The following is a 144,179-nucleotide window of genomic DNA, read 5'->3' as shown; positions in this document are numbered from 1 at the left end:
AGTTGATCTTGTTTTGGTTTCACTGTAGATAGCAATTGTGAAGAAAAGACGGGCTACTTACTTTCATGTCACTTCCCACAATGCATTTCCAACCCACAGCTGTTTCAGAGCTGTGTCAGCATCTGAGCTCTGGGAACAAACTGAAAGATTTGTGTTGCGCTTGCAGATGATCTGAGTCTTTTTCACACTTACTTGCAAGGGAGAACTGTGACAGGCTTCACCCTCTTTTAGAATCATGCACCTCAGATATATATTAAAAAAAAGCCTTAATCCCATAGAAATTAATGAGACTATTCGTGCACTAAAGTGCTGCTCAAATCAAGTCATGGTATGAGAATCTAGCCCCTCAATTGTTTTATTCTGAGCTGCAGATTATACCCTTTTTTCTAAATACCTGAAAGAAAATAACTCTTCAGGGAGAATCAAATCCCATAGTACACTAACAATTACGGGAGAACAGTTCAACAACTAGGATCCCCTGCCCTTATTTTTTTGCACAGATATAACTGTTTACATTCCTTGTTTACATGAATGAGGAAAGGTGATTTTACAGCATAAGACCCTGGATTTGGGCTTAGTTCACAGCTAGGCCACAGAACTCCTATCTGACCTTGAGGAAGTCACTGTTGCCTTCACTGCATTCGAGATACTCCACTCAAACTAGCCTGGTTGTTGGAGTGAGAACGGCCACACAGCAAAGGCTAATTTGAGCCATCCTTGAGTCACCGCATGTTCACTGCTGCGGCACTGGCTCAAGTGAAGGTATATACCTTCTGGGGCATTGTCACAGGGTAGTCCCCCTGTGAGTGTCTCTCACCTTGGATACAGACCATGCTCACTCCAGGCAGCTTTCACTAACACTGTGCTGTATTATAGTGTTCTGTCAGGCTACCTATGGTTGTACTATTTACATCTATACAAGTCCCAGTCAGCTCCCCTCTTACTTCTGGGGGGGGGGGGGGGGGAGAAGCAGTGCTAGCAACAATCAGCTCTGCCTTCTTTCAGGCTCTGCACCCCCATTTCCAGGGATTCCTTTCTCTCTATTTATCTGCTCCCAGCTCCTGGGGATGCTGCTCCCTCTAATTAGCCCTTCAGCTGTGGCCCTACTTATTAATTGGTCTTCCCCTTAGATCCCAATTAACCTATAGTGGTGGGGATCTGAATGATGGGTTACTGAGTCAGCTCCTGACTCAGAACCCCTGTCACAGGAATAGCTCTTGGTTCTTAGTGCGCCGCTATTCCAAACTTCCCGAGCGTCTCTCAGGAAAACGTTTTGGTCCGTTCCAGTCATGAGGATGGAAGTGATGCCCTCCCAGTAACTGACTGCAGTACATCACATCCACTTGTGTTCATTGTCTGCCCCCAAAAAAGAAACTAACATTTTGTTAATATTACCTTGGCATTAATTTTGAGTTTTCCCTGTCCATTTTTTCCTTTAAATAAAAAAAATGTGGTTAATAAAAGAGATTTTTTTATTGCAATTGCACTATTTGTTGAGACAAAAAATTATGTACCTATATTTATAACAGAGGCCTTTTTGAGCTTTGCAAAAAATTAATTGGCATTATGGTGGTTATACCCCAACCATAATATTAAAATAGTATGGTATCACTTATATTTTTTAAAAGTATAAAATGGACTTTTGTTGCAACAAAATTCAAACAAAAAAGTAGTCACGTGACACACACAACATACGACACAGGACGACATACGAGACATACAGGACAAACTTACAATTAAAGATGAATGGTGCCAGAATTGTATGTATAACTATACAAGATAAGTCATTAAGAGCTTAAAGATATTAAAGCAATGCATTTTAGAAAAAAACCAAGTAACCAAAAGAGTTAAACATTTAAATAAGCAAGTTATTACCTTTTTATTTAAAACTTTTAATATTAATTTTGAACGATTCTTATTTGCCTGCTTTGTTGTATTAATGTATCACTGCTGTTAATTAATTTCGATAATTTCAGATTAATTGAATGCATTTAAATCTTGACATAAATATTTCTTTTGCAACTTAATAATAGTAAAACTCCTTTGTTATTTCATCAACAACTCAACCCCCAGACTCATTCCAAAGGAGTTTGTACTAACATTAACAAGGGTTTCTGTTAGTTTGAAAAACAAATGTGTTGGAAGACAACATTTTTAGGAGTCCAGGTTGAAACACCTCAGTGAGGTCTGATTGTCAGACCAGGCTGAGCATCTGCCCTCTGAAAAGCAGGACTTCATTGGACCAACACAGATTTGCACCAGCTGAGGGTGTGGTCAGTTGCTTAGCAAGACAGTTCCCTGGGAAGACTATTCCATAGTCTTATCCAGTAGATCTCACCATCAGGAAGTTTTTCCTGAGTTATTCTTCCCTTGATTTTATACCATTACCTCTGATTATACCTCCTTTGTTTCTTGCTACACAGCTCATTTCCATCCTCAGTATCTTTCAAGTAGTTGGAGATTATCATACCCCTTACAAATTGCCTTACCAACCTATCAGGCCAGATCCAATGCTGGAGGGAATCAAAGGAGCTGCTCTCATTTACACAAGTGGAAGATCTGGCCCACTTTACTCTTTAAAATTTATTACTTAATTTATTACTTAATTACTGTGGTCACACTGTGGTCACTCTTCTCTGAACTCCCTTCATTTTGCCTACATCTTTGTGTGCAGTATCACCAGAGCCATGAAATCTGGGAAGTCAGGGTTTTGCATATAGACCTTCATTTTGTTTAGTAGCTGTAGCTGAACTAAAAATGTTGAACTATTCAGCTGTTACTGGCAATTTCTTTTAATAAATTAGCATATTGCAGGAACAGACCATGAGCCAAAACCTGATATCAGGATTTGATTCACTGTCCTATAAGGTCAAATATATAGAGCATCTTAAGAGAGACAGATCAGGTTGTTGGATATTTTGAGGCTGTAGCTGCTGCTTTTAACATAAATTTTTGTTCAAGATGTGAGACAATCAATCGCAATGGAACCCAGTGAAGTCTGTTAGACATTTATACGTTTCTTTTGTCATTGCAGGAATTTCTCCAGAGTATATATTTCTAACCATTGGAGTATCACACCAGTAAAGGGAATTTGCTATCACCTGCTGTGTGCCAGACTTCTTATATCCAAGCTATCACACATCCAAGGATTGTACATGCTACCTTTACAATAGTATCATGCTGACCAGACACATTGACTTGTAGCAGCAGTTGGGAACACTGAGAGTCTCCTACTGAGTAGACTTGAAGTGCTGTACAAAGAATGCTTAAAACCCGACAGGTTGGTCTATATGGAGGGTTGTGAATTACTGATGTGATTAAAAGTGTGCATTTGCAAAGAGACTATAAAGTACCCAAAATGTTTAAAAGGAGACTCCATCCATTTTACTCAGCCCAGCAGCCTGATCCTTCAGAGGAAAAAGGGAACATTTTCCATCATAGAAAAACAACAAAGAAGGTTGGAAAACAAAGGGCCAAGCTCAGCCCTGGCTTAACTAGCTGCCACTCCAATTGATTTCCCCAGGAGTAGCACCTAGGACTGAGTTTAGTCCAAAGTTTTTAAAACACAGTAGGTGTGTCTGACCCTATTCCTGGTAAAAGCTATTACAATGAAGAGTGAAGCCATGGAACACGATCCACCATGCCTCCACCTTTCCCTTCACCAAGACTTTCTTTCAGTTCAAAGTTAGAAAACCTTGTCCTCCCCTCAAAGAAGTGATAACAAAATGGGAAACTGATGAGGTTTTCAAAGACACGAAGGGCAGTTAATGCATTCAGTTGGAGTTGGGCACCTAGCTCTCTCATTAGCACCTTTGAAAATCTCCCTCAATTCTCATCAGGAGAGAATGAATTCTTAGAGATCTAAACAAAAATAATGGAATTAATTCACTGCTCAATCACTTGCTTTTTGCTCCATCCCGTCCTCTCATCCCTTATATCTGTTGTCTTTTTAGTGGATTGTAGGTCTTCAGGACACAGGTTTGTCTGCAGCGTTCCCTGTGAACTGCCTGGTACACATTAAGTGCTGCATCTCTTTTATGGCCTGATATTGTGATCATGTCACAAATGATGTACCGAAATCTGTGTTAAAATTGTAAACGATCACTTTAAGTGTAAGGGATTTCTCGGTCTTGCTTGCAGGCTAGGAGCTCTGTAGGGAAGTGTGCAGTCTGGGTCTAGGGGCAGTCATTCTGAAGAAAGCCAGCCTAGGGTTAGGTAAGTTGAGTTGTGCTCTGCCTTAGGGAGCAGCCTGCTTTGTCACTCTCTGTTTTTCGGTTCTTGTGTGTTATTGTTCTGAATTCCCAGAAATAAAGTAGTATTGTGTTGCAACCTTCCGGAAAAGATATTTATGTTTTTATATAACTTCTCTGTGTGTATGCTGTGAACATAGTAATGTCTTTTCTTAGTAAGAAGGCTTCCACACAATCTCTGCAGCCTTAAAATTTCACCTGTCATGCAGAGTAACTTCCATTGAACAACAACATTGAAAACAACGCTACAAAAAATAACCGCTTCCCTCCTTAAAATTCCACCTGAAAGCTCTTGCACTGCAGGCTCAGAACTGACAAATGTGATTAAATGCTTTGTTTTAAAATACTTTTAACGATTTATTTAAAATGAGAAGTACTTTTCTTGCCATCTGAAAATTCTGACAGCTGTGCCGAGCAAAATCAGGTTAGTTTTCTTTTAACAAAGGCAAAATAAAGATTTCTATTCTTGTTTGAGGTGTAACAAACTAGCGAGAATGCCAGTGGGCACCAAACTAAGCAACTGGAAAAGAAAAACACTACACATTATTTTGATGTCACGGAGAAGACATTTTGTTGTCCTGTCTCCCTACAAATGGTTGTAGTCTATTATTCCAGCAAATAGAGTACACAGCCATTCCTGCTACATAGCTATTTTAGGCCAACTTTAGTCTAACAATGATTTCTGTTCACGTGACTTTTAGCTCAGTCCTGTGCCGCCCAAGGTATCATTTATCATTGAGGAACATCTCCACATACAATAGAGTCTGAGGCCCAGATCCTGCAAAGAGCTCTACGTGAGCAAAATCCTGTGCCCATGCAGCATTCCATTAATGGGCCATGGGTCCACTTGCACTGGGCTTTTGGAGGACCAAGACCTTATGTAGTAATTTCAGACCAGAAGAAAGCTATAGGCCCATCACATCTTGGAAAATTTGATGATGACTCATCATTTTTTTCCCTCACAGAACAACTTCACTTAGTAGAGGGTCCTTATATAATCATGAATGCAATCTGCACAATTATAGATTTCCATTATTATAACCTGAGTTTATATTAGAATTAACTATATGCAGGTTGTACTCTAGTTTTCTACAGACAGAACTGAGTTTCCAGGCCTAGTAAACATCCAGCAGTCCTGTCCTTCCACATTATTATATTGCAGCAGCTCTTGATTTTTCAAGCGTTCATGATCACTAACAAGATGGTTTTCAACCTGTGTATAATACAGAGCAATGGCTACAGGTTAAGTGCCTATGCTGATTTTGCTAGGTCCGTAAGTAGATTTAGACCACAAGGTTTGGCTGATTCCAGTCATCCCTTCAACAGACTTACTGTTTTCTCTCTATGCGATGCCAGAGGATGATCCACACAGCACACTTATTTGGGAAAGTACATACCATAAAACACACAGGATGTGCATTGTAGCTGATTTAGGTCACCATGCTGCAATCTGGCATGTGTGGATGGAACCTTGTACCCATAATGAGCCCCTCTGATTTCATCTGGGCTCCACACACAAGCCTAAGTGTCTGCCCACGCAGATCAGCTTGCAGGATCAGTGTCCAAATGCTGTTGTTGGAAACCTAACATTTACATTTCATGGCTTTTTGTGATATTAATTGTGCCACTTTCACGTATAATTACATCCAGGGGAAAAAACATTAGTCCAGGCAGACAGTGAAGTGCAGTTTTAATAATTGATTTGTTTCTATTTCCATCACGCATAATTTTTAAAAACATTTTAATAATAATTGTAGATCTTTAGCTATCTGGACTTTATGATTTCAGTTATGAGCTTTCATGTCTAGAAGGAGCTTTATCATCGCAAATGGAAGGGTAAAAAGAATTGATATTGATGGGGTTTCAATCATTAGTATATTTTGATTTATTTTAAAGAGGCAAAAATGTTTTTGTCTCCAGAGCAAATTTTAAAAAGTCAAAGTTTACTGAAAATTATATTGTCTAAGAGCCAAATAGAGCATTTAGAAAGATTTCTATGTAAAATTTCAATTTTTCAACTAGTGAACTGAAGGCATCAATCTCTTTAACGATACCCCCTTACATCCGTGCTCTCCTGCCATGTAGCCCAGAATGGCTCCACAGGCTTAACGGGGCTATTACCATCACCCCGTCCTCTTTCAGTTTTTAGTTACTAATTAGCTTCAGTGCATATTTAATAGCCTATTTTAGATGGAAGTTATCATTCTTATCAATTTCAGTTTATTCCCTTTTATTAAAAAATGACAATATAAAATAATCATTGAGTAACTGAGATAGTGATGGGTTAGATGTTCTATAGTCAAGTGCACACTAGGGTACCTCTGACCCAAACCCTTAAAGTCTAATGTACTGGGGACCAGAAAGAGTTTTCCCAGCTGCTCTGCTGCAGAATCCAGTAAAAGTGTACAACTGGGCGAAAAACAGGCTGCCCACTCCTTAAGGATGCCTTTGTAATTTAGACCAGCATGAAAGAGACCTACTCTCACAATCTTGAGGTCTATTTATGTAGCTATTACAGCATCAACCTTATACCAAAAGCATCTCACAGATAATATTCACTACACAATTAAGATCCTTGACAAACTTTTCAAGGTGCTAATGAACCAATGTTAATGCAAACCCATCTGATCACCATAATAATGAACCCAAGTCTAGCATCCCGTATGTTACCCATCAGCCTAGCCATCTGTCACAGATTTACCAGGTCTGTGCTATCCCCTGGCCTTTAAACAGTCTCCTGGAAGTAACCCTTTTAGTGCACCAAACCCCCAATAATCCACACATTTTCCAGGGCAGGAAATGTGACCTCATAACACCACAACTCACCCTTCAACCTCCCATACCTCCTGTTTCTCACTGTGGCTGTCTGCTGCGAGTACATCTGAAGTCAGCCTCTTGGAAGAGACTTTACCTTGTTAGGGAGCAATGCAAACAGTGAGTATCTGCAGAGCCATAGGGCAGCATTTTAAAAGCAAGATAGCATTTATTAGTCATTTGGAATACAGCACAAAAAGATCCATAGGTTAGCATGGTAAAGCCAAGCTAAAGTCAGAGTGCATTGTGTCAGGAGCAATGGCCTCAAGATGTCAGGCTCAAGATGTCATCCAGAGTGGCTCACAATCTCTTTGTTTCTCTGTCTGTCTTGCACGCTGTCTGCTCATTGCAGCAACTTTGAACAACAGTCTCTTTACACCTGTACTTTTTTATTTTGTTGGAGCCATGCTCTTGTTAGGTTTTCCCCAAGAGTTCTTCCACTCGGTTCCCCAAGAACTTAGTTCAAATTCACTCTTGTCACTTAGGTTCCTTTATTTGGCATACAGCAAAGCTATGCTGAGGTGATCACGCTCAACCATATATGGTGGGTATAAGGCACTGGTGGGCAACCTGCGGCCTGTGGGCCACGTGTGGCCAATCAGGGTAATCTGATTGCGGGCCGTGAGATATTTTGCTGATGTTGACCGCCTGCAGGCACAGCCCCCCGCAGCTACCAGTGGCCGCGGTTCACCGTTCCCAGCCAATGGGAGCTGCGGGAAGCAGCGGGCCACAGGGACATGCTAGCCACTGGTATAGGGAGTACCACAGCAAACCTCTTCTTTTAGATACATTTACACATTACATTGCATTTACTATACATTGCATCACATACTCCCTGGACATTCCCCCTTATTTCAGCTAGTACAGACCTTCTGTTACTAGCCTGTTGATCCATCTACCTCCCTAATTTTTTCTCCCGAGAAATGAGGCCTTACCCATCTCCAATTATTGAAGTCAAGCCAGCGTTGTTCAAGTGTTCAGGCTGCTTTGGCTTTCCTGTCATTAAACACTAATGTTTGGTCATTGGGCTCCCATTCTATATCTTTGGGATTCACCATTCGTACATGCTAGTTCTTGTTAAAGTAACTGGTTTCCACCCGGACAGCATGTCTGACAAGTGGCGAGGCCACATTCCTTTTTACACTCATTCTATAGCAGTACATAGTGAGAGGGTAAACTGAGGCACCCATGTGGCTCAGAAAAAAATATTAACAGAAATTCCCATACGCGTCACACCATCCAGGGAAGGTTAGCAAATCCTGGCCACTCACATACCAACAGAAGCATTCATGGAGAACACCCTGCCAAGCAGCCCCTTGCCATTTAAAACCATGAGGGCTCTAGCTTGAATGCTTCCACTGCCCACAATGGCAATCACACTGCATGTGGTGAGAGGGGCAGGATTTTTACTATTGGGAGCCAATGCTGAGCTCTTTTAAAAACCAAACCAACAAACAAACCTGCCCTACAGTTTTTGCTTAAGTCTTTGATATAGATAGGCAGCAAGTAACATGTATATTAGTTACCTAACAGGCATTGCTGCACCAGATTATCCCCTGGCACCTAAAGAGAGGCCAATGCAAAGCTAGTATTACTGAGAGGCGTCTCAGGTCCTTTATCTTCTACTGCGGTAAATACAATCAAGTATTTATTTATACACTACACAATTTAAAATATGAATTATTTACCTGATGGACCATGATGGCTTCTGAAGAGCTATATTGTCTGTCATGCTAATACATTTTGATTGTATGTATAGTAAAAAAAAAATCCCAAAAAGCAGTTTATGAAATCTTTATACTGCCTAGGCAAATTAGCTAATTTTCAAAGTAAAAATTTCCAGCCATTTTCCTCAAAATACCAAAATCCATTAGACTCGCCCAGGTGCAATGCTACATGTCAAGTATCTGTTGATACTTCATGTCTGAAACACGCCTAAAGTCTCTTTTCCATTCTATCCCCCGCCGTAATGTTGTTCAAACAATTTGAGCATGAACATTTCTAAAGTGTATATATTAACTTCCAGTATTTCCCAGATGTATAAGAAACAGAAGATGTTCTCACATAGTTTGATCTCAATCTCTGCCAATTCTAACATTGTCTAAGACAGAAAAAGAGGTGATTAAAATTAATAAAGTCTTTACTTGAACATATGTGGTAGCTGTTCAGTGTTTTCACAGCTTTTTGCCACTAATTATAAGAGATCAATTGTGCTTTCACTTCAGTGTATATCATTAATCTAATTAGCTAAAAATAGACAAATTGGTTTAATAATTAGCTTATTCAGTGCTCCAGCACTGTGTATTTTGAAAATGTAAGCGCCTACAAAACATCTTGTTAATTTGACACGTGAATGATTTTGAAATAATTGTACTTACTTAAAATAACTAACCCTTTTTGAATGCAATCTTCAGGTTGGAATGAGTCACAAATAGATTACTGAAGTTTGTCAATAGTTTGTTATAATAATATTTGTGTGCAAAGCGGAGTTTCAGTAACATAAATGGGGAAGCAACAAAATAAGCCCTGGTCTACACTAGGACTTTAGGTCGAATTTAGCAGCATTAAATCGATGTAAACCTGCACCCGTCCACACGATGAAGCCCTTTATTTCGACTTAAAGGGCTCTTAAAATCGATTTCCTTACTCCACCCCTGACAAGTGGATTAGCGCTTAAATCGGCCTTGCCGGGTCGAATTTGGGGTACTGTGGACACAATTCGACGGTATTGGCCTCCGGGAGCTATCCCAGAGTGCTCCATTTTGACCGCTCTGGACAGCACTCTCAACTCAGATGCACTGGCCAGGTAGACAGGAAAAGGCCCACGAACTTTTGAATCTCATTTCCTGTTTGGCCAGCGTGGCAAGCTGCAGGTGACCATGCAGAGCTCATCAGCAGAGGTGACCATGATGGAGTCTCAGAATCGCAAAAGAGCTCCAGCATGGACCGAACGGGAGGTACGGAATCTGATTGCTGTATGGGGAGAGGAATCCGTGCTATCAGAACTCCGTTCCAGTTTTCGAAATGCCAAAACCTTTGTCAAAATCTCCCAGGGCATGAAGGACAGAGGCCATAACAGGGACCCGAAGCAGTGCCGCGTGAAACTGAAGGAGCTGAGGCAAGCCTACCAGAAAACCAGAGAGGCGAACGGCCGCTCCGGGTCAGAGCCCCAAACATGCCGCTTCTATGATGAGCTGCATGCCATTTTAGGGGGTTCAGCCACCACTACCCCAGCCATGTTGTTTGACTCCTTCAATGGAGATGGAGGCAATACGGAAGCAGGTTTTGGGGACGAAGACGATGATGATGATGACGAGGTTGTAGATAGCTCACAGCAAGCAAGCGGAGAAACCGGTTTTCCCGACAGCCAGGAACTGTTTCTCACCCTGGACCTGGAGCCAGTACCCCCTGAACCCACCCAAGGCTGCCTCCTGGACCCAGCAGGTGGAGAAGGGACCTCCGGTGAGTGTACCTTTTAAAATACTATACATGGTTTAAAAGCAAGCATGTGCAAGGATTACTTTGCCCTGGCATTCGCGGCTCTCCTGGATATACTCCGAAAGCCTTTGCAAAAGGTTTCTGGGGAGGGCAGACTTATTGCATCCTTCATGGTAGGACACTTTACCACTCCAGGCCAGTAACACGTACTCGGGAATCATTGTACAACAAAGCATTGCAGTGTATGTTTGCTGGCGTTCAAGCAACATCCGTTCTTTCTCTCTGTGTTATCCTCAGGAGAGTGAGATATAATCCATGGTCACCTGGTTGAAATAGGGTGCTTTTCTTCAGGGGACACTCAGAGGAGCCCATTCCTGCCGGGCTGTTTGCCTGCGGCTGAACAGAAATGTTCCCCACTGTTAGCCACAGGGAGGGGGGAGGGTTGAGGGGGTAGCCACGCGGTGGGGGGAGGCAAAATGCGACCTTGTAACGAAAGCACATGTGCTATGTATGTAATGTTAACAGCAAGGTTTACCCTGAAAGAGTGTAGCCAGTGTTTTATAAAATGTGTCTTTTTAAATACCGCTGTCCCTTTTTTTTTCTCCACCAGCTGCATGTGTTTCAATGATCACAGGATCTTCTCCTTCCCAGAGGCTAGTGAAGATTAGAAAGAAAAAAAACACACTCGAGATGAAATGTTCTCAGAGCTCATGCTGTCCTCCCACACTGACAGAGCACAGACGAATGCGTGGAGGCAAATAATGTCAGACTGCAGGAAAGCACAAAATGACCAGGAGGAGAGGTGGCGGGCTGAAGAGAGTAAGTGGCGGGCTGAAGAGAGGGCTGAAGCTCGAATGTGGCGGCAGCGTGATGAGAGGAGGCAGGATTCAATGCTGAGGCTGCTGGAGGACCAAACCAGTATGCTCCAGTGTATGGTTGAGCTGCAGCAAAGGCAGCTGGAGCACAGACTGCCACTACAGCCCCTGTGTAACCAACCGCCCTCCTCCCCAAGTTCCATAGCCTCCACACCCAGACGCCCAAGAACGCGGTGGGGTGGCCACCGGCCAACCAGCCACTCCACCACAGAGGATTGCCCAAAAAAAAGAAGGCTGTCATTCAATAAATTTTAAAGTTGTAAACTTTTAAAGTGCTGTGTGGCATTTTCCTTCCCTCCTCCACCACCCCTCCTGGGCTACCTTGGTAGTTATCCCCCTATTTGTGTGATGAATGAATAAAGAATGCATGAATGTGAAGCAACAATGACTTTATTGCCTCTGCAAGCAGTGATCAAAGGGAGGAGGGGAGGGTGGTTAGCTTACAGGGAAGTAGAGTGAACCAAGGGGCGGGGGGTTTCATCAAAGAGAAACAATCAGAACTTTCACACCGTAGCCTGGCCAGTCATGAAACTGGTTTTCAAAGCCTCTCTGATGCGTACCGCGCCCTCCTGTGCTCTTCTAACCGCCCTGGTGTCTGGCTGCGCGTAACCAGCAACCAGGCGATTTGCCTAAACCTCCCACCCCGCCATAAACGTCTCCCCCTTACTCTCACAGATATTGTGGAGCACACAGCAAGCAGTAATAACAGTGGGAATATTGGTTTCGCTGAGGTCTAAGCGAGTCAGTAAACTGCGCCAGCGCGCCTTTAAACGTCCAAATGCACATTCTACCACCATTCTGCACTTGCTCAGCCTGTAGTTGAACAGCTCCTGACTACTGTCCAGGCTGCCTGTGTACGGCTTCATGAGCCATGGCATTAAGGGGTAGGCTGGGTCCCCAAGGATATATATAGGCATTTCAACATCCCCAACAGTTATTTTCTGGTCTGGGAATAAAGTCCCTTCTTGCAGCTTTTGAAACAGACCAGAGTTCCTGAAGATGCGAGCGTCATGTACCTTTCCCGGCCATCCCACATTGATGTTGGTGAAACGTCCCTTGTGATCCACCAGAGCTTGCAGCACTATTGAAAAGTACCCCTTGCGGTTTATGTACTCACCGGCTTGGGGCTCCGGTGCCAAGATAGGGATATGGGTTCCGTCTATGGCCCCACCACAGTTAGGGAATCCCATTGCAGCAAAGCCATCCACTATGACCTGCACATTTCCCAGGGTCACTACCCTTGATATCAGCAGATCTTTGATTGCATGGGCTACTTGCATCACAACAGCCCCCACAGTAGATTTGCCCACTCCAAATTGAATCCCAACTGACCGGTAGCTGTCTGGCGTTGCAAGCTTCCACAGGGCTATCGCCACTCGCTTCTCAACTGTGAGGGCTGCTCTCATCTTGGTATTCATGCGCTTCAGGGCAGGGGAAAGCAAGTCACAAAGTTCCATGAAAGTGCGCTTACGCATGCGAAAGTTTCGCAGCCACTGGGAATCGTCCCAGACCTGCAACACTATGCGGTCCCACCAGTCTGTGCTTGTTTCCCGAGCCCAGAATCGGCGTTCCACAGCATGAACCTGCCCCATTAGCACCATGATGCATGCATTGGCAGGGCCCATGCTTTCAGAGAAATCTGTGTCCATGTCCTGATCACTCACGTGACCGCGCTGACGTCGCCTCCTCGTCCGGTAGCGCTTTGCCAGGTTCTGGTGCTGCATATACTGCTGGATAATGCGTGTGGTGTTTAATGTGCTCCTAATTGCCAAAGTGAGCTGAGCGGACTCCATGCTTGCCTTGGTATGGCGTCCGCACAGAAAAAAGGCGCGGAATGATTGTCTGCCGTTGCTCTGACGGAGGGAGGGGCGACTGATGACACGGCTTACAGGGTTGGCTTCAGGGGGCTAAAATCCACAAAGGGGGTGGCTTTACATCAAGGAGTAGTTCAGGCAGGACTTCACGGAGGGTTCCAATAAGAAATGGTGCACCTAAGTTCTTGTTCTTATTGGAACAAGGAGGTTAGCCTGGCCTCTGATTGATACATGGCTAGATCTACCTCGCTGCACCTTCTCTGTGAGTGACTGCAGTGTGACCTAGAGGAATGAGTCCCCTAGACAGGGGAGAAGGCAAATGCGTACAAAACAAATCTGGTCTATTTCTTGTTTTGATCCACTCCATCTATCTTTTACATCTTTGGCTGGCAGCAGACGGTGCAGAAGGACATATTGCCTACCTGCTCACCATAAGACGGTTCAATAGGACTGACTGCCGGACTTAAGAGAATGACCTGGTCAAGTCACTAAAAATTTAGTCCCTGCACCCATGTCTGCCCAGGCGCTCCTGATCAACCTCACACAGGCGACCAGGAGTACCTCGGACATGACGAGGACGGCTACCAGTCGTATTGTACCGTCTGCTGCCACAAGGCAATGGGTTGCTGCTACTGTGTAGCAATGCCGTACCACGTCTGCCAGCACCCAGGAGACATACGGTGACGGTTACCTGAGCGGGCTCCATGCTTGCGGTGGTATGGCGTCCGCACAGGTAACTCAGGAAAAAAGGCGCGAAATGATTGTCTGCCCTTGCTTTCACGGAGGAAGGGAGGGAGGGAAGGGGGGACTGACGATATGTACCCAGAACCACCCGCGACAATGTTTCAGCCCCATCAGGCATTGGGATCTCAACCCAGAATTCCAATGGGCAGCGGAGACTGCGGGAACTGTGGGATAGCTACCCACAGTGCAACGCTCTGGAAGTCGACTCTAGCCTCGGTACTGTGGAAGCACTCCGCCAAGTTAATGCACTTAATGCACTTCTGTGGGGACACACACACTCGAATATATAAAACCGATTTCTAAAAAACCGACTTCTATAAATTCGACCTTATTCCGTAGTGTAGACATACCCTAAGAATACACAATCAATTATGTCTGATGGGAAAAGATAGGGATAAAGGTCCAGATTCCGGTCTCACTTACACTGTTTTTTTACCTATATAATTTTACTGTCCTCAGTGGAGTTATTCGCAATTCTGAATGTGAAATCAGAATCAGGAACAAGAGCACCAAATGAAGTAGAATGATTTACTACTAGACTAAGAGATAAAGGGTGTTTGTAAATATAGCAAAGGATAAGGTATCACAAGGGTAGTAAAAGAAAGAGGAGATTAAATTAATGGAAACTCAAAAATGGCTCACACACTGAACTCCCTTAAAAAATCTGTCTTCAACAAGAGAACATGTCTGGGCAATCACAAAATTAGTGAACTTTATAAAAATAGACAATGATAAAAGGCAAAGTAGGGAATAGTTGGAAAAGGTGACCATCTATAAATCATTTGGCCCAGACTATATGGACCATGGGATATAACCTAGAGAGATTGTTGAATCCTAATCACTGGAGGTTCTTAAGAACATGTTAGATAAACGTCTGTGGGGGATGGTCTAGGTATATGTAATCCTGCCTCAGTGTAGGGGGTGGACTAGAGGACCTCTTGAGGTCCCTTCCAGACCTACATTTCTATGATTCAATGTTAGGGAATTAGCAAATGAGCTTCCTGACAATTTTAGAGGTCATTCCAAGATGGCATTAACCCAGTGTCCAGCTCCTCTAAAGCAACTAGTGATTTTGGATGCACAATTTGAGGCACCTTTATAAAGCCAGATTACAAAAAGTGCTGAGCATCTATGCTTTGAAAATCTGGCCCCTGTAAATTGCCTCAAGTTGGGCACTGAAAAATGGTGGCATCCAAAATCACTAATCACTTTTCAGAGTAGCAGCCATGTTAGTCTGTATCCGACAAAAAAAAAACAGGAGTACTTGTGGCATCTTAGAGACTAACACATTTTTTTGAGCATAAGCTTTCATGAGCTACAGCTTCACATGCATCTGATGAAGTGAGCTCACAAAAGCTTATGCTCAAATAAATTTGTTAGTCTCTAAGGTGCCACAAGCACTCCTGTTCTAATTACGTTTGAAAATCTTGGTTCAAACATATTACTGATTTTTTAAAAAGAGATCTGAGGGGTCAGAAAGTGGGACCCCAATAACGACGTTATCATAAACCTAATTTCTATCCCATATAAAATAATGGAATAATATTAGTAAAAGACAATCACTAACCATCTAGAAGATAACAGAACCACAAACATTAAACAGTAGGGGCTACAAAAACAAGACCTGGTCAAAGATTAAGGCAAACCCACAGACACAATATACTTGGATTTAACACTTTTATCTTTCAACCATCAAATCTGCCAATCTGTGACACAAGCGATCAAAATGTGTTTCAAGTACTTGTTTTGTTGTGCATTGTGCCATGATTGGCAGATTATATTTTTTTTTAATTATACATCCTAAAATAAGAATATTCTCTCACTGTTTCAAATAAATATACCAGTTGTATTTTTTTTAAAAAAGAAAACTGGAAAAAATAAATGCCATCATATGAATCCATAAGGAGCCCTTGTATGAATTTTCAGAAGAGCTGGCCGGGAAACTGAAGTTTGGCTATGGAAAAAAATGTGTTATCAAAAATATTTCATCCTTAAAGCCAAAAATTTCACGGAACAGAAATCTCACAATATTTCATTTCTGAAACACAGCTGTCACTTTTTCACTAGCTGAACATCTTCATGGCATTGTTTGGGTAGCAGATACAGCTCACGAATATGCAATCTATTAATACATCGGTAGCAGGGTTACAAATGCTTTTGTCTTTATGGCAGGAACTCTCATAAAGTCTTTGAATTTAGAGTTTCAACTCTCTTTTATTCGGCCTCTCTTTCTAAGATATCCCTTTAATTCCATCAGGATTAAATAGGAGTTGAAATTCAGTTTAAAATGAGTCCAAACACTGTTTCCTAAGGCCTTTTAGCTCCCAAAATAGACTTTTTCAAACTTAAATAATTCTTAACGTGAGTCTTTAAATTTAAACAGTCAAGGAAGTTATTGTTCTTTCTTCTTACCAATCCTTGAGGAAGTAACACCTGGCTTTCTGAGTTTGGTGAGGATTGGTTTAAGAATTGACAGATTAATTAAATTTCCCAATGAATATAAATATTTCTATGCTTAAATGGCTTCTTACATGAATAATCAGTTATAGCATCAAATAATAATTAAAAATCTCATTATTCACATAACAATGGTATCAAAAAATCATTAAATGAAGACTTGCATTTAGATACAAAATATTTGCAAATTTGCATCTCAAGAGAGATTTAGGTTGGATATTAAGAAAAACTGTTGAACTATAAGGACAGCTAAGCACTGGAGCAGGTTACCTAGGGAGGCTGTGGAATTCCTGTCAATGGAGATTTTTAAAAACAGATTGGACAACATCCATCAGGGATGGTTTAAAACAGTGAGCCAGATCTTCTACTGATGTAAATGAGCATAGCTTTATTGACTTCACTGGAGCTGGTATACCATTCAACACCATCTGGAGCTGGCTGGTCACGAGGCATACGCACACCAGGATAGGGTTAAAATTAATTCTTCCATTTCCTTACTTGAGCCCCCAACTTTGCATTAATGTTCTCTCTTGACAATTGATTTTTATGCAGTGTATTTTGTATATTGAATTTCTATGAGCCACATTAATTAATATGAAAGTGGTCTCTTGTATATATCACCGTGCAGCCACATATGTAATATATAAAAAGAATGTATACTATCTCACATCTGTCCTTTATGCTTATACATATATGCTTAACTCCTCCCACCACCTAAGAAATGCCTTTCATTACTTATCCTGCCCCCATCCTTACCCTCTGATGTAATTCAAGTCTACACTATATGTGAAAGCCGTCTCTATTGTATTGATATATGCAGATTGCATTTAAAAAATCTTCCACAGGTTAAATATATTTCATGGAGACAAATGTAATGCTACTGTCTCTGTCTAGCATTTTCAGATACTGCTTTTACTTGGGTCCAATCTATTGCCCACTTTCAACATTCAGGCTAGCATCTAAGTCACATTGCTATTCTCTCTGCATTTACTCCAAAGGGTCTTTATCCTGTCTAAAAAATAAAGTGACTAGAAAAGTAAAAATCCTTTGCCTCACAGTGCTATAACTTTAATTTTTTGCTCAATTACACTAACACTTGGCAAAAGCAAAGCTAATCCTAATTTTTCAGTTAACACATTTTATTTGAAAATGGGAATGATTAATCATTTATTGCTTGATCCCACGGGGCTGTGGAGGATCATCAGCAGATAGCATCTCTGAGCTACTTAGCCACTGTTGAGCTTGCAGCTTTCATACAGTCCAATAAAATGAAGCAGATTTTGTAGCTCCTCAGTTCCTTGGGACAGGGATTAGATCTTCTCCTATGCCTTGTAGAGCAGTGAGCACACTGCTGCATTTAACAAATGATAAATAATAACCCCAGGAAGTTGTTACTTGCAGGCAGACAAGAATGTTGTGCCCACCATACATGATAAGGCATTGAGCCGCTGTCTGGGAGAAATACTGTTCCACTGGCACATACCTATCAGAGGCTGCTTGACCCAGAATGTGTGTGTGGTGAGCACTTCCCATAAGCAGTGACAAACAAATAATCCTCCCAAAATTCTTCTTCCTTCTCCAGTGTTTAATCTCACCTCAAAGACCTTCCCTTTCTAGACTAAAAGGCAGGGAGAACTCCCCAACACACAGTCCCGCCCGTTTGTAGGGAGCTCACTGCACAAGCCATCCCTGCCTCAGGTTGAGACGAGCAGGGCCAACAATGGGCCACTGGCTCACTAATCTGGATTAGGCTATTTGAATGTTGTTAATCTCCTCTCTTGCCATACAAAAGAAAAAAAAAGAGGAATGAGCCATAACTTTCCTCTTCATCCTTTTATATACCTGGCTGCTGAGCTCTGTGGTTTAATGCACCCCAGCTACCTCTCTTCTCTAGCCATTTCAATCCTGGTAGACCTGATAAGAAAACTGGGCTGGATTTGGCTCTACCTGGGTGACTGTGGCAAGGCAATATGAGGGCTCCTGAAATTTAGATGGATAGCCTACTACCTCACCCTGCCCTGGTTCTCGTTTCCTAAGTACCACTCGTAAGCATGCTCAAGGGGAGCACTTACTCCTGACTAGGAACAGAAGTAACTGAACTACAGAACTACGTAGGAAACACAAGTTCTGCCTCATGGAACATTTTGTGATTTTGACATTTGTTTTCATCCCGGTTCCAAAAACCAAACAGTTTTTGAAATTTCCCACAAAATGAGAGTTTGGGTCAATCGAAACATTCCATTCCAATAAGACAGAAATGTTCCGTTCCAATTTTGACTTTTTTATCTTATGTGTATCATATAATATAAAGAAGAACAAAAACTGTCCTCTGGTGTCCGTGCCTTGTCGTGGTGGGAAAAGCTTGCATGCTCTAAAGATCCCCAGAGTCTGTGTTGGTGGGGGCTTTTTGCTCCTGGTAGGTTCAGCCATGGCAGATTGGTCTTGTGGGGAGGGGGTGAGACAAAATAAACACCCTGGTCCTCCAGATTGGGGGTTAGGCACACAGCTAACAACCCTGTCCCATAAAAACAAAATATGTTATGGAAACAGCGACGGAGAAATCAACCATTACTGCGTGTGATGGCCTTCAGGAGTCAATGACCCATACGACTGCCAGTGGTGAAAGCCGAAAGGAAGCCAATGGCACGAAGACTGAAGTGCTCAACACCAAGATAAAAACCAAACTTGGCTTTTGGAACGTACAGACAATGTACAAAGCAGGGAAGCTAGCTCAAGTCACAGCAGAGAGGAGACGCTACAGCTTACACGTCCTGGGTGTCAGCGAGAGCAGATATCCAAACTGTCTTCATTCCATTCAACCTCCCTCAGAGAAATCCTCCATATCTTTTGGCCCAGAACAATCTCAAACCAAGATCTATTGAAACAGTGCAGCCAAGAGGATCTGAGCACCATCATTGTCAGGAGGTGGATCGGTCATGTGCTTCGGATGGAAACTGATTCCATCACCAGAGTAGCAATAAGATGGACACCTGAAGGCAAGCAAAAACTAGGCCGCCCGAAAACAACATGGTGAAGAGCTGTGGAAGCCAAGCTGAAAAACCTGGGGCACAGCTGGGGAACCATTGAAAGACTTGCCAGAAACAGACAGGAGTGGAGGAGCTTCGTCACTGCCCTAAACGCCAGAGGCCAGAGGTATGCCAGAGGTGTGTATATATATATATATATAAACATAAATATCAAAACAAAACATCATTTCAAAATGAAAAATAGAAACACTCCATTCTGACAAGGTTGGGTTCACCTTTTCTCCCAAAATCATCAAAATCAACACGTTCTCTTTGAAAGTGTCAATTCCAATGAAATGGCATTATTTTGCGGAAAAATGTTCTGTTGGAAATTTTTTAATCAGCTCTACTGAAATCCTTAAAATGGCTGCTATCTACCTCATGTACATTCACTAGTCTGCATTCAACCTGCTTGGGCCAGATTCAGCTGGTATAAATTGGCTTAACTCTATTGGCTTCTGTAAGGATTTCTCTCCTTATACGCTGGCCATGTCCTGTCTCTGCCCCATCACACTGACATTTGTCCCTAATCACCGGTGCTCTGTTCAGTGCAGCTGCTGGGGTGTTCTCACCATACTGAGCACTGAGTGCATTTCCCTGCACTATGCAGAAAAACTCTGTACACAGTCTAAGCATAGCCACAGGTTTTCCAGACCTTACAGCCTGCATGATTATTATTAAGGACCCAGTAGTCCTGCCATAAGATACAGGTAACTTCCATTCATACTCATTTGGTGGTGGAAGAATAGGACCCTACGCTGATCTGTTGTTAACAACCCTCTAAAGTATGCTGGACACTTTCCCAAATAAATAAAAAGATTCAGGACCTGCCCGCAGGAGCTTACTGAGCCTATAGTGGATAAAGAACATACTTAGTTGAAGTCATCTTGTATCCCAAGTATTTTTCAGAGCATTACATCAATGTAAATCCTCTAGGTGGGGAATTAATAAGGATTAGATAAATTTACTAAACTATATAATTTTCAAAAAGTGATAACATTGTTTAGCTCTCTCGCTTTTTATACCAGTAATCTCTTATCCAAACTAACAGTAACTGCCAAAGTTTCTATTACCATACAGCTCAATCCTGGAGTCCCTACTCACGCAAAACTCCTGTTGAAATGGATGTCAGAGAAAGGGAGTGGGACCATAGGGTAAAATGTACCCATGTCCACACTGGACTATGAACCATTATATCCCAAAGGCTTAAGTGAGATTGAAACAGAACATAGGCCTTGACCTAGCTCTCTCCACCGTGGGGGGCAATTTCATCCATAGGGAATGGTATCGGAGATAAACACCCGATGACTAAACACCTCCAAACCTTTCTAACAAAGTTGTATTTTTTATTAGTTTTCCCTCTAGCCACAGATAGGAATTCAACAGTTTTCACCAATTAATAAATACAAGTCCAAAATTAATTTGGTTTGATTAACAAAACTACAATCCTACCGAACGTGGTCAAATGCCTTTCCAACAACTAGTAACAAATGGCTGATTCTATTGAAGACTAAAGAAATAATATTAAAAATTTTCACAATATTCAATTTTTTTTTCCCTGGAACACTAGCTGGTTGATCTAGATATATAAGACCCCGCCTTTTTTCAAAACTTTTTGCTCAAAAACCTTGATTAAAATATTCATGTCAACATTCAGCAAAGGTATTGGCCTGGAGTATATGATGTTCTTTTACATGTTTTCTAACTTTCACAATAATCTCTCATATTCTTATCATATACTTTATTATCATCAAATGATGGTGATTGGGGATTATGATAAATGTTCAGGGGTCATGAAATCCAGTGAGTTTCACTGATGCTAATCAGAACAGGTTTCAGAGTAGCAGCCGTGTTAGTCTGTATCCGCAAAAAGAACAGGAGTACTTGTGGCACCTTAGAGACTAACAAATTTATTTGAGCATAAGCTTTCGAGAGCTACAGCTCACTTCACCTACAAGATCTCTATCAAGCATTCTTACAACTACAATACCCACCTGCGGAAGTGAAGAAACAGATTGATAGAGCCAGAAGAGTTCCTAAAAGTCACCTACTACAGGACAGGCCTAACAAAGAAAATAACAGAACTCCACTACCCGTCACCTTCAGCCCCCAACTAAAACCCCTCCAACGCATTATTAAGGATCTACAACCTATCCTGAAGGATGACCCAACACTCTCACAAATCTTGGGAGACAGGCCAGTCCTTGCCTACAGACAGCCCCCCAACCTGAAGCAAACACTCACCAACAACCACATACCACACAACAGAACCACTAACCCAGGAACCTATCCTTGCAACAAAGCCCGTTGCCAACTGTGCCCACATATCTATTCTGGGGACACCATCACAGGGCCTAATAACATCAGCCACACTATCAGAGGCGCGTTCACCTGCACATCCACCAATGTGATATATGCCATCATGTGCCAGCAATGCCCCTCTGCCATGTACATTGGTCAAACTGGACAGTCTCTACGTAAAAGAATAAATGGACACAAATCAGATGTCAAGAATTATAACATTCATAAACCAGTCGGAGAACACTTCAATCTCTCTGGTCACGCAATCACAGACATGAAGGTCGCTATCTTACAACAAAAAAACTTCAAATCCAGACTCCAGTGAGAAACTGCTGAATTGGAATTCATTTGCAAATTGGATACTATTAATTTAGGCTTAAATAGAGACTGGGAGTGGCTAAGTCATTATGCAAGGTAGCCTATTTCCCCTTGTTTTTTCCTACCCCCCCCCCCCAGACGTTCTGGTTAAACTTGGATTTATGCTGGAAATGGCCCACCTTGATTGTCATGCACATTGTGGGGAGAGTGGTTAGTTTGGATGAGCTATTGCCAGCAGGAGAGTGAGTTTGTGTGTGTGTGTGTGTGAGGGGGGGACGACCTGGATTTGTGCTGGAAATGGCCCACCTTGATTATCATGCACATTGTAGGGAGAGTGGTCACTTTGGATGAGCTATTGCCAGCAGGAGAGTGAGTTTGTGTGTGGGGGGGGGTTGGAAAAAGGGGGGGGTGAGAAAACCTGGATTTGTGCTGGAAATGGCCCACCTTGATTTTCATGCACGTTGTAAGGAGAGTGGTCACTTTGGATAGGCTATTACCAGCAGGAGAGTGAGTTTGTGTGTGTATGGGGGTGGGGGGGTGAGAAAACCTGGATTTGTGCTGGAAATGGCCCACCTTGATTATCATGCACATTGTAGGGAGAGTAGTCACTTTGGATAAGCTATTACCAGCAGGAGAGTGAGTTTGTGTGTGTGTGTTTTTTTGGGAAAAAACGGGGGGGGGGGGTGAGAAAACCTGTATTTGTGCTGGAAATGGCCCACCTTGATTTTCATGCATGTTGTAAGGAGAGTGGTCACTTTGGATAGGCTATTACCAGCAAGAGACTGAGTTTGTGTGTGTGGTTTTTGGAGGGAGGTGAGGGGGTGAGAGAACCTGGATTTGTGCAGGAAATGGCCCACCTTGATTATCATACACATTGTGAAGAGAGTGGTCACTTTGGATGGGCTATTACCAGCAGGAGAGTGAGTTTGTGGGGGGGGGGGCGGAGGGTGAGAAAACCTGGATTTGTGCTGGAAATGGCCCAACTTGATGATCACTTTAGATAAGCTATTACCAGCAGGAGAGTGGGGTGGGAGGAGGTATTGTTTCATGGTCTGTGTGTATATAATGTCTTCTGCAGTTTCCACAGTATGCATCCGATGAAGTGAGCTGTAGCTCACGAAAGCTCATGCTCAAATAAATTGGTTAGTCTCTAAGGTGCCACAAGTACTCCTTTTCTTTTTGCGAATACAGACTAACACGGCTGTTACTCTGAAACCTTTCATCAGAACAGTGACACTGCAAACCTGACTTTTCAGAGTTACTTCTTTAGGGCTTCATCCTGCAAAGACTTTATCGCATGAGTAAATTTTACACACGTAAGTAATGCCATTGAGCACACAGTTCTCCGCTGGGGGGGGTCCATGGCCCCCTGGGGGGCCACGCACATTTCAAGTAGTCCCCTAGCCCCAGCACCCCACACGGTTAAAGCCCAGAGCCCCCTCACACTGCCGCCATCCAGCAACTGAAGTCCGGAGACCCAGCCCTCCCTCCCCTGCTGGGCCCTGGAATTTTTATAGCATGTTGTGGGGGGGGCCTCAGAAGGTTAAGAGCCCCTGCTATTGAGGGCATTAAGCCTCCTCACAAGTACAGTTACACATGTGCTTGTGTGTCATGCATAGGAATTGGGTAGTATTCTTTTAATTAGCTTGGCACCCTTCTAGTGGATGTCTCTTACTTCTGTTGCAGAAACCCCGAGAACCTTGTAGAGCAGCAGTGAATATGTGTAGCTAGACATTATGTAGGTTTTTATAGCTAGTAAATACAGTTGTTTGGAATCCAACTGTGGCTTTGTAGTTTCCCCATATTCTTAATACTGTTCAGAGAACAGAGACACAACAAAGTGCTTGGAAGATCATTCCCTTAATCTCTTCCAATCACTTCCACATCCAGTGTATGCACTTTAGAAACTAATAGGAAATGATTTTTTCCAAGTACCAGTGCTTCAGACCAAACCAGGGATCTGAAAACTCAAGCTGATTTTATTTCTGACTGTTACATCAAACTCTTGTAACAACCATGACCAGTTAGGATTATGAAATCAGATTTCAGTTGACAATTCTGTTGCTAATGTGGGAATCAGATTGGAATGTAGCTCACTCTTCCATAGCTGCACTGTCCCTGCAATGATAACAGGAGTAAAGTCTTATTTTGGTCAGTAAACTTAGCAGAAATCTTGAATAGGAAAGACTTTGCCATATTCACTTAGTTCCTTGTTGAACTATAGCTGCCCTTTAAGGTTGATTGTGTTTGGCCTGGTGAGAATTGCAAACATGTCTGGTTTCCACTGTTGTTTAACACAGAAAACTGTTCAAACAGCTCAAGTATACATGAGTTATTTCCTGACTTGCACATCTCTGGTTGAAAGCTCCACCTACAGGCCAGTAGGAATATATATTTGTAATTTAAGTAATCAAACAACAGTGTTCTTTACAGCCATCAACTGAAACAGGCTAGTAGAGGTTTTTAACCATTGTATGCTACAGGAGATTTTATATTTCGGTTAATATGTTCATATAATATTTGTTAAATACATTCATATAGGAGCAATATCTTAATCAATCTACTTGTAAAACTGAAGAGATTATTAATTCCATTCCTTCAACAGTATAAGGAGAGATTTCTTGATGTCACAGTGATAGTAAAATTAATAGTTAAAAAGTTTGAGAGAGCTAGAGTACAATCTGACTGCAAAATACCTCAGCAAACATTAGCCTTGCAAACTGTCTGTACAATAAGGCCCAGTCCTGCAAAACATCATCACCAACGTCATCCTGGCAAATCCCAGAGGGATACAGCCTCCTTGTAGATCCTCCTTGCAAAATGTTAATGCATGTGCTTTACCATGCACACATGAATAGCACATGAAGTTAGTGGGACTACTCACGCATGTAAAGTTAAGCACATGTATAAGTGTTTGCAGGCTTTTGCAACAGATATGCTAAATTTGCAATCGCTGCAATACCCTGGTGCATTTCCTATAATTATCATACAATCCCCCAAAAGGCTGACAAACAGTTTGAGACCTATCACGGTGATATAAAAAGGGAAATAAGGAGTTATTTAGTAGGAACACATGGAGGAGATTAAGGAAAGCATTCCGCACAGCTCTGTGACTTGCTCAGTTACCAGTTGTTCGTCTTTTATTGCTTTTTGTGTGTGTTTGATCTCTCTGAGGACCCAATCAAATCCTCTCACTTGTGTTTTGCTAAAAGAAGATGAATTGCACCTTCTTCGTTCATTTCCTAAGGGAGAAAATAACTCTAACTTAAGTTGAACAAATGTAAGTTTCTGGTCTCATATAAGACAAAAAAATTAAGCAGAAGGATTGTGAATACCTATGGCTAATGAGGAGATATTGATTGGCTGCAGAAGGCTCATTAACTATTAATCAGAAAGTCATTATGTCCTTTATACTGCAAAGATCTATTATGTTAAATATATGGGTATGGAAGGCATTTTACAGCCAATTAAACAGTGACAGTTCTCTGTGCTGAGGAGTAAGCAGTCTATGGCCCACATGCTTCAAACATTTGGATGAAATCTAGGCCCTGTTGAAGTCAATTGCATAAACTCCCAATGACGTCAATAAGGTGAGGATTTCGCCCTTATGCTTTTGAGTGCCCAATTCACATGTGCAGTTACTTACTTGCATAAGTGCTGGCAGGACCAGAGCCTAAATTAGACATTCTTTAGACAGTAAACTCTTTGGGGGAGAGATCATCATATGCTATATGTTCATGCAGCACCTGGCACAATGGCACTCTGATTTGCTTGGCCTCCAGGCACCACAACAAATAAAAATGTCTGTCACTATATCTATTGATTCAGAGATCAAAAGGGAATATTAACATTTAGATGAATCTTGGGTGAAATAATGTCATTGTCTATATGTCTCTTCAAAGTTTGTGATAAACTGCTTAATGGATAAATTACCTTATGTTAATCCATGTAGTAATTACCAATGATGTTTAGGAAATAGAACGATACTTCAAAAGCCTATTGTTCACCCAGGACTGTATGGTCAAGCAGCTGCCAGAAAACTGTATAAAAACTCTTGGGACCTGATCCTTTCATCTCAGATCTGTGTGATGCTTTATGCAGGGGAAGCTTGAGTCATAAGACTGAGATCTCCAGTCCCATCTGGATCACCCTGGATATGAACATTGGACTATAACCTACGAACTAATTCTGAAAGAACTCTTTGCAACTGAAAAGCTCACCATCTCTACTATGAAACAGATTGCAGAACTATACTATTGTCTGTATGTAAACAGATCTTTTAACCAATACTCTCTCTCTTTTCTTTTTTAATAAATTTTAGTTTAGTTAATAAGAATTGGCTGTCAGCGTGTATTTAGGTAAGATCTGGAATATTCATTAACTTGGGAGGTAATGTGTCTGATCCTTGGGGATTGGTAGAACTTCCATATTTGTCTGGGAGGGAGCCCAAAGACTGGGTTACTTTTAAGGGAACTATGTTTTGGTTTTTAGGTAACCAGTAAGGTATTATAGAAGCTGTTTTGTGCTGTCTTGGTAAATCTAAGTATTAGAATATCCACCAGCTTTGGGGATTGTCTGCCCCATTCTTTGCAGTTTGCCCTAACTGAGTAACCTCAGTGTGTCCTGTCCCCCCTGGATCCCAGTCACAGTGCGTAGCTCTGTTCCTATTAAAGTGCATATTTCAAATGTCAGCAGGATCAGCCCCTAAATACCTTTAGATTAACTGCTATGACTCCCACAGACATTATCCAATCTCAGCAATGTACTCGGAAGCATACCAGAACACATGGCCTGTCATTTCAGCCTCACTCTTTACAGTTCAATGGCCATTTTTCCTTCTGAAGTACAGCACTTCTCTGTTACACTCTTGGTGCTCTAATATTGAAACAAAGACTGCTCAATCAGTCCACAGATATCTATCTCAATGCTTATGGAGGCCTTGATCCTATAAACCGCTTAGCACCTCTTCACACAGACCGAGCACTCATCTTCTCCTAGGGTGATGCATAATTTGACTCTGGAGAATAAGTATCATTTGCAATAGATTATCAATACATGTCTAAAGTGCAGTGCCAATCAATGCTATTCATTTTTCAGGCTCAAGTTCCAGAGAATTACATGTTGATTTACCGTTCACCTGATGCCTGATGTTGGATTTTGTGGATTTGGATTTCATGGATTTTTCTTATAGCTCCTGATCAAGTCTTACATTCTGATGAAGAATTTGCTGGTGTCCCTTTTTCTTCCCAATGCTATTAGAAGATTTGTTTCTCCCATGGCATCACCAGATTGCGTCTGTAGGCATCTACAAGATTGACTTTCACAACAATGTTCATCTCCAAACAAGGAAAAGGACAGGCCCAAAAAGGAAAATAACAGAACACCGCTGGCCATCATGTACAACCAAACCTCTCCAGTACATTATCAGCGATCTACAACCTATCCTGGAAAATGACCCCTCACTCTCCCAGACCTTGAGAGGCAGGCCAGTCCTCACTTACAGACAGCCTCCCAACCTGAAGCAAATACCAGCAACTACATACCACAGAAACACTAACCCAGGAACCAATCCCTGTAGCAAACCTCGTTGCCTACTCTGTCCCCATATCTACTCTAGCGACACCATCAGAGGACCCAACCACATTAGCCACACCATTAGAGGCTCATTCACCCGCACGTCTACTAATGTTATATATGCCATCATGTGCCAGCAATGCCCCTCTGCCATGTACATTGGCCAAACCAGACAGTCCTTACGTAAAAGAATAAATGGACACAAATTGGACATCAGGAATGGTAACATACAAAAGCCAGTAGGAGAACACTTCAATCTTCCTGGACATTCTATAACAGATTTGAAAGTAGCTATACTTGAACAAAAAAACTTCAGAAACAGACTTCAAAGAGAAACAGCAGAACTAAAATTCATTTGAAAATTTAACACCATTAATTTGGTCTTGAATAGGGACTGGGAGTGATTGGCTCATTACAAAAGCAGCTTTGCCTCTCCTGGAATTGACACCTCCTCATCTATTACTGGGAGTAGACTACATCCACCCTGATCGAATTGGCCCTGTCAACACTGGTTCTCCACTTGTGAGGTAACTCCCTTCTCTTCATGTGTCAGTATATGTATGTCTGCATCTGTAACTTTCACTCCATGCATCTGAAGGTTTTTACCCATGAAAGCTTATGCTCAAATAAATCTGTTAGTCTTTAAGGTGCCACCAGACTCCTTGTTGTTTTTGTGGATAAAGACTAACACGGCTACTCCCTGATACTCATCCCCAAAGAGGCAATATGTAGCAGTCAGATCATTTCAGTTTCGAAAAGAAAGCATATAAAACTCCAAGCATGTTACTAATGCTCTCTTCTTTTTAGTAGTTTCCATTGCAGTGATAATAGATCCCCAAAAAGTCTAGCAAGACCCACCTTAGTACTGGAAAAGAAATAAGGTATAAATAATGCATAGTATAATAATAAAACAAAAGCCTGATGTAAATCATTATAATTGGGATCAAGTAGTAAGAAAACTGTATATGGAATATCAACTAATTTGTTGAGAGTGAGCTATGCTTAATACATATGTATGTGAAGTTGAGACTAGCAAGAACACCAAAGCCACTGATTTATCTCAGATGTGTCATTTTGTCCTTCCTTTATTTGTGCCATACCATCATCGGTCTGTTTCTTCCTTCTTTTCATAAATTCTAGACTGTGAGCTCTCTGGGGCAGGGATTGTATATGCTTACACATTTGTGCAACACTTACCGCAATAGGGCCCTGACCATTTCTGGAGTGAGGGGGAACAGGCTTTGCAGAAATATAAATAAATTTGTAATAATAAATTTTTAAAATATTCCAGAACAAAAACACTCCACTGCATACTCATCTTCCCCGGGGAGAGGAGGAGAGAACAAACAAACGATAGATGTTAGCCATGATGCTTATTGCACTATTGAAGGTGCTCAGATATTGTGGTGATGAGCATGGTACAAGAACCTGTACAGAATAGAATCGTGTTAATCATTTTGTCTAAAGAATATAGCTAAGTAGGAACAAACATCTTTAGAAATATGTTCTGCTTATAACAAATAAATGAAGAGTCAGAAGGTTGTTCATTTCAGGCTGCTGAGATGGTAGATACTTTGCTGTTGAGACTACTGTCCAAGATTTTCAACAGTGGCTAGTGTCTCTCTAGTAGATGCCATTCCGATATATATACAACCACATACTGAGTGGGAATTCTTGGATGAGGGACATTTGAAGCAGTCCATGTGGTAATCAATGGGGGGCAGGGGATACCATCTTGTTGTTTGGTATGCCTAAAAGCTTCATACCAGAATCCACGCTTCCAAGAATGAGATTGCATTTGGGGGCAAGTCTCCTGCGCTGGCATTATGATATCCTTTTCAGAATGGCATCCTGCAGAGTGGCACCTCCAAGAATGAGTTTGCAGCAGTTAAAACATAAGCGGAGCCACCGCAGACCTTCTCAATGCCCATTGATGTGCCTAGTGTTAGGGGTGACACTTCAGGATCTCGTGGGTGATACTTGGCAGCGACAGTCCCCAGCTACAGAACAAAGCCTAACCTTGCAGGATTGCAGTTCGTGTGCCCCATGCTGCCCATATTAAAGTCAATGCATAAATTCCCTGGAGGGATGGAACCTCATGTTGCTTAAGAGTCCTCCGATCTTTAGGAAGGGTTTATTTTATCACCAACTCAGTAGAATTCAATTAAATTGACTCTGCATGACAAGTGGACTTTTAAGAAGCCAAGAGGAGGGCCTGATTCTCCTCTCACTTACACCAGTGTAAATCTAATTAACTCCACTGAAGTCAGTGGAATTACTCTGATATACACAGATGTAACAGAGCAGATGTCTTTGAAATGGTTTCTTGAGTTCATTTAGCATGGCGCTTCCCCTCCAGTCACAGGGACACATACATTGATGAACCTGTTACAACATTTGTGAGAACAACCTGGTAGCACAGGGAGTAGAAACTCATGCTTTTTAAATCCAGAGGTCTGGGGTTTAGTCCCTGCAGCTGCTGATCCACCTAGGGGTGCAGTATTATACTAGTATCTGAAGAGAGGAAGGAATCACAGCTAAAACATTATGTCCAGATCCAAAACTGATGTAAACTGATATAGAATCATAGAAGATTAGGGTGGGAAGAGACCTCAGGAGGTCATCTAGTCCAAATCCCTGCTCAAAGCAGGACAAGCCCCAACCAAATCATCCCCTCCAGGGCTTTGTCAAGCTAGGCCTTAAAAACCTCTAAGGATGGAGATTCCACCACCTCCCTAGATAACCCATTCCAGTGCTTCACCACCCTCCTAGTGAAATACTGTTTCCTAATATCCAGCCTAGCCCTCCCCCACTGCAACTTGAGACCATTGCTCCTTGTTCTGCCATCTGGCACCACTGAGAACAGCCAAGCTCCATCCTCTTTGGAACCCCCCTTCAGGTAGTTGAAGGCTGCTATCAAATCCACCCTCACTCTTCTGCAGACTAAACAAGCCCAGTCCCCTCAGCCTCTCCTCGTTAAGTCATGGGCCCCAGCTGCCTGATCATTTTCGTTGCCCTCCATTGGACTCTCTCCAGTTTATCCACATCCTTTCTGTAGTGGCGTGGGGACCAAAACTGGACACAAAACTCCAGATGTGACCTCACCAGTGCCGAATAGAGGGGAATAATAATTTCCCTCCATCTTCCGGTAATGCTCCTACTAATGCAGCCCAAAATGTCGTTAGCCTTCTTGGCAACAACGGCACGCTGTTGACTCATATCCAGCTTCTCATCTACTGTAATCCCCAGGTCCTTTTCTGCAGAAGTGGTGCTTAGCCAGTCGGTCCCCAGCCTGCAGCGGTGCATGGGATTCTTCCGTCCTAAGTGCAGGACTCTTCACTTGTCTTTGTTGAACCGCATCAGATTTCTTTTGGCCCAATCCTCCAATTTGTCTAGGTCATGCTGGACCCTATCCCTACCCTCCAGCATATCTTCCTCTCCAGCAGCTTAGTGTCATCTGTTAACTTGCTGAGGATGCAATCCATCCCATCATCCTGATAATTAATGAAGATGTTGAACAAAAATGGCCCCAGGACCGACCCCTGGGGCACTCCGCTTGATACTGGCTGCCAACTAGACATCGAGACGTTGATCACTACCCATTGAGCCCGACAACCTAGCCAGCTTTCTGTCCACCTTATAGTCCATTCATTCAATCCATACTTTTTTAACTTGCTGGCAAGAATACTGTGGGAGACTGTATCAAAAGCTTTGCTAAAGTCAAGATATATCACGTCCACTGCTTTCCCCATATCCACAGAGCCAGTTATCTCATCATAGAAGGCAATTAGATTAGTCAGGCACGACTTGCCCTTGATGAATCCATGCTGACTGTTCCTGATCACCTTCCTCTCCTCCAAGTGCTTCAAAATGGTTTCCTTGAGGACCTACTCCATGATTTTTCCAGGGACTGAGGTAAGGCTGACTGGTCTGTAGTTCCCCGGGTTCTCCTTCTTCCCTTTTTTAAAGATGGGTGCTATATTTGCTTTTTTCCAATTGTTTGGGACCTCCCCCAATTGCCAAGAGTTTCCAAAAATAATGGCCAATGGCTCTGGAATCACATCAGCCAATTCCCTCAGCACCCTCGGATGCATTAGATCTGGACGGATGGACTTTTGCATGTCCAGCTTTTCTAAATATCTTCATTTATTTCAGTGGAGCTATACCAATTACAGGATCTGGCCCTCTTAATGTAAATCTACACTTCAGACCTATATCAGTATTACTAAGTTACTCAGGGGTATGAAAATCCTAACACCACCCACCACCCTCCATGTACACAGCGCTCTCTGAATGTGAGAACATCTACCGTCAGCACAGCTACTGCCTCTTGGAAATGTGGATTAACTACGCTGACGAGAGAAACTCTCCCATTGGCATAGGAGCATCTTCACTTTAAGCACTACAGCGGCACAGATGCAGTGTTTTAAGTGTAGACCTGACCTCAGAGGGCCAAATCCTGCTTATCTATTGAAATCAACTGGGCAAACCCTGTTCTTGGTAGCTCCAGGTTTATTGGAGTAACAGAACAGAATAGACCCCAATCAGTGCAGTACCTGAGTAAGGAGAGCCGCGAAGGGCCCAACATGAAGATAAATAGAAGGAGGCAGAATCTTAGCTAGTGTAAAGCGGCATAGCTCTTTTGGAGGCAATTATTGCCAGTTCTCCCCAGCTGATGATGTGGATCAAGATCTCTTAGACTATTTCTTCAGAAGCATTTTATCATCATGTAGAAAGACATGTCAACTTAGTAGAATAAATGAAAACTTCTGCACCACAGTTTTATCCAACATTGACATCTTAAGCGATCAGGGTAATAACTCGAGTGCAATCTCTCATGTCTGTGGGCAGAGATCCAGAACAAGCCAGGGGAAAGAAGGGGAAGCAAGAAAACACAAGGATTTTTTATTCTTTTCTTTTTAAACACTTCCTCAGGCATGGGAGAGACCGTTATCAGGGGAATGGCAGTGTCAGATCCTATCTGTGTCTCAAAACTGTAGGGAAATGTAATACTTAACCAAGCAGGTGTGGGGAAAAAAAGGTGTGGAAGAAAAAAATAGAAAATGTTGTTGATGACCAAGATAAATCAGAAGTGCGCCAGCCAGCCATGAAAGAGAGACATACACTTAGTTCCATGCTGGGAAATACATACATTTTGCAACTAGCAACTACTTGCCTTTCCCTGTTAGTCATTCACTCCTGCCTCCGGGCTAATATTGTACATATGGTATATACTGTGTAATTAAAGTCCAGCCACATTAAAGTGGTATGAAATAAAATAGAGACAGGTCATAGCTGAATGCTCTGTGGGTACACGTGAGGGAGATGGGGACGCAGCACCACTGCACTGCGGCACTCAAGGGTGCCTGTGCCCTCTGGCCAGCATGGGGGAGGCTGCAAGGGGCCACCTCTCCCTTGTGCTCCCATACAGGGGTGAGATCCTATGCTGCTCCGAAGTGCAGGAGCTGCTCCCTGCTTGTGACCCAGTGTGTGCGAACTGCCTGAAAAAGGGGTGGGTGAGCAAGTGGCCATGACCTCAGCCCCCGTTCCTACCCCACACACTCTGGCTAGTAGAGATGTCTGGCAACACTTTCTCATGTGAAGGAAAAATCTACAGAGTCCCCCTAATGGAGAATCCCCCAAGGGAGAGCTTTCCCCAACACCCGGTTCTCTAGCAACACAGCTGGATTAACAACTAGGCACCTGCCTTCCCTGGCCAGGGCCCAAAACTGGGCCTGGTGTAGGGAGGGATTTTTTTTGTTTTATACCAATGCAGATTTGCACGTGATCTGAAAGAATTTGGCTCACTTAAATTAGCAGCATTGCAACCTGACATGCATGGTCACACTCACAATGTCACTCAAATTTGGCCTGGCCACCTCTCCATCATGATGGAGGGTCAAATTTGAGTGATATTGCAGCCCTATGTGCCAGGCGGCAGTGCCACTCATTCAAGTGATGGGTGGGCAGAGATAGGCCTCACTAGGGTGACCAGACAGCAAGTGTGAAAAATCGGGACGGGGGTGAAGGTAATAGGCGCCTGCATAAGACAAAGCCCCCAATATAGGGACTGTCCCTATAAAATCAGGACATCTGGTCACCCTAGGCCTCACTCACAGTTGAGACACACTTTGCCATTCCCAGCAGACCCCAGGACAGACGAGGACCCTGGGTAAAGAAACTGCTTCTTTCTTCAACAACAGTAAGTGACCAGGATGGGATGGGAATTGACTGCACAGGTATGTATGGGAGGGAACATCATGTATTTTTCCTCCTTTGTTCCATTTATGAGCTGTTTGTTATTTACATTAGAAGGGCCCAGAAGTGTATGTTTGCCTAAGGCCCAGTGATGGGTTAATCTATCCCTGCCAAGCAGCATGGTTCCAAAGCAGCTGTGCTATGGTACTCCATAGCTGCTCTGCAGTCACTTGAGAAAGGGGTGGGGAAGCCAGGAAACTTAATAGTTCTAGGCTGTGTTCTCTTTTCTAGGCAAGCTCCATTGGGAAAAAGACATGTGTGCCCATCAAATTCCTGGCTCAGTGTGTATCCCTCAAATTTCTGGCAATATTCCTCTCCTCCTCCCCACCTCATGAATCCCCAGACCAGCAGAGAAGCCTCCACAGGCTGCAGAAAAAAAGGGGTCTCAACCCAATCCTGAGCAATAGCAGTAGAGTTGCCAACTTTCTAATCACACAAAACCAAACGCTCCTGCCCTGCCCCTTCTCCGAGGCCCCCATCCCCAGTTGCTCCATCTCCCCCCCCCCCGTTGCTCGCACTCTCCCACCCTCACTCACTTTCACCAGCATGGGGCAGCGGATTGGTGTGCAAGAGGGGAGTGAGAGCTCCATCTGGGGTGCAGGCTCTGGGGTGGGGCCAGGGATGAGGGGTTGGGGTGTGGGAGAGGGCTCCGGGCTGGGGTAGCGGGTTGGGGTGCAGGGGAGTATGGGCTCCTGGCTGGGGGGTGTAGGCTCTGGGTGGGGCCAGAAATGAGAGGTTCAAGGTATGGCAGAGGGCTCCAGACTGGGACAGGGGGTTGGAGTGTGTGGGGGGAGAGGACTTCGGCTTGGGGTGCATGTTCTGGGGTGGGGCCAGGAATGAGGGGTTTGGAGTGAGGAGGGAGCTCCAGGCTGGGGCGGGGGTTTGGAGTGCTGGGGGGTGCGGGCTCTGGGAGGGAGTTTGGGAGTGGGAGGAAACTCCCTGCTGGGGCAGGAGGTTGGGATGTGGGGGAAGTGCAGGAGGGGGCTCTGGGAGGGAGTTTGGGTGCAGGACAGGACTCAGGGCTGTGGCAGGGGGTTGCGGTGTGGGAGGAGGTGCAGGGTCCCGGCGGCGCTTACGGCGGCTCCTAGGAAGCAGCTGCCAGGTCCCTGCAGCCCCTAGGTGCATGGGCAGCCAGGGACGCTCCGCGCGCTGCCCTTCCACCTGTGGGCACCACCCCCACAGCTCCCATTGGTTGCGGTCACGGCCAATGGGAGCTGCGAAGCCAGAATTCAGGGCAAAGGCAGCGTGTGGAGCCTCCTGGGTCGCCCATGGGCCTAGGGGCCCCAAGGACCTGGCAGCCACTTACGGGTGATGCGCAGAGCTAGGCCAGGCAGCGAGCCTGCCTTAGCCCCGAGCCCCCGCTGCGCCACCAGTTGGACTTTTAACGGCCTGGTCGCCAGGGTCCCTTTTCAACCGGGCGTTCCAGTCGAAAACTGGATGCCTGGCAACCCTAAGTAGCGGATTTCAGCTTTGGAGATCAGTTTCCTGTTGAAGAAGCCATCAGTGATGTAGAGTCTGGGAACGTTCTAAGCCCAGTTTGCTTTATTTACCCCTTTACACATGCCTTGGAACAAAAGAAGATACAAGCAGCTCATAGGCAATCCCTTCTTGCTAGGAGCTCAGCACAAACCCCAAATCCCAGTTCCCATGGAACACCTCTGCCTCAAGAACTGAGTCTTATTCTGGAGATTGAGGCAGAAAGCGAAATCCCTTGATACATGCAACAGCTCCCCCAGTAATGACTTTACAAAACCAACAAAAACACAGCATTCCTTCCAAGACTAAAAGCTTGCTTACATGTTAAGGGAAAAACATGTGTTACACTATGAGTAACAGTGCCATCTGGTGACTCCTGCTGTAACAGGGGACAATGCTGAATTGGCAGCTGACCTCGCCTTCCGAAGAGGGGCAGGTGAGTTGAGATCCTCCTGGAAAAGATCCTAACTATGTGCAGGTGTGAGAGTCTTGACCACTCTTAATTCTCAGAGTTCCCAAGAAAAAAATCTGGCTGTCTCAGCTAGCATTCCTCCTCCTGGGGACTCAGGCTGTACCCTCCCACGTGCTTACATATAGCAGATGTGTAAGCTACTCAGCTCATCTTCTCTATCCATACATGTTCCCTCCAGAGCCATAAGCCCAGGCAGCAGTGCTGGTGGCAGTACAAGGGGCTCTTTCCCCCCTCTCCTAGCCCCAACAAACGCCCCAGCATTTGCAGCTAATTTATGGGTCATTAGACAAGGGAAGGGGAACCCTATGCTCTGCCCCCCTTCTATCACATCAGTGGAGGGCCATGTATGAGCTGGCCCCACATTTCTAAAGTCTGATAATACAGAAAGAGGCCTTCCCCCCGCCCTCAAAAAAACATGAGATACTGAAAGAAGGAATTGCCATCTACCCTCTTTTCTTCACAATCAGGCAATTCTAATGGCAAGAAATGCTCTCAAATTCCCAGTACTTATCTGGGCAACACAGAAGAATGAGCCCTTTAAAAATGAAAGGCATTACCTTGCTTGGGGCGAAAAAAAATCACTCACTGTCTTCATATCTATACCTATGTCATCAGAGAGACCTGAGGACATGTTTCATATGATAGTAATATAGTAATGTGGCTTGGTGCAGGCAGGAAGGATTAAAGCAACCCTGCAACTAAGGCCCTCACAACCTCAAGGAGAAAAAGGCAAGGGCACTGTAATTTCTTCTTTTTAATTTATATAAGTTTTCATCATGCATGCTGTTGTGCTAGAGCTTTTCAATTGCCCAGAGTCTAAGCTGGTGTCGGGGGAAGAAAGAAAGAAAGAAAGAAAGAAAGAAAGAAAGAAAGAAAGAAAGAAAGAAAGAAAGAAAGAAAGAAAGAAAGAAAGAAAGTTAAAAAGCAGCTGGTGTCCCTTTGATATTTGCATAAGAAGACTGCATTTACCCAATTACAGAATCATTTTGCCACTAGGCTTTGCCTGGTCTTTCCTCTTCCCTTCTTTGATTTAAAGAGTTAGAGTGCATTTTTCATGCCCTGACTCTTCACTCTCTTTGGGAGAATGACCTCCTCACTAATTATTATTGTATTTTCTCCTCCAGGCTTTCCCTCCTTGCTAAAAAGCATTATGCAGATTAACTTGATCACTGTCTCTAGGACAGCATAGTACAAACAGGCCTGTCCAGTTGCCAGAAGAATTTATTTGAAAAGAGCATTTTATTCTAGGGATAGGTAAAGCACAAGGATCCAGAGGCTCAGTTCAGATAAGCAGCAAGCAGGTCAGGAACGAAAGTGTGGTCTGGTGGATAACACGCTGAGCGGGGGAGACCTGCATTTCCAGTTCTGCCACTGGCTACTGGATGACCTTGGATAAGTAACTTGTCCTCTTTGCCTCAGTCTCCCGTCTGTAAAAATGGGTACACTGATGCTGACAAAAAGTGCTGCACAAGAGATAGGGGTTTGTTGGTTTGTTTGTTTCTTGGAGGGTCTTCTTTATCCAGACCCTCTGAACTGGAAATCCCATGAGGGCAAGTTCTCTTGTATGATTTCTGATGGGTACTGAGTCTTAACCAGATGCAAATAACATTAACCAGGTTTTTAGCAATCCAGAGAAAGCTCCACTGATCAGAGCTCTATGAATGTGGTGAAACATTTAGTTTTTGCCTTGCATATACTTGCCACATTTTTCTTAAAATTCTATCTGTAAACTATATATTATAAATAATAATCCCAAGAAACATACTGCCCGTCACTAGTGTTTAGTTCATTTCCTTTTAGGTATTTAAAGTATGCTGCTGTTCTGTTGTTTTTCATCCTTCCTCGGAGGTGCGTACACAAACCCTGATCCAGCAAAGCACTTATGTGTGGGCTTAACTTGAAGGACTGGCACAGTCCCATTGACCTCAGTGGAGCTACTTAGGCTTAAGAGCTTTGCTGGATCAGGACCAGGAGGAGAGGCGCACTTAAGGCTTCAGCTCCTGTGTGAAGCAGAGTGCCTGCCTCTCAGACAGACTTCAGCACTGATGCCTCTGCTGAGCTCCCATTGCAGGCCCTGAAGCGAAGCAGCTCAGTAAAGCAGCTGGCTCACTACAAGATTCAAGCCTCCCATAAACATGGGGGCTGGCACAGGCTACTGGTCTCAGACTTCAGCTGGTGTGGGTGAAAGCTCTGGCCAACATTTTCAAAAGCAAGCACCCGGAGGTCACATTGACTCCAATGGCTCAGCACCTCTGAAAATCAGGTCCTGGGTGTCTCAAAAATTGGATAATCAAAATTAGTGGATATTTGTGAACTGTGTGGTCTAAAGTTCTCCCTGTGTTCCCAGGATTCCACCTCTGTGGGGCAGCAGCAGGAGGGAGCCTGGAGGCCTGGAAAACCCCTCTCCTGTCCTAAGATGTTGTCCATTTGAGCATGGGGTGCAGCAGTAAGTAATTGGCTTTGGTGATTTCATCTTAATCCTTAATGGACATGGGCATTTTATTCATGCTGCAAAATAACCACACATAGAACTGAATACGGATGGCTCAGAGCCATTCCGAATTAGAACACCATGGGTGGGGTATCTTTCCCTCTTCCAGCAAGGCCCTGGAGGGATTCACCCGCAGATGATGTCATGGTCCAACCTGACAGTTTCTGCCAGAGGGCAATTTTAGTTAATGGCCTGCATTCAATAGGACTTCTGACAGTGGAGGCTGCTGAGGGGATGTAATGAACCGGCCCCTCTTCATTTCTGGTACCCTTCACCCCCTAGTATGAGGATGGACTTTCCAGCTCAGATGCTTTCCACCAAGGTTTATGCTGGCATAAACTCTGGATGAACTTGGGCCTAGGATGGCGCATCAGAACTGTATGGCAAAGTTTGCCTATACTTTTCTTGAATAATGCCTCACCAACATGTTTCCCTCGGCTGACCCAGTTTCTCCAACAGTTTTCCTTATGCTCAGTTGTTCACCCAATCCAATTTCTTTCATCCTCAAATTGGTTCACCAGCTCAGACCTTCCCACACTACCATTAGTAAATCTGGCCCCAGATCTGCCCCACCCCTGCTATTTTAATTTGGATGTCTCTGAGTATTCCATACTCAGTTTTTTGTATTGTTATTTTGTGACATGAATAAATGCCTATGCCCACTAACAAATTATAATAAATGCACCAAATTCAAATTACTTTTGTAACCTAACCCAGATCAGAAGAACCTATGACTTTCCATTAGTAGGCTGCACAAAACTGATCACTTGGATCATTGGTAAATGCTTGAGAAATTCAATTAGCACTCTTTAGAAGGTAGATATTTTCTCACCAGATGTGTCCTGTAGAACAGGGAAGAGAGTCTGTGCAACATAATAGAGCAGATGAAGATCCAAGTCATAAACACACACTCACAAACTTAGGGAAAAGTAAACTTATTGTGGACTGTTCATTTGTCTTATAAAATAAAAGATCATCAGAAACGTAATGAAGTAGGAAAAACATACATCATTTTTAAATTATATTTTTGCTGGCGAGTAGAGCTGACCAGAAATGCTGATTTGCTGAAATCAACCCTTGCCATGGGAACATGTTGATTCCAATGAAATTCCAATCCAAACCAGACAGGTTTCAAAATCTGGTTTCCTGCTCTCTCTCCTGCCTGGCTCCTCAGCAGCCCTAGCTCCTGGGCTCATGGCTCTTTAGTACCCTGGTCTCCAAGAGCTTCCAGGCTCCTGGATCTAGAACTGGTCACCAGGGGGGCTACCTTGGAGCAGGGCTACCAGGCCCCTGTGCTCCAGGGCAGTTCACTGAGGGGGATATCACAGGACTCCCAGGGCTTCTAGGCTTCCTGGATCCTTGGCCCCCAGCCAAGTGACTGCTCAGATCCCTAGGATCCCTGACTCCCTGAAATGCCCTCCCATCATCAGCCTGGGAATTCCCCCATCCATTTTCAGTCTGGGGCTTTGGGATATTTTGGGGGTTGAGATTTTGTTCTGATTCGAAACAAAACAAAATCTCAAACAGTTGGAATTTCCCACAGCACATACCTTCCACTATCTGGACAGCTCTATTCACTAGGCCTAAGATAAAGCTTTGGAAGAGGAAAGTTATACATTAAGAAATAGATATTGCTATCCCTTTGACCCTAGTGGTTAACCAATATTTGGGGTCTTTGGGGTTGTTTTCATTAAGAAGATAAATTTATTTTATGAGTGAGGTATTTATTTGATGCAATCTTGTTTATTTACACAGAAAGTATGCAAAGTCCTATTTCTCTGAACACAGTAGGACTCAAACAACAGGAGGCTCACAGGTCATTGCTCACAGTTCTAAGTCTGTTTTCCTACTAATACTGTTCCCAAAAAGGTCTTTCTGTAGGCTCTCTATCACTCCCAGTGATTTTCTTGCTCTCTGCTTAGCTTTTTGGCTGCTTCTGTGCATGTTCTCTGGCTGCTTCTGCTCACCTCCATCGAACTTTGTCTGCTGAAACCCCTCTGCCCGCATAGCTCAGTTTCTGACCGGTTTTGCATGTGGCCTGTGTTTCAGATGGTGACTCCGATTGTAAAAAAGCAGTTGAACTCCTGAGGTGACACATTTATCCTGAAATGAAGGGCAACTGTCATGCTCACAAGCTTCATCCAGGTTTCATCCAACCTCCATAGTAACAATATCAATGGGGAAGCTATTGCAGATTTTATCAACTAAAATGATCATTTACCTCATTACTTGCCTAGTAGTACCTTGCAGTAAAATATTTCATTTATAAATTTGGAGGATTAAAAAAAAGAAAAATTTGCTAAAGACCCTCAATCCTGCAAGGTGCTGAGCATCCTTTGAGGTGCTGCACTTTCTCAGCTTCAATGGCAATTCCTGAAGGCAGCAACTGTGGGCCAAAATCCTGATGGCACTTATACTAGTGAGTAATAATAAGTTCAACTGTGTTAACACCAGGACCAAACTGGATGATCTCGTGTCCCCTCTGGCCTTAAACTCTAGGAACTGGTCTAAGAGAGATTAGAACATGCCCCATGGTCTTTGATTTGTTTGCAAAATGTCATCTACACCTTTGACACTGAACACAGAAGTAGAATAAATAATAATTCTTATAACATTCCTAACACGGAATAACACAGACTAAAACAACAGCAATAATATCCCTCACAGGAATGGACCACCTTGCAGGATTGAGCCCTCACTAAAAAGCAGCAACTAGACGTTTTTTAAAAAAAAGAAGAATTGTTATGTCAAATTAAGCAAAATCTTATTAATAAAATAAGGATTTTGCTCAAAAAGACTCTTCATAGTTAAATTCTAACCTAAATAAGAGAGATCCAATCTAGGATAGGGATGATAGAAATAACTTTAGAAGATAAGGCTTTGCTGTCAGTCAAATGCTACATCAATTATACATTACATGTGAAAGATTCCTCTTGGCTGTAGCCTCCTCTTGCCTTAGTCCAATAATATAACCAGGCATGGGGCAAATTATTTCATTAAAGAACAATCCAAATCACACTATTTCATTTATTATCTCAGAATGAAGATGGTGCCACAATACTGCTAAGACGAAATGGACTTAACAGCACGTCAACTTCATTTTGTGGGGTTTCTCAGTACAACCAGATGCATCCTTTCTTGTACACCTATCAGAGTAGCAGCCGCGTTAGTCTGTATTTGCAAAAAGAAAAGGAGTACTTGTGGCACCTTAGAGACTAACCAATGCATCCGATGAAGTGAGCTGTAGCTCACGAAAGCTTATGCTCAAATAAATTGGTTAGTCTCTAAGGTGCCACAAGTCCTCCTTTTCTTTTTGTACACCTATGTATCCCCCTTTCTTTTTCGCTGGAATGCTGAAACTGTGCTATGGTTCCATAAACATATGACATTTTCACACAAAACTATTCCAGGATGTTTCCATATTCAGAAATGGATAATAGGACTTCCCAGGGGGAAAAAAGAGATTGACGATTTTGGGGCTATTTCTTAACAAGTCTATTTACGTTAATAAAAATGAATTAAAAGGTTTTCTTCCCTGAAACTAGAATAAAAGTGTAGATCAGCTGGCCAGATTCTGAACTTTGTTATTCCAGGGCACATCCAGAGTAGCTCCATCAATTTCAATAGACTTACTCCAAAATGCCCCCAGCATAATTGTGACGAGAGTTAGGTTCTTATTTGTAAGCATCTCTAATATCGCTGATACCACATAACCTGTTTGGAACAGAAAAATATGGAGCATCAAAACAGCAAAATTGTATGAAATATCACTGATCTACACGGAATTAGATGAGGCATTTTGTTGGCAATAACAAATCAAAGGCTAATTCAAAAGCAGGGAACCTACTTCAACTACTGAGCTCATATCACATCAACCAACCATTATGGAGAGGTCTGACATATTACTCAGTCAGGCCATACATTCACCGACCTTAACCTCATCCAAAACACCATTCTGCTGCTATGTTCACAATTACACACTTTCTGCCTGTACTCCACACACCAATGAACTAAGAGTAGCTCAGAGCTGTTTAATAGCTTAATTGTCACATACTAAATAAAGCTTCAGAGCTGTACTAGTGCTGTGAAGCTCAGCTACTGTAGAAAAGGCAAAATTTGCCCCCCTTGTGTGCATGAGCCTGCAAAGTAAAGGAGCCCCCATGTTCTGCTGCATATGGGCAGTATGCAGATACGGATTTTCATTTTCGTCCCATTTTAGTGTGTCAGTTAAAAAGTTATCTGCTAACACCTTGAAATGTGTACGTGGTGGGAGTGAGATTCATCCATATGTTCAGACGCGCACGCACTTCAGAGCTTGCATGTGTGTCTGTTGTTTATTGTGTGTATCTTCTAGACTAATACAGAGCCTTACTTCAATAGGCAGCTTTGCATGTACACACAGACTACAGTGTTATCATAATACATAGATTTCATACAATGTATTGTATTTTCCTAATAAAACAAGTTTTTTAAAAATATTTTTCAACGATACAAAAGTAGGGTGATAATCAGAAAAAACTGAATAATACTTTTTGTAAAACCTGGGGTATTTTTGGTAAAAATTGATTTAAACTGAAAACAAAGTACAACACAAATCAGTACTCTGTTCAAGTTCTCTCTACAGTAATAGGATGGGAAGGCAGCTGGGGACAGGAGTGTGGGAAGTATCCAAAGTGGGCTATTGGGTCTGTGACTATGCTGTCATCTCAACAAGCCTGCACCTAACAAGGCACCTTCTAGTCTGGGGGACGTGGCCTCACTCACCAGGTACTCCTTAAATGTTCCAGGATCACCCACTCCCTATCACCATGAGGAAATTCCAGGAGGCTGCTCTGAGCCTCAGCAGGCTACCAACTCACCAGCCCCTAGGGCACCCTCCCATAGATGGTGCAGGTTGGGGAACTGGGAGCTGCTCACTGACCTCTCCTCTGAGTCTCCCAACATCACCTACACAAATGACTGCAGGGCAGGTTCCCAGCCTTGGCTTAGTTACTTTAAATCTCAGCTGCCAACTAACCAGCCCAATATGTTACCCACCCACAGGTGCTACACACCATTGACAGGGAGACCCAATTCACTGGCCACTCCTCTGAATCACTTGCTGAACCTCCCCCAGGCAGGTTTAGAGCCAAGAAAGGGTCATAGGTTCTAAGGCCAGGAAGACCATTGTGATCCTCTAGTCTGACCTCCTGCATAACACAAGCCATAGAATGTTTCCAAAATAATTCCTAGAGCAGATCTTTTAGAAAAACATCCAATATTGTCAGTGAAGGAGAGTCCACCATGACCCTTGGTAAATTCTTCCAATGATTAATTACTCGCACTGTTAAAAGTGTAGCTACCTTTACATCCCCTCTAAACCAGGTTGGTTTTTTAACCAACACAGCTTCTTCCTCAATTGTGGGATTGTGGTTGAGCATCTAGTAAGGTGTTCCTAAATTATTCCCAGTTACCAGTCACAAACTGCAGGCCCATATCAATAGAGAGAATAAATACTTTGGGAACATGGGGAGTTTAGGTTGAAGACCAGAACAGAGAAGCATGACAGGTTTCAGAGTAACAGCCGTGTTAGTCTGTATTCGCAAAAAGAAAAGGAGGACCTGTGGCACCTTAGAGACTAACCAACCTATTCGAGCATGGCCCACCTTGATTATCATACACATTGTGAAGAGAGTGGTCACTTTGGATAGGCTATTACCAGCAAGAGAGTGAGTTTGTCTGTGGGGGGGCGGAGGGTGAGAAAACCTGGATTTGTGCTGGAAATGGCCCAACTTGATGATCACTTTAGATAAGCTATTACCAGCAGGAGAGTGGGGTGGGAGGAGGTATTGTTTCATGGTGTCTGTGTATATAATGTCTTCTGCAATTTCCACGGTATGCATCCGATGAAGTGAGCTGTAGCTCACGAAAGCTCATGCTCGAATAGGTTGGTTAGTCTCTAAGGTGCCACAGGTCCTCCTTTACTTTTAGAGAAGCATGAGTTATTCAGGAGCACATCCTAAAGCAACATACATGACCCAGACCCACCAAGATAGGTTTAGGATCTGATCCATAACCAGTGACATCCATGGAATCTTTTCATCAACCTTAATGGACTTTTGGCACAGGCCCTTAATCAGTTAGACCCAATGCCTTTGTAATTGGTTGGGAGACCCAAACTCACACTCAGTTGTACCTTCCTCTCTGAGTAGTCCCACTGAAATAAATTGGACTACTTGAAGAGTAAGGTACTACCACTCATGAATAAAAGTATCACAGTATGGGCATTTGTGATCTCACCTATATGCCATGGAAACGTATGGTGATATCATCTTTGACCAACATAGAAAAGGTTGCACAAAGAGGAAAGAGTAATCTATGGAAACAGCAAACTTTTTTACATAAAAAATAAAAATCACCATCACATTATACTAAAAACAGAGAAATCTTATAATAAGGTTACCACCTTCTCAGACCATCTTTGATCTCCTGGTTACTCACATGGACTGTCATCTAATATTGATATTCCAGAAAACGTGTTTTATGGGATCCTTATCAGGAGCGCCGTAAAAAAAAACGTGTAAACATTATCCAGTAAGGGGTTCAATTTGCAATTCTGTCATCTACCAAAGAAAATATGAAGAGATGAAACAAGAGATTTCAAGAACCCTAGACAATCAAACAGTTCTGTCACTGGTTTGCATTTATCAAATTTACTTTGATTTTCTGATGCATCTGCTGTTATCTACTAAACTTCAGCTCTTTGTTTGAAAACATACACCTTCTCCAACACCCCTACCCCCACTCCTGGTTTCCCTACATGAAGGTAGACAATAAATTAGGGAGTCATGTGACATCAGTGGAGGGGGATGGTGACTTCTTGCTAAATCTCTGTTCTGGACACCACTGAAGTTGATCATGCAGTGACTCTGTATTGCATAAATAACAGAATATACATAAACAGGTAGTTAACAGATCACAGCATGGTCATAAGACTCATAAAGTACCCTGGGGCACAGCACTTAAGTTAAAAACAGAAAACAACCGCTCTCCAGCCCAAGATTTGAGTCCCAGAAGAGGCCTGGATATCTGCTTGTGGCTCAAAAGTGGAATGAGATTGTGGGCCAAATTCATCCCTGATGTAAACCCAGTGAATTGCTTGGCATTACACCCAGTGAATTGCTTGGCATTACACCAGAGATGTACAGGTACACCTACCTGTTTATAGCACAAGGAGGAGAGGTTCATCTATCTTTATCTCTAATTTAGTCTCCTGTGATCAGCAATACAGGGAAAGCACGGCTTGCCTGATCATACGATTAAGATTCCATCTGCTGCTACACAAAGATTCTGTCTTCTGGGGAGACTTGGCATTCTTAATTGAGATTGAACCAATACATTTTGGAATAAATTGATAGAAATTGGAATTTTAACATAATCTCACTTTACCAGACATGTATCCTCAAAACGTTGGAGGAATTGCAGCACCATTAATGTAGTCAGACTGCCATTCTGGCAGTACCAGTAGCTGAGGCATCTGAACACACATTACAGCAGGTCTTAGGCTGCTCTAACTTATGTTAGTTACCGGTGCATCCCTCAGCCAACCCAGGCTCAGGGAAGCATAAAGGTGCCTCCCTCCACTCCCCCCACCCCGCATCCAGTCTCGTGTCATACCGGAGTATCTCCTCCCTTGTCTCATACCACATTCCTCACTGCAAAAGTCAGCACCTAGACGTTGCATTTCTTATTCCCTCTTCCATCCCTTTCTAAGGAGCATAACGTATGCATGGGGTGACCTCCACAGCCGATTTGCCAAGCTCCTCCCATCATTTAAACCCATCCTTTACACTTGCTTTGGCTGTACCACCTTAGGTCAATTCATTATTAAAACATAAACAACAATACAAGGCTTTGCTCGATTGTACAATTAGAAGAAACAGCTTTGGAATCTCTCAGTTGCACTTAATACAGCCCATCAACCCACTATACAGAGCTCTCTATCACTCTGTGTCCTTTTCCTTGATGTAGTAGTTCCTTTAATCGCTCCATACCCGTATTTTCTATTCTAGCTCAACTTGGTCTGGCCAGAAAACAAGAATTCCATTTCATGGAAATTGTTGAGGTTTTGACAATTGTTTCCATTCCAGTATGGAAAGAAACCATGACTTTTTGATTTTATTTTTTGGGGGGGGGGGTGAAAAACAGAGCCAGAGAGAGCATCCCACAAATCACTAGGTGGTTAGGGCACACACCTGTGACGCTGGAGACTCCCACATGAGTCCTCTAAGCACTGGGCTGTTGTGGCAGAGATTCCATTCTGAACCTGGCAAACCTTTCAGACCAAAATTTCATTGAAGCTGCAACATTTCCACAAAAATGTCTGATTTCACTAATCATTTTCAGATGAAAAAACATTTACTCAAAAAGTTCCCAGCTATCCCCATTTTTCTACTTCCCCCTTCTATTTTCTTTCAGTCTTTGCTAAGAAATTAATTATTGTTGTTTATACAAATACAACTAGAAATACAATTTATTTTTAGAATTCCATTTTATTTCTCAACTGTGTTTGCAATTCTCCTCTCCATCTCTGCAACAGAAAAGGAAGAACAAGTGCAAAGAAATTATTTCTTCACAGGACCAGGGTCTAAACCTAGTGGCATTTCCATTCTCTTTACCATTCTTATTTATTATTTATTATTACTTATTATTATTATTATTTATTACCATAGTGCCTAGGAGCCCTAGTCATGGACCAGGACCGCATTGTGCCATTTTTCCCCAACAATCACTGCAGGTTGTCTCTAAAACACTTGATTGATGTTGTCATCTATAAAAAAACAGAAGTAGCTTCCAATTTTGGCTTCACTAGCAGAAACTTTTGATTCAAATTCAGCTGTAGATATGAAGTATAAAATGTAAACAACCTGTCATCAATATGTACAGTACTTTCTTCATGAACTTTTCAAATAGCTGACTACCAAACTAGGTAAGAGATATTTTAAATAGCAGGAGTCAGAACAATATCTGCTTTGCTTAAACTTTGCTGTCCTCCAAACTCACACACAGACTTCTGCTGTACTAGTCAGCCCTTAACTGCATTAGATCACATTTTGTTCCATTCCCACGGGAAGTGGAGGGAGGACAAGCATTTGCATGGCACCCTCCTCCCCCTTACTCCAGCTCATTCATCTACACTAGGGGACAGGGCAAGCTGGGAATAGGGACTAGATAGCTTTGTTGTGGGTGAGGGTAGTGCTGGGAGAAGATATATCTCCCTCACAAGACCTGTGGTGATTCCCCCGTGAAAGATAATACAGCTCTTACCTTTCCTTTGAAACCACTTCCATGGTGGGTTCCCCTGTTCTAGGAGGCTCCAGGAGCAGGCAAGAGGAGTCCTTGTTATGTTCAATATCTTCATTAATGACCTGGAGGATGGCGTGGACTGCACCCTCAGCAAGTTTGCAGGAGACACTAAACTGGGAGGAAAGGTAGATACGCTGGAGGGTAGGGATAGGATACAGAGGGACCTAGACAAATTAGAGGATTGGTTCAGTTCCCTCCTCTGTAACAGACTTCCTGTGTGACTGCAAGCAAAACACTTAGTATCAATGTGCCCGAGCTCCCCATTTGTAAAATGGAGATAATAGCACTTCCTTACCTCGTCGGGGTGTTGTAAGGATAAATTCATTAAAAGGATTATGAGTTATTAGATACTACATCTGAATGAGCTGCCTGTGCCTCAGGTTCCCCATCTGTAAAATGGATATAATAAAAATAGTAGTTACTCAGCTACCATGGTAAGGAATGTGGTATAAAAGCCTCACTCAGTATTAAGTTCCAGTTTAGGTAGGGTAAAACACTGTGCTCCATCTAACATCCAGACAAGCTTCTGACCAGCTGCAGTTCAATCAAGACACATAACTTGGGCCAAAAAAAAACTCTTATGAAATGCCTCCCCTAAGAGACATTCATTGTTCTGACTTACATACGTTTATTTGTTGTAAAAGGTTGTTCAGCATGATAGTCCCAGGAGGTGCAGCATCTGCCTTCCATAAAGCTCCTGGGGGGGGGTGACCAGCAGACAAACAAACACCACAACAAGCAAGCACACACATAACAAAACACCCGATAATATAAATCACACAAAGGCAATGGGAAAGGTAGATGTTGCTGTGGGGTTAGACACAATGACAAGCTTCATTCAAAAAGTTGTACTGATTAAGTGCTTTCAGAAAAAGTTTTCCCTGGTGGATAATCTGAGTTAATCTCGGGTTAACATCAGCATTCCAAGAGCACCCAGAGATCAAAGGTAGATTTACCAGTTCTTCTTCTAGGACATGATCCAGAAACAACTGTAGTCAATGGAAAGATGCCCATTGACTTCAGTAGCCTTTGGATCAGACCCTTCATTCATAGGTAAGGCCCTACCAAATTCATGGTCTATTTTCGTCAATTTCACGGTCAGGGGATTTTAAAACTTGTCAATTTCATGATTTCAGCTATTTAAATCTGAAATTTCATGGTGTTGTAATTGTAGGGATCCTGACCCAAAAAGGAGTTGGTGGGGGAGGGGTCACAAGATTATTGTAGGGGGAATTGCAGTACTTCAATCCTTACTTCTGCGTTGCTACTGTCGGCAGTGCTGTCTTCAGAGCTGGGCAGCAGGAGAGCAGCGGCTGCCGGCTGGGAGCCCAGCTCTGAAGGCAGAGCCACCACCAGCAGCAGCAGCGCAGAAGTAAGGATGACATGGTACGGTATTGCCACCCTTCCTTCTGCACTGCTGCCTGCAGGGCTGGGCCCTCAGCCAGCAGCCGCCAGTCTCCAGCCGCCCAGCTCTGAAGGCAGCAGCATAGAAGCAAGGGTGGCATGGTATGGTATTGCCACCCTTCCTTCTGTGCTGCGGCTGGCTGGGCGCTGCTTTCATAGCTGGGGGCCCGACCAACAGCCGCCCCTGAATGGGCTGCCCAGCTCTGAAGGCAGCACAGAAGTAAGGGTGGCAATACTGCGACCCCCCTAAAATAACCTTGTGACCCTCCCAAAACTCCCTTTTGGGTCAGGACCCCCATTTTGAGAAATGCTGGTGTCCCCCATTAAATCTGTATAGTATAGGGTAAAAGCACTCAAAAGACCAGATTTCATGGGTGGGAGGGACCAGATTTCACGGTCCGTGACACGTTTTTCATGGCCGTGAATTTGGTAGGGCTCTATTCATAGGGTCAAAGAAGATAGACCTAGCCCCCAATTCAGGAAAGAAGGTAGAGTGCATGCTCAATTTTAAGCACATACTTAAGTGCTTTCCTGAAAAGGGATGGTTTCTTGCATAGCAGCCTTGAGAATAAGTTTCAGAGTAACAGCCGTGTTAGTCTGTATTCGCAAAAAGAAAAGGAGTACTTGTGGCACCTTAGAGACTAACCAATTTATTTGAGCATAAGCTTTCGTGAGCTACAGCTCACTTCATCGGATGCATACTGTGGAAACTGCAGAAGACATTATATACACAGAGACCATGAAACAATACCTCCCCCCACCCCACTCTCCTGCTGGTAATAGCTTATCTAAAGTGATCACTCTCCTTACAATGTGTATGATAATCAAGTTGGGCCATCTTGATTATCATACACATTGTAAGGAGAGTGATCACTTTAGATAAGCTATTGCCAGCAGGAGAGTGGGGTGGGGGGAGGTATTTTTTCATACTTTGTGTGTATAAAAGATCTTCTACACTTTCCACAGTATGCATCCGATGAAGTGAGCTGTAGCTCACGAAAGCTTATGCTCAAATAAATTGGTTAGTCTCTAAGGTGCCACAAGTACTCCTTTTCTTCTTGAGAATAAGTAAAGACTGCAAGCTTGAAGTTAGAAGGAACGAAGAGGGGGACTGGAAGGCTATGGTATTGATCAGGGCAAAATCTGAAACTGAGGCTCCCCTGCCTTTCAAAAAAAAAAATTACCACTAAGGGGAGGTGATGCGGGAAGGAGGAGAGTTGGGGAGTGAGCCTGCACTGCACTCACCCTGCAGTGGCTTGGGTCCTGTCCTACGGGGCTGGATCTGGCCCCACACTCCAGGTGTGATCTGGTGTGCGGGGCCACCTCTTCCTCATGCGGAATGGGCCACTGGGCCAAATTTCAGTGAGTGGTGCTGAGACTCTGCACACCAGATCACAATGCCACTTGACTGGGGACCCTTTCAAATGGGGGCCCAGGGCAAAGGGTGGCCCTCTGATTGACATAGGGCCATAGAACTTCAGAGCAGCCTCAAACTTTTGAATTAATTCCCAGATCATGGACAAAACCGAAAGACTCTGTGATTGCTCTCACTCTCCAGTGTTTGTTTGCTTTGTTATTGTCTGTCATCTATTACCGCCACATTTTAAAGCCAAATTCTGTGCTGTCCTTCTAAAACAAACCACCCAAAAAAGCTTTTGATGTCTGGGAATTAGGCCTGCAGCTTGTACCCTATATATCAATATATTGCTTATTATTTTAACAGTACTGGTGTGCACTTATGTTATTTATTTATGTAGAATAACATATTTTGCTTCTTGTGTGAGGTACTCTTAAACTAGTAGGAGCTGAGGGCACTCAGCCACTGACAGAAGGCACTCAGGACCTAGCTCAACAAAATATTTAAACATGGACCTAGCTTTAAGTACCTGAGAAGTCCCACTGTCTTCAGCGGAACATCTCACATGATTACAGTCAGGCCTGTGCTCAAGTACCTTGTTGGATCAGGATCTTAGTACATTGAAGGAACCTCTGTGGGGTCCTTTTGACATGACATACAAAAACGTGGTGGGCAAGACAAGAGATAGTAGAAATTAATGAAAGACACTGTGGATATAGATATAGGCCTCCTACAGACCCATCTTGTTAGAGTCTCTCAAAATTTTGAGCTAACTTTGCAGTAAAGCCACAAACTAAGTCTGCAATATTAAATGTTAAATATCTTAACACACTGTGGAGAGCTCCTGTTATAGCCGATCTGCTGCAGTTATTTCAAGAAAGTTTTCTGATTCTCTGTTGTGATCTTCCAGGCTAGAGTGACAACAGTGTTTAGACCTAGAGAGCTGGAACATCTTACATTTATCATATAAAATTGCTGGTGTAGAAATTTATTCTTGCAAAGTGTGTTTGTTTGTTTGTTTGTTTGTTTTGGGGGCTCATGGCTTTTGAAAACCCAAAAGTGACGTAAAACAAACTCATTATGAAAATATGATATCTCATAGAGAGATTACAGGTGACAGTAGAAGACATCACAAGTAGAACAGGTGAATAAGGGATTTTTCTGGTCCCTGGCAATTACAAAAAATCTGGAGGGAAAAAATCATATTGAGTCGAACCAAAAATGAAATTTTTGGGAAATCGAACAGTGAAAAAAATAATTTTGAGCTGGATAAAATACTTATTTTCCACAGTCAAAATGTTTTAGTTTTAACCATTTTTAATAAAATTAAAGAAATGTGGAAACAAAAAGCATTTTGAACCCCCCAAAAATGAAACATTTTATTTCAAAAATGCCAAAACACCACATTTTGATTTTTTTCAGAGATTTGTTTACGGTTTTTTTCTTTTCTTTTGTTTTTTTGCTGAAACAACTATTTGGTGAAATCAGCGTGAATTCACGAAATGGTTCGGGGTTGCCAAATCTGCATTTTTAGACCAAAAAAAAAGGGTGTGTGTGAAAAATTTCACCCCGCTGTAATCAAAAGCAGGAGTCCTTGGGAGGTGAAAAGAGAGTGGAGCTGATTATCCATTGCACTGTACTTGTGTCGTCATTTACATGTGTGCAGAGGGGGTGTAAAAAGACTACTGCTCTGATTTCATAGTCTGTCACAGCCACTTTTCACTGGTGTAAATCACTCCACATGGTGCAGGGCATGGAGAATCAAGCCCAGGGGCTGATCTTGCAAAGGGATCTTCCACCCAAAATTGTGAGTTTCAGTCGCAGGGAGTGATTTGAATATTTTAATATTGCTCATGAAACCACAAGGCTTCATTGACTTTTTGAAAGCTAGCGAATAAATAAGATAGATGTAACAGCAAATCAGGAAAAAGCTAAGCAGTCAGAGTTTCTCCCATTCATTTGTAAAGTTTATAGCTTTGGATAACACAGATCATAGAAGATGTAAAAGGCCCTTTTATGAGAATTTACTGGCCTGGAAGGAAAAGGGTGAGAAAGCAAAAACCCACACTGTTAATAAAACAGGTAGCAGAGACACCCTTGTTTGCCAGCTATCTGAGCCATTTTATGGCAGTTCAGCACATCCTGGCTAAACAGTTTATTGACCTATGTTATATAATTAAAGGAGCTGTCTATGAAAAGCTGCTTTCTTTGCAGTGATAACTTCAGCTAGACATAGCACTTTCATATTTCCATTTTAGGGCTCCATTCTGATAGGCCATGCAAGGGTGTTTGGAAAGGAGGGTAGAAAGAGGGTGCAGGGAGCCACTTCTACCTGTTTAGCACCAATGCAAACTCTGAGCAATATGCTGTTGCTAGACCTCCTGGAGAATAAGGAGGGGCTGGCTAGCATACCCAGCAGCCATTCATGGATCCAAGAGCACTGTTCCCTCTAGATCCTAAACCCCACGCACACAGTAAAACACCATGCACACAAAAATTTGCACAGAAGCACAAAAATTTGCACAGAAGAAATTTTTTGCACACACGGCCTGTCAAAAATTTGCATAGAAGAATTTTTTTGCGCACACAGCCTGTCAAAAATTAGAGGGAACATTGTCCAAGGGGCATGTCTACTCTGCTGAAGGTGCAACCAGTGCCCCACCACGCTTTGCTGGTGTCTAGCAGTGGGTTCAGGGGAGTTCATATTATTCATACCTGTACAAGGAGTAAGGATGGTTGCTGAGTCATTTGGAGACCTGAGCCCTTTGACTTACACAGCAGAAGGAGTTGGGGAACTGCTGCTTGACTGCTATGGATCTACAGGCAATTACAGACCTGTTAGTCTGACCTCAGTAGTATGCAAGGTTTTACAGCAAGTTGTGAAAGAAAGAATAATTAAATTCATAGAGACAAATGGTACAGGGTCTGTAATGTAACATGGGTTCACCTAAGGTAGATCATGCCAGACTAACCTTGATTTCCTTCTTTGAGAAAATAACTGTGGTTTTTTTTAGATAAGGGAAGTGCAGTAGATCGAATATATTTGGACTTAGTAAAGCATTTGACACAGTACCACATGGGAAATTATTAGTTAAATTAGGAAAGATGGGGATCAGTACAAGCATTATAAGGTGGATAAGAAATTGGCTACAAGGAAGAAGGCAACAGGTTGTAATGAAAGGTGAATTATTGGACTGGAGAGAGGTTATGAATGGAGTTCCAGGTCTTTAGACCAATCATAGAATCATATAATCATAGAATATCAGGGTTGGAAGGGACCGCAGGAGGTCATCTAGTCCAACCCCCTGCTCAAAGCAGGACCAATCCCCAACTAAATCATCCCAGCCAGGGCTTTGTCAAGCCTGACCTTAAAAACGTCTAAGGAAGGAGATTCCACACCTCCCTAAGTAACGCAGTCCAAATGTTTCACCACCCTCCTAGTGAAAAAGTTTTCCCTAATATCCAACCTAAACCTCCCCCACTGCAACTTGAGACCATTACTCCTCGTTCTGTCATCTGCTACCACTGAGCTGCAGCTAGCAAGAGATGTCAAGAGTAACAAGAAGGGTTTCTTCACGTATGTTGGCAACAAGAAGAAAGCCAAGGAAAGTGTGGGCCCCTTACTGAATGAGGGAGGCAACCTAGTGACAGAGGATGTGGAAAAAGCTAATGTGCTCAATGCTTTTTTCGCCTCTGTCTTCACTAACAAGGACAGCTCCCAGACTGCTGCGCTGGGCATCACATCATGGGGAGTAGATGGCCAGCCCTCTGTGGAGAAAGAGGTGGTTAGGGACTATTTAGAAAAGCTGGACGTGCACAAGTCCATGGGGCCAGACGAGTTGCATCCGAGAGTGCTAAAGGAATTGGCGGATGTGATTGCAGAGCCATTGGCCATTATCTTGGAAAACTCGTGGCGAACGGGGGAAGTCCCGGATGACTGGAAAAAGGCTAATGTAGTGCCAATCTTTAAAAAAGGGAAGAAGGAGGATCCTGGGAACTACAGGCCAGTCAGCCTCACCTCAGTTCCCAGAAAAATCATGGAGCAGGTCCTCAAGGAATCAATCCTGAAGCACTTACACGAGAGGAAAGTGATCAGGAACAGTCAGCATGGATTCACCAAGGGTAGGTCATGCCTGACTAATCTAATCGCCTTCTATGATGAGATTACTGGTTCTGTGGACGAAGGGAAAGCAGTGGATGTATTGTTTCTTGACTTTAGCAAAGCTTTTGACACGGTCTCCCACAGTATTCTTGTCAGCAAGTTAAAGAAGTATGGGCTGGATGAATGCACTATAAGGTGGGTAGAAAGTTGGCTAGATTGTCGGGCTCAATGGGTAGTGATCAATGGCTCCATGTCTAGTTGGCAGCCGGTGTCAAGTGGAGTGCCCCAGGGGTTGGTCCTGGGGCCGGTTTTGTTCAATATCTTCATAAATGATCTGGAGGATGGTGTGGATTGCACTCTCAGCAAATTTGCGGATGATACTAAACTGGGAGGAGTGGTAGATACGCTGGAGGGCAGGGATAGGATACAGAGGGACCTAGACAAATTGGAGGATTGGGCCAAAAGAAATCTGATGAGATTCAATAAGGATAAGTGCAGGGTCCTGCACTTAGGACGGAAGAACCCAATGCACAGCTACAGACTAGGGACCGAATGGCTAGGCAGCAGTTCTGCAGAAAAGGACCTAGGGGTTACAGTGGACGAGAAGCTGGATATGAGTCAGCAGTGTGCCCTTGTTGCCAAGAAGGCCAATGTCATTTTGGGATGTATAAGTAGGGGCATAGTGAGCAGATCGAGGGACGTGATCGTTCCCCTCTATTCAACATTGGTGAGGCCTCATCTGGAGTACTGTGTCCAGTTTTGGGCCCCACACTACAAGAAGGATGTGGAAAAATTGGAGAGAGTCCAGCGAAAGGCAACAAAAATGATTAGGGGTCTGGAACACATGACTTATGAGGAGAGGCTGAGGGAACTGGGATTGTTTAGTCTGCAGAAGAGAAGAATGAGGGGGGATTTGATAGCTGCTTTCAACTACCTGAGAGGTGGTTCCAGAGAGGATGGTTCTAGACTATTCTCAGTGGTAGAGGAGGACAGGACAAGGAGTAATGGTCTCAAGTTGCAGTGGGGGAGGTTTAGGTTGGATATTAGGAAAAACTTTTTCACTAGGAGGGTGGTGAAACACTGGAATTCGTTACCTAGGGAGGTGGTAGAATCTCCTTCCTTAGAAGTTTTTAAGGTCAGGCTTGACAAAGCCCTGGCTCGGATGATTTGATTGGGGATAGGTCCTGCTTTGAGCAGGGGGTTGGACTAGATGACCTCCTGAGGTCCCTTCCAACCCTGATATTCTATTATTCTATGATTCTATGATTCTATGAGAACAATCTAGATCCATCCTCTTTGGAACCCCCTTTCAGGTAGTTGAAAGCAGCTATCAAATACCCCCTCATTCTTCTCTTCTGCAGACTAAACAATCCCAGTTCCCTCAGCCTCTCCTCATAAGTCATGAGTTCCAGTCCCCTAATCATTTTTTTTGCCCTCTGGTGGACGCTTTCCAATTTTTTCACATCCTTCTTCTAGTGTGGGGCCCAAAACTGGACACAGTACTATGATTCTATGATTCAACACTCCAGATCTTATTCAATATTTGTATTAATGACCCTGGCACAAAAAGTAGGAGCGTGCTAATTAAATTTGTTGATGTTACAAAGCTGGAAGCCATTGTCAATACTGAAGGGGATCAGAACATTCTAAAGTTTGCCTTCGCTATGAGGAGAACAAACAGGTTTTGTTGTTGATGTTTGGTTTGGCTTTTTTATCCCAATCTTTTCTTAGTGTTCAATGGTTAAAGATTCCTATAATACACTAGACCGACTGGTGGCACATTGTTTCTCTGACTACAGAGCTAGTAAGCACCCAACAAACACTTACATAGTCTTTTCCCCTGCACAACATACATGGGAATGCGGTTTGTGGAAAGCATTTGTAAAGGGAGTGAATCAAACAGAGAAATTATCAGGGGTTAATTTAACCAGTGGTAGGTGGATCTTCAGTGTAATGGTCATGACTGAGGCTTGGGCGGTCAGGCCTAGTAGTCAGGGCCAGTGTCAGAGACGCCTGGCCAATGGGAGCTGTGGGAGTGGCGCTAGGGGAAGGGGCAGCATGTGGAGCCCCCTGGCTGCCCCTACTTGTAGGAACCAGAAGGGGGACATGCCGGCTGCTTCCTGGGAGCCGCACGGTGTGGAAGCTAGCAGGGAGCCTGCCAGCCTTGCTGCGTGGCACCACCAACCAGACAGTCAGTGGCCCGGTCGGCAGTGCTGACTGGAGCCAGCAGGATCCCTTTTCGACTGGATGTTCTGGTCGAAAACCAGATACCTGGTCATCCTAAAGCTGCACTATAACTAGTTGTTGAAATAAAAGTAGGTACACATGTAAGGGATGGAAACACCTCAGAGAGCTGGATTAGAACTAGATCAGGAACAGGGCAGAGCACTGGAGTAGGTGTGCCTATGCTAATCAAGTGACTTGGAAGGGTCAACACTACTCTCAGAGCCTAGGCAACTGGACTGCAGGGTGCCCACAGCCAAGGGGGGTGTTGGACACTGGGTCTACACCTGGAGCATGTGCCTAGTGGTGCCTGAGACTGTGCCTAAATTCTGTGCAGGCCTAGTAAGCCAAGGGAATGTTGGATCAAGGTTTGTGACCAGTGCAACAGTCTGGTGACAGAGTAACAGCCGTGTTAGTCTGTATTCGCAAAAAGAAAAGGAGTACTTGTGGCACCTTAGAGACTAACCAATTTATCTGAGCATAAGCTTTCGTGAGCTACAGCTCACTTCATCGGTATGCATCCGATGAAGTGAGCTGTAGCTCACGAAAGCTTATGCTCAAATAAATTGGTTAGTCTCTAAGGTGCCACAAGTACTCCTTTTCTTTTTACAGTCTGGTGAGTGTCCAGCAGGGGGAGCTCATCAAGATTGTAATAGTGACTTACATAAAGAGGCAGAATAATAACACTGAGCTGGGTCTTCACCATGCCATGGCATATCTCTATTGTCATGAACATGACATTGTTTAAGGTGGCTCCAAGGACACCACACTGCAGACCACTGGTATGTTACATAGATACATAGATATTAAGGTCAGAAGGGACCATTATGATCATCTAGTCTGACCTCCTGCACAATGCAGGCCACCGAATCTCACTCACCCACTCCTGCAATAAACCGCTCACCTATGTGCTTATTGAAGTCCTCAAATCATGGTTTAAAGACTTCAAGGAGCAGAGAATCCTCCAGCAAGTGACCTGTGCCCCATGCTACAGAGGAAGGCGAAAAACCTCCAGGGCCTCTTCCAGTCTGCCCTGGAGGAAAATTCCTTCCTAACCCCAAATATGGCGGTCAGCTGAACCCTGAGCATATGGGCAAGATTCACCAGCCAGATACCCAGGAAAGAATTCTCTGTAGTAACTCAGATCCCACCTCATCTAACATCCCATCACAGGCCATTGGGCCTATTTACCATGAATAGTTAAAGATCAATTAATTGCCAAAATCATGTTATCCCATCATACCATCTCCTCCATAAACTTATCGAGTTTAATCTTAAAGCCAGATAGGTCATTTGCCCCCACTGCTTCCCTTGGAAGGCTATTCCAAAACTTCACTCCTCTGATGGTTAAAAACCTTCCTCTAATTTCAAGTCTAAACTTCCTGATGGTCAGTTTATATCCATTTGTTCTTGTGTCCACATTGGTACTGAGCTTAAATAATTCCTCTCCCTCCCTGGTATTTATCCCTCTAATATATTTATAGAGAGCAATCATATCTCCCCTCAGCCTTCTTTTGGTTAGGCTAAACAAGCCAAGCTCCTCGAGTCTCCTTTGATAAGACAGGTTTTCCATTCCTCAGATCATCCTAGTAGCCCTTCTCTGTACCTGTTCCAGTTTGAATTCATCCTTCTTAAACATGGGAGAACAGAACTGCACACAGTATTCCAGGTGAGGTCTTCCCAGTGCCTTGTATAACAATACTAAAGCCTCCTAGGTTCTAGGAGGGTAAAAACATTTACTGCATCAGAAGGTCTATCTTTTGTGGGAGTTACATTTACTTGAACATATAAAAAGAGCACAAACCTGTGACAATGAGGTTACAGGAATTTATGATGGGGGTGTAGCAAATTCACTCCTGCACATCAGTGGACAGTTATGTTGGTCTTTCACTAGTAGTTTGCTCTGATTCAAGATCTTTCAGTGAACTTCAGGCTGAACATACCAAGTCTGCCATTAAAAATATTTTGTCAACTTCTTTCATAGACACTGACAGGCAGCCCCATTTCTTTTCTTAGTGATATACAGGTTTACTTCTTGGCTGACAGTACGATTGAAACAGAAAAAAAAATTGAAAATGATATCCTATTGTTGCCTGCTATTTGCAGCCATCATCAGGAACAATAGAAAACACTTTGTTTGGACTTCAAAAGATAAAAGACAGCTGGCTGGGATGATTTAGTTTGTGTTGGTTCTGCTTTGAGCAGGGGATTGGACTAGATGACCTCCTGAGGTCCCTTCCAACCCTGATATTCTATGATTCTAGCTCAATTTCAGACATCACAGAAGTATGGCTCGAGAAACATGGTTTGAATTCTTCATTGGTAACGATCCATGCAGCTCACAAACCAACTGAACTATTCCCTGTTCTGGTTATTTCAAGTGGGAAATAAAACAGCTCTCAACTTATTACATGACTAAAATGCCTGATTTCTCAGATTTGCAGTTACTCCAGCTATACTTATTTTGTGCAAATTTGAATGATCAAAGATATATTTTTTCACTCACTCACAAAACTCAGAGCACAACTAAAATAAAGGTTTAACTGGCAGATGTAAGGGCATGATTCTCCTTTCACTTGCATCCGTGCAAGTTAGGTTTGCAAAAGCTTGTAAATTTACCTGAGGACACTTGTTGACAGCTTGAGGGCTTTTATCTAGCTTGATACTTACATAACCCCCCATCCCTGTAGTATCTGAGCATCTCCCAGGATTTTATGGATTTATCCTCACAATACCACCATTTCAAATTAGGTCAGTATTATCCCATTTACAGATGGAGAGTTGAGGCCCAAAGAGAAATAAAGCAACTTGGCTAAGGTCACAAAAAATGTCTGTAGACAAGCTATAAAGTGATCCTAGATCTCCTGAGTGCCATCTTAGTACCTTAAACACAAGACCTTTCCTCCAGCTCCACATCCTTGGGGCCTTTTGGAGTCAACAGGAGTCTTTCCATAGACTCCAATGGGCATTGGATCAAGTCCCCAGAACAGGTGGCTCAGGGTTCCCAATATTTTGGGGTGCACATGGCAGCTCATGTCTCACTAGGTTGGGGGAAGGCAATGACAGTGGGAGATCCCAGTGCTATAAAGAATGGGTCCCAGCTCTTGTCCCCTGGATGAGGGCTGGTGTTGAAGGAAGGGGATGTTGCAGAGTTTCTGGTTCCTCAACCACCATGTAAGAGTTGATGGAGTTTTTCTCCCTTCATTCCCCCTTCAGTCTGTTCCTCTATTATATTACAAGATGAGGGAGAAAAGGGATAGAGAATGGATTGGGTGGTAAAAGTGGAGAATGTGGGTGTGGAGGTACTGAGACAGACAGTTAGCACCTGACTACCATAAAGACACCACAATGAATAATGTCCAGCAGGATGTGGTTAACTCCTCCTCCCCACAAAGTCCTTTTTGTAAGGGCACAAACTCAGAGCATAACAAATAACAAATAAGAGGATAACAAAGTAAGATCATCTTGCCCATAACATGCCTACAGTCTGAATCCATCATTTCTGCTTGTTGCAGCATCTTTCTCAATCCCCTAAATCACAAGTGTAGTACATGACATTCCTAGATACGCTGAAATGCACGCTACATATCCAAAGGCAGAACTGAGTCCCAAATCAACGTCAAGCTTTATGTTTTTTCATCAGGTTCAGTTTTTGGAGAGTACTGTTTGGCTGGGAGATATTTTGTACTGTGTAGAGTGGCTCTGAGAATACAACTGCTGGGGACAGGATGGAGGGAGGTCAGGAGGAGAGCATGCAATGACTTCCTCTTTGTTATCTTAGCCGACAGCAACAGTTTTCTGTAACCTCCGGTTCTGCAATGACACTATTTACATCCAAATTTGGATCAAAGATTGTGCCTTTATGTCAAGTTGAATTTTTGTATTGTGCCAGTTGGAGTTTATTATTACCACTTCATAAAATATGAAGGATGAGCAGCTTGTGCTGATACATTATGAGAAGAAAGCTACATCTGTAATGTTATAATCTGTCAGAAGAGCATATTTTAAGGGATCAATATTTTGGTTTATTATTAGGTTCTAAGGCCACATAACATACACAACTTGATCTAAAATAGTGGTTCTCGGTTCCATACCTGGACTTCTTTTTCTATATTAACATCACTCTCCCATCTAGCAAGGATCATTTCCCCATTCATCAATATAGAAGGGGCAGACTGAATATGACCTTCTCTCACCTATTCTATTCTATACAGGTTCTTATTCCATGCTCATCACCACAGTACCTGAGCACCTTCCAGTGGTGTGTTGAGCAATGTGACTAACATCTGTCAGATATTGTTTGTTCTCTCCCCACTAACATGCAGTGGAGTGTTTTGTAATAATGTTTGTACAAAATATGCCTGTGAGGTATCATTTTAAAACTAATAACTCACTGGCCAGTAATATCATGATGTACTGTGTGTAGGAACATTATATTTAAAGTTATAAACATAGGCTGAAACTGGATCTGAAATATGTTTACCAGACAAGTCTGGGTAAACCAGTTTTTCCAAGACAAAGGACAAGCTGATGCCTCTAGCCAGGTGTCATCAAAGTTGATGGGCCTATCACCTATCAAATGGCCATTCCTTGGCAAGGAAGTAGGGCAGGAACAAACTGATCTGCATTTTAGCAAGCCACAGTGTTGAGCCTCTTTCACCACAAGACTTCATCCTCACAGCAGGAATGAACTTTATCTAGGGGTAACCCTCAGGCAAATGCAATTCAAAGGGGGACTTAACCACTAAAGTGAGGGGTAAAAACATCCAGAGGTCTTTCTCCCTAACCATCTCTTTCTTTCACCTAAGATGACAAAAGAAACAGCCTTTGGACTTTGGGAGCAGATCCTTGAGAGTTTGGTCAGCAATGTTACTGGGAACACGTGGTAAGGATTTCACCTTGAACCAAGTCTAGTTTGTTAAGTTTTAGTACTAAGAAGCATTTTATCTTTATTTGTCTTGTAAGCATTTCTGACTTTAATACCTTATACTTGTAACCACTTAAAATCTAACCCTTTGTAATTAAACTTGTTTTAATCTTTAATCAAAACTAATCCTGTGTTGTGACTTGTTTGGATCACTCCATTTAAAGTAACAAACTCTTGTATATTGTTCCCTTACAGGGGCAACTGACCTAAAATATCGGAACTGTCCAGAAGTGAGTTGGAGAATGCAGAACACACGTTTTTGAGGGAAAATCCGGGACTGGGACTGTGTTGGGATCACCCTCAAGTAGTAACCAAGGCTGATGGAAGCCAGAGTGTGACGTGAGGATGTTGGCAGGCTGCAGCTATACACAGACACTCATGCTGTGACCTGCATGCTGATTGTGAGGGGCCCAGGTTGGGAGTTACAACAGCAAAGCATTGTGAGGCACCCAAGGTTTCAGGGCAGGTGGTGACACAGCCCCTCACTTCTCTTTAATTAAAGCCAACAGACCTGCTGATAAGCCAAGATGGCAGGGCTGACTCCTAACGGACTGCCTAAGAGACATTTGGATTTCCCCTTTCTCATCATGGAAAGAGAGAGAAAACGACCTTTCTTTTATTTGTTTTGCTTAGAGAACCTCTCATATGTTACAAAGTGGGGGAGGGCATTATATACAACTTGAAGTGGGAACTCAGGGGAGCCTCTTCCCCTCCCCACACAGGCACCTATGGGGGATGGGAGAGACCCACATTTCAAGTCCCTGCTATAATCAAGCTGAGCAGGAAGCATCAAAATGAAAACGAACTTCAAAACCTCTGGCCAGCCGAACTGAGCACTGCACGTGACTGGCCCTATGACACAAGAACTTGATGCATTCCTAGAAAGTGGCATTCAGTTAGAGTGGTGTAAATCTGGACTATCTGCCATAACTTCACCAGCGTCACTGAGTGCAGAATCTGGCTAGTATTTTTAATGAGCTCCAGCAGCAAGTGGGATGTAAAGGCACTTAGCTACGATCTTCCCTCACATGACTATCAAGAAAGCAGTCTAGAATACGAGCGATGGCAGAACCTTTCTGTATGCAACACTGAAGGACTGAAACCTGCTCCCGTTAAAGACAATAGCAAAACTCCCACTGAATCAGTGGTAGCAGGAGCCGGCCCATAATGTGTCAAATCCTGAGAGGCATTGAGCATTTGCTCCTGCTGAAGCCAGTGGATGTTTTCCTGAGTAAATAATAAGTAAGGACTTCAAGGTTCGTAATTAGTCTATGTATTGTTTACATTACAGTCTCACCAAGATACTGGGACTTGATTGTGCAAGGCACTGTGCAAACACATAGGGGTAGATTGTGATCCTGTTGATACTCCCATGTAGGGGGCAATGGAGTGTAAGGTGGGGGAATAGAGCAGTTGCCAGGCCACTGCTCTCATTTCTGCACAGGTGGGTAGGGAGTGGGTGGCTGGGGGCTAGGCAATAGGTAAAGCCTGGGCTTTGCTTCACAATGTACATGCCAGTGTGTTGAACCACACAAAGGAGGAAAGAAGCTGTGCCAGGAGGAAGGCTGTCCCAGATTTATTTCCCCACGAAGCAAAGGGGAAACAGGGACACAGCACTCTGTTCCTGGATCAAGGCAGCTATATGCTGCCCCTTTCTTGGATTGGGGGACTTCAAGGCTTTTCGCTAGTGCATAATAAGAGACAGTCCCTGCTAACAGTCTTAATAGACAAGACAGACACTTTACAGGGAACAGGAAAGATCAGATCCCTATTTCACAGATGGGGAATTGAGGAGTAGACAGGGAGGGATAACTCAGTGGTTTGAGCATTGGCCTGCTAAACCCAGGGTTCTGAGTTCAATCCTTGAGGGGGCCATTTAGGGATCTCGGGAGTTGGGGATTGGTCCTGCTTTGAGCAAGGGGTTGGACTAGATGACCTCCTGAGATCCCTTCCAACCCTGATATTCTAGGATTCTATTAAATGACTTGCCCAACAACCCACAAGAAGTCTGTGATAGAGCCAGAAATTGAACCCACATCTCCAGAGGCCCAGGCTAGTGCTTTAACTATAAGACCATCATAGAATCCTAGAATATCAGGGTTGGAAGGGACCTCAGGAGGTCATCTAGTTCAACCCACTGCTCAAAGCAGGACCAATCGTTTCTCTTTGAGGTGGGTTGATGTTATAAATGTCCCACTAGAAGGCCTGGTGAGATCTACAGAATGCTATTCCGTGAGTACAGTAAAGCTACGTTTCAGAATTTATTTTTTTTCTAACGTAATTATTCTTTCATATAAAAGATGCCAAAGACGATAAACGGAAACTTGGATAAAAGCAACTGGTAGGTAAATCTGATTGAACTATAAGAAAATAGTAGTGAATGGAACAAATAATTTCCTTTTATAATGATGATGGTTATGATGATGATGATGAAGAAGAAATGGAAATAAAGGAATATTTTTCTTTTAATACAAGGACTAATCTGAGCAAGACCATAGAGCTGAAAACTAATGTATTAAAATAGATATCTGATTTCACTGGAGTAACAGATGCTCAGCGAATTCAAGATATCAACAAGGATATGAAAACAGTAGGACATGAAGTCACCCCATGATGTGTCAAAGCTGGGAAATTTTAAGATGCAGTTCACTGAGTCACTGGTTTAATGTGTGAATTGCTGTTACTTTTAAAACTTGATTTTAAAAACTTTATTTCAACCCCCTGTTCTGTACCCACAGAACAGGTGCTGAATCTCTTGGTTGTAATTTTATTGCTCCCATTACCATAGTCCAAGTGTCTCAATCTTCTGAGAGTTCTGTCCCAGAAAGAGGAAAAATATGTCATCTGATTGCACATTATATCCCTTTTACCTGCTCTCTACTTTTCCTATTTAGGTCCCAGTCCTCCAAGAACTGATGTATTTATCTATCTAAGATACTACTAGCTGCGTGCACACCTCCTGAAACCCTTAATGTATTTTACCTTCTCAACTCCCCTAAGAGATAAGGAAGAGCTATTTTCCCCATTTTACAGATGGGGAAGTGAGGTACAAAGAGGTTACAAGACTTGTCCAAGGTCAGATAAGAAGGCTGCAATGGGGCAAGTAGTTGAACCCAGGCCTCCCAAGTTGTGGGCCAGTGCCCTAACACTGGACCATTGCTCCTCTCAGTCAAGTGTCTTAGCTCATGGTTCAGTAGGCATAAATGATCATTGACATACCAATGAGCAATGGAAACATGGACAATAAAGTCAGAATAAGAGTAACCACCAGCTTATGGGCAGGAGAGGTGTCATAAATAGAAAGGGAAGGGTAAACCCCTTTAAAATCCCTCCTGGCCAGAGGAAATCTCCTCTCACCTGTAAAGGGTTAAGAAGCTAAAGGTAACCTCGCTGGCACCTGACCAAAATGACCAATGAGGAGACAAGATACTTTCAAAGGTAGGAGGGAGAGAAACAAAGGGTTTGTGTGTCTGTCTACATTTTGTCTTTGCCGGGGATAGACCAGGAATGAAGCCTTAGAACTTTTAGTAAGTAATCTAGCTAGGTATGTGTTAGATTATGATTTCTTTAAATGGCTGAGAAAAGAATTGTGCTGAATAGAATAACTATTTCTGTCTGTGTATCTTTTTTGTAACTTAAGGTTTTTGCCTAGAGGGGTTCTCTATGCTTTGAATCTAATTACCCTGTAAGGTATTTACCATCCTGATTTTACAGGGGGGATTTCTTATTTCTAATTACTTCTATTTTTATTAAAAGTCTTCTTGTAAGAAAACTGAATGCTTTTTCATTGTTCTCAGATCCAGGGGTTTGGGTCTGTGGTCACCTATGCAAATTGGTGAGGCTTTTTATCCAACATTTCCCAGGAAAGGGAGGGTGCAAGAGTTGGGAGGATTGTTCATTGTTCTTAAGATCCAAGGGTCTGGGTCTGTAGTCACCTAGGCAAATTGGTGAGGCTTTTTACCAAACCTTGCCCAGGAAGTAGGGTGCAAGGTTTTTGGGAAGTATTTTGGGGGGAAAGACGTGTCCAAACAGCTCTTCCCCAGTAACCAGTATTTGTTTGGTGGTGGTAGCGGCCAATCCAAGGACAAAAGGGTGGAATATTTTGTACCTTGGGGAAGTTTTGACCTAAGCTGGTAAAGATAAGCTTAGGAGGTTTTTCATGCAGGTCCCCACATCTGTACCCTAGAGTTCAGAGTGGGGGAGGAACCTTGACAAGAGGTAATACATTTTGGTGGTAGACCCATTCTTTATCCCCAGTGGTGATATCATGTCCCATGTCTCACTACATTCAGTTAATAGTTCGTCATGATATGTGGGGGTGAAATTCATCCTTGTACAGAGGGTTAGCACAAGGCCACTATACCACTTAACCTGCATTTGGATGCAGCTTGGATGTATGCAGAGAAGTCAATGGTTACAGTCCTGAGTGACAGCAGGAGGGGGTTGTTATTAGAGAAGGGGAAGGTTGGAAGGGCTTCAGAGGGGGATGCCCTGCTCTGATCCCTTTGAACCACTCCAGTGACCTCAAATGAGCTGAAGTTGGCTGGGGATGTCCAGCCAATTCCTACGGATCCCCTGCTCCCGGCACCGGAGGAGGAGAGGGGTGGCCAAAGCACAATGTGTTCCTGCAATTTCCAGCTCACACATGGTCCCTTGGGGTTCACTGGCAATGGACACGTGTTAGTGCAGCTCCTATGGTGCCCCAACCTGTGCTTGAGGCTAGCACCAGGCAGAGAATCAGGGAGCTGTAACAGCTCCTTGACAGTTTTCTTCTGCTGCACCCAAAGGAAGCAGGGATGCAGCAGAGAATATGATGCAAGCAGATTAGTTTGGGCCATGTTTAAATTGATGACCAGACATATCGGAGGAGATGTCAGCAAGACAGGCTGAAATGTATGATTGAATGGAGGGAGAGTAGGGGAGGAGAGGATTCAATCCATGTGATCAGATGAGCCCACCTAGGGAAGGGGCTAAGTACCGAGCCCAGGGGGACCACTTTTGAGAGTGTGAGAGCGTAGGAAGAAGGCTCACTGAAGGAGAGGTCAGTGAGGTTAGAGGAAGACCAGAGAGGATATGATCACCAAATCCAAGGGAGGACAGGATATCATAAAGGAAGGTATGACTGATTGCATCTAAAGCAGCAGAAAGGTCAAGGAGGAAAGAACGGAGCGTTGTCTCCAACCCTAACTCTTCTGACTGGCACACTGCAAAGAAAGCACATAACTCAGGCTCCCCAGTTTTCTTCATGACCATTTTGTGCTTCTCTCTGAAGCCATTTGAATATTTTAGTTCCATGCCTTTGGTATGCCAGCTAATCAAATTCTATTATCTTCAAAATCTTAATCCTGCCAAATTAATACCTTCTCACTTGTCAATCATAGTTCAATCCTCTGGCTTGACAAGAGCGATGGCATGTAAATTTATGTGATTTACAACCCTTATCACTCTTTGCCATTAATTTCTTCTTCTCCAATTTCAAATGGTGGCTCACGCCCAATTTCTTCTCACTAAATTGTGATAAGATGAATATCTTATTTCTAGGTTCTCATTATTTCTTAAAGCTCTTGCCTACCTTTCAACCTTTACATGATGGATATAGCTGTCAAAAACCTGGGCATGATCCCAGATCTGGAGATTTCTTATATGAATTACATTAGATACATAGTTGGGACCTCTTTGCGGTCACTGTTGTGAAGGTCACTTTATGCTCTTTCAAATACATCACCAATTATACAGATATTATAATAAAGTAAAATTGGGGTAATATGCTATTTGCCACCCATTTGGCCTTACGTTAACCTATATTTGGTTCCACATGCCAAATAATTTCCCTTAATATGAAGGAGCTCAAATTTCCACCTTATAGAGTCATGCTTGTGGTCAAGGCCAATGGTTAATTACCTTCACTATTAAAAATTTACACCTTATTTCGAATCTGAATTTATCTAGCTTCAACTTCCAGATATTGGATCTTGTTATATCTTTCTCTGCTAAATTGAAGAGCTTGTTATCAGATTTTTGTTTCCCATGTTGGGACTGTGATCAAGTCTCCTCTTAACATTTACCAAAACCAAGGGAAAGCCAAGTTCCGTGAACTAAGGGTCTTACAATCTAAATCAGAAAAAGATGTGCCAGTCAGTGAAGCTCACCATGGGGCATCATGAAATCAGCTGGTTCTTAAGGGAGAAAGGAGGAAGCTGTTCCAGTGATATATGACAAGGTTCCAAAGTTTAGAGAAGGGGAGAAACAAAGACAACAGTTAGGAGGAAAGATAAAGAGTGGGAGGGAGTATGTGTTGAAATCATGCAGAAATGTACAGAGGAGCAAAATAATGCTAGCATAAAACTTTACAATGGATAAATATATAGAGCAGGGGAAAATAAGAAGCCTAAAGTGTGGCTTTTACTCTGAAGAGTGACCAGTAAACCTAGTGCTTTCTTCCTCAAAAGATTTATGCTTATTCTTCTACTCATCCTAATATTACAGAACCAATACAGATAAAAGGATATGAGTGGGGTGTTATTTCTTCTTGTGCATTATCAAGAGAATTGTTAATTAAATCCCAGTTAGTGGCACTTGGAGCTGGTTGAAAAACAATCAGTAAAAACACTACTTTGCGCCCAAATTTTGACCAGTTCTAGTGACCACTTTGCAAATTCACTGAAATCCATGAGACTGCACAGGTGATCCTGAGGGAATATTTGAAGATAGCAGAGTTGTACAAGGTGTTTGAAGGCCTAATTTAATTGGCAGAACCTTTGTAACTGGTGATGCATAAGAAGATAAGAAGAACTCGGCTTGACTCTCAGATCCCAGGAGTTTCAAATAAGAATATTGGAGGAATGGAGGATGGTGAAATTGCCCACAGCAAAGGGAATGGAGGAGGGGAGCAAGCTTCTCTACAGTAATGAGCCCAGTTTTAGAGATGCTGAGTGATGAAACATTTGAGAAGAAACTACAAAGAGACAGAGAAACAAAACTGGACACAAGGTGAAAGGTCCAACGTGAAGAGGGAGATCTGGACATTGTGTGTAGCAGTGGGAGCTGAACCCTTGGAACTGAATAAGTTAAAGAAAGAAGAGGGAGATCTAAGGAGAGTGTCCAGCGGGGACTCCACCAGATGGGGAGAATGGCAGAGGAGGAGTGCCCTCTACCTGGCCTTGCTGTCCCTTTGTTATTATAAAAATTTCCAAAGTTGATTGTCAAATTTCATTCTCAGTATAATGCCTTATATAGTTAACAATATTTATACATCCTCCTCTTTGCAACACCTCTAGCTAGCTTGAATGCCCTGTATGTTAGGTAAATTATTGCAATGACTGGGGCATGGGCAGTGTGGACTAGCAGTCAGAGGCAAAGTTCAGCACCAAAGACAGCGTCCGGTTCCAAGCCAGGGGTCAGAGCTGCAGACAGTGTCAGGGGTGAGGAGTAGGAGCAGGGATGTGGAGTAAGGAAGGAACTGGGAACAGACAGGAGTCTGGAATAAGGAGGAGAGGAACCAAGAGCAGGCAGGAGTGCAGGTTTCAAGAGTCAGGTATGCGGGAAAAGGCCATAGTGATGGCCAGCCAGAGATTCTTCTAATTGATCAGACAACTTGTGCTACTTCCTGGTTTATATAGAGCCCCTCAGCCAATTACAGATGCTGGATGTTTCTCCCAATCAAGAGAGTTGGGAGAAGGGCCCTCTGTGAGCTAGCACTTGGCTAGTTCCCTTCTGGGATTGATCAGCTGAGCTTCTGGGTGGCAGTCATGGCCTGAGCACTGCCTGGGGGCCTGGGTTTGAGGCCTGTGATTCCCTCACAGCTGTATGGGGATGGGGAGTGGGATTTTATAAACAAGTTATCCACTCAGGAGCAGGCCCATGCATCTGGAGGAAACCACCACTACAAGGAGAGATATCCTGTATGTTCTCAATTCAAAGTGGGCATTAAGTAGTATAGTAGGACTTGATCCAAAACCCACTGAAGTCAATGGCAATCTTTCCTTAGGATCGTTAAGGCCTTGTCTAGATTAGAAATATTGCAGCAGGGTAAGTAAATTGATTTAAGGTTGACCTAGTTACACCCATGCAAACCTCGAATGCAGATATATTTAAATCTCACTCATATCCATTTATCTCAAATGGGTAATTTATCGATTTAAGGTAAATCAATATAAGATTGGTTTAAACTGGTTTAAGCATTTCTACATGAAGGGTTTGCACTGCATAACTCGATTGCTTTAGTTAAATGAGTACAATTTGTCTATAAAGACAAGGCCATAGAAATGAATCAAGTTGGATGCATATTTACCCTGGGGAAAAACTGTATGTGAAATGATCCAGTTTCCAGGGGAAATGGTACAATATTTCAGTGAACTGTGGCTGATCTGAATTTCTGTCAATTTTTAAGAGAAAGTCTGAAAAGCAGATTGAATTCCTGTGGATCAGGGAATGATGTCAGATTGATTTCATCAGTGTGGGCCAGCAGCTTTCAGAAACGTATTTGCACTCAAAGGAAACCTCACGTTTGCACACTTTAAAGTTGGCAGTTGCCTTTCAGGAGCTGCTCTCTCATCCTCCATCAGACCTTACAAAGCCCACTGGAGTGCTGCAATAGCTCCAGCTGGACTTTCCTAGGTCTGCAAGGCCTGAGGCAGAGTTTTCTCTGTCTTTTGGAATCTTAAATAGAAATAAGTGCCAGCCTTGTTTTCTGGAAGCAGTGTATGTCATTACATTAAAATGAATGTTGCCCCACTCACTGTTCATACATGCACACATTTGTAACTGTTTTAAATTTCACAGCTAAGAGGCAGGTGTATTAACCACTGAAACTGATAAAGAGTTACTGTAACGCCGACAGACGGGATCAAACCGGGAACCTCTGGAGCTTAGTGCTTGAGCCTCTATCGCATGAGCTAAAAGAAAACGGCCTGTTAGTTAAGTGTTTCAGAGTAGCAGCCATGTTAGTCTGTATCCGCAAAAAAGAAAACGAGGACTTGTGGCACCTTAGAACTACCAAATTTATTTGAGCATAAGCTTTTGTGAGCTACAGCTCACTTCATCGGATGCATGCAGTAGAAAATACAGTGGGTAGATTTTATATACACAGAGAACATGAAACAATGGGTTCCACCCCCCGCTGGCAATAGCTCACCCCACCCGATCACCCTCGCCACAGTGTGCATGGCAACACCCATTGTTTCATGCTCTCCATGCATACAAAATCTCCCCACTGTATTCTCCACTGCACACATCCAATGAAGTGAGCTGTAGCTCATGAAAGCTCATGCTCAAACAAATTTGTCAGTCTCCAAGGTGCCACAAGTAGTCCCCTTCTATCTGCAAAAAGAAAAGGAATACTTGTGGCACCCCAGAGACCAACAAATCCACCTGAGCACAAGCTTTCGTGAGCCACAGCTCATCCCATCGGATGCATGCAGCGGAAAACAAAGTGGGGAGACTTCATACACACAGAGAACATGAAACAATGGGTGCCACCACACAGACTGCAACAAAAGTGATCAAGTAAGGTGAGCCACCACCAGCAGGAGAGTGGGGAGGGGGAACCCCTTGTAGTGATAATCAAGGTGGGCCATTTCCAGCAGTTGACAAGAACATGTGAGGAACAGTAGGGGTGGGAATAAACAAAGGGAAATAGGTTTACTTTGTTTAATGACACATCCACTCCCAGTCTCTATTCAAGCCTAAGTTAACTGTATCCAGTTTGCAAATTAATTCCAATTCAGCAGTCTCTCATTGGAGTCTGTTTTTGAAGTTTTTTTGTTGAAGAATTACCACTTTTAGGTCTGTAATCGAGTGACCAAAGAGATGGAAGTGTTCTCCGACTGGTTTTTGAATGTTATAATTCTTGACGTCTGATTTGTGTCCATTTATTCTTTTACGTAGAGACTGTCCAGTCTGGCCAATGTACATGGCAGAGGGGCATTGCTGGCACACCATGGCATATATCGCATTGGTAGATGTGCAGGTGAATGAGCCTCTGATAGTGTGGCTGATGTGATTAGGCCCTATGATGGTGTCCCCTGAATAGATATGTGGACACAGCTGGCCACGGGCTTTGTTGCAAGGATAGGTTCCTGGGTTAGTGGTTCTGTTGTGTTGTTGCTGGTGAGTATTTGCTTCAGGGTGGGGGGGCTGTCTGTAAGCAAGGATTGGCCTGTCTCCCAAGATCTGTGAGAGTGATGGGTCATCCTTCAGGATAGGTTGTAGATCCTTGATGATGCGTTGGAGAGGTTTTAGTTGGGGGCTGAAGGAGATGGCTAGTGGAGTTCTGTTATTATCTTTGTTGGGCCTGTCCTGTAGTAGGTAACTTCTGGGTACTCTTCTGGCTCTGTCAATCTGTTTCTTCACTTCAGCAGGTGGGTATTGTCGTTGTAAGAATGCTTGATAGAGATCTTGTAGGTGTCTGAGGGGTTGGAGCAAATGCGGTTGTATTGTAGAGCTTGGCTGTAGACAATGGATCGTGCGGTGTGGTCTGGATGAAAGCTGGAGGCATGTAGGGAGGAATAGCGGTCAGTAGGTTTCCGGTATTGGGTGACGTTTATGTGACCATTACTTCTTTGCACCGTAGTGTCCAGGAAGTGGATCTCTTGTGTGGACTGGTCCAGGCTGAGGTTGATGGTGGGATGGAAATTGTTGAAATCATGGTAGAATTCCTCAAGGGCTTCTTTTCCATGACTCCAGATGATGAAGATGTCATCAATGTAGCACAAGTAGAGTAGGGGCATTAGGGGACGAGAGCTGAGGAAGCGTTGTTCTAAGTCAGCCATAAAAATGTTGGCATACTGTGGGGCCATGTGGGTACCCATAGCAGTGCCGGTGATTTGAAGGTATACATTGTCCCCAAATGTGAAATAGTTATGGGTGAGGACAAAGTCACAAAGTTCAGCCACCAGGTTTGCCGTGACATTATTGGGGATAGTGTTCCTGACAGCTTGTAGTCCATCTTTGTGTGGAATGTTGGTGTAGAGGGCTTCTACATCCATAGTGGCTAGGATGGTGTTTTCAGGAAGATCACCGATGGATTGTAGTTTCCTCAGGAAGTCAGTGGTGTCTCAAAGATAGCTGGGAGTGCTGGTAGCGTAGAGCCTGAGGAGGGAGTCTACATAGCCAGACAATCCTGCTGTGAGGGTGCCAATGCCTGAGATGATGGGGCATCCAGGATTTCCAGGTTTATGGATCTTGGGTAGCAGATAGAAGACCCCAGGTCGGGGTTCTAGGGGTGTGTCTGTGCGGATTTGTTCTTGTGCTTTTTCAGGGAGTTTCTTGAGCAGATGGTGTAGTTTCTTTTGGTAACCCTCAGTGGGATCAGAGGGTAATGGCTTGTAGAAAGTGGTGTTGGAGAGCTGCCTAGCAGCCTCTTGTTCATATTCCAACCTATTCATGATGACGACAGCACTTCCTTTGTCAGCCATTTTGATTATGATGTCAGAGTTGTTTCTGAGGCTGTGGATGGCATTGTGCTCTGCACGGCTGAGGTTATGGGGCAAGTGATGCTGCTTTTCCACAATTTCAGCCTGTGCACGTCAGTGGAAGCAGTCTATGTAGAAGTCCAATCTGCTGTTTCGACCTTCAGGAGGAGTCCACCCAGAATCCCTCTTTTTGTAGCGTTGGTAGGAAGGTCTCTGTGGGTTAGTATGTTGTTCAGCGGTGTGTTGGAAATATTCCTTGAGTCGGAGACATCGAAAATAGGATTCTAGGTCACCACAGAACTGTATCATGTTCGTGGGAGTGGAGGGGCAGAAGGAGAGGCCCCAAGATAGGACAGATTCTTCTGATGGGCTAAGAGTATAGTTGGATAGATTAACAATATTGCTGGGTGGGTTAAGGGAACCATTGCTGTGGCCCCTTGTGGCATGTAGTAGTTTAGAAAGTTTAGTGTCCTTTTTCTTTTGTAGAGAAGCAAAGTGTGTGTTGCATATGGCTGGTCCAATTTTTGTAAAGTCCAGCCATGAGGAAGTTTGTGTGGAAGGTTGGTTTTTTATGAGAGTATCCAGTTTTGAGAGCTCATTCTTAATCTTTCCCTGTTTGCTGAGGAGGATGTTGATCAGGTCGTTCTGCAGTTTCTTTGAGAGTGTGTGGCACAAGCTGTCAGCATCCCTGATCACTCTTGTTGCAGTCTGTGTGGTGGCACCCATTGTTTCATGTTCTCTGTGTGTATGAGGTCTTCCCACTTTGTTTTCCGCTGCATGCATCCGATGGGATGAGCTGTGGCTCACGAAAGCTTGTGCTCAGGTGGATTTGTTGGTCTCTGGGGTGCCACAAGTACTCCTTTTCTTTTTGCAGATAGAAGGGGAGTACTTGTGGCACCTTGGAGACTGAAAAATTTGTTTGAGCATGAGCTTTCATGAGCTATGGCTCACTTCTTTAGATGCGTGCAGTGGAGAATACAGTGGGGGGATTTTGTATGCATGGAGAGCATGAAACAATGGGTGTTGCCATGCACATTGTGGCGAGGGTGATTGGGTGGGGTGAGCTATTGCCAGCGGGGGGTGAAACCCATTGTTTCATGTTCTCTGTGCATATAAAATCTCCCCACTGTATGTTCCACTGCATGCATCCGATGAAGTGAGCTGTAGCTCACGAAAGCTTATGCTCAAATAAATTTGTTAGTCTCTAAGGTGCCACAAGTCCTCCTTTTCTTTTAGTTAAGTGTGTACAGCAGACTCATTAATTGCTCTCTAAGTGGTCTCGGTGCCACCAGATGGGATAGAACACCACACCCAGGAGGTGTGGGGGTTACATTAGCACATAATTAGTCATGCCTAGATTGATTCTCCGCTCCCATCAGGGTGAGTCAGGAGTAACCCGTCTCAAATCAGTGATGTTACATTGCTTTTACACCTTTGTAAGTAAGAAGAGAATCAGGCCGATCAACTATACACTGTAATGAGATCTCCCTTGCTTGTTTATGTGGAGAACAATATAACCCAGAGCAGTAAGTACAATACATGCACAGATGGACCAGCATAGCACATGGCCCCCTTTTCACAGAAAGCATATGCTGTGCTGACTAGGTACACAATCCTGATGCCCATGGAACCACAACAACAATGGCAGAGTCTTCGACTCTTCTACAAGGTGTAGCTGTGCTAGCATGCATTCTGGGAACCACAATTTAAGGAAAGTTGTGTACAAGTTCTAGAGAGTCCAAAGGAGAGCAACAAAAATGATAAAATGTTTAGAAAACCTGACCTATGAGGTAGGGTTAAAAAAAAAAACAACTGGGCTTGTTTAGTCTTGAGAAGAGAAGACTGAGAAGGGAACCTGACAACAGTCTTCAACGTATGAAGGGATGATATAAAGAGGATTGTAGTCAATTTTTCTCCATGTCCACTGAAGGTATGATAAGAAATAATGGTCTGAAGCTGCAGCACGCGAGATTAGGTTAGATATTAGGAAAAATTTTCTATTAGGGTAGTTAAGATCTGGAATAGGTTTCCAAGGGAGGTTGTAAAATCCCCACCATTTGGAGGTTTTTAAGAAAAAGTAGAACAAACACCTGTCAGGGATGGTCTAGGTTTACTTGGGCCAGGTCTATACTAAAACATTAGGTCAACCCAGCTATGTCACTCAAGGTGTGAAAAATCCACACCCATGAGTGTCGTAGTTAAGACAATCTGACCCCGGGTATAGGCAATATTAGGTCAATGGACAAATTCTTCCATCAGCCTAGCTATTGGCTCTCATAGAGGTGGATTAACTACAGCGATGGCAGAACCACTCCTATTGCAGTAGCGAGTGTCTACACTGAAGCATTACAGTGGCACTGCTGGAGTGGTTCTAGTGAAGACATAGTCTTGGTCCTGCCACAGCACAAGGGGCTGGATTTGATGGCTTCTCAGTGTCCCTCCTCCACCTACATTTCTATAATTCTTTGTGTTAAATTTAAGGATACATTTGTGACTCACCAGCACCCTTATAACCGCTAATCTAATGTTTTCTATTTCCGTTCATAGAGTGCCAGTCTGACTGCTCACCAACATGGTATTAGAATACCTAGCATCAGTCTGACAGTAAAAAAGCAAACAAGCAAGCAATGCACCTGCATCTACATACATACAAGGACTAGTTCTCACTTTAAAAGTCTCAATGGAAGCAAAATGTTGGCGGGGGTTTAAAAAGAAAGCATTTATCTGCTGCTTGTGAAAATGGGTAACATGTCAATATATCATTGGCTACCAGGTAGCTGCAATACAATCATGACATAGCAAATGCAACCACTAAGACAATTATACCTTGGTAATGGTGGCATCCTATCTTGATGAGTTGCTGATAAAATGGTCCAACACATGAGCAGAGAGATGGCTGGTTTGACTTCTATGAAGCACTGAACTAATATCATTTGTTTAAAGGTAGGGGGAGTGTCAGGGTTTCCTGAACTTTGCTAAAGAATAATGTTAGGTGCACTCCTGGCCAAGGCAATGTCTCAGGAGGGAGCCCTCATTCTGGAAAGAACAATCAAAATTTAAACTTCATTTAGCAACAGTCAGGACTCCATAGGAGGGAAACCCCACTATGAAATGTATAATCTGTGATATTAGGGGCTGTGCCTTTAAGGCCTAAATTCCCAGATATAGTCTGGGCAGGGCAGGTTGTTAGGCACAGCCAGTCAGAGCTCAGACACTGAACGAAGCAGATCTCTGTCAGATTCCTTGACTTGGAATGATTAGTAAACACTGGTGAGTGTGAGTTAAGTCCCCTTCTGTGCCAATCTATGGAGAATATAAATTTTTACAGCTGCCAACTACAGAGAGCTGGCTGCTTACAGCAGTTCATGGTTTTAAATTGGAAAGGCCTGGGTTCAATCAGCTAAGGAGGAGGGTGGTTGCCATAAGTGCACTAAATAAGGTGGATGGTAAATTAATAGTAACTAAACACAACTGTGGGGCCTTGCAGCTCTACTTCTAAACACTTCTCTGCAGTAGCGTGCCGAGTGGGAGTGGATTTGTGCAGGGTTGAGGGAAGGATTAATGGCCCCTGGGCTGGGTATGTGGCGGCAGCAGGGAGAAAAGTGATCAGTGCTTGGAATGGCGAAACAGCTTCTGCATGGGGATATTTGGAGCAGGAGAGCTGTGAGGGAGAGTGCAGGAGAATTGGCCTGGGAGGGGCACATCCTTGTGAACAGATGCCCACTTATTAAGACCTGTGTCCTTCATTTGGCAGCCGTTCTCTGGGCATTCAGCACTTTACAGAATTGGGGCCTTGGTGTCAGCACTTCTGGGTGCAATCTTAGGTCAGATATTTTGGCCTCTAAATGCCAGTGGCCAAGTGTTCTCCATTTAAAATATCCTGTGCGGGATACCCCAGCCACATCCCTCCTGCCAGGGGCAACTTTTTCAGCCACATCTCATGAGTATCCCATTGTGCCTCCCTCTGAACATGATTGTCAGGTGCAGACATGAATTGCTCCTCAGTATTGAGGAAACAATGGCCTGATTGAGTGGCAACACACCCTTTGGAAAGTAAAGGCCAGATTCTCTCTCCTTCTTCTGACCCCTTGGTATCACGGGGACTAGTCTCTGACAGCAGCTGACCAGCTCAGTCTTCTCACAGGGTGGGAAAGATCTTACCTGGCATAAAATTGGTGGAGCTGATGGAGCAGGGTTTCTCTGCCAAGTGCCTCCCCCCCCAACCCAACTCATGAGGTAATTTGTAGCATTAAGGGATGATTCATCTTCATGTTGGTAAATAAGGCAGGGAGCAGCTGCGATTCACAACATCTCAGATGGCATAGGGCCCTTAAGGATAATAAGTATCCCCTAGCCTAGGCCATTATAACGTATGACAAAGTCAGAGAACCGGGGGGCTGGTTCACTGATGGCCCCTTCACTGGCCATGACATCCCATGTTGAGTAGATCCTGATGCAGAAGAGAATCTGGGGTTTAACAAAGTCCAGTTAGGGACAAGACATGGTCCGTGGCACCTTGTTGCTTCCCCGATGTGCTCTGAGATTGTGTTCTGGGTCTTATCTGGTGACTTTAGTGATTACAAAAATGTTTAACTGTTTTCTTCCTGTTAGCTCTGCAGAGCCAGCACACCTATGAAAGAGGGACTTGGAGGTTATCCTGACATTAGCATCAACATCAGAATGTGGGAACATAGGAATTGCATATCACATCAGACTAGTAGTAAGTACCCTGCTCAGAGTGGCCACTATAAGCTGTTTCAGAGGAAGAGTACTAGTTCCATTTGGAGAAGCTTCTTCCTAAACCCCACAAGTTAGAGGTTTGGCTTATGCCATGAACATAATCTAAACTCTTGTGTGTGAAGTCTGATGATCCTATCTAAAGTAACTGTACACCAACAGAATTGTTAGCTAAGGGCTTGTCTACACTGACAGGAGAGCTTCTCCTGTTGGCATAGTTACTCCACCTCCCCGAGAGGCAGTAGCTATGTCAACTGGAGAAGCTATCCCATTGACACAGTGCTGTCTACACTAAGGGTTAGGTCTATATAACTACATTGCTCGGGGGTGTGGAAAATCCTTAGTTATGACTTAGTTATACCGATGTAAGTTTGTAGTGTACAACGGAGCTAAACTAACATTGAATACCAACGAGTTGCACAAATAATTTGGTCTGTAGAATCTTTGTTATACAAAAGTGTATAACAAGCTCCAGTAATTGGAAATTGAAGCTAAAAAAACCTTAAAGTAGAAATAAAGCCAAATTTTTTTAACAATGAGTGGAAATAACCTTTGTAAAAGTTTACCAGTGATTGTGAGGGATTTTCTGTCACTGGAAACCTTTAAAATCAAGGTTGGATATTTTTCTAACAGATACGGTGTAGTTCAACTACAGCTATTGGACATGAAGCAAAAATTAGTTCCGGAAAGTTCTACGGACCTTGTTATGCAGGAGATCAAACTAGATGATCACAATGGTCCCTTCTGGGTTTAAAATTCTATGAAGCCAAAAAAAAAAATCTAAATTTCCTACCATGGGGTGAATTAGGGAGGTCACCAGGCTTTAAAACCTTGTATTATAAACTGAACAAATTTTACCTGAAAGTAACTAAGTGTCTGACATGGAAGCATGATGCCATTTTTCACAGTATTTTCACTTTCAAAACTTGATGCACCATTTTTAAAAATGCTTCCCTACTAGAGACCTTATGCAAAAGTTGACACTATGGCACTTGTAGCTGATGAACGTCAGCTTATTCACCTACTGTCAGCTTCTCAGCACAGAGTCCATCAGAACACATCCTTCCAGTCTTAGGGTCATTCATTTCTCCTTCCTTGCTTAATAAATGACAGTTATTGGATTCTACCTGCTGGAGGAGTGCAGAGCCTGCATGGATGAACGTCCTGAGAAAGAATCACATCCCTGTTTTTAAGTTCTCGCAAACTATTAACTTTTAACTCAACTTTAATATAAGAATACAAGAATATCCAAAGGCAAGAAGAGAACAAAACTGGGAGGAGAGCTCTTGTTAACCACCCACCAGCAGTGACAGCTCAATAATGCTTGATTCATCCCCTAAACCAGGTGTGTCAAGAAGCGACATCTCTGATGAGAGATAGGATATACAAGATATTCAAGAGAGCTAGAGATGAGGAATGATCTCCATAAATAAAAGCAGTGAGACCTGGAGAAGGTGCCTTGTATACATCTTTCATGCCTCTGTCTTGCTATTGATTGCAAAAAATGTTCCTTCCAAGTTCAGTTTGCTGCTGGTTTTAAAGCTGTAATCTGTTTCCAATTTGAATTCAAATATTTTGAACCAGAAGAATTAAAGATTCACCCAGCATCATGTTAAACTATTTGTCTGTCCCCTCCCCCTTCACTATTCAGATTATGAGATGCAGTAACTGGGAAAGACCAGGCAAAAGTCATGTTACTACAGATAAATCACTGGTCTGGATTCTCCTGTCACTTACACTTATGTAAAATAGGAGTAACCCCACTGAAGGGAATGGATTAGGTGAGGCATTTCCAGTAGAGATAAGTACCGTTATACAAGGCACTGGTGAGACCTCATCTGGAATATTGTGTGCAGTTCTGGACTCCCATGATTAAGAAGGATGAATTCAAACTGGAACAGGTACAGAGAAGGGCTACTAGGATGATCCGAGGAATGGAAAACCTGTCTTATGAAAGGGGACTCAAGGAGCTTGGCTTGTTTAGCCTAACCAAAAGAAGGTTGAGTGGAGATATGATTGCTCTCTATAAATATATTAGAGGGATAAATACCAGGGATGGAGAGGAATTATTTAAAGCTCAGTACTAATGTGGACACAAGAACAAATGGATATAAACTGACCATCAGGAAGTTTAGACTTGAAATTAGATGAAGGTTTCTAACCATCAGAGGAGTGAAGTTCTGCAACAACCTTCCCACGGGAGCAGTGGGGGCAAAAGACATATCTGGCTTCAAGACTAAGCTTGATAAGTTTATGGAGGGGATGGTATGATGGGATAGCCTAATTTTGGCAATTAATTGATCTTTGACTATTAGCGGTAAATATGCCCAATGGTCTATGATGGGATGTTAGATGGGGTGGGATCTGAGTTACTACAGAGAATTCTTTCCTGGGTATCTGGCTGGTGAGTCTTGCCCACATGCTCAGGGTTTAGCTGATCACCATATTTGGGGTTGGGAAGGAATTTTCCTCCAAGGCAGATTGGCAGAGGCCCTGGGGGTTTTGCGCCTTCTTCTTCAGCATGGGGCACGGGTCACTTGCTGGTGGATTCTCTGCACCTTGAAGTCTTTAAACCACTATTTGAGGACTTCAGTAACTCAGACATAGGTTAGGGGTTTGTTACAGGAGTGGATGGGTGAGATTCTGTGGCCTGCGTTGTGCAGGAGGTCAGACTAGACGATCATAATGGTCCCTTCTGGCCTTAAAGTCTATGATTCTATGTGTTATGTAGTTGTAAGTGACACAAAAAACAGGCTCAGAGACTGTAAAAAGAACCGCATTTGATACCACTCTTGTAGCCCCTGATTCACATAGTTACTCTAGCCAGTTTGGCTCTAACACAAGTTAGAGCAGCCTCAGAACTACTCTATCCTGTGATATCTAGTAAAGACCTAAAAAGGCCAGGCTGGAGATTGCTGGAATGTAGCAGTGCTCCTCTCCCTAGCATGCTCCCACATACGTTTTCTCCCTAGCACGTCCCCAACATACCTCCTCTACTGGGGAGTCCAGGAGGGGTGCCATACAGTCATTTACATTGACTCTTCACCAGCCAGGGATATCACTATGCCAAGGGAATCCTCAGCTCCCCAATTAGGGCAGATGCATGTGGAGCAGTGTAAACGGGATAAAGAGAGTCTAGCCTAATCCATGTCTACACATTTGAGAGTTAACCAGATTCATAAAAATACAACTATATTTTGCCAGTACCTTTCCCTGCCCTTACACCTATCCGTCCAACGGGTTGTTCTGTAGACCTTAAATCAGCTTGGCAGATAGTAGCATTTGAGAATTTTTCTCTGCAGTTCATTTCCTGTGCAACTGTTTTTCATGAGACAAACTTAGCATGTAAATAGCGATTTATCAACAATAACTGCATAGTTCAGAGATTTTTCCACTTCACCTGGCTAGACAGATGTAGTCAGTCATATCACTCTTCATTAAATAAATCTACAAGTTACCCATGTGTCACACAAACTGATGGGTGATCCTACTCATACAAATGTAGCAAATATTACTTGTTATCAAATCTGTTTTTTGCTTGATCTCCCTGTTCTCACTCTAAATTTCTAGATTACTTATACTGACTAATTTTGGTTTCCTTGCTTATATTTGAAAATTCAAGTTGGTTTGATTTTTATGTTGTGCTTTCAAATTCAAGCTTTATTTTTAAACATTTTTAGATATCGTTTTAGTAATAATGATAAAATTTGTTTGACAATATGACCTCATACAGCCTCTTTTACAAAAAGACAACCCATTGTGCACACCTAGTTTGACCCAGGTAATACGTTTGTTGTAGAAGCTGCCTGTCCTAAAATTTGATACTGCCCCAGGTTATTTGGCTCACATGGTACAAATTAAGTCAGAAAGTATCAATGAATAGGAAAAGTCTCTTTCCTGGAATAATGTACATCTCTGTTAGATTATCATTTATTCTTAAACTAGCAAAGTTTAAACTCTCTTTCTTGCATTCATGCTTCCTAGGACATTCTATAATGTTTTTGGGTGCTTGTTTCTTCCTTTCAACGTGTTTCCCATTCCAGGAGGTGGGGAAGGTATCAAAGTCCCTCCATAAAAATGACACTCTTCCTTTACTGCTCTGACCATTCCACTCCTTCAGTGGCTGGTAAAGGGACCTGGGCCCATCCTCTACTCCAGTTCCTGGCTCAGGGGCCCTCTCATTGGCAGCCAAGGTCTGACCTACCTCATACTTTGCTGATTTTCCCTTGAGCCTTGCTTATCAATCTGGCTCGCCCCCTTTTCTTGGTTTGCCAGCCCAACCTCCCAGGGAGTAACTGTAGGCTACTTGCCCCTAGCCCCAGATACATCTCCCTTCTCCCAGGGAGTGACTTCAGATTCCTTCCCTGTGGCCTCTTTCTGTTGCCAGCTTCCTGGCTTTGTAAACCTAGCCCAGCTCTTTCCCCCAACTAGGCTTCATCACCCAATTAAGACTTAATGCTCCCTGGCTTTCCTCCAGGTTTAGCCTATCAGTTAATTGGACTAATTTACCCCTTTAGACCTTTTGTGGGGTGGACACCCCATTACACATACTTAACCTATGAGTGCCAAGCTCTTACTTTCTTGTTCCTCCAGCAGCATCCATGGGATGGTCTAGATAATACTTTGTGTGCAGGGGACTGGACTAGATGACCTCTCAAGGTCCCTTCCAGTTCTATGATTCTGTGAAACTACACAGCAGCCAAAGTACTAATATCAGTTTTCCCTGAAAAGTCAGTATAACCTCCCACCAGTATTACCTTGTCCTACTCTCCTCTGCCAGACTTTGGATCCTTCTACTTCCCACATTCTGTTACTTTCATTATTCATTGCGTCCTTTTTTTCTGTCTTTGTTGGTCAAAAAAATCGTTATCGTATAATGACTCCTGAATGGTAATACTCCCATTCAGCAATGATGCACATTTTTAGCGCTTTTGAAAGAAGATATTGAGCTGATTGTCATTGTTTCACTTTACCTTTTCTATCTTTTGTAGGGTGTTAATCAGTGGATATATTACCTGGGGGCTCAGGGGTGTCATTTGGGCTGCTGGACAGTGCAGAGCCTCTATGAAGCACAATAAGTGTCTGAGCTACCAACCATGCCAAAGCAGTGGGTGTACCTTAGGATGGTGCAGCCTGCTCACCTGTTTCACCTGTCCAGCTCTATATGCTGGTGCTAGGATATGGAGAGCCCATCCCCCACATTTAGAGTAATTTGTGCCTTTGCATAAAGGAAGCCGAACCAGCATTCTAGGAGTGCAAGGACTGCAATTGTCCCCAGATGCCTTGCTCCCTCTCTAGTAAACCCACACAAGGTCCAGGGACAATCTAGTATTTGGTGGTGAGACAATCCCCAGCCAGTTTCTTTTTTCCCCTCATATTGAGCTTAAAATTTGGCTAGGTTATTTCCCAAATTTGCAGTTCACTTACTATCATATAGACATGATACAACACACATGGCCTATTTGGCACAAATGAGTCATGCTCTTCAAAACTAGGAAAATCTTTTGGGAAGGGGAACCTCCTCATCATAAATGGACCTTATATGTTTTGGAAGTTCAGTTGGGTTTGAATAAGCACCTAGAGCACAAATGTTTAATCCAAACCATCAGAACTTCCTGACCTTGCAACACTGGAGCCAGAACTCTCACAAGAACAGGGTGTTTCACACAAGAATTTCGGTGCTTCCAAGTAGATGGAGGATGTTACAACAAACTTTTTCTCTAGCTGCTTATGCACATCTGAACTCGCTGCTTCTACTGATCCCACTTGAGAACAGGGTGTTCAAAGAGAAAGCAAAAAACAAAACATAAAGTTAAAAAAAAAATTCAAACCTCAGAAGGATTTGATTTGGGGAAAGAGACTCAGGCAATTTCTTCTTTGATCCAAAAAAGATCTGTCCATAGCAGCAGATGATTAAACTAATACAGAGTCCAAGATCTTCACAATTTGGGGTGCTTCGATTTCTGAATGCCCAACTCAAAAGTTAGCTCCCTTTAATTTTTTTAAGAGTAAGAAGAGATTTGGGTCAGTTAACTGAGGCACTCAAATTAAATAGTCTCTTGGAAATCCTAGCCATGTCACCTGGTTTTTAACACAATCTGATGTTGTTGGCTTTGCATTCTGCTTTGGAAAGCCTGTGAAACAAGGGAACAACTAGTTTCTCTTTTCCCCTTCATCACATTAATGTATACTTTGACTATAATGTATATATTTGACTATAATGTATACTAATGTATACTTTGACTATAATGTATATATTTGATTATTTACTAAATTAGCAGTCTACTTCCTCTAATATAGTTGAGATGCAACACAGGGGAAGACAATTATAGTGGGAAAACCAGGTCCTACCCATGCCGAAGGCACAAAGACCTAATGGGTGAAAATGAACCATGCTCTTCAAAACTTGGACAATCATGAATCTTCTTGAGATGTTAACCTCATTTTCACATATGAGCATTGAGTCTCAGATGATATCAGCCCATGGATAAAGAACAGCTGGTTGAAGATAAATCTGAGCAAGACAGAGGTGATGGTGGTGGGCAGAAGAAAGTATTTAGAAGATTTTGCTGCCACAAAGCAGTCTCCTTTGGTTGTAGCTTCAAATCCACAACTCGTTAATTCAGTACATCGTCTAGAACAGGGGTCTCAAACATGTGGCCCGCGGGCCACATGCGGCCCGCAGAGTTATTTGCTGTGGCCTGCCAAGCTCCCTGTGCCCCTGCCCCAAGTTATTTCCTGAGGCAGCCAAGCTCTCCTTCCCCGCCGCCCCCCCTCCCTCCCAGCATGCCACGTCTCTGCTCCTCTGCCTACCTCTAGGCACTTCCCGCCGCCAAACAGCTGTTTGGCAATGCTTAGCGCTTTCCAGGAGGGAGGGGGAGGAGCAGGGAGCCACGTGCTCAGGGGAGGAGGCAGAGAAGAGGCAGGGCAGGGGTGGGGATTTGGGGAAGGGGTTGGAATAGGGACAGGGAGAGGGTGGAGTTGGGGCGGGGACTTTGGCTAAGGGGTTGGAATGGGGCCGGGGAAGGGGTGGGAAGAGGCAGGGCATGGGTGGGGCCTCATGGAAGGGGTGGAGTGGGGGTGGGGCCAAGGGCACTGCCTGGGGGGGTGTCAGTGATGCGGCCTTCGGGCCAATTTACTAGTCCTCATGTGGCCCTTGTGGCGATTTGAGTTTGAGATCCCTGGTCTAGAAGTACTCTTGGATTCCTCACTGACACTTAACTCTCACATAGAAGCATCCACAAATGATGCTTTTTCTACCAGCTCCACTTGCCTAGGAGATTCTGTTCCGTCCTGGCAGATGAAGACCTGGCCTCCGTTATTTATGCCATCATCATCTCTCAGATGGATTACAGCAATGCAATTTACTTGGGCATGAAGCCTTCAGTGCTTAGGTAACTTCAGCTACTACAAAACATTGCCGCACATCTCAGCAACTCAGGTTATCATGAACACATCAGACCTGTCCTCTGCTCTCTACTCTGGTTTCCCATAGAATATTGAATCAAGTTTAAGGTCTTGGTCCTTATCTTCAAGGTGCTCCATTCCCTGGCTCGAGGATACCTAAAAGATCATCTAGAGCTGTGGTTCTCAGACTTTTTGGGCTCAGGACCCATTTGTAAATGTTCATGGCATGTCGCAACCCAGTAAATAATCTGGGGGTGGAGGCCCTGGGGTGGTTTTGGTCAGATCCTGCCTCCCAGAGGGGTTGGGTCCTGTCGCCACATAGTAGAAGCTCCTGCAGCTCCTGTGCTGTGGGGCTGGCTGGGCTTAGATCTCCACTCCGGGCATTGAAACCACTGGGGTTGCAGTGCTGCTCAGGTTTGGCCCTGCCCCCCTGACTGGACCAAATTTGTGTGAGGAGTTGTGACCTGGTTCATGAGGTTGTAGTGCCACTCACTCAAATTTGGCCTACCTGGACTCCCATTATCATGATGGCTGGGCCAAACCTGAGTGGTGCTGAGACCCCAGAGGGTGCAGTGCCTGGAGTAGGGAGATGAGCCCAGCCAGCCCTGCAGGACAAGAGCCACAGGAGCGGTCACACAACCTTCTGAAATATTCTGGCGACTCAATTTTGAGTCCCAAGCCACAGGCTGAGAAACCCTGTTCTACAGCTCCAGGACAAAAGCCATGGTTGACAGCTCCCTCTTCTGACACAGTGGAACTCTTAAACACTAAGAGTAAAGATTGTCTGTGTGGGAGACAGAACTCTGTCTGGGGGCTGGTTGGAGATGGTGTAATGAACTTCTCCAGAATTTAAGGACCATTCCAAACCTCACCACTTTTCTCTCCAAGTGCAAGACATATTTCTTTGACCTTGACTTCTCTCATATAAACATATAGCAATAAAACAAGCAAACAGACAAACCCTACCAAAACAAGACACTCCACTGCACATGCTTCTCCCTGTGGGGAGAGGATGAGAGAACAAACAGCATCTGACAAATGTTAGTCGTGCTGCTTAATGCACTACTGGAAAGCACTTAGACACTACAGTGATGAGTGTGGTATAAAAACCTATATCGAATAGAATAGAGAGAGGAAGAGTAAAATTCTAAGAAAAAATAAACACAGGACACATACAGGGTATATGAGTCCTTCTTGGGACAGTCTAGCTTTTGGGAGGAGTAAAGAGGGCTCTTCTTAAGATCACAGGTTTCCCTTGAGCCAGAAAATAATATTATTTTTACTCTTGAGAGAAACCACAGAAAATAAAAGGATTGTGACTCCACTAGTTTTGTGAAACTTGTAAACTCAATTCATGAGCTTTGTGAATACTTACTCTCCACAATCCTGGCCCATCTGCTCATTCCCATTAAAATCCCTCCTCTCTCCTGTGTGTTTGAAACTGTTAAGCTATGAGCCAGTGTACTGTCAAAGGACCTTCATTTGTATCCTTGGTTCTGGCACTGTGGTGTATGCATCCCATTCCTGTGATGAATACCTACTCTGACATTCCTTCTCAGCAAATAGATTGTGTTGCAAACTGTCCCATTATTGATTTTGTTGTAAGTTGAGTAAATCCTAAACCCTGAATAAGGCTTGGCAGTTATGTTTCACTGCTCCAGTACCCGATTGGCATTCCAATTGTGCTAACCCCTACAAAAAATACCTTTATTGCAATATGAAACACAAATACTTTCTTTAATATTATACTTGTTCCAACACAGCCAATTATATTAATGTTTCCATACAAGGAATACAAACAATAATACTTCAGTGTTTGTTTCTGCTGATTTTTAAGCTAAACGATTCTCTATATTCTGTGCAAAATGCACTTCGTTCATGACAGATTTAGGAAGCCAGCCAATTTAGGGTGAGGGAAGGAGGCTTACAAGTTTACAGGCAGGAAGAGCATTTGTGCCCTTTTTATTACTTTTAATTAGATGTGGCATATTGTTTTGTTTGACACATTACATTTCATAAAGCAGGCAGTGACAGATTTTACCAAAATATATTTGTATAGTTGAGTAGTTTTTATTCATTTCTTTGACTAAAACTGCTGCTTTACATGTTAATAGTGAGTGTTTGATCCTGTCTGGGGTTTATGGTTTTTTGTTGATGTTACTTGGGGTTTTTTTGAGCCCTTATGAATTGCAAAAATATTAAATTGTTTACTGCTGTTTCCAAGGTGCAGCCAAATGTGAAGAACAGAACTTTGGCCAATCACTTGGCTATAAGTCGATTTTCCAGTACTAAGCATTACAAGGCACATAGCACATCAACCTTTATTGTCAAAGTGTTAGAAACATTCCACAGGGCACGCATGAGAAAGTTTGGGGATCACTAAGTATGATGGTACCTGCCAATTACACTTGCACTAATACTGTAATAATACCACTTTACATCTTCACAGTGCTGTTCAAATCCCAACTAATACATCTGCACAGGCCCTGCACGGGATAGGTAGGTAAATACCATTAGTCTCATTCTTCAAAATGGGTAAACTAAGGCACAGATAGGAAAAGGAACTTGTACCAGTTCACATAGGGAATTCATGACAGAATAGAGATTACGCCTCAGGTGTTGGAATTCCTAATTTACACACCTGGTCCATATCTGACTCTCACAACTGCTTCTCTTTACATAGGGCTAGACGGGGACTGGTCCTGTGGGGCATGTGAGTGGGTTCAGGCATGCAGGAGGAAGCAGCCATTGCTTGTTAGATACACCCACCCCAGAGTAAGTGGTTGAGGAATAAGCAGGCATGGGTGGGCAGTGGGTGGAATCTTGGCCCGGTCTCCCAGTGTGTCAACCAACAAGCTCAGCTGAGCCAGCATGGGGATGCTGTAGTTTGCCACTGCTGGTATAGGCCATTAGCAATTTACTCCTCTTCCACCTCAGAATAAGGGGGAGAAAGGGCAGGAACTGTGCCTCAGAGGGGTATCTCTAAGGCACAGTGCCTCCTTCAGCTAATCGTGGGAGGATAGGGAGGATAGATTGCATTAAAAAAGGATTGGCGCTAGCAGTCAATGTGACAGGCCAGCTGATGGGCATGACTTTCATTTCACTAGTTGGCACGCTACAGACCAGAAAACGTTACATCTCTTGCTGCAAAAAAAAACAACAAAAACATTGCAGTGCAGATGGCTCAGGTATATTAATAGTATTAGTACTGGATATTTTGTTTATTTCTTTCCTGGTCATGTATCTCCTCAGATGTTGGCTAAACTGCTTGGAGTTTACTATTTCAACAAAACATTGCCTATTCCTTCTATGTCTTTATAACGGGTGGTTGGGATGCATGTTCTGGCTTGAGCAGCCAAAAATTAGGAGCATGGCAGATTTAAAACAAAAACAAAACAGGAACACAGACTTCATATAAGGTCATGCTTGGGGTGTGGCTAAACAGCACATAATACCGTATTGTCAGAAATGCAGAACTGGAAACCTCAGCCCCAGACAGGCCCACGTCCACAGAGCCATAGAAATCCAAGGGTGGAATCTGCCACTCATTCCACAGCAGAGAGCCACTAACTGGAGTTAAAGGTGTAGCCCTTCCGAAGGTTAGAATGCAGCCCTCAGCACACAGCAGCCCAAACCACTGATTCAGCGATGGCCATTCCAAATCTGGCACCCTGATTTATGCCTTAGATGGCCCTTTAAAGGCAGAAAGCATGAAAAGAACTACAGGAAGGTTCATCTGCAATTGTTTTTCCCATATTTCTATTGCTATAGTGGGACCATGTTGGAGAAAGCTGCTCCTGCTAAGAGCCATTGCTTTTGAATTTATTATACATATCCCTTGCCCTGTTTAAATGTTTTTTATCTCTATTATGGATTTTTATCCAGGGTGTAGGTAACTTTTCTTTCCAGATAGCTGGATACATGGAAAGTGAACTAAAGGTTATTTATAGCCTTCAGGAGCTGAGAAAGGCTGTGTGTGAGAAAGTGGAATAGAAAAGCTTTTTGGCACGAAATCATCCTAGTGCAGCGTTCTATATGTGTCTGTGTGATCTACGGCCTGACTTTCAACTGGTGTAAATTGACCTAGCTCCATTGACTTCAATGCAGCTTGGTCAATTTAGGCCAGCTGAATATCTGACCCAAAGTCTTTAAAGTAGCTACTAGGCACATGATACATTATTTCTAGCACTTGTTTGTTTCTGTGTGTTATATAGATTCTTCTCTCTGACTCATCATTATTACATAACACACTGGATATTTTGGAAAGGAATACGCTACTCCAAATATGTTACTGATACTTAAATTACAGAAAGATCTGCATCACGATATTTCTAATTCGACGCTTGTGGTATGTCTTGCATTAAAAAAAAATGGCACCAGTAGAATTAATGAGAATTCAGGAAGAGGTAACCAAAACTATTATTGACCATCCCTTCAGAGTTTACACACTGCTATATAATGTCATTTCCCTCAATCCCAGGAGCTGGTCCTTATGAGGAGTATATTACAGCAGAATGGACACATCTCAAAAATGTAAGTACAGTATAGCTGAGTAACAGATAACCTTGCTTATCCAAAAAAAAAAGTGAGATATTAGTTAAATAGCCAGTTTCATGCTCATTTTTTTTAAAGTTGAGAGGTGATTTCACTTGGAAATTAAAAATTGAAAGACAAATGATTATTTGCAGAGTTGCTTTCCTATAGCTTGCTATTTTAAGGGCTCCAGAATGTCCCATTGCTGAGCAGCCGAGAGATGAACTATTTATCAAGGCAGTGAAGTTTGGCTTTATGATCACAGTAGGCATCATTCTGCAATGGATGACAAACTCATACATTTCCATCAACAGGACATTTGCTGTTTAAAGATCTGGAGTGGATACTTTTGAGCAGACAGTTTTAAAATAAAATAAAACACTGTCACTAACTTAAAACTCTCACTTTTTCAAAGGCAAGATAAAAATTGGCTCAGTTGTTTTCATTGGTAAAAGAAAACAAAAATGATATGTTTTTAAATTTCAGATGTCTTTTTGCTTTCAGATAGCTCTAATACAGATTGAGTGAAGTTAAAGTGGCTGGTTTGTTACTGATTATAACTTTAAAAAAGTAGAGATTTTTAAAAAGTAGAGAGTTCCTACATACTGGAGGACAATTTTATAGGTCACCATTTGGGGAACAATGTTCCACTTTATGAATGACATGTGTGGAGTAAACTTGCCCAACATTTGCTCTACTTACACTATATCTACTCTGGAAGCCCTACTCTCTTTTGTTTACACTCAGCATAGTAATTTTTCAATAGTACAAAGATTTCACAAATGGCACAGGCCCTATCACTGCAAAGGGATCTGCTTGCATGGACTCTGATGTTGGTGCTGAGTTCTATCCTTGGCAGGATCCAGACAATAGTTACCACACTCCAGCATCTGTATACTTCCTGTGAGTAGGGTGGCCAAATTTCTAATCGCACAAAACCAAATGCCCTAGCCCCACCCCTTCCCCAAAGCCCCACCCCTATGCTCCACCCCTTCCCTGAGGCCCCACCCCCGCTCACTACATTCCCCGCTCCCTCAGTGGCTCGCTTTCCCCCACCCTCACTCACTTTCACTGGGCTGGGTCAGGGGGTTGGGGTGTGGGAGGGGGTGAGGGTTCCGGCTGGGGGTGCAGGGCTGAGGTGCAGGAGGGGGCTCCAGGCTGCAGGGTGTGGCTGAGGGATTTGGAATGTGGGAGGAGGCTGCGAGTTGAGGCAGGGGGTTGGGGTGTGGGAGGGGGTACGGGCTCTGGGCTGGGGATGAGGGGTTTGCAGTGCAGGAGGGGGCTCCAGGCTGGGCGGTGGGACCAAGGGATTCCAAGTGCGGGAGAGGGCTGTAATTTGAGGCAGGGGGTTGGGGTGCAGGAGAGGGTATGGGCTGGGGGTGTGGGGTCTGGGGTGGGCCCAGGGATGAGAGGCTTGGGGTACAGGAGGGGACTCTGGGGGGAGCAGGGGGTTGAGGCTTGGGGTTGGTGCACAGGCTTACCTCGGGCAGCTCCCGGTCAGCGGCGCAGTGGGGCTAAGGCAGGCTCCCCCCTTGTCCTTGCTCCACACTGCGCCCCAGAAGCAGCCAGCAAGTCCGGCTCCTAGGCGGGAGGGTGGGGGCCAGGAGTCTCCGCACGCTGCTCTTGCCCACAGGCATCATGCCCGCCCCAGCTCCCTTTGGCTGTGGTTCCCAGCCAATGGGAATGCAGAGCTGGTGCGCAGGACGGGGCAGCGTGCTGAGCCCCATGCCTCCCCACCCCCAGCCTAGGAACCAGACCTGCTGGCTGCTTCAAGGGCATAGTGCGGTGCCAGGACAGGTAGGGACTAGCCTCTTTTATCCCTGCAGCACCACCGACCAGACTTTTAACAGCCCAGTTGGCAGTGCTGACCAGAGCCACCAGAGTCCCTTTTCTGGGGAACTGGTTTGAAGCTGTTTTCCTACACATGGAACATGTCCTGTACAATAGAATTTTATAACTTCACATACAATGTCGTCACATATATTTTACCAGGACAATAATGATCAGCAGATTATGAGCTTTCAAATGATTACTCGCAAGTCATAAGTTGTACAGAGTGTATCATATTCTTGTAAAAAGGGTGAACATAGGGGTACAGATATCACAATGACAGCTCTCTGCACAGCCATGCACAGGGAAACATGGTGAGTCTGGAAGAGCAGGGAGGAGGCAGAGCTCAATGGTACATCACTACTCAGTTTGTCTGGTCTTTCTTCCTGGGTGGGTTTGAGGCACTAGAACTGCAAAATCTAATTTTTGTGATGTAGCTGTGCCAATGACCTTGAAATGATGAGGATTTATCACAGAAAGGTTTGTAGCCTCTTCCTCTTACCTCTCTGGATATCCCTAGGACTCAGTCAAGCTCAAAAGACATTAATGAGACATGATTTGCCCTTTTGATGACAAGACATTGCCGTGGTGTAGACCTGTGTATGGGAATCACTCATCCTGTAGTCTCAATTTTGCCCTAGCTGGGACAAGTATCCACTGTGGGAAGAAGGGACAATAGGTGGGGGGTGGAATTGTGGCCTGTCATAAAGGCATCAGTTAAACTCTCAGTGGCCTCTTTGTCCAGGTATGTCTCATTTTATGGCTTGCCTTTGGGAGGCACGAGTGGAAGTGAGAGAGAAGTTCTGCATGGCTTGAGAGGCCTCATGTTGGAAGAAAACCACATCTTTCTTTAGCATAAACCTGACATTTCTCACAGTTTTAGATGCTCAATCCCAAGCTAAAACTTTGCAATGACAATACCAAGTTTCATCTCAAAGTGCATATTTACAGCAAACTTATGAATTCCTGGAAATAAGGTATATAAGGAAAATATAGAGGCAGCCTTTCCTTATACCAATGGCGCTGCTTTAATGTTGTTTAGAATTTTGGCCGGAGGCATTGAGAACATCAACTTTTTAATGAAAACTCAAAGCGTCCATGGCAGTGTGAAAATTCTAACATTATTGTATTCCCATACTGCTTTTTAACAGCTTGAAAGGAGAAAAACTTTCATTTTAAATGATTCTTGGTTAATTTACAGAGAAATTAGTGGGAAGAAAACTTGCAGAAAGTAATAGAGCAGCATTACTTGCCCAAGTCACACAACATCAAGTCTAGAAAAGTCATCTGAAGTATTTCTTATGCAAGAGTTAACCTGCTCCTTTCACGGTTATTTATACCAAAGTAGCCTTGTGCTAGGATTTAAGTAGATGTAAAATATACAGGGTCAGACCCTCAGTTGGTGTAAATTGATGCAGCTCCACTGATTTCACCAGCTGAGAAGCTGGCCTGCAGGTATAATCCTGGAGGAAAATAGCCATAAGAACTAAACTCAGAGCTGGAATATTTATATCCCAAAATTGTGCTCCTGCAACACTCTGAGACTCCTCAGCTCCTAGTAACTACAAACATGAGTAAGGCTTTCAGCATTTATCCCATTAAATTTAGTTTGAGGGGAGCACTGAAAAGCTTCAACAGGAGTTGAAGATATGCAGCATCTCAATGAAGTGGCTTGGCACCTTGCAGAGTTGGGCCGCCAAACAAGGGTTTGAGATATGCATGTGATCTCTGTGTGAAATACTGAGAGAGAGAGAGAGAGAGAGAGAGAGATACATGTCGGTCTTTCTCCACACCAATGATTTTTGTTGCTGCTGTTGCTAATCCAAGATCACCTCTGTCAAGGCTGATTCCCCACTCTGGCACTTCAAGTGCAGAAGCTGGGGCCCCGCAAGGTTTCTAAAAATTAATACTGGCCACTCCAGGCTTGTATTAAACTCCCAAGGTTACAGCTTCTCTCTGACCTTGAATGGGTAGATGGTGCCACTACCCAAATGCAAAAAAAAAAACCCTTTTGAGAACCCAGAAAGGCGCACTTGGGAATTCCTTCCTGTGGGGTACCCTCAAGCCCTTCACCCCCACTCTGGGGAAGACCTGAGAAAGAAAAAAAAGGAAATCAGCCGTTGCTACCAGCTAATTAAACAACATATGCACAAACCTCTTGGGGACATAAAAAGCTAATCCTGTTCTTAAAAAAAGGTAAATTTTATTAAAAACAAAAAGGAAGAAAATACATCTGGAACTTAGGCTTTTTGCTAGATCAAAAAAAAAAAAAACCCATTACAAAAATAAAGCTCTCTTGAGGTTCAGCTTAAAGGTTACAAGCGAAACAAAATCACCTGCGGTTAGCACAGAGGAATCCACAAGCCAATAAGAAATAAAAGAAATAACCCTAACCGCATCTTCCTAGACATTCCCTGACTTACTTACATATCTGGGGTTTCAGATAAGTAATCTCTAGGTATGATCTGATAGTTTTTCAAAACCTGGCTTAAAGCTTCCTATATCATAGTTCAGCCCGGTTCCAGCTCTTCATCTCCTCTCTCCGGAGAATGACAACAAAACAGACAAAGGGAAAGTTTTTTCCCAATTTTAAAAAGTTCTAGCCCTCCCATTTGTTTCTTTTGGTCAAGTGCCCAGTCTTTTCTTTTTACCTATGGGCTTTTTTAACCCTTTACAGGTAAAGCAAGTAGAGAACAGCTACCAAGAGAGATTTTATAGCTAACCGGCTGGCTGGGTGTCCATAAAAGGAAGCTACTTCCCCCCCTTCATTTGTCACAGCACCTAACAACAAACTGACTGTGGCCTTTACATTCTCTTGTAATGCCAATGTTAAATAATGATAAAGAAGGATGAAGGAGGACATGGAATTGTGCTGGAGGATTCTTCTATTGCCCAAGTGAAATACTATTGTGTGAGATGTTTAGCTGAGGGAAATTGAGAAGAAGCAGTTATCAGCTAAAGAACAGTGAGTTTTAACATTAAACTTTGATATGACAAAAAATATTGCCAGATTCTAAAAGAATATGTAGTCACAAAAGAGATGGGCAAGACTGAAGCAAAAATGTAAGAATTCAAGTCAAAGATATTTGAGGGAAATCACTAGGATGAAGAAAGACAGACCCAGTAAGTGAGTATTTTTCTTACATCCCATTTTGAGCTCAAGTACCATATACCTGGGATGGCTTGTTCAGTCTTACATTTTTGGCCCTGACCCCCCAGCTTACCCTACTGTATCCCCTCAATTTGCATCTTCCTCATGTGACTCTCACCTATGTTACTTGAGGTAAGCCAGTATTATCCTCATGTTATAGATTGGGAGAGAGGGGTGTGCTGGCATGACTTCCCTAGGTCATACAGCAAGTAAGAGCTGGGAAAGGAACCCAAAAGTCCTTACTCTTGGCCGTGAACACTAGTCACAAGATCATCCTTCTCCCATTTGTCACCCATGTGTTTTCTCTGCCTCTTAGTCACGGTCTCTTTCCTCTCTGATTCACCAGTGCCTCTCTCTCTCTCTCTCTCTCTCTCTCTCTCTCTGCCTACTGTTTGGCAATTTCCCCCCACTTTTCCATTGACTCTCCTCCACAGTAATCCAGTTCAGTCTATCTTCCTACTTCTCCTCCAAATTTGTCTTTGTAACCTCTCTGGCCCTGTCTCCTTCACACCATGCCCACCTCCTGGGGGTGCAGTATTCTTCTCCTCACAGCCAGGAAGCAGCAATACCAGCTGCTAAACCCTCTCCCCATTGTGCTGTACTGAGAGATACAATGGAAGGGCAGCACTGAGAAGGAGAAGAGGAGGAAGCCCCAGCTGCCTGTTCAGAAGCCCCAGGAGCAGCTCCTAGTAGCTGAGGAAGAACTCCAGGGGGAACTTCATTTATTGCTGTAACCTGGCTTCTGAGCAACACTTTAGCTGGCATGTGACAGTCACTTGTGTGACTGTCCTCTGCAGGAGTGACACTAATCAGGTATGATAGTATTTCTGGTGCCCATCTCACTGCATCAGTGAGACAGGTACCACATTGGCCACAATGAACCAGTGACCTCCACAGAAGAAAGCCTGGCTTTCTACAGCTTGAGCTGAAGAACTCTACCCTCAGCCAGAGAGCTGGGACAGACTTGCATCATCTGTGGCTCAGCACAGAGGGGAGACATATAACACACTCTGACCAGTGACGTTTTAATCAAATGAAGTCACTTTCAACACCATGTCAGCTCTTATGTGGCATAGTCCAATATGGCTACATATTTATTTGCTTATTCCCAAATTTTGCCTTCAGTAATTCACACCCAAGTCTCATTTGGCCTTTAGTAATTTTTTTTTAAATTTGGTCCAGAATCTAGCACAACAGAAATCTCGGCATTCAACTCCTTTTCTAATGGCTGAAGTGTTGTCTTCAGAACAATACTACTCTGTGTGGGGCCGTGCTGTCCTATTAAAGATAACCCAGTTGCTCTGCTCCTCTGAAGTCTGAGCAGAACCCACTCTTATCACATGCCTCACACTTTAATAAAAAGAATAAAGAGCACAACAGCTCTCTTTTCCCTTTTCTTTTCTTATTGTACAGGTTTTGTTATTCAATCATCTTCATGAAACTGCCCAACATTTCACCACTCCAGCCTTTCTTAAGAGTACTGCAGAAGCTTGGAATGAGCCTCATGAGGAAGCTCTGAAGCCAGCTAGAATGCCACATTCTGGCAGTCTCATAAAGGAGAGGAGAAAATATGGACGTACTTAGGCATAACTTGGAGTTAGGAATAACATTTAGTCTTTGCAAACAATTGCATCCAAAACTGGTTTCAGTACCCCTACTGCATTTTTCACTAAAAGTTTTTCAGTATTCAAGTGCTCAGTGAACTACATCTTATTCCCACCTCCCCAAAAAAGTAACTGCCCAGTTCATTGAAAAGTTCTTATACACTTTAGTCCATATTTAAATAGTAGTCCTCTGTGTTCTCTAATTTGCAGTACCTGGTCTAGGCAGGGGCAAGGAATGTTCTACTTCCAAGCAGATACATTTAGGTAGTATTATATATCTCATCTAATTTTAATGCCTATGAAAAACAGAATGACGATTCCTATGCTTCATATGTTTCATTAATATGTGCATGAATAGATTTATTGTGCTGCTGGTTTTACAGATGTAAATCAGGCTTAAACAGTACACAAGCAAGAAGCAAAGACCACACAGCTTTGCCATATCATCTCAAGACTGCTTCATCCTCCCCTTCCTTCCGCCTCCCCCCACCATTTTGTGTGGAATGACGCAGGCACTGAATTCATTCTCAGAAGAAATAACTAAGTTGCCTGACTCCAGGAGGAAGGGTTCCCATTCATGGACACATCCCTCTCCTTGGTATCATCCATTTTCTAGCTTAAGTAGGGAGGTACCTAGCATGTGGGCTTATGTGGATCACATTCTAAATCACCTTTCTCTCCCCATTCACTGTATAAGGAGCCTAGGCACCTAACTCACGCCTTGTGGATCACAGTGTTGTTCCTGCAATTTTGTAGGCACCTAGAAGTTGGGCATTGCAATGCTCAGCATCACAATGCCTAAGTTTCTTTGTGAATCCAGGCCCAAATATCTAAGCCAATTTTCAAAGGTGCTGCTGAGCTCCCAGCAGCTCCCACTGAATCTGTGTTGTCAGCTGTTTAAAACTGGTCTGGGTATTTGGAAAGTTATAATATATCCTGTGGTAGATAGATTAGTGGGCAGAGTGCAGGTGAGAGCAACAAAAACGTGTCCATTTATTTTATTGCATGACTCTGCAGTTTATCACATGGAGATCATCTTTCCCTAAACTGCCTCCCCCACCCCATGCAATGCAGACAGATCTCAGAAGTTAATAACGTGTGTTGCTTTGTGCACTTTTAATCTGCAAAGAGAGAATAGACTCAGAGCAATTGACAAGGCACAGTGAACTATCAAGCTGTGAATACATTGAAAGGGTCTGCAGTAATATGAGAGTGAAACTCAAGCAGATCTTCAGCAGGTGTAAATCACTGTGGCTCCATTGATTTAATCTGGCCCCTTGCATTTACAGCCATGTCCTGTTTTCTTTACCTTATGAAATCCATTTTCCCTTCTCTTTAACCTTTTCTCCTGCTTTAGTTTTAAAATGTCTAGATTTTCTCCCCTGCTGTTCTGAAACTGTGCCTTGTCATTGTTTTCAATCATGCTTATATGTTGCAATTTAGGCGTTTAAAAGCTAGAGTTTCACACAGACTAGGAAATCAGAACACTTCTAACATGGAATTTATTCAGCCAGTATCTTTCTGTTTTCTCTTGGCTACTAATTAATATATTTGTCTTTCCTCCTCCTAACACAGCTTCCTGTGCAGTGAATTCATAATCTTCTATTACAGAAACATAGAATTTAGAGATGGAAGAAACCAAGGCAAGATTGCGCTCTCTTTACTAGTGTTTTCTCAAGTCTAGTTTTAAATGACCCAAGTGATAAGACTTCAGTCACTTCCCTTGGGGCACTGCTCGACAGCCTAATACATCTTACAATCAGGAAATTTTTACTGAAGTTCAGTATAAAATTTCCTTTCTTAATTCCATCCTATTGCTCCTACTTATAACCCTGTCTGCTGCACTAAATAACATATCTCGCCCATTTTGGTGGGCCCCTTCAGATACTTATAGACTGTTATCCCGTCATCTCTTAATCATTACTTTGCCAGGCTATACTCATTTAGCTAGTTTAATCTTTCCAAATAGGTCAATTCTTCCAAACTCCCTTGATCATTTTCATTGCTCTTCCCTGAACTCCCTTCAATTTGTCAGCCTCTTTCTGGAGCTATGATATCTGGAAACAAATGTACAATGGATGATACAGAATATAGCACATATGTCCTATCAACTTCAGCACGGTTGTTCACTTGCTTAAAGTTAAGTGCTTCTTCAGGGGCTTTTGCGGGATCGAAGTTTCAAAGTGGATTTCTTTTAAGTCTGATTCATTTCAACATTATCCCCCCGCACAAAAGTCCTTTGTTAACTTTGTATTTTAAAAGCTGAATTCAGATTCCCTGCACTAACTAGTGAGTGACTATAGCCTAAACTGGCAACTCCATATCTGCGTTTAACTGGCCAAATAGAAATATAGAACATCTAGATGAACAAGATTAGCCAGCATAGCTTCTGTAAGAGAAATTGTGCATCTCAATCTACAGAAATTCTTTCAGTGTGAGAATAATAGTCGATGGAAGAGGCCCATTTATTATGTTTTATAGCTGAGATTTCTGTTTTTCTGCTAAGCTGCAGTTACTTTCATGGTTACCTCATTTTACCACCACTAACACTGTCTTTTTCATTCACCTGATGAGTCCTGTCTAGATTGTAAACCGTCTAGGGCAGGGACTTTCTCTGTTACTTGTCTGTGCCATGTCTAGCACAATGGAGACCTGATCCCAGACTGGAGTTCATAGGTGCTACCATAATAGTAATAATTATAATCATTTGATTTTCAAAAAGTCTATGAAAAAGACAGTCCCAAAAACCTATTAAATAAATCATGAAGCCAAGTGGGGGAAAGAGGTGAGAGGTATGGTCATGGATCAGAAACCGGCTAAGCCACCCAAAAAAGAGTCGGAACAAAGAGGTCAGTTTTCACTTATGATGATCATGTTGTCATATATTGAGACGAGGAGCTTGCAAGTTTCAGCTTTGCAATATGGCTCACCAATGCGCTCCTGCAGAACCCTCTCTTCTTATTTGAGCTATAAGTCTCAAATCTGCGTTTACTGAGCTCCTGTGGGAAATAATCCTCCCCTGACAGCTGGATGGACAAGATGACGAGGAGGTCTTTTCCAACTTTCATCTCTGATTTATTCACCCTTCAGGCATGTCATAAGCATTTCATCAGCATTTTGGAATTATCCAGCTATCAGCATTAGTTTCAAACAACCTCACATGGTGCCCAATACTTTTCTGTACTGGTTGAACTTCTGCTTCATGTCACTAACTGTCTTTATTGATTGAGCATGACAGACAAGACACAATAGCTTGCCCTTCTCCATCCAGAATCTTCAACGAAGCCTCATGAAGTGTCTCTCTAACTGGCAGATATGAAAGCATTTGTCCCCATCTTATGACAGGTACATGTCTTCAAAAAGACATTGTTGCATATTCATTCACCTTGGTTCAGCATTCAAGAGACATAGACAGTGTGTTTTTATATGTATAATATGAATAACGTCTCTGGTTCCTCAAGCATTTCATTATTCATTCTATTTTCTTCATGAATGTGTGTAGTACTGAATATGCATGGCTTTGTGCAAAGCATTTCCTGGAGCGTTCTTCTCTAAGTGCTGGAAATTTGTCAGAATAAAAAAACACCACCACTTTCTTCCATACTTCTTAGCAGAAGAAAGAGGAAAAAGTGAAAGCAAGTAGGGCAGGTGAGCTGAAGCGTGGGCTGGAGTGAGATGAGCTGTAGTGTAGCGGTTAGAGCACAGACGTGGTCATCCTGAGACCTGCATTCTAGACCAGCATTGCCTTGCACTTCCTGTGGGAGCTTGGACAAGTCACACACTCCTAAATTTTCAGTAGTGGCCACCATTTGAGGGGTATGAGCTTGAAACAATAAGGATCTGGGCTTCAGAGCTGCAGAGCACCCATAATATAATAACTAAATACTTTGCTCTTATATAGCACTTTTGAGCAGTGGAGCTCAAAGAATTTAAACAAAGGAGGTCAGAATCATTATCTCTATTTTATAGATGGGGAAACTGAGGCATAGGGCAGGTCATCCTACAGGACAGTGGCAGACCTGGGACTAGAACCCAGGGTTCCTGAATCCTAGTCCACTGCTGTATCCACTCAGCAATGATGCCTCTCCTGGGCCACAGCTGGAGATGCTGGATGTTTAGCACCTCTGAAAACCAGCCCCATGGCATGCAAAAGCTTAGGATGCAAAAAAATCACTAGCCACCTCAGAAAATTTGAGCCTTAGCCTCTTTTCTGTGAAACCAGATTACCCCATCTGTACAACTGAACAATACCCTGTAAAGCCCTTGATCTGTGGATCAAAAGGAGCTCTATACACGGAGAGCGTAATTTGCAGTAGCTTTATTTTACAACGATCTACTTCATAAAGCCTCGGTGTGTATGGTAGTGTGTATGTGTGTGTGTCTCTCTCCTCTATCTACTTCACATTCTATCCAAGTCAGTGGAGTAAGAGGGCCACTCATGCCAGTCTGCTTACAGGATTGGTCCCCAGGGAGACAAGGCAAGTCAGAGACACAGTGTGATGGGCAATCAGAAGATGGGTTTGCGACAATGGTGTGGGACTGATTTCTTTGCTTTTCAGTAAGGACATATAGCCATGCTCCTTAGTCTGGGGGAGGAGGAATTAAGTAGATTTCACATAATAGATGTGATTTTCGGGGGGAGGTGAAGGATGTACAAAGATGCTTGGTGAGCCAGATGAGGGAGCTCATTCTAGGCAGGGAGGAAATCATGAACACAAGCATGTGAGGAGACAGAGGGGATGGTGAGGTAGGAAGTTTGAACAGGTTGCATAGAAGGAGAGCAGAAATCATTATTCTCCATTGCTATCACAGTAGGGCCTCAAAGCCCAGCATTGGGGTCCCATTTGGCTGGGTGTAGTGCAAACCCAGATGGATATAGGTTCTGCCCCAGAGAGCTTACAGTGTGAAAGAGAACAATGGGTGAAGGGCTTACGACATGGATATAACATGGAAAAAGTGAACAAGTTGGCAACTGGCACAGTTTTGTTGGTTACCTGTTCTGTTGTCGTTGGGTAGTTTAGGGTTTATTGTTTGTTTTTATTTTCTTTTTAAGTGACATTGGAGGTAAGGCAAGGGGGATAAGTGTATATGTGAGAGTAAAGGAGAAGTTAAATGATGAGGGGGGAAGAGGGACAGGCATAGCTCATCGCCTATCTACGGTCATCAGGGAAGCTTCTGAAGGCCTCATAATAGAGAGAAGCCCTACTGGGAGTGCTGAGGAAGGAAGATGAGCTTCACATCATCATTTTGAATGGACATGGGGGTGTCAAGGTTGTCATAGGTAAGGCCAGAGTGGGGAAGAACTTGCAGTAGTCAAGATGCAGTCAATGATGAGGGCCTCTAAAATAATTTTGGTTATGTGGACAGAAAGGAAAGGCCAGAGTTTAATGATACTTTATAAGAAGCTACTTGATTTAGACACTGCCTGGATGAAGGGATCTAGAGAGAGGGCCAAATCAAAGATGACACCCAAATTATGGATGCCAGGCAGACATGGGTTTCAATGGAGAGAGAGATGGGCCCAAAATGGAAAGAGAGATTTATGAGTCATCTGCGTGCAGTTAGTAGTCCAAGTTATGCAAGTGGATAAGATTATCTACTGGTAGGATGTAGAAGCAGAATGTCCAGAGAAAGCTGAAGGGATGAGGAAATTTGAATACCAAAGGTGCAACTAGAGCGGTAAGTGGAGAAATAGCAGAGGATGGTATCACAAAATCTATGGGAAAGCAAGATTTCAAGAAGAAAAGCATAACCAGTGGCTCTCAAAGCAGCTGAGTCATGATAGAGGATGAGAATGAAGTATAGGTCCTTAGATGTGGCTAGGCAGAAAGCATTAGAAACTTTGTTGAGAGCAATTTTAGCTGAGTGTAGAGGGCAGATGCGAGATTGGAGAGGCTGTAGGAATGAATTGGAGCAGAGGACGCCAGACAGCGGAAGTAGACAGCATGTTCTAAGAGTTAGGAGATGAAGGGGAAAAGAGAAATGTAGCAATAGTTGGAGAATGAGGTGGGGGCCAAAGGTGATTTGCTCTGAGATAGGGGAGATGGAAGCAGGGACAGAGTTGCGCAGACTGTAGAAGATGTAGATGAGATTACAATTAGTATATGCGGCGATAAAGACAAGCGGTAGCCAATGGGACACTGAGCAAAAGTAGACCCTGTTTGCAAGATCAGGCCATTAGAGTCTTATTTCTTTATGGCAGGTATCTTACCTTCCTGTATGTTCTCTATCGCAATAAGTATGTTGTTGGTGCTCAGAAAATAATAACAAAGCAACATGTACTTATTGCAGTTTATGTAAAATGTTGATGTTTTATGAAAAGTCTGTGGTTCATTTCTAAAACACCAACATTTTATATATAAGCAGCATTTGTACTGGTTCATCTCTGTTCTTGCAATTTCTAATTCAAAGAAGGTACAGAAGGAAACTATAAATAGATGCTTGTGAGATTCTGTCCCTGAACATTGGAGACCATTACCTCTAATAACCACTGTTTACAGTCCACAATTGAGCCCATCATAAGAAACAAAATGTATCAAAAGAAAAAGCAAACACTGTGAACAGCACAGAAAGAAAGTGAAAATAAAGGCAACTGCTTCCTTATTGGAAAATCTGTTGGTGATTTGAAGTGTTAGGCGATTTTGCTACTGCGTTACTCAGCTTGAATAGAGACTGGGAGTGGCTAAGTCATTATGCAAGGTAACCTATTTCCCCTTGTTTTTTCCTACCTCCCCCCCCTCCCCCCTGACGTTCTTGTTAAACCCTGGATTTGTGCTGGAAATGGCCCAACTTGATTATCATACACATTGTAAGGAGAGTGATCACTTTAGATAAGCTATTACCAGCAGGAGAGTGGGGTGGGAGGAGGTATTTTTTCATGCTTTGTGTGTTTAAAAAGATCTTCTACACTTTCCACAGTATGCATCCGATGAAGTGAGCTGTAGCTCACGAAAGCTTATGCTCAAATAAATTGGTTAGTCTCTAAGGTGCCACAAGTACTCCTTTTCAGTTTTACTGAGTTTCATTTAAAAGATACAAGTAGTAGTAGAATTCAATTCAGTCATGTAAAGTCTGTAGTGTATATTTCCTGTCTTATTTCATGTGAATGTGTCTCTTTCTGTACCTCCTGATAAGAATATAACCCTGCAAAATACAATGTAGTTAGAGAGAGATCATTTTGAAGTCGAGTTCATGAAAGGTAATCTACGGACAGCACTGGAAAATGCACTGCTCTGTTTATCCACAGAACAGGTACACCATATATAGTAGCAGTACAAACTTTCCGACACCACTCTGCCAGTGAGACTGATTTGAAGTGACCACATCTGAGTGGGAGAAGTTAGTTTAGGCTTTGGCTTTAGCTTTAGCTTAGGATGGAGTTGCTAGTACAAACCATCTGAGTCTGACTTGAACTCAGCCATTTTCCCTAGTCTATGCAGGGTAACTCTGCTAACTGGCTTTAGCACGTTGAGTTACATAGTCCAGGCTCCACTTCCAGTATGGTTTGTTTATACATTTAATTGAAGTCACGCATTCCTTCAGGCTTGGTCCTGCAGTTCAGTGAAGCACATGCTTAACTTTCAGCACACGGTTAAGGGCTTGCCTGGGTTAAGGCCAGAGTGCATAGCATTTGGCAAAGCCTTCAGTTAAAATACTAAAGTTGGTAGACATATAGAGAAGGTATCAAATAAGAGACTAGTGAAGTGGCAAAGAAACAGCTCTTTGGAATTGAATGCAAATTAAATTATTATAGCCCTTACAAATACAGCATATAATGAAGCTCTTAGCAATAGCAGATTGTACAGTTGGTTTTCCCTGTATCTCAGATACTGGATCTTGAACTATTTTCAAGATGCTCTGCAAGGGATGTAGACATTGTAATACTGACTAGCACAAACTATTATTATTTTTGGCTTCTTCTTTATATTCTAAAATGAACTGTTGTGTAGTTTAAACTGGCACTTTATTTGAAGTTTTCCTTTAAAAATAAATCTTGGTTGACTGAGATTTATGTTAGTTTATAATGCCTTTCTTTTAACCTCCAGATCAGTTATTTGCATGTTACTTTGGGTGTTTCTGAATTTTTAAAGTGTCAAAGCACATACATTTCAAATGTCCCTTTAAGCCATTTAGACACTTCTCTCATTACTGATGATGAGTCAAAATCATTTTTGGAGGGAGTAGTAATATGGATTTATCTCTCTCATTTGCCCTGGATATAAGTTTGCCTATAAAAATGTGAATGTAACAATGATGCAGATATGCTAGACATTTGGCAGTTATTACTGTGTGGGTTTTTTAAAACTTGTGTGCTAAGGGCTATGAGGATTTAACACTCCAAACCCCCAGTAAAATGATACCTCTTACCAACATATATGGAGCAGTATATACAGTGGGATACTAGAACTTCCATAATATTTCTGAAAGCTTAAAGTGTCAAGTTGGTTCTGTTACTGCTGTAGAATACTTGTGCTTATATCCCTTATTATTCATTCAGTCCTTTAACTTCACCTCATAGGCAAAAGTGCAGGACTAGGGCCCTGATTCAGGAAAGTCCCATTCAAGTCAATGGGTCTTAAGCACATGCTTAAGTGCTTTCCTGAATCAGGGCCTAAATCACCTCCATCTCAGGAATGTATAGTCTGGATGTTTCTACAAGCAAAACTGACAACTTCAACCTGAGATTGCCCTGCACTGCTACATGCCAAAGCTATTTATGAAGTCTGAGCTACAGACTTCATAAATAGTGATAGAGACTAAGAACTCTATTGCCTAAAGAAAAGGAGGACTTGTGGCACCTTAGAGACTAACCAAATTATTTGAGCATGAGCTTTCGTGAGCTACAGCTCACTTCATCGGATGCACACGAAAGCTTATGCTCAAATAAATTGGTTAGTCTCTAAGGTGCCACAAGTCCTCCTTTTCTTTTTGCGAATACAGACTAACACGGCTGCTACTCTGAAACCTGTCTATTGCCTAAGTAATTTACAATAAGAAAGTATTAAGCCCAAACAGACACAAATGGACTGTGGCTAGTTCACATATATCCTATACCTTAACAGACATTATCTGGTTTTAGTTGTTCTAGAGAGGCTACCAGCATAATATTTAAGCTGCATGTATCCCCATTGCACATTATTGTCTCGTGATTATGACCTTTAAAATAAATTAGAAATACAAACTGAAGAACAATTTAAGCAATGGGCTTAAATTGCAGCGAGGGCGGTTTAGGTTGAACATTAGGAAAAAAATCCTAACTGTCAGGGAGGTTAAGCACTGGAATAAATTGCCTAGGGAGGTTGTGGAATCTCCACCAGTGGAGATTGTTAAGAGCAGGTTAGACAAACACCTGTCAGGGATAGTATAATATTTAGTCCTGCCACGAGTACAGGGGACTGCACTGTATGACCTCTTGAGGTCCCTTCCAGTCCTACGATTCTATAAATATATTTTCTCCAAATCATTCAAAAGTAAATTCAAGGCGTTAGTGTATTTCATTTAGGACCTGATTCTGTTCCTATTGACTTCAATGGCAAAAACTACCATTGCTCTAATGGGAGAAGGATTATTCCTTTAATGAGCCATATCTAAAAAGTCATGGAGTTTTAAAAAGGCATTTAAACAGTGGTTTATCTGATTAGCAATGAAAGTACATGGGATAAACAGACAACAGAGGGAGTTTTGGATCCACAAGGATCCCTCTCCCGCATCCCATTTTGTACAACTCTCTCAATATCACACAGGAAAGGGTGTAACTAAGGCAACAGGCTTCGCATCTGGTGAAGCTTCTCCAGTGAAAGCCTCGTGATCCAGACTGAACTAATCGATTATCTTTCCTGAGGCAAATGTAGGCAGCTGCAATGCCAAAAAAAAGATGGTTCAGCATGAGTCACTGGTATTTACATAATCCATTTTTCCAGTAATAGTAAGTTGCTCTGGCATTTATAGACAATAACAGTAGGATACCAAGTTGTCTTTAAATCTATGCAGCTCAGAGAGTTTCACTGAAGGTCGGTGGTTGGTGTATCTGAAATAAGAATATATAAATGGAAAGAAAGGGTTTCAGTCCTAAAAATCTTTGGGTTTGGGGTTGTTGTTTTTTTCTGTCAGAAAGCAGATTAAACCAAAATATTGCCATTTCCAGGTCTGAAAGAGAATCCAAGATGCTTTCTTGATAATACAAATATGAACAGAGTCTTTTGCTGCCAATAAAGAATACAACACAGCTGCCTTTCTATAACAGTAATTGATTAAATTATTGTATATACACCAGCCTGTGGTTCAGCAACCAAAAGAGAAGCAAGAGGGGGAAAATCTGTTTCAAGTGGAATACATTATTTTTTGGTTTCCGTTTGTTGAGTGGATTAATTTTCATTCATTTGGCATCTTTTCTTCTGCAGCCATCAGGAAATATTCCAACCGTTGAATTAACAAAAATGATTGTCTTTGTTAGTGTCAAATAGCGGATACAGAAACACCTTGCTTACAGTTTTTGTGGCCAAAAATTCGCATTATACCAAACCAGATCTCTGGTTTCCAAAAGGTGCAGATTTTAAATAGATTATATCTGCATACCAGTCCTGCATGTCAAAAGGAGAGCCCTTTTATTGCTGTTTCTTTATGTTCGATAGACGTTATTTCTCTGAAATTAAAGCCTGATCCAAAGCCCAGTGAAGTCAGTGGAAAGATTCACAGTGATATCTGGGCAATAAGAGAGATTTTCCTTTGTTCTACTCTTGAGTCATAAACTGGAAGTTCCCTTGGTTCAATTCTCTGCTCCCCCACAGACTTGAGCAAGCAACTTAGTCTCTCTCACCTCAGTTCCCCGGCTGTAAAATTGGGTAATAGCACTTCCCTACCACTTAGGGATGTTGTGAGGGTAAAAACATTAACGACTGTGAGCCAGATACTGTGGTACTGGGGGCCAGGGAAATACCCAGAAGTGCTAGATATTGGGAAGGATTACAGGCCACATTTTCAAAAGTGGCCCACCTGAGGCACACATTAGCCGCAGTTTCTTAAATCCATGCTTAGGCATAGATCAGAACTGCATGTCAGAAATTAAAATCTGGAGGTGGGAACTACACTGTTCTTCAATTCCAGCCATACTAATTCTACTGTCCAGCTATTAGCACTGTGCACTCATTGTGGCATCATATCTTTCAAAAATATCCCTTATTTTGTGTCGAAAAAGATGATGGTTAAAGAATCTAGATAGAACAGCTAGAAAATATCCAGCATGAACACAGACAGATAGCTGTCAGCCATCTTTATGCAGCTGCTTCCTATGTATCTACTCCACATGAGTTAGAACAGCAACACACACTTGGATTAATGTGTACCACTGCCCTTTACTGGGTGTAATGAAGAAGACATACTCCTGGGTTAGAGCAGTGCCCTCTGCTGCACAAATTAAATAATGAGCTGCTCTTCTAGCCCAACAGGGAAACATCGGGGATTTTTGAGCTAAACATCATGAATTTGATTAGAGTGAAAAGTCACTTCAGCTGCTAAAGGCCTTATAATGGGGGTGGGGGGGTGAAGGGTATGAACATTTTGGGTGTGGTGGGAGAGTCCACTGAACTTCTTCCACTTTAATGAAAGTACATTTTGGATTGAGCTTTGGGCAAACTTTGGGTCAAGTCACCCAGCTCTAGTTCTGAGCGTCTCCCCACCCTTCCCCTTACCATATCAATAAGAAAAATACCTGATGAAAGTATAAAGGTACCTGGTGTGGCCAAAACTGTGTTCTCCCCTTCACTCTCTGTGCTCCACCCGGGCCTCCTCCTCTGTCTCCTTCTATTCTTGTTTTGGTGCCTTCTTTCTACTTCTCAAACAGCCTCTCAATTCCTGTCCAGCAATCACTCTCTCCCTTTCTTCCATCACATCCCTCTGGTACTTCTTTAGCTTAGCCTTCCAGCCTTGACTTTGATGTTGATGTTGTCCCGTCACTGTGTTCTTTGGATGGGTCTAATTCCAAATCAGAATGGTAGTGCATGGTTTTGCATTCTCTTTGCACTGACATAAGGTGCAGGGCAATGGTGACTTGAGCACTATGTTGGGTCAGATTCTGCTCAAAGTTACACTTGGTGTAACTCCACCAAAGTCGATGGGGTGGCTCCAGATTTACATTGTTGTAAAAGAAAGCAGAATTTTGCCCATTATTTTCTCAAGTATTGTATTTAAACAGCATTAAGTTTTAAGCTCCTTAGACCAGAGATTATGTTTTACACGCTTTTAAAGCATTGTGTTCATGAACAGGGCTACATAAATAGTAATAATGTCCTAATAATGTGTGTGAACATTTCCTTTAAATTAAAAAGTCTGCAGAATGCTTTTTGATAATCGGCATCCATTTGATTCAGAAAGGACTTGCAGTCTTGATCAATTTTCAAGATTTCCTGCTTATAAGCTGGGGGTACTATGCGAGCCTAGTTACTCCATACAGAGTGACACCGACAGCCCTTCCAGTCCCGAGTCTTCCCAAATACATCTTCCCCAAGTTCTTAATCACCAGACACTTGGACAGTTCCTTTCTGATGCATCACCCTGAAAGGGATGAATATAAACAAAAAGTGCATTTAATAGGAAAAAAAACAGATTCAAAGATGCAAGGATAAGAGAAAGCCAACTCATACAAGTTACACAGCAAATAAATATAAAGATGCAACCTGAGGTTTTACACCTGCATCTTAGATAAAATCACTTTTCTCATACAAGTTACCTGTCGCCTTAAAATAGTTACTCAGCATACCCCTGTGGCTACAGAAGGGATCCAGTGTTAATGGACTGCTTCCCATCTCGAGACGGTCTGTCAAGTGCTGGATAAAAAACTTCAGTTCCAAGCCTGCTTTTTTTCCCTCTTGTAGGGGGCTTATTCCTTCACCCACTTACTTCCCTGGTCCTTCTCGCATGAACAGAGAGCAACAATACCCGAAGGCCAAAGGTGCAAACAATTCGATGTTTATTGGGGTGAACTTCCAGCAAGCATGATTCCAGTTTCCTTCCTTAGTGTCTCCCTTCCCAGCTCTGACACCACAGAGCCTTACACCTGTGTCCTTGTTCCCATTCCTGCCCTTAGCCAAACATGATTCCAGTTTCCCCACCCCCATTCCCTGTTCCCATTTCCCCTCCCCACACCCACCCACTCACTTCCTGATTGACTGCAGACTATATAGTAAAACTTGAGTTCTGCTTAGCTATACCTTAACCAATCATTTTCCTGAAATTTAACTAACCAGTCCTAACATATTGTAACATGATTATGTAATCAATTATATCCCACCACCTTAATTAGTTTACACCCAGCAAAATTAATTATACAGCAGACAGAAACAATCACAGAACCAGACAGAGATTATACAGACAAACAATAGCAAAGTGGGAACTATAATGACAAAACAATACAGAAGTGAGGATTTCACATCCCAGCTATTGATAAGTGAGTTCTTGCCAGACAGGATGCTATCAAACTAAGTTTCCTTTTACATCTTCTAGGCACTGCCCTTTCTCTGGAGGTGATAGGCATTATCAGGACAGGAGTGTATTCCTAACAGCCCAATAGCACCTTCTTTCAATGTTACTAGTTTGGAATGTGAGGATGTGACTGGTCGCTTCCCAGCTTATGGCTGCCTCTGTTGCTAAAGATCTTAGCCTAAGAACAGGGCCTCAGACTGTCACAGTAAGAGAAGGACCTTACACTGGCAGACAGTGATTTTGATTCTTTCTTTTATACCTCTAACTAGCCAAGTGATAAGAATACATCTAAATTCTCAGACTATAGGCCTTTACAGACAGGCCTGAATATCTATAGCCTAACACCTCTCAGTCCATGGTGACTCAGTTATTTAGAGTAGGGAAATTCCCACTTGACTGGCGGGGCCAGGATATTCTTTTCAGTTTCACTTGTCTTTCTGTTACCTCTAAAGGTCCATCATTGTCTTTTCCTGGGGTGGACAATGGATAGTTTTTTGAAGCTAGTTTCATGTAAACATGAAGGGAGGTACCCTTCCCTGGCTGACTGCTCACCACTCTGCACAGATGATGAGCACAGTTTTCTGTATACAGAAATACACACATTCACACCTACAGTCTGTATACATATCTCAGAATGACTGCCAAGTTCAGAACATTACAAACTTTCATGAGATCTTCCTCAATATATGTTATAGTTCAATAAAATTGTTTGCCATCAGTTGATTGAACTGCTCATTTTGGGAGTTTAAACGTTCTGTTCTCCACTGGGGGTCTCTGGATCCTGATTGCCACTGGTGTGGATTATTATTATTATTTATTTTCATTACCATAGCACCTAGGAGCCTTAGTTATGGACATGGACACCATGGTGGTAAGCACATATTTTCTTTGGGGTTAAGAAAAAAAAGATGTATAGCCATATGGGCAAGATTTAGGTGACAAGATTTGAAATCTACTATGGACATAAGGAAATAAGCCTTCTATTTGCTCCTGAAATAAACTTATCTCATCAGCATTTGTTACAGTTGCAGTGAAACCCTTATTCAGTTGCTTATGGGAAACTACAGTTTTGTGGCATTCCCAGCAGCAAAAGAGTGTTTTCAAAGAAAGTCAATCCCATCTCCCACGTCAACCTTTAGCTTTCACCAGCAACCCCCAGCCAGCCCTAAATACATCAACATTCACTTCCTTTATTTTGGAAAAAAATATGACTCTGTAGTAAGACATAATAGGTCAAGAGAAAAAAAACATATTAAGAAGCAATAAACCTATTATAACTCTGCTTTTCCCCTGAAATATAAGAACAAGTACAAAAGATCACTTATTGGCATGTGGGTGCTTTGATAAGAGCTGCATCTCAGAGATAGTGTATGTGCAATATATAGCAGTTGCCAAGGTTACTAGTCTTTTATTTAAATAAATGTGTTGCCAAAGATTCATTGTTTTCATTCTATAGCAAAAAACACACAGAGACACACACACACACCCTTTAACAAACTGGTAAAACCAAATGTAGTCAGATCTTGCATTTTATGTTTGGCTACCAAGCAGTTGTTAATGACAGATTGCACACAACAGAGTACAGAAAATCAACACCCCCAGAATCCAATCCCTTTCCTGCTATGAACACTTACAACAGTGCTAACACACATGCTCCAGATCTAAAGGAAACAAGCATCTCCTTATGTATTGAAATAAAGTAAGCTTCTAAATAGGGTTGTCAGGTGTCTGGTTTTCGATCGGACAGCCCGGTTGAAAAGGGACCTTGGAGGCTCCGGTCAGCACCACCAACTGGGCCATTAAAAATCCAGTCAGCAGTGCTGCAGATCTCAGGCAGGCTAGTCCCTATGTGTCCTGGCTCTGCGCTGTACCCTGGAAGCACCCAGCAGGTCCTGCTCCTAGGCAGGGGGGCCACAGGGCTCCGCACACTGCCCCCACCCCGAGCGCCAGCTCCACACTCCCATTGGCTGGGAACCGCAGCCAATGGGCGCTGGGGGGCAATGCCTGCAGGCAAGACCCACGCACAGAGCCTCCTGCTCCCCGCCGCCTAGGAGCCGGACCTGCTGGCCGCTTCCGGGGTGCTACATGGTGCCAGGACAGGAAGGGAGCCTGCATTAGCCCCCTCACTGCGCCGCTGATAGGGAGCCGTCCGAGGCACGCCCACGCCCCAATACCGTGCTCCAACCCCGAGCCCCCCTCAAACCCGGAGCCCCCTCCTGCACCCCATCCCCTCATCCCAGGCCCCACCCCAGAGCCAACACCCAAGCACCTACTGTTTCTAACCTAGCTATTCTACCGAGAAGCTGCGAGGAAAGTGAAAAAACCCATAAGAACATAAGAATGGCCACACTAGGTAAGACCAAATGGTCCATCTAGCCCAGTATCCTGCCTTCCAACAGTGGTCAGTGCCAGATGCTTCAGGGGGAGTGAAGAGAACAGGGCAATTATCAAGTGATCCATCCCCTGCTGTCGAGTCCCAGCTTCTGTTAGTCAGAGGTTTAGGGACACCCAGACCATGGGGTTGCATCCCTGACCATCTTATTTAATAGCCATTAATGGACCTATCCTCCATGAACTTCTCTAATTCATTTTTGAACCCAGTTATACGTTTGGCCTTCACAACATTCCCTGGCAACCAAGGTCTCCTATCCCTACATTCCCTTTCACTCTCATGGTACCTTAACTCTCTGTCCCATCCTCCCATTCTGTTTAGCAAAACTGCAACCATGCAGTTGTTTGACCTTGCCTCTCAGAGTCCTAACAATTATTCCTGAACTATGTGATATTTGGCTTTCAGATAACAGTTGCTGGAGACACAAAATGGCTGCAGTTATAGAATCATAGGACTGGATGGGACCTCGAGAGATCATCTAGTCCAGTCCCCTGCATTCATGGCAGGACTAAGTATTATCTAGACAGTTCCTGACAGGTGTTTGTCTAACCTGCCCGTAAAAATCTCCAGGGTTTGGAGATTCCACAACCTCCCTAGGCAATTTATTCCAGTGCTTAACCACCCCGACAGTTAGGAAGTTTTTACTAATGTCCGACCTAAAACTCTTTTGCTGCAATTTAAGCACATTGCTTCTTGTCCTATCCTCAGAGGGTAAGAAGAAGAATTTTTCTCCCTCCTCCTTGTAACAACCTTTTATGTGCTTGAAAACTGTTATCATGTCCCCTCTCAGTCTTCTCTTCTCCAGACTAAACAAACCCGTTTTTTTCAATCTTCCCTCATAGGTCATGTTTTCTAGACCTTTAATCAGTTTTGTTGCTCTTCTCTGGACTTTCTCCAATTTGTTCACAGCTTTCCTGAAATGTGGCACCCAGAATTGGACACAATACTCCAGTTGAGGCCTAATCAGCACAGAGTAGAGTGGAAGAGTTACTTTTTGTGTCTTACTTACAACACTTCTGATAATAGATCCAGCTAATGATGTTCGCTTTTTTTGCAACAGTGTTACACTGTTGACTCATATTTAGCTTATGGTCCACTATGACTCTGAGATCCCTTTCCACAGTACTCCTTCCTAGGCAGTCATTTCCCATTTTGTGTGTGTGCAGCTGATTGTTCCTTCCTAAATAGAGTACTTTGTATTTTTCCTTATTTAATTTCATCCTATTTACTTCAGATCATTTCTCCAATCTGTCCAGATCATTTTGAATTTTAATCCTATCCTCCAATGCACTTACAACCCCTCCCATCGTGGTATCATTATGTCAAATTCAGTTCTCCCATACCACCACCAGTCATCTAGTGCAGAGGCTGATTTAAGCGATAGGTTACATACCAGTTACTAGTTCTGCAATTTCATATTTGAGTTCCTTCAGAACTCTTGGGTGAATACCATCTGGTCCTGGTGATTTATTTCTGTTTAATTTATCAATTTGTTCCAAATCCTCCTCTACTGACACCTCAATCTGGGACATTTCCTCAGATTTGTCACTTAAAAAGAATGGTTCAAGTGTGAGAATCTCCCTCACATCCTCTGCAGTGAAGACTGATGCAAAGAATTGATTTAGCTTCTCCACAATACCCTTGTCTTCACTGAGTGCACCTTTAGCACCTCCCTTGTCCACTGGCCCCAGTAATTTTTTGGCAGGCTTCCTGTTTCTGAAGTACTTTAAAAAAAATCTGTGAGTTTTGTATCTTTTTCTGTTTGCTCCTCAAATTCTTTTTTTTGCCTAATTACACTTTTACATTTGACTTCCCAGAGTTTATGTTCCTTTCTATTTTCTGCTGTAGGATTTGACTTCCAATTTTTAACAGATGTCTTTTTGTCCCTAACCCCATCTCCTACTCTGTTGTTTGGCCACCACTGCATTTTTTGGTCCTCTTACTGTGTTTTTCTTTTTTGTTATTTGCGATATACATATAGTTTGAGCCTCTATTAAAGTGCAATGCCCTGTCAACCTCTGGAACTCCTTGCCAGAGGGTGTTGTGAAGGCCAGTACTATAACGGGGTTCAAAAGGGAGCTAGATAGGTTCATGGAAGATAGGTCCATCAATGGCTATTAGCCAGGATGGGCAAGAATGGTGTCCCTAGCCTCTGTTTGCCAGAAGCTGGGATTGGGTGACAGGGCATGGATCACTTGATGATAACCTGTCTGTTCATTCCCTTTCGGGCACCTGCCATTGGCCACTGTTAGAGGACAGGATACTGGGCATGATGGACCTTTGGTCTGACCCAGTATGGCTGTTCTTATGTTCTAAAGTGTTTTTTAAAAGTTTCCATGCAGTTTACAGGCATTTTACTCTTTTAGCTGTTCCTTTTAATTTCCATTTATCTAGCCTCCTCATTGTTTGTATAGTTCCCCTTTTTGAAGTTAAGTGCTACTGTGGTGGGTTTCTTTGGCATATCCCTCACCCCCTCACCCTTTCCCACACTAAAAGGGATGTTACATTTAATTTAATTATGGTCACTATTACCAAGTGCTTCAGCTGTAGTCACCTCTTGGAGCAGATCCTGTGCATCACTTAGGATTGCCTCTCCCTTGTGGGTTCCAGGACTAGCTTCTCCAAGAAACAGTCATTCGTGGTGTCTAGAAATTTTATCTCTGCAGCCCATCCTGAGGTCATATGTTCGCCACCAGTATGGGGATAGTTGAAATCCCCTTTATTGTTGGGTTTTCTGTTTTTGTAGCCTCTCTAATCTCTTTGAGAATATCACAGTCACCATTACTATGTTGGTCACTTGGTCGGTAGTATATTTCTACTACTATACTTTCATTGTTCAAGCAAGGCATTTCTGTCCATACAGATTCTGTGGTACTGTTTGATTTTTTTTACTATATTTTACTATATGCTTTCTTTCACATATAGTGCCACTCCCCCACCAATCTGACCTACTCTGTAATTCCTCTATATTTTGTACCTTGGTATTACCATGTCCCATTGATTATCATCATTCCATTAAGTTTCTGTGTTGCCTTTTATATCGATAGCCTCATTTTATATCAGATGCTCAAATTCACCAGCCTACATGCCAACTTGGCCCAATGGGAAAAATTCCTTCCTGACCCCTAGAAAAAGGTGATTAATCAGACCTGAAGCATCATAAGCAGCACAGCTCCTAATCCATGACTAAGGAGGTCAGAGCAGCTAACCAGAGAGTAAGAGACTATTGCAAAACCCAGGCTTAGCTCAAATTGGCTGTGGTGGACCCTCCCATTGCGTATCAGCTGGTCCAATCCCCCTTTACCAAGCAAATCGCTAAGCAGGGAACCAAAGTGTGGGACAGCCTCCCTCCCTGCCACACATGTGTTTAGATGTCTCTCATTCCATGCTGTCCAGTCAAAGGTCCTCCTACACTAAAGGTGGTATGAGGGTATTGCAAAAGCCAAGGTCTGTGTCGATAAGGAAAATGAAATACACTGAGGCTGGCCTTGAAAAGGACAGTATGGGAGCAAGTGCAGGGCCGGAGCTTGCTTCATGATCCACAAGGGTGGATTCATATGGAGCCTTGAGAGTTCCATGCATGTGCAGCAGTCTGCCGTACCAGCCCTTGATGCAGGTTCTGGGCCCCATGAAGGAGCCATGGTATCTGCCACTCTGAGGACCTAGGTGTACCTTAGCATCCCACACAAATGATGTGGGGTAGGGAGCAGCCACTATGCCAGCGTGTAGGCTGGAGAATTCTCTGGAGTGTGCAGGGGACCAACATAAAGTCCAGTTATTCTGGCATCAGGTGAGTGAGGTTAAATTTACCCTTAACACAAGAGTTTAAATGGGCTTAACTGGCATACAAGGTCATGTGGGAGGGTTTTGCAATGGGACCAATGTCACCCTAGATAAAGAGAGAGCATTGTGCCATAAGGCTGCCCACCCCTTTTAAGCATATATTCCATTTAAAAAAAAATGCTTTCAAAAACCCTAACCCTGCAGATAGCATATTTGCTCTAATGAGGTATTTGTATATGATTTGTTAATTGGTATTTTCAGAGAAGTTTCCAAAGTTGGGGCTAGATTGGGCCTCCATCCTGCAACCACACATGCTTTAGGAACACAAGTAGTCCCACTCCTGCATAACAGTTAAGCGCACAGGTAAACACTTGCAGGATTAGGTCCATTGCTTGTGATTGTAGTTGTTGAGATACTTGTCTCAGCACCAGCAATTTACATTTTTAAAAGTTTTTTTTAACTATCATATATGCAAAAAAGTGGTGTTAATGAAGGGTATCCAACTGGATGTGCCTTATATTTTAGGGATGTTTATTTTGAATATGGACTGCATAGAGTTCAGGGGTTATTTGCAATTCATGTTTGGTCTAGATAATGGCCACGAAAAACATTGACATCTTCAGTGTTCAGAAGAAATCTGCTTTATGGTTTGAGACCTTCTGTGCAGCAACTAACATGGGGTGGGGAAGAAAAATATTTTTTGAACTGGTTAGAGAAATGGTTTTAGTTCAGCCCCTTCCGATTCTCCTTTGATTTCCTCTGATTTAGCAGTGATGGTTTTGGTGGAGGAACTGCTGTTGCTTAGTGATTTTATTTTATTTTTGTTTTTAAATCAAAAGCCTTTTTAAAAAAATCAAAATAGCTGTTCCTACTCTCACACCAGCAGGCTGAGCTATAAAAGAGAAAAGCCTTTGTCTTGTGAAAGGCCCAGTCAGTGGTAGGTCGCTTTGTAATGAATCCTCATCTTTAATTGGGGGTAAGCTTTTAGCTTGTCTCTGTCTCCAGTGTCTCTCGATGATTTACTGTCTGCGAAAGATGCCAGATTGATGGCTCTGGAGACTGAAATCCTCTGTTTATCACACAACATACACAGCATGTGCAGAAGCAGTCCAGCTCACATACTGCCTTGCTAATAAGTCCCAAATCTGACCTGTAAGGACCATCTCTAGGACTAAGAAGATAGTGTTTTCCATGGCTATTCATCCCTCAACTGAGACAGCAAGCCAGGGTACCAATTAGTACCAGCTGAGCTGGTGGTTTTATGATGTGTTTATTCTGGATAATAGAAGTATTACTGAGTAGTGAACAGAAAAATGCCATGTCTCAGAGAAGAGCTGCTTTTCCTTTAAAGGGTGCCATTTTAAAAACATGCTTCTTGTATTTCTTTCTTTGTTTCTCATCAACATATCGAAGAAATGGACTCATCTGCCTAAAGATAGATATTATCAGCTGACACAGGGATCCCCCATGCTGTGGTTAGTCATGGTTATGCATAAGGCAGGAAATTTCATTAAGTCCTCAATTCAACATTGTGTTTTATCTTGTAAAAATTATGCAGTGGGTTTTACTCAGATCAACTTTGTCACTATCTCAGAGTTTGCTGACTTGAAGGCTTTGGACTCTGCAAGCTTATGATGGCTTCTCCTTCTCAGAGAGACCTTTTGTTTGGTCCAATACAGTAGGTCCTGTTCCCTCTTTCATAGACTCATAGACTTTAAGGTCAGATGGGATCATCACAGTCATCTAGTCTGACCTCCTGCACATGACCACATGGCCAATTCAGTCAAGGTGGATGTGGTCCACTCCCAATAATTGATGAGGAGCTGTCCATATCAATGGAGTGGACCACATCCACCCTGACTGAATTGGCCTTGTCAACACTGGTTCTCCACTTGTAAGGTAACTCCCTTCTATTCATGTGCCAATATATTTATGCCTGTATCTGTAATTTTCACTCCATGGATCTGAAGAAGTGGGTTTTTTACCCACGGAAGCTTATGCCCAAATAAATCTGTTAGTCTTTAAGGTTCAACTGGACTCCTCGTTGTTTTTGTGGATACAGACTAACACGGCTACCCCTCTGATATTTTACATTATGTATGTGACTGTTCAGTTAACCTTAAGATCAAAGATATTAGATACTGCAGAAAACTAATAATGTTATCTACATTGTCTTCAGCTTATCTATCTCTCTTATCATGAATGACTGGCTAATTGCCTTATGCAAGTGAGTGTAACTAGATTACCTATAAAAAGAAAAGGAGTACTTGTGGCACCTTAGAGACTAACAAATTTATTTGAGCATAAGTTTTCGTAAGCTACTGCTCACTTCATCGGATGAAGTGAGCGGTAGCTCACGAAAGCTTATGCTCAAATAAATTTGTTAGTCTCTAAGGATGCATCCAATGAAGTGAGCTGTAGCTCACGAAAGCTTATGCTCAAATAAATTTGTTAGTCTCTAAGGTGCCACAAGTACTCCTTTTCTTTTTGCGGATACAGACTAACATGGCTGCTACTCTGAAACCTAGATTACCTGTGTATGCATAAAAAATTGAATGTTAACTTCAAAGTGGTGGGTCGGTGTGTGCTCAAGCAAAGAAGAATCCTCAGTCACATGCTAGGGTCAAAACACTTAACAGCCTGCTTCAGCTATAAAAGTGAAACCTTGGGCCTGATCCACCATCTCTAGTAGGCTGAACTTTAAACAGGGAAAGTTTAAGCTGTGGGACTGAGATCTTCCAAGTAGTTATTTGGAATAACTTGGAAAATGCATGAAAAGACTCTAACAGACTTTACATCTAAGCTGCATTTGGATTCTAACCTTTTGGGATGATTCCAGAGACTTTTGCAAGCCAGCAGACCATCACTCCTACAAACTTGATATAAAGAACCTTGAAAGCATTTGTAAAGTATATAATCATTTAACCATTCAATAACACTTGTCTTTTCTTTCATACATCTTTAGTTAGTTTACTAAGGATTGGCCAACAGCATGGGTAAGATCTGAGATTCATATTGACCTGGGGTAAGTGTCTATCCTGGGATTGGTAGAACCTCACATATGGTGAATTAGGTTTTCAGTAACCTCTCACTATATTAGACGTTTGCCTAGACAGGAGACAACGACTGGAATGCCTAAAGGGGACCGTGTTTGGCTTCTTGCTAACCAGTGTGGTACTGTAGAAGCTCTTCTGTTATTGGCTTGGTGAATCTAATTATAGACTAACCACCAGTTTGGGGGATCGTCTGCCCTACTTCTTACAGTCTGCCCCGAGTGTGGCATTCTCAGTGTGGTCCATCCCAGGCACAGGTCACACCTCCAAAACTTCTGAGGTTCATTCAGCACTGGATTTCCCCCTCCCCCCCTCCACCCCCCAAAGTGTATTATAATGAGAACAAAAATATCTTGTTGCTAGGTTCCATACAGATTGAAAAAAGTATGATGTTTTGTATTGCTATAGCACCGTCCTTTAGAGACCCTCAAAGCACTGTACTATAGCACCCAAGTGTGCTAAGCACTTTACAAAGATGGTTCTTGGCCACAAAAACAGACAATCTATAGTCTCCATTACACACAGGCCTGCACTGTGGCATGACAGAAATGCACCAACCCAGCAGAAACTCAGGGGTGGAGGAGGGCAGTGTATCTCAGGTACACGGTATTCTTAGAACTCCCAAGTATGCTGGTAGAGTATACCTGCTGCTAAACCCGCCTCTGAAACCTTACATTGTCATGGAAAGAAGTGAATGTGCATGGCTAAACCATGAACCATGGCTCCAGACCTTCTCCCACTTAAAATAAAACTGGCAAAAAAGTCTTATTGGCATTGATAGAAGCAGGGAAATAGCAGAACCATAACTAAGTGTTAATGAATACCATCAAACTCTTCAAGATATTATCTCTCCATATATCATCTCCCCTTCATTCTTGTTTCCCTCAACAATGTATCAGCCTGTAAAGCATACATAGTGTTTATGTTCTTCTTCTGCTTTTTTTTGTGGTAGATGAAGAGTGTGTTATATTTGTATCTTATACCCTGAGCAATATTACTCTCTTAATGGAATTAAGTACTGTAATTTTATTACATATCCAGCAGCCATGTACTAAAATAACCTTTGTTAGACATTTCAGATTATATCTGGACTTTTTACAACCAAGACTCCTATGTAGCTAATGAGACATACTATGAGATTTGCATTTACTAGCCATTGTGTGTGTGTGATCGTTACACAATTATCAAACCACAGTTAAACTTTTGGTAATTGTTCTTGGCATCTTTACACTACTGTTAGCTAAAAAGAGTGTATTCTAGCAAGAAAATTCAAAGTGAAGAATAACACATCTTTAGCCTACCCCTGAGATTCATAATCCTTCTCCTACCCCTTACTTCTACATTTTGGGGGGTTTTATAGGAAGTACTAAAGTTATATTTCACAAAGGAAAGAACATAGGAATTTAGTGCAGTAATGCTATGCATAAGGGTATGCACAGTAACATTACATACTCTTACAAGTAATGTGCATGGGTACTTGGAACATTATTGCTCTACACTGGTAGATCCACAAGTGCACTAATTGGTTTACAGAGTTTTCACACACTGGTATTTATTGGGGTATTTAGTCCAGAATTGTTAGAGTCAAGTAAATATGCAGGTGTTGTTTATTTAAGGCTCAGTGGGATTGTCCATGAATCATCAGGGGAATGGATGAGGGTGGAAGGACCTTTCTTCCCTTCCTTGCACACCTACTATCACACGAGGAGCATTACATTCAAAGGGGAAAGAGGATAGAGTGATAGAGGCGGAGCCCTGTTTATTCTGCGCTAGCTGCAGACTGAAGCCAGCATAAGGGGGAGCCAAGATACACCTCCACGGGTAAGTGCCTCTCTCCAGGGCACTACCCGTACTGCCTCTGGAGGCAGCCTTCCTAGCTATTTATCTGCAGGCAAAATGCATTGAAAGACTGGTACCAGTGCCCTTTCCTTCCACACCCTCTTATGAGGCTGAGGCTTGTACACTGTAGATCAAGGCCTTAGAAAAATAAAACTAACATATCTATACGCAGTGCAGTGTAGCTGTAGATCAAAACCCTGGTCTTCAGCATTACCCAGATTTGCCAGAAAGGCACAGCTACACCAGAACTTTCAGCGATAACAGATACAGTGCCGATGGCCTTCTGTATCTTTGCTGGCAAGAGAACTGCCATAGGGTTTCCACGACTCAGTCTGGATTTGTTCCATTGTTTAGAGAAAGGGACGAAGTAGCAATTTATCGTCCATGCTAGGCCATAGATATCAACATGGCTCTTGCTGACAGAATGCTAACTAACAAGGAGCCTCATTAATGATTGCTTTGTTAATGAAAACAAATGCCACTGTGGCAAGAACTATTATGAGTGAAATTGCTAATGCAGCAACTTCCATAGTTTAAGGAAGATATTGAAAGTGAACGTGAGCTCCAGAGATGTGTATTGGTATGGTAGCAATTTCATGAGGGTCAAGCTGTCCTAAAATAAAGAGGGAGAGGTAAAAGAAAAAACATGTTACCCAAGATTAAAAACAGGCAGTAAATTATAACCAATTATGTTATCTGCTATCATAATTTGAAGCAAGTGCTGCCTAGTTCTTTTGATAGAATTCTTCACAGGCGCAAGTACAGTAATCAAAAGGAAACAAAACACTAGGATGTCAAATAAAGTCCATGATTGGACATATCATTTACAGAGTTTACTTATTCTTTTGTCTTAAGTAAAGACTGTCTTGAACAATTTGTCCTTGGGGAGAACATTGGCATTGCTTAAAACAAGCCCATCGTGTCACAGCAGCATCTCAATAGGAAAATGAAATCCTGAAATGTAAGATAGTGGCAAGATAACAGATCTTATCAGAGAATTTGAACAGTCACAGATTGACTAGGAACAAAACAAAAAAAGACAAAATAGTAAATTCCTGAAATCTGAAAACTGTTTTTAATCAGCAACCTTACTGATTGCATCACAGATTGTTTTTAAAACATATAGTCGGCAGTGTCATGAAGAATCTTAAGTGTCTACTTGTATGATATGCCATTGCTTTATATAGATGTGTAAGGTGTATAAATCTGCTGCAGTGACACTGTGTGTGTAGTTTACATTACATGCACTTTATGGCATAAAATAAATGAGTGGGGATGGGTAAATCAGATTGGACAATAAAGTAAGAAACATCCTAAATTTTGCACAGAGACTGAATCAAACTTTATTTGATGTCTGAAAAGGTTAAAATAAATAGTTGTTTGACTTTTCCAAAGAAATAAATGTTTGGATGTGTGCTCTCTTGTGCTCCTTTCATGATATATGAAGGAGGCGTGAAAGGTGTTTGAGGTATTTGTTTTGGGTGTGGGTTTTGTTGTTGTTGGTTTTTTGTTTTTGTTTTTTGTGGGGGAGGGTGTGAGAACCAGTATTCTAGTTTCTTATTTTACCTCTGAAATATCAGGTATGACATATCTGGCCTTTCTTGGTTTTCCTACAATTCCATTCCCCGCTCCCACCCTCCCACACACACACTTCAAACATGAGAAATGGATATTTTTTCAACCTTAATTGAAGGTCTGGGATTTCTGAGTGTTTAGCACATGAGAGCTTTTCTCCCATTGGTTAGAATTAAATAGGTGTTTAAATTTAAAAGAAATGTTAGGTCAGCACAAAAAAAACCCCAAAACAAAACAAAAAAGCTTCCCCTGCCTCCTCCAAATTAAGCAGATTTCACGTGCTTAGATTTTTCTGATTAGTTTTCAGTCATTCATGCAGTCTTAAGAACAACTGGGTGTGTGAATTAGAATTGACTTTCTAAAGATAATTTGCCCTGGTCTACACTTCAAAAACGTATATTGATAAAACTATCGCTCAAAGGTGTGGAAAATATACACCCATGAGTGATTAGTTATACTGACCTAACCCCTGGTGTAGACAGCACTATGTCAATGGGAGGTCTTCTCACCTTGTCTCCCCGTGTGGAGAAAGTAAATAAGGAAGTGTTATTTACTCCTTCTCATAACACAAGAACTAGGGCTCACCAAATGAAATTAATAGGCAGCAGGTTTAAAAACAAAAGGAAGTATTTCTTCACACAATGCACAGTCAACCTGTGGAACTCCTTGCCAGAGGATGTTGTGAAGGCCAAGACTATGACAGGGTTCAAAAAAGAACTAGATAAGTTCATGGGAATGGGCGACAGGGGATGGATCACTTGATGATTACCTGTTCTGTTCATTCCCTCTGAAGCATCTGGCATTGGCCACTGTCGGAAGACAGGATACTGGGCTAGATGGACCTTTGGTCTGACCCAGTTTGGCCATTCTGATGTTCTTGTGTTCTTAGTGGTGGACAGCAGTATAAAACCCTAAAATAGACAAATAGTTCCCAAAGGCTTTGAGAGCCTTGGAACCCAATGTTCCCTAAGAGAAATGGTCCAGATGCTGAGAAGACTTCTGCAGAATTCTTATTATAGAGTTCTTGCTGTCCTACTGATTATATGTCCTCTTCAAAGGGCCATCACCAAAGCCACTCAGTTCTGTACAGGATGCCTTTGAAATTGATGACTCTGCTGCAGAGTTAGAGTAACTAACCAGCAACGGGCGGGAGGGGGGAATCCACAGCTCTCATCTGTTTAAAAGCGTTGGCTGATGAATGCACACCCTGTCGTGTACTACTTACTTGTACCTAAGCTGCATGAGTCAATCTGAGACAGGTATGTTTATTGCCTGTCATAAAATATTAAGAAAATTGAAAAGCTGAATTCTAACATCTCCCCCGCCCAGAAAAGAATTATATGTTGTTCTGCTTCATCTGGAAACTTTGATCATCTAAAGATTTATTTTTGAAAAGTTGAAATGGTTTTAGGCCAAAAGACATTAGTAATCAATTTGTTTTAAAAGCTGGAAAAGTTCCAGTGATAACAGAACTTTACCAAACACCTGCCTTCAACAAGAAATAGCTGCATGTAGGGGAAAATACCACATAACATAGGCATCTTTATTTGCATTTTCCAATCTTCTCCAATGCCTAATCCATTATGGTCTCACTTGTCTGCTGTCTTCATAGCCAATATCAATCGAAAATGAGTACTACAGACTACCTGTTTGGTATTTTGTAGCTGCTGAAGGAGGAACTAGCTTTTTCCTGTTACTGCTACAGAAAACAAAATGAACATCTCATCTCCCAAAACGGAATAAGTTGTGAATTTCTATATATTATGCATGCATATATATGCACATACATGCATATTATGTAATCATGATAAAATAAGGAGCCACGTCAAAACTTGTGTTTATCATGCACTTTTAACCACCACCTCACCTGCTTTTCTAAGTGGTGTGTTTGTTTAAAAACATTCCTTTTCCTGTTTGTGTGGGGAGGAGCTGCTCTATTTTTTTTTAACATTAGAAGTATAGGTCCTGTGTATGTTCTCTCTGAAAGTCTGTGGATGACTGGGAGAACTGTTAACCTAATGACATCAGAAGCACAATGGAAGTGAAACCAGATTACTAGAGATGGGATCAAACTGTTCAAAAATCTCTGCATTTATTAACATATGTTTAACATAAATGCCTGAGAAAGGACATTTTGTTGAACTCAAAACGCTGCTTATACAGGTCATGGCAGGACGAAGTATTATCCAGTCAAGGGAGGAGAAAGTTCCCAGCCCATATCACACCTCCAAAGCATCCTCCAGCAAAACCAGATGATATTCCTAAGGGAAAACATAACAGAAAACAACTCTCAAACCTTCATGAAGGAAGGCAGAGCTGGCTGCTGCTCCCATCCTCAGAAGCAAGTGGCTGAGACTTGTAAATAGCACTACAGGCAATGGCCTGCTAGAACAGTATAAGCCCAACACCTGGTGCTGAAGGTGACTTGGAGTGAGTGTGATCTATACCTAAGGCGAGAGATTCACAGAGGACCACCCTGTGATAGTACTCTTATCCTCATGTTTAATAAAGATTTGCCTTCTATAGGCTCTCTACCACCTTTTCTCAGAGAGAGAGAGAGAGAGAGAGAGAGAGAGAGAGAGACTTTATAAAGCTAGGTTTCAGAGTAGCAGCCGTGTTAGTCTGTATTCGCAAAAAGAAAAGGAGTACTTGTGGCACCTTAGAGACTAACCAATTTATTTGAGCATAAGCTTTCGTGAGCTGAGCTGTAGCCCATGAAAGCTTATGCTCAAATAAATTGGTTAGTCTCTAAGGTGCCACTAGTACTCCTTTTCTTTTTATAAAGCTAGTTACAATAATTTTGGTGGAGAGAATGACTTTCAGTTGTACATTATTCAGACCTATTTCAAAATGTGAAGTGTTATATTTCAGAGCACACAATTTGAACAGAATTTGGCACCTGAGGCGAAGCCATTGAAATCAGCAGGATGACTGAAGAAAGAAAGATTTGCAGGGTCAAGGCCTTAGGAACACAACACCACCACCACCCACCACCGCTCCCCTCCTTCCCCCCCCCCCCCCCCCGGCCATGATAATGTGGTATATGTATAGAATAACCAGCATTCTTTTTTCTATTCACAGAGCCGACCCACAACATTTTGGCACCTGAGGCGGGGAGCTCAAATGACACCCCCATGCCAAACCTTTGAAAGGTCTCAATTCTGCCTTCTTCTTGTTCTACTCCTCTCATGGTACTGCTCTGCTACCTACCCCAATAAAGGAGAACTAACAATTTAAAATGCCTTGTTCAAAAATTTTAAGTAACACTTAACTTTCAAACGCCTGAACAGCAAATGTAACTTTTCTTGTCTGCATAGTAAACACTGGCATTTTTATGTGTTTGAATAATCAAAGTTGTGGTTTCTGTGCCTTCTTGGCTGCAAAGATTTGAACTGCTTCCTGAAGGTCCACAGTCTGGGCCAGCTCATGCTCTATTGAGATGGTTAAAAGTCCGACCAGCCTCTCTTGTGTCATTGTGGAGCGTAGATGTGTTTTTATTAACTTCAGCTTGAAGAAGCTGCGTTCTCCACTGGCAACTGTTACAGGAAGTGTTAGAAGTATGCGCAGAGCAACAAAAGCATTTGGAAAGAGGGTGGTCATCTTATTTATGCACATATATTCCAGAACAGCCTTTGGAGTTGATCCTGCTGAAATGTACCTTGAAAGGGCTTTCAGTTCATCACCCACATCACTCACATCAATATCACGCATGTCATCATGTGTCAACACTGTCTCTAGTACCCTGCATTGCTGGTGTAGGTCCATTTCCATCTCCCACTGTTCTCCCACGAACAATTCCTGTCATAGCATTATCCTCCATAATGGCAACTATGGCATTATCTATCTTCCCAATTTGGTGTTTGATAGGCTTTATCACCTCCACTCGACTTTCCCATCATGTGGCACTCAGTGGTTTCAATGTCAGAGAGGATGTTCCCAGATGTTGCTTCAAAATTTGCCATTGATGAGTTGATGCAGAGAAAAAACACATAGATGCTTTGAATTACATTAAAAAAATTCAGCAGCCTCACGAGAAGTTGATGCTGCATTACTGACCACGAAGTTCAATGAATGAGAACTGCATGGGACAAAAAAAGCTTGAGGGTTTAACTCTCGGATCCGTGTCTGCACTCCTCTGTTCTTTCCTCTCATGTTGGCACCATTATCATAGCCATGACCTCTCATGTCAGCTATCGCAATTCCAGCTTTTTAAGAAGCACATTTCTCATACCAGCTCCTGTAGTATCATCAATGTCAATAAATTCTAGAAAATGCTCTCTGACAGTCACCATTGCAGGGACATTTTCACTAGGTTCTGTTGTTGTTACAAAATGCACCATTAAAGTCATTTGTTCCGTATGGTTGATGTCAGGTGTGCAGTCCAGAATAACAGAGTAATATATTGCTGACTTCAGATCTGCCACAATCTACTGTTTAACTTTTGTTGACAGGTTTCAGAGTAACAGCCGTGTTAGTCTATATTCGCAAAAAGAAAAGGAGTACTTGTGGCACCTTAGAGACTAACCAATTTATTTGAGCATGAGCTTTCGTGAGCTACATCCGATGAAGTGAGCTGTAGCTCACGAAAGCTCATGCTCAAATAAATTGGTTAGTCTCTAAGGTGCCACAAGTACTCCTTTTCTTTTGTTGACAGTAACTGTATGATCTCATTTTGAATTGTTTTTCCAAGGTAGTGGTGTGTGTACATTTCTTGGGTGGTGACTCTTCTTAGATGCTCCTGGAGTTAGTTGGGGATTGGTCCTGCTTTGAGCAGGGGGTTAGACTAGATGACCTCCTGAGGTCCATTCCAACCCTGATAGTCTATGATTCTATGATCAAATTCAGCCATCAGCTCCACAATTTTAAGGAAGTTTCCAGTGTTTGGCACATACAGCTGATCTGAAGTGCCACACCGTGCTAGGTTTTGGGTAGCAAGCATTCTCACAATGGCAATGAGCCTTTTCAGAACATTTTGCCAGTAAAAAGAGACTCTGATGCAATCTTCTCTTGATGCTGATCATCTATGGTGGCCTTTAACCTTAATCTCGTCTCAAGCTCTTTCCACCTATGGAATGCTCTCTGGTGATTTGCTGCCTTCTCATGGCATGCCAGATTTCTAGCCAGATTTTTCCAGTCCTTTGTTCCTGTAGAACCCAAAGTGGCTGGAACATTAGACTGGAAGAGTTTGCAACAAAAACAGTATGCAGCATTCTGGGTTTTTGAGTACATGGCCTCTCCACTTTGTCACCATTGGGGATTTCACGCCAGTAATGTGTTGGATGGAAACTTCTATTTTCATGGTCTTTGGTGAACATGAAGTTTTTCACTTGCTGTGGCCCATGCAGTAAAAGGAAGTACCTCACGCTGCTGCTCAAGTGGGTCCACAGTCCTGGATCATCTAGACTTAAGGAGCTAAACTCAGCAGCAGCTGTTTCTTGCACCTCCACCACACTCTTCTCTGATCTACACTTTTCTTCAGGAATGTTCATGGTTACATCCATTTGAGATGGAGATATGGATGCTGCAGTAGCTGCCAGGTCACCTGCACTCTGACTAACTGGAAGATCAGGCATCTCCTCACCACTCACATGCTCACTGGGGCCGGAAGGCTCACTGTGAACATTTGTGTCTATGTATCTCAGGAGAGCTCCTTCCTGCTTAGATAGAAAAGCTTCCCTTTGTTTTCTTTCTTTTTCTGAATGCTGCCCCAGAGGGGCGTTTTCTTCTTTCACTCATGACTGTTGTTCTGTGCCAGCTTTTATGGCTCTCAACACTCAATTGAAGGGGACAAATAAGCAGGCTGGTAGCAGGGCCTGAGTGAGGGAAGATATCAGTGTCTTGAAGGCCTAACTGGATCCTACTACTTCAGTTGACTGCCCGATCTCCTCAAGTGGGTTCAGGGAAGCAGCAGGAAACAGGAAGCTCCCTGAGAAGTCCAGGCTCCTGGGGGTGCTAGAGAGGTACATAAGAGGCTCCTCCTCCTCTCTCTCCCTGCCGCTCCTGCTGATTTCTGTCATTCCCTCTCACCTTTTCTCCTGCCTGCCTGTTATGTCTCTTGTGCCCTCCTTCCTCCAGCACAGCACTCCACCATCTCTGTGCATCTCGAGCAGAGAGAATACACATGCACCAGCAGCAGACACAATTTTCTACACTCTGGGTCCTAGTTGTGCCCCCCCCACCTCCCCAGTCTGGCACCTGAGGCAGCTGCCTCAGTTCGCCTCATGGTAAGGCCAGCCCTGTCTATTCACCACGTCTTCAAAAATTCTAGCAGGCTGGTGCCTGCGGAGGTAGCCACCGGTTCTGTGAGAGAGCACTCACGCAACATGTGAGAGGAGAGGTTTGTTCTCTCTAGAAGACAAAAGTAGAGTCTCGGGGTTTTTTTTACTCAATGTACAATGTGACATTCAGGATGAAAGTATTGGTTTGTCCAGATTAGATTTTACAGTCCTATTTTAACTCCAGTTAACTGATTGCCAGTTAACTAACTGGCAGGCAAAAGCAAATCTAGATTCACTACATGTTTGGTTCAAGAATACAAGTATTTGTGGATTACCCTAGGGCTGAGTCCAAGGGAACTATGCTAATAGCTACAGCATTAAATGCACATCATTATCTTTATGGTCTTAGGGTCTGACCACACAAATCTCAGAGCCCAAAAGCAGAGCCCTAGAGTAAAGCACAAATGTTTGTGGAGTTTTCAGACTAGCATTCAATGTTGTGTTAAATCTTATCTACATTAGAAACTTTTACTGCTTTATCTAAATCACAACAAACCCTCTGCGTCTCCCATGTGGATGCAGTTATACTAGTATAAAAGTGCTGACACCAGTATAGCTGGGACCATTCTTCGGTCCCACCTCTGCACCCGTCTTTCACTTTCCCTTCTGCTAGAAAGTACCACTTGTGGTATGGTCGCTAATGTGGAGTGAGAGAAAGAGATTCAGGCCTGCAGCCAAAGCAAAAGCCCCCTCTGTCTGGGGACTACATCTCCCAGAATTCCCTTGTTCTAGGTGAACTGGGCCAAGCTGTACTTGTTCCCTAAAAGGGCCAGTACACACCCCATTACAAAGTCTAAAATTCAGGAGTGCTGGTGAGAAACTGCATGCCTGATTCTTTCCCACTCAGCCCAGCACAGACTGGCAGGGTAGAGGGGCATCAGGAAGCTCTCTACATTTTGCAGATGTTCAAGCTGAGCTGCTGCAACCCTGCTGTAACTTAGAACAGCCCCCAAGCTGCTCTAATTTACGATAGTTGGCTATAGACCCTATGGGACACTATGCCAGCAAAGAATTGGTGGAACTGAGCTCTGCCCCCTCCCTGAGCTATCACATATCGCAAGTGGATCAGAACTGGAGGAGAAACTGTCCCTGAAACTTTATTTCCAGGCTCTGGTCACGTTACTTGACTCGGGATTCTAAAAACAAATACCCTCATCACATGAAAGTGGCTAGTAGACACCGATTCTGATGTTCCAAATTGGCCTCAATTTTGAGAGTTCGTGGACAATGCTGTCTTTTCTTTACCTTCTGTGTGATTAACTGGCAAACCTGTTCCATGTGTGACATCATTCCACCATACGTTCTGCTGCCCACGTGGTGATTTCATTCCAGGCTCTCTCACTCTTTGTATTTGAAGCATGCCTGTAATCTGTCAGTCCCAGCTGCTGCATTTGAGCGAAGAATTGAAGAAACCAACCATTTTTCTCCCCATTTTCAATGGCCTGCTAAGCACTTACCAATGACGCCAGTTCACAAACCCTATCTTGTTCTATTATTAACTACCTGTCGAACATACAGTATATCTGGCTAAGGACAAAGCAGATAGCTTATGTAGCTTTAAAAAAACAAAACACACTCCGCTCTTATCAGCTCTCTGCTAGCAGTATCATACTTCTAATAAACTTTTGTCAGCCTGTGGATGGTTACAGTTTTCATTCACTCTGGGAAGAAGATAATTAAGCAATCTATCAACTGTGAGGGTGACTGGGGTGGGATGCTTCCTTGTGGTCTTGAACTTGATGTTTTGGATGCTTTGATGGATATACTAGCTTTAACCATTACCTTAAGGTTAAGGGCATCTTTGTGCACCAGAGACAACAACAACAACATTTATATTCTTCAAATTACCCAGCATTTTGCCATCTACCTGCAGGCTCTCCTCAGAGCCCTGACTTACAGGATTACGACATGCTATGTTAGCACAGGTGTTGCAAGAAAAAAAATGAAGTGTCTATCTTCATCTGTTTTTCCTTGTTGTTGTTCCAGCTGTTTACACTGCAGCAACACAGTGAATTCACGTGGCTATGATGTAGTCATGGAGGTACATAGAATGGATTTGCCTTTTATGTCCTTTTCTTCTGCATGTCAAAGCTAGAAGTACCTTAAATTGGTTAGTCTCTAAGGTGCCACAAGTCCTCCTTTTCTTTTTGCGAATACAGACTAACACGGCTGTTACTCTGAAAGCTAGAAGTGTTTCATGGGACTAGCTTGCCAGACCATCACCCAACCCTCCCACTTTATCCAAACTTGGTAGCATCATTGGAAACAAGGAACCCAACAGCGTAGTTCCAACTGCTCACTCTTAATTTTCTCTAGGTTCTAAAGTCAGGTTACCAGAATTCAGTATCGATAAGTAGGACTGCATTTCACAGAAAGTAAAGCAAGGAAATCTTTATTTTAGGCAATTGTTATTCACTAGTAAGGACTCTCACTTGAGAAGTTTTCTATTACAATAAAGTGCCTTTAACTACACTAGCTATATCCATCACAGAGGATAGTTAAGTGGTAACTCAACATGGAGGAAGCCTTTAGACAAAGTACACGGATGAAAATAATGGTTCTGTTTCCTCTGCCAAACTCAATGAGTGAGGGAGCAAAGGAACAATAGAAGCGTCTGCATCCTTAACTGTGCTGTAGCGACAAGAGTGCTGCTACTCCAGAAGCTGGGAGGAAGGACTCTGTTGCCCTTTCTTGCTGAGAGAGGTGTTTGTCCAAGCAGTTTCAGTTTTGGTAGCGCAATGGTTGTTCAATCATACTGCCATGTCTCCCGATGGGCAGCCTAACCACCTGTGCTAAATGCACTGCACAGGGCAGCTCCAACCTTACTGGAGTGGTAGAGCCCACCCCAAGAGTTTTTAGGTCTACCTGCAAGACTCAGGCCTAGGATTGGATGGTCTAGCAACTCTCCATCTGAACCCACTGCTGTAAAAGCCGTGAATGCATTTACCTCACCTCAACGTGATTGGCTGGACAGCATCAATGCACACCTGTCCCTCAGTCATTCTACCATGTAAAATGCCAGAGCTGCTTCAGGACAGAACGTTATGGAGCACACATGCGTGGTGGCCTCCACACCGTCCAAGCGACAGCATAAGAACTAACCAGCACATCGACTGTTTATTTGGACTGACCACTAGGGCCTGGTTTTGATCTTAACAGTTTCAGATAAGTAACTCCTTGGATCTTCTGTTCTCGCTAATGAAAATTAGAGACGGGCGAACCTCGAAGGCTAGTGAGGTTCTGTTTGTATAAGCACCCAGATCATCTGAACCTTCTGAATCTGGAGAATCCTGTAGGAAACTCCATGAGAGCAGGCTGTCCTGTGGGATTTCCAAAACATAGGATAGGATTCCTAGGGCTACTCAGCACCCAGCACCCCAGCTGAAGTCAGTGGGGAGATGCAGGTGCTCAGCACCTCTGGAAAAAAGGAAAAATCAGGCTCTTAGGGCCAGAGTCTAAGTTTACTGAACTCATTTTGCACCACATGCGCAGCACACAATTAATTTAAACTGGCGGGAGATTTCTGCCAGTCTGGGTGGAACTCTCTGCTGATGCAAGGCTGCCAGATTCAGCTCTGCTTCCTCCTCTGCCAGCTGTCCCATCCTAACCCCCAGCACCAGGGTAGGAGTGTATGTGTTGTGGCAGATTGCTGGCACCAGAGCCCGCAAGAGCAGAAGGGATTACAAAATGAGAAATCAAGGGGAACGAAGGAAGTTATCAAGTCTAACCTAGGTTTGGGAGGATGCCTATTCTAGCCAAATAGAGTCTCCTTTCCCTAATGGTAATTCCTATCTTGAATCTTGGAAAAGACTTTCATGGAGTTTACTGTAATCCTGGAGGTCACATCTTCTCCTTGAACTCCCGCCTCCCTCTTATTTGGACTCATGAGCTTGGATTTCTTGTTTCTTCAGCTTGCTCAGGCAGATTGGGTGTTCCCTAAGCCCTCACAATACTAGAACATTTACAGCACCTCACCCATTAGTGTGGACATATGACATATTGTACATTTTAGGATTGTTTATATACTCTGTGCATATTTCCTATGGTAATAAAAATAGTGTCTTTATTGTATAAAATCAAATAGTTCAGGGATAAATAAATTATGGAAAAGCAAATACATTTTTCACACCATCATTAAATACTTCATATGTAAAACAAATGCTGGAAAAAAGTATTTACTTAGCTCTTGAAATTGAAGGGACACCATCAAACAAAAAAAAAATTTAATCTGAAAAAGCCAGTCCCTGTTATAATTACAAATAATATGTAAGATTACTATAACTGGCATAAATATATCCTCTATTTCATTCAGTGTGTTTGCTTTCTGCATTTGGCAGCACTTTCTGTATACTCCCTCATTTATTTAGTAAATTGCTCCTTTGCTGAAAAGACTCGCTAACTATGACAGTGTGTACTCCAACAGCTGCGTGTAATCCTGTACCCTTTCCTGTTTTCCTAGGGCCCCCTGTAGGTTATTGACCTCATCAGGTGGGTCTTCAGTGGCTCAGGCCTCCAGCTAAGTCACCCCATTAACAGGTGAATGGATGAACCCCTTCCAGGGTAACAAAGATGCAACAAAGACTATCACTGTGACCTTGTTAATATCTTCAGCCTGATTTCTTGGCTCCGTTCTCAGCCCATTCTGGGTTAGCTTTAAGTCCTTCTCTGCCATGTTATAGATCACTGCCCCCAGGCTTTCTCCCTGGAGACTTTGCTTTCCCCAGTTCTTACTGCCCCATCTCTCCAGTCAGGTCCTCTCTCAAGTTCAGTCTCCTCCTGGAGGGGGAGGTGGAGAGGGCGGAGGGGAAGAAACCAAGAGTTCCCCAGACAGTTGGTCTGCCCTTAGCAGGATCTTCATGCCCCCCCACCCCATCCCTGAGCCCTTTAAATTCCATCCCTTTCCTTGGGCTCCTAAACAAGACTCATCCCCTTCCCAGTCGGGGGAATCCAGGAATGCCCACTACTCCAGGTCCCAACTCAGGGACCCTATAAAGAGCAGCCATGTACTGCTTCCTTTAATAGCTGTTATTGCTGCTTGCCACTAAGACCTATCACCTTCACCCATTACTTTAGGGTTACAGTCCTTGGCTTCTTGCCATCTGTCCACTGTTCGAGCAGGGTCTCCCCTAAGCCTCCTTGCCTGGGGAGTTTCTCTGACTTCCAGCCCATTCTCACCCTTCTGATCCCAGCCAGCAATTAACCTGCTCGGGCCTTGCAGCTCCTTTTATCTGAGCCTGCCGCATTCTGATTGGCTGCTTCCCTGTACCCTTTCTAGGCAGGCCTGGAAGACCCACCTTCACTGCTTCTTTGCTGGGGTGGGGTACGGTAGGACCACAAGGCCTCCAGCAAGAGGCCTGGTACACCCTATCACATTAACATCAACAGAGGAGCAGAAACATTCTTATTTTTTAGAGGAACTTTATAAAACATATCCAAGACATGATGGACCAGATCCTCAGCTAGTATAAATCTTCAGAAGTTAATGGCATTATGCTGATTTATACCATCTGCAGATCTGGGCCACTGTTCAGTGAGTGTTCTATCATATCAGAAACTGTATATTTTTGGAAATTAGTCAATTTTAAATAAATGTAATTTAGCTGTGTCCCTTTAAAGTTCAGCCGCCTCTTCAGTGAGCAACAAGTAGAGAAGCAGCTGCAAGCAAAGCGTGGCCAGGGAGCACACTAGAAGGAGAGATGCTACCTCTGTTTATCTAGCTAGGTTTTTAAAAGGTCCCCATCATTGTGCTATCTGGGCATCTTCCCCAAGAAGTATTGCTTCCCTCTGTGTGCTGCCAACAGCCTCTCCATGGCAACACAGTATGTTTTAAGTTATTTGTTGCTGATCAAAGAGGGGGACACTAGGTAATGGCTGCTCAGAACAGGAGATAGCGTGCATCCATGACAGCTGCTCTAATGGCACAACAGCCAGCAAGCTGGCAATGCTGCCAGAGTCACTCGAGGGATAAGAGGATGCAGGTACTCAATTGACTTGTGATCCACTGTGCTGAGATCTACCCAAATGTCTAATTGAATTAAGTTTCTGGTTTTAAAGCAGCTTGCTTAAGTTTATCGTGGGGAATATGGAGTTGATGCTGAAAGGAAGAGGGAAGCACTTCAAGGGACTGGCAGAGTGTGATCAAAATCACCTCAATATAGCCTATATACTATTGTAATAATCTTTGTACAAAATATGCCTTCTTAGGTATAATTTGAAAACTAATAACTTGCTGGTCAGTAATATGGTGAAATGTATGTAGCAACATTATATCTAAAGTTATGGATTCCCCTTGTCTGATGTTGTTAACGCATGTTCAAACCCACACAGCCCTAACTAGGCAAAAGTTGTTAAACAGGACTGCCTAACCAAAGGAACGTTTATTTACTGCTCATATTTAAATTGAGATACACAGAGTCCATGAGACAGCAAAAGGGGGAAATGGCAGGAGACAAGGCAAACCTGCATTTCAGCATACACAGGGGAGAGGAGAGAACATGGGTCCACCTTCACCATCAGACTCCATGTCACCTTATTTACTGTTTGAATAAACTTTGCTTTGAGGGGTAATCCTCAGAAAAATCCACTTCAAAGGGTGACTGGACTATAAAAGTGAGGGGCAAAAACATCCGAAGGTTTCTCTCCCTATCTCTCTACCTCTCTCTTTCACCTAAGAAATCAAAGGAACCAGCCCTTTGACTTTGGGGGAGGGCCTGACCTGATAATTTGGTCAGTAATGTTGCTGGGAACATGTGGTAAGGATTTTACCTTGAACCAAGTCTAGCTTGTTAAGTTTTAGCTATGAGGAAGCATTTTATCTTTATTTTTCTTGTAACCATTTCTGGCTTTAATGCCTTATGCTTCTACTCATTTAAAATCTCTCTTTGTAGTTAAATAAACTTGTTTTATTTTTAAATCAAAACTAACCCAGTCTGTGTTTAAACTGAACAGTTTGGTAACTCCAGTTAAAATAGAAAAATGTTGACTATTGACCCCTTACAGGGGCAACAGACCTATATTATCTGAACAAGCCCGGAGAGGGCTGGAAAGTGCAGAATACACATACTGGAGAAAATTCAGGAACAGGAGTTTGTTGGGGCCACACTGCAAGTAGTAACCAGGGCTGCTGGGAGCCAGAGTGTGGCTGGTGTGTTGCTTACAGGCTGCTGGGGTCAGAGGTGCTGGGCCAGGGCTGTAGCTACACACAGACACTCAGGATGTGACCTGCATGCTGTTAGACTGTTTGTGAGTGGCCCAGCAAAGCACTGTGAGGCACCCAGGGTTACAGGCCAGGTAGTGACACAACCTCTCACTGGTTTGGACTGCACCCCAGAATGTGGCACAGAAGAATTAGGGTTGCTCCCTCAACTGAGGAGGGTATCTGTCTGCCCTCTAAGTGTCAAGGTGGTACATAGTCATGAACTCGGGACTCCCCCTGAGCACCCACATACCACCAATGATCACAGAAGTACCTTTCTTCATCTTTGGCTAGCCAGGAGATTCCTCCTCTTGGTCTTGGATATGGACCTAGCTATTTCAAGATATAACACTTGATTCACATGACGTCTTTGTACCAGCTCACCCTCAATAAAGGAGGCTGAAAAATCATCCAGTAGCTGTTTTTCTCCTCTAATCAGTTACCAAGAATGAGGCTTTCAGAAATACCCTATCTTCAATTGTAAGCTTGCTGGGGGCAGGGACTGGTTTTTTGTACAATACTGAGCACAGTGGGATTCTGGTCCATGATTAAGACTCTTAGGCTCTACTGAAATGCAAATAATAGACTGGGGTAGGGACTAATTCTTCATTCAGACATCAGTGATATTTCTCTTGTATCTTGGGTTTGACACCTGGATTCTACAATGACATAATGCTTTGGAACTATGTAAACAGATAAACATCTGATGGGCTATAAAAGCCATACCTCATGCACCATCCCTCTTCCACAAGGTAGGAGAATGTATTGTTATTTCCACCCCCTCAGCTGGTACAGTTTTGCCAATGATTTTACCCCTTCTGCATTATTTCGTGTGGCAATGTTTGTCCTTGTTGGGAATTTTGCATCATTACCAAAAGCTCCCTATACACAGGTGTGCCCTTAAAATGACAAATGACATCTACTGCTTCATTTACAATATAAAACCTACATTTACAATGAACAAATAGACCTTATTAAAAGGATACTATTTCAATGTTGCACAATATCTGCAAAACCATATATCAGAGCTGGCTATTGAAATTCTATAACCTGAATAGGAGAGGTATAAATGAGATGTAAGGAAAAACAAATCTTTTGAATTGCAGTTCATTTTTCACTTTAGAATTATAATGATCAACTATGATCCATAACAAACAGATCATTACCCCAAACTGTAATAAATCCTGAGCTCTTGTACCGTAAGCACTTAAGAGAGAGTAGGTGCAGTAGCAAAGCCTATATTTCATGTACACGTCAAATTATTCAGGATATATATGGATCAGACTGTAATATGGTTAACACGTATTTCTATTAAAAGGTGCTAGCAAAAACCATTGCCAGTGGGCACAAAAATCCAATACAGTTTGTTCTCTGCATTCCGAGTGACTTCGAAGACTTGAAGGAGTCATCAGCTGATAATGTCTGCAGTAGGGTCTGATCAGCAAACTATTTTCACCTCAGACAGTCAGAAATGAAGTCCCCTAGTTGAATTCTATATCCATGTGAAATGGATTCTGGCTAAACCCTGATTTGCACTTACTAGCGGCATAGTGAATACACTAAATTAGGCTTAATGGTATACATCAAATATTGGATCTACATATTTGAATTATGCTGTCTGCTTGTAATTTACATAAGGACAGATTCTCAGATGATGTAAATTAGCTAAACTACACAAGCTAAATTTTCAGATGTTATCATTCAAGTTCTTTCATCTATTATCTATTACACATAACACTCCTACATCTTCATGCATGAGAAAAGCTTTTCTCTTTTTTTAAGACAGTAACAATAATGCAATGTTTTTAGGTAAGTATGTGCCAATGTATTTCTGGGTGTGGCTAGACACACAATCATTGTACTTTAAAATGTTTTTACGTGGTTGAAAGCTTGTACTGGGATGAGAGACATTTTCAATGGATGAATTAGAGCTCTGCACACAAGGCCCTCGTCCTTCACAGGGCTCTGAGTGGGTGGACCCCTATTGGGGTCAATGGAACTCCATGTGGTATGGACAGAGGGATCTGCCCATGTGGAACCAGTTGATAGATCAAGATCAGCATACCTTAGACTACCTTAAAAACAACATCTACCTATTTAGAAAGAGAGAGAGAGAGATGGCCATAGCTGTAGAACCAATGAAAGCTTTCAAAATGCTATTGCAGTATTTGCTACAGCCGCAGTCAGCAGATGCATTCACACTGGAATCCCCTAGGTATAAGGGAAAAGGAGCTGCCAGCAGGACATATGCAATGAATGGCCTTTAACTGTGGAACCTACTCTCAGCCCTTTGGCCTGAAATAACCTTCATGGAAAACTGCATGGCCTATTGATTTACCCAGGCTGTGCAGGAGGATAGCACACTGAGGGGATATTGATTAGACTTTCATTCCATCTCTGGTCAGCTAATTTCTAGTTTGGGGAAGAGGATGGGGGTAGTTGCTATCACAGAGGTTTTTTTCCCCCCGGTGTGACTGGATTTTTAATGTCATGGCAGAGAACAGATCCATTGTTCTACAGATCACAAATTGGAATAAATAACTGTACTGCACCCAGCAGCCCTGTTGATGTAAAAAAGAGGTGCATCTTCAGATGGTTGGCATGGGATATATCGGTAACAGTTCTCTTTGTGTTTTTGTCGTTGTACACTTGCTGAGCTTAGTCCTACATCCCTCATCAGTGAAGAGGTAGAAACTCCATCATTGCAGACATATGGTATATTCTCTCGTGCTTCATCTAGTGAGCCTTCATAGCTGTGAGCATGTGGTCACGCTATGGGTCCTCAAGCTTTTCCACAGGATGACCATATGCTGAGATACCTTAATGAAGCAGCTGCCCTTCCAGTCACACAACTGAGCCACAGCTGTGATTATTTTAATGGAAAAGTAATATTAGGAAAGTGTGAATTTGAACTGCCTTTAATGGGCTCGGTGGTTTTTCCTTTCTGAACTAAAGTCAGTCGCTATCTCCTTTTTCTCTTCATTTCATCTCATCCTGTAGCGAGATTTACCCTTCAGGAGCATTAATTGCTCACAGTCATGATATACACACACACCACGCAACCTTAACTAACTGAACTCTGGCTCAGTGACATTCCCAGTTCACCAAAAGGTCTGAGGGGTTCCACAAGCCCAGAGTGTAGCCTTACTTCCTGGGGGTAAAAGGCAATCCAGAGCACAGCTTGGGTTCCCCAAGCCCACGATCACCACCATATGTAACAGACTGGGAGAGGGAGAGATCACCCGAGTCCTCAAAGCTCCATTTTGAAGATAGCAGGGGAAGCTCTTAGCAACCGCCCAGAAGCTGGCTTTGAAGTCTGTTTCCAGGTTTGCAGGACCCTCAATGCAGCTGATGAAGCCTGATAGCTGTCTCCCTCCATTATCTGAAGTTAACTGCAACCTTCAGGTAAACAAGATTCCAAGGTATAACACAAAAGGCAACTATGAAAAACTCATTTATGAGTAGTAATTAGTGAACAATACTTGGTGCTTCGCTCTACAGCCATTGAGCCTCACAGCAGTAGGGTTATCCTGGATTTTACAGATGGAGAAATTGAGACAGGGAGATTAAAGGTTAACATTTTGCCATCTTTACTCAGATAAAGCTCCCATTGGCAAGCTTCTCAGTGGGAACAGGGAGGCCGTGTAAGAACCAAGATTAGAACTCAGGAAAGCCTGGCTCCAAATCCTGTATTCCTACTCCCACCCCATATATCAGGTATACAGTGTGTCAGCCAGATTGTGACAGTCCTTACATTGCTGTGCAGGAGTAGGGGCTGTGCAAGATTACCCTTCATGTCTGGCTCCCTGTGCTCTAAAGAGTGCAGGGGGCATTCCTGCTCCTGCTTTGATCTCCAGGAGCACATCACCGAAAAAGGGATAGGGAGGAGCTGAGCCATGGCCGCAACCCCTCTTCACTGGTGCACCTGCAGCCTGATGGACTGAGCCGCTCACAGAAACCCTGAGAATGGAGAAGCCCTAGAGAAGATTGTGCTTGCCAGAAGCAAACAACCCTGCCTTCAATTTGCCTCCTGCAGAACAACACTATCCCCGTGGAGAGGGCTGTGTCATAAAAACCACAATCCAGCCCTGCATGAGTGTAAATTCTTCCTTCTCCTCCTTTTCATCAGTATTTCCTTGAATAAAATTTCAGTTATTTGTATATAAATCAAACAAACAAGGAATATTAGTCCCATCCCTATAAAGAACAGTTTACTGTGATATGTTTGACTGAAACTTCTGTGCATGATAGTTTGTTGGCTGTTCCTGTGCAAATGATACAGTAAATCACCCATCACAGCAGCAATTTCTCAGCACCATCTTTATGTTTTCCCCCCAAGCGTGAATGGAGATTTTTCATTTTGGGTATCATTTGCAACTATACACAGAGAATCTGCAAAGTTACAACCCAACCCTGCAGCCTTGAATAACTCTGTGGAACTTAACTTCAGTGGCCCTACTGTTATGAATAAGGATTACCCACCTGTGTAAGGATTGCAAGATCAAACATTTAGACAAGAATTCGCCAACTGTCTCTCACTGTTGGCAGCAGCGTTTTCACAGCGGGTTCTCTCATGGGACACCTACCCTGCCCTTTGCAATGCTTACAGTACACGCTTGTGGCAACTACAGCAATGTAACACCTGGAAGGAAAACCAGCATCATGTGGCCAGCCAGCACCTGGGTCTCAATCTTGCCAGTGCCCTCAGCTCTGTATCCTCCAGAGGACTGGCACCTGGCAGGATCAGCAAGTGCTGCACTGGCCACAGTTGGGGAAACATTATCTTAGTTAATAGGCATGACAATAACCTTCACAGAGTGAAAAGAGGCAAAAAGATGAGCGTTGTGTTTTGGGGTGGAGTTTGTTTGTACCTTTTTCTTTTTTTGTAACAATGAGCTTTGTTAATAACCAGGCTAATGATTAAAATAAAGAAGATCTCTTTTTTGAGGTTTTGCTGCCATTCTTATATACACAACAATCTGAGTACACAGGGCGCATCTGTACTCTTGTTCCTTGTCACATCAATGCTACAAGTTACACAGAGAAAAACTGCCTACTATAACTTCTTATCTTCAAGTCTATAGAGAGTTGAGTGTATGCACATTATGGCTGTGCTAAATTACACAGCCTTCTACTCTGCAGCTCCTCAGCAGCCAAAATACAGAACCCCATATCATCACCTCATCACTTACATATATTACTATGTTCTTCTCAGACAGAAAGTAGGTATGTTCTGTATTTCACTGCAATCTCACCCCAGCCCACCCCTACACACTACTACCTTGTAACACAAATCTCAAACTTTGTTTTTTTCCTGTCCTTTTAAGGGAGTATCAGCTCCACACCATGGATTAACTTCCTATTGTAGTGTTATTTTAAGGCATCACGAAAAGCCTGGCCATGTTCAGGTGACGCTATTAAAGCTTCACGGGACTGCTGTTGTAAATCTCATAAGTGCCTACTAGAATATTAAAGGTGGGGGGGAGGGAAAGGAAATGGAAGACATTGCCCATAGCTGCTCTTGTGAGTGCTAGTCTCAGAGGCTTTGCTTGGTTCATCATATGGCCCTGAGTTAGAGGCTATTGAAAAGAAAAACCTTTTCCTCTGCCGTTTTGTTGCAGACTCCTGAAGAAACATGATCGTAGTACTGGTTAGTAATCTGCAATTTGCACTTGCTAACAAGCAGCATAAAACATGGGAGGAGTGGTAGATACGCTGGAGGGGAGGGATAGGATACAGAAGGACCTAGACAAATTGGAGGATTGGGCCAAAAGAAATCTGATGAGGTTCAATAAGGATAAGTGCAGGGTCCTGCACTTAGGATGGAAGAATCCAATGCACCGCTACAGACTAGGGACCGAATGGCTAGGCAGCAGTTCTGCGGAAAAGGACCTAGGGGTGACAGTGGACGAGAAGCTGGATATGAGTCAACAGTGTGCCCTTGTTGCCAAGAAGGCCAATGGCATTTTGGGATGTATAAGTAGGGGCATAGCGAGCAGATCGAGGGATGTGATCGTTCCCCTCTATTCGACACTGGTGAGGCCTCATCTGGAGTACTGTGTCCAGTTTTGGGCCCCACACTACAAGAAGGATGTGGATAAATTGGAGAGAGTCCAGCGAAGGGCAACAAAAATGATTAGGGGTCTAGAGCACATGACTTATGAGGAGAGGCTGAGGGAGCTGGGATTGTTTAGTCTGCAGAAGAGAAGAATGAGGGGGGATTTGATAGCTGCTTTCAACTACCTGAAAGGGGGTTCCAAAGAGGATGGCTCTAGACTGTTCTCAATGGTAGCAGATGACAGAACGAGGAGTAATGGTCTCAAGTTGCAATGGGGGAGGTTTAGATTGGATATTAGGAAAAACTTTTTCACTAAGAGGGTGGTGAAACACTGGAATGCGTTACCTAGGGAGGTGGTAGAATCTCCTTCCTTAGAGGTTTTTAAGGTCAGGCTTGACAAAGCCCTGGCTGGGATGATTTAACTGGGAATTGGTCCTGCTTCGAGCAGGGGGTTGGACTAGATGACCTTCTGGGGTCCCTTCCAACCCTGATATTCTATGATTCTATGATTCTATGATTCTATGCACTCACCTTCTCTTTCTCCTCTCGTACTGGGTGGAGCGGGGAGAGAGAGAACAGCAGCAGAAGCAAAACTACTTGAAGGGATAACAAGAACAAAACACCCTGCAGGTGCTACATACCCATCAAACTTCAGGCAGCAGAATCTCTCACGTGGTAGCAAAGAAAGTAAAACAGTTCCTGGTAGGTGAGGGACATAGAGAGAAAGGGAGAGAACAGGCTCAGTAACCCAAGCCAATAGTGAAAGGGAGGAGAAGGAACTCTGAGGAGTAATTCTCAAATGACTCTGCAAAAATGAAGAAATTGAAGATCCATGGACTCAGAGGAAAATGAGCAAGCAAAGGGGAATGAGGAGTGGGTCAGCCAGACTGTAGCATCACTCTCACTCATCCAGGAAAGTTCAGTCTCAGTTATTTTTTAGACCGACCATAATGTGACTCAGTGCCAAAAAATCAATGAAGCATAGATATTAGAATTGAAAAAGACCTGTAAGGTCATCTTAACCTTCCATGCAAGTGCAGGATTGCTCCCTGGTTTAAGTGCTTTGCCCAGTCCAGGTGTATATGTCCCAACTGGTATTGCTTCCAGCTTGTGTACCATCCCATTTACTGTTAGTTTTACCCCTTCGCACCTCCTGAAATTGCTCTCAATTCTTGATGTTAAACATTTGTCAAATACTTGTGGGATAGTTATCACGCCCCACCTGTTACCTTAGTCATCATTTAGCCAATATTTAGTATTAAATATTTCTTTAAAAGTTTGTCCAGCTCTATAATAATTTTTGTTTCTCATCTTTAAACATACTCCAATTTGTCAGCATCTTTCTGGTAGTTATGTGTTCAGAAATTAATTAAATACTCTATATAGCCAATTAGTTCACTTTATCATTCATTTATCGTTGTATTATGTGATGTTATGGTCAATTCATATGCCATTTCATATATAATCAATTTATGCTAAATAGATTAAAGTTACTAGGCGATAGGCTTAAGAACACTTGACATGAGTGTGTTACTTAGGAATAATCCTATACCAGTAAGGGCACAAGATTACTGTAAAATATGTGCCAATAGGTGATACTACAAAAAACTAGATTCCAATAAACTGCAACGTATTGACCAAGATCACAAGGCACCTGATTGTAACATCATGGAATGTCCTGTCCTGAAGGGTATATGTTGTGCATAGATTCTAATGAGAATAAGAGGACCTATAAGTCAATGGACCTATTACAATTTCCACCTGTTGAGGATCTGCCCTAAAGTGTATGCTGATGACAGTCAAGCTAAAGATGGTTAGTTGAATGTATCACTGTTAAGTTTCCATTTTGAAGCGAGACCTCCACTCCAGTAGCAGAAGTTTATAGAAATAAAGAGCCCGGGTAGTTGTTAGCTGTGAGAAGACAGAGCAGGTAAGTATGTTTTGTACAAAGTTTTGGCGGGGCGGAGGGAGGTTAGTTTTCTCCCTAGTCATGCCTTCCTTGCTCAATGATAAGAATGCAAATAATTGCTTATAAGGCTGAAAAAAGGGTAACAGCAGATTATTCTGCAGCACAATAACATACTGAATCATGGATGTATTATTAACCATGTTTATTACAGTAGTGCCAAGATTGGGCCCCGTTGTGCTACGTGTTGTACAGACACATTAGTACACAGTCACTGCCCTGAGG

Source organism: Natator depressus, chromosome 1 (genome assembly GCF_965152275.1).
Source record: "Natator depressus isolate rNatDep1 chromosome 1, rNatDep2.hap1, whole genome shotgun sequence".
Taxonomy (NCBI): domain Eukaryota; kingdom Metazoa; phylum Chordata; order Testudines; family Cheloniidae; genus Natator; species Natator depressus.
The sequence above is the reverse complement of the archived record's forward strand: the minus strand, read 5'-3'. Positions refer to the sequence as shown.